Source organism: Erythrolamprus reginae, chromosome 12 (assembly GCF_031021105.1).
Source record: "Erythrolamprus reginae isolate rEryReg1 chromosome 12, rEryReg1.hap1, whole genome shotgun sequence".
Taxonomy (NCBI): Eukaryota; Metazoa; Chordata; class Lepidosauria; order Squamata; family Dipsadidae; genus Erythrolamprus; species Erythrolamprus reginae.
In genome coordinates this window covers 30,873,823-31,018,001 of record NC_091961.1, presented here as the reverse complement: position 1 = coordinate 31,018,001, position 144,179 = coordinate 30,873,823, and the positions used below count along the sequence as shown (strand labels likewise).

Here is a 144,179-nt window from a genome sequence, read left to right as displayed (position 1 = left end):
TTCTCCTGCTTCCTTTTTCTTTCCCCTTTCTCCCTGCCCAATCCTTTCCTTTGCCTGTTAATGTCTTTAACAATCTAGGATATTAAAAGCTAAGAGCAGCGGCGCTCCCTACCAAGAGATAGAAGTGTTTTCATGTCTAATAAATCCACAGCAGCAGCTTCTTAGGGAACATCAGCACAGCCCAATTCAGTCCAGGATTAGACACAAATAGTCCCTGTCGGTGGACTGATTCATAAAAGAGATGCTTAGCCTTGTCAAGGCAACCAAGATGAGCCATTCCAGATAATACACTGGAAGAGCCTCGGTGGCGCAGTGGTTAGAGCACAGTCCGGAAAGCTACTTCTGCTGATCACCGGCTGCCGGCAGTTCGAATCTCAGTAGGCTCAAGGTTGACTCAGCCTTCCGTCTTTTCCAAGGTGGATAAAAGGAGGACCCAGATTGTTGGTGGCAACATGCTGACTCTCTGTAAACTGCTTGAGAGAGGGCTGTAAATCACTGTGAAGCGGTATATAAGTCTAAATGCTAATGCTATTGCTATGGATGAAATGGAAGGGAGGGAGGAGGGAGGGAGGGAAAGAAGGGAGGGAGGGAGGATAGGAGCCTCAGTGGTGCAGAGGTTAGAGTGCAGTCTTGCAAGCTACTTCTGCTGATCACCAGCTGCCAGCAGTTTGGCAGATCGAATCTCAGTAGGCTATCTATCTATCTATCTATCTATCTATCTATCTATCTATCTATCTATCTATCTATCTATCTATCATCTATCTATTTATCTATCTATCTATCTATTCTGCCGCCGTGTTTCAACCACCCATAATTACAGGATAATTAGTCCTGGAAGACACACACCACACAATAAAAGGAAAACCCAAAAGTTTTTATAAACAGAAAAACAGAAACATCTCCCTTTTTAAATGTCAAAGGGATTTTCTGGTACACACAATGCAATCCAATTGCTCACCCAATAACTGGGAAATTGAGTCCAATTCTAAAGTCCAGAGAGTCCACACACAATCTTGAACAGCACAAAAACCACGATCTTGATGAAACAATGAATCAGATAAACTGCCATGAGGCTAAAACACCAAGCTGCACTTTTATCTGTAGCACTAATTACAGCAGCACCACCCAACCACAGGTGGCCTCGTTTTCTCTTGCAATAATCCTTCAGTTGTTGTCTCCTATGCATCACTCTACACATGCGTGGATGTGTCATTAATTCTTGTTCAGAATCCAGGGATGATACAGATGATTGATCTCCTCCTGGGCTGTCTGCCAAACTCCCCTCTTCCCTGTCACTCACGCTTTCTTGGTCAGAGGAGGCTTTGTCGGCAGATTCCATTGGGAGCAAAACAGGCCTGAGGCATGTGGATGTTTCCCCCACATCCACCTGCACATTCCTTGGGGCAGGAGCTGGGCCAGAGCTATCTATCTATCTATCTATCTATCTATCTATCTATCTATCTATCTATCTATCTATCTATCTATCTATCTATCTGGGTTTCTATGCCACCCTTTTCAATGTTAATCTATCCATCTCAGCACAGCTAATATTTTTTTATGACACTTTCCGCCCTGTAGGATAATACGAACTCCCTACTCATCTTGAATGGCCAGACTTTAAATTTTATTTCCATGGGGGTTTGCCTGGATAATTGTGGGCGGCTTCTGAAACTACGAGGTTTGCAACTTAATGGGGAAAGTTCACAGCTCTGCCACGGGATTCACTTTATTACTTTTCTAAAACAGGCCTCTTCCTGCACACCCTCACAACACCACATATTGATAACTATGCCCTTTCTTGCAAGACCTTTTGTGGTTTATTGGCACCAGTCCTAATTCTTCTCTGAATTGCAAAGCTGCCCTTTAGCTCTTGTTCCCATCCCTGTTATCACAGCCATCCATCCACTCTTTCGTGAATGGAGCTAAAATTCAGCGTGGGCATCAGAGGATGAACTCTGGCAGACACACACGCACAGACACACAAGCACAGGTGTGTGGAGGGACAAAGGAAAGAGGATTGTGCACGCAGGCAGACAGGAAGAACTGAAGTTAGATGATGATTTTTCAAAATTTAGAAAGGAAGTCTGTGGATAACGCTCATTTTCAAGGTCGTCTGGGTGAGATCCTCCTACTCGCTGTCTTGAATTTGTCTGTTTTTGTGTCTCTTTGTCTATTGTGGTTCTGAAAACAACTTTCTAAAAGTTCAGCTATTTAGAGAATACGGAATGACAGACTTGCAAGGGGCCTTGGAGGTCTTCTAGTCAAACCCGCTGCCCAGGCAGGAGATCCTATACCAGGGGTTGGCAATCCACAGCTCGGGAGCCACATGTGGCTCTTTCATTCCTCTGCTGCAATTCCCTGTCGCTGTTCAGCTCCATAATTGATAGGACCTTTGTTTAGGACAGGTAGAGTGGAAAAGGATGCCATGCTAGGAGGAGACTCTATGGTAGGGGAACCAGACTTCCATTCGACAGAAGAAAAAGGATGTCATGCTAGGAGGAGACTCTATGATGGTGGAACTGGACTTCCAGCTGGCAGAGGAAAAAGGATGCCATGCTAGGAGGAGACTCTATGATGGCGGAACTGGACTTCCAGCTGGCAGAGGAAAAAGGATGCCATGCTAGGAGGAGACTCTATGGTGGGGAAACTGGACTTCCAGTTAGCCGAAGAAAATTATCAGATGACCATGATATTTAGGTTCCATTATGGTCTGGATTGTAGGAATATCTGCCCTAGACTACTCTGTAATTCAGTGGTTCTCAACCTTTCTAATGCCGCAACCCATTAATACAGTTCCTCATGTTGTGGTGACCCCCAACCATAAGTCTAGCACCAATTCTCCCAATGGAGCTTTAAGCTGATTGGCAGGAAGGTCAGAGGGACGCCCTGACTGTAAGGGCCTAATTGGTTGGATTGTAAAAATGTGCTCCAAGGTGCCAGAATAGAAGCTTTAGTTCCTAACACCAGGGGAAGTTTGTCTTTTTCCATGGCCTTAGGCGACCGCTGTGAAATGGTTGTTTGACCCCCAAAGGGGTCCTGATCCCCAAGTTGAGAACCACTGCTGTAACTTGAGATACTCTTTCCCCCATGTTTATGTTTATGCTCCTCTATACTCATCCGTTGTTCCTACCCTTCCTTTTTACAGTCCTTACATTCCCTATTTTATAGGATGTTTTTATATCTTCTAAAGTTTCATATTTTTTTAGATTCTGATGTATCCTCTCTGCTTTTTAATTGGCTTGAACCTCACCTTCCTTATGCTGGTCTATAACTGTAATAAAGTTTTGATTCGATTTGATTGGAGGTGACCCCAGGGAACTGAAAGGGCGCCATCAATCTTGCTGTCAGTTACCCTCTGTTGTAGAAGAGGGCATGAAATAGTGCCAACAACAGAATTGCAGCCTAAAAGGATATTTCTTGCAAGAGTGAGTATTTTTTCCCCTAGACTTCCAGATGCGTGCGTGCTTAAAGGCAGCTGCTTCTTTCAGAGGAACAAGCTGTCGAGTGAAAGTAACCAGGAACAGAAGTTGAATTCAAAAGCACTGAAAATTTATTCCATGCTACCCATGCATGAGAATCTGATCTGGCCCAGGCAAATTGGTGCCAATGGAATTTAGGAGAAGGTGGACTTGAGACTCTTGTGGCTACATAAGGATTCAAAACTAATGGCACACTTGACCCTACCTCCAACTCAGTCTACTCATCTCCTACTCAAGTCAACTTCTTTTGTTATTTCTCACCATCATTTCAAAGGGGAGCCCCAAAATGTATTTTCCTTGGGGTGTGTTAGTACTATGTACATAAATGGTTGGGTTTGGCAATATATGAACAAACTATCAATGTATGCTTAAATGGATTAGAACACTATTGCTTTAAGAGCTAGGATTGCAGTTAGCTATAAGAGGGCGTCAGAAATGCCTCTCTCTCTCTCTCTCTCTCTCTCCCCTCCATTTAGTCCAAACCTTATAATAATCCAACTCATTTTGTCCTTTTAATTCTATTGTCAATTTGCCCATTTCTGTACACCTGTATATGTTCTCAATCAATACATTTTTCCAATGGAGTTTTGTCATCTTTCCAATATTGGGCATAAGCAATTCTTGTTGCCGTGATAATATGTAATGATAGATATTGTATTTGGTTGTTGCTTTCTTGTTACTCCTAGTAGAAAGAATTCTGGAGTGTTTTCTATTTGTTTCTCTGTGATCTGTTGTAACCAAATGTTTCTATGCCCAATAACACTTTAAATAATACTTCTTATTTGTTAAACTCCTGACCCTCTGTCCAGACAAAGGATGAATCAATTTTTTTCCCACCATTTATTCAGAACCTAAATCAATAGCTGGCCAATTGGTGTTTTGCTTATTTACGAATAAATAAAGGCAGGCATTAAATCTAGAGTTATCTTTACTCTGTGCTTTTCACAGAAAGCTCCTTTCCATTTCGACCTCTTTTTCCTCTCATTTTTATCTTAAGAATCCTAGCTAGCTGATGTCACGAAGCCTTGGGCTATCGTAAGCTTTATAAATTATACCCTGGAACATTAACAGATATGTCAGGGACTATCATTGCAATTGATTATGGCCAAACTGTACTTGTCAACTAAATGAACAGAGTAGAGTCCATGATTCATTGTCTGAGCCTCATGTAATTCTTTGCTTGGTAAGCCAGTGACATACAAATTGGGTCCCGTTTTTCCTCCTGCGCCTGTTTATGGATGTTGTAACTGAAGAATTTCGCTGGCTGGATGGATGGATGATAGGTAGGTAGGTAGATAGGTAGATTAGATAGATAGATAGATAGATAGATAGATAGATAGATAGATAGATAGATAGATAGTTGTTTTTGTAGATTTTCACGGGTACAGGTATGATGGTCTTGGTATATTCGGGTTTCTTCCCGTGTAGGATTTGGAAATTTCTGGCGACGTTTCGATGAGGTCCCACTCGTCATCTTCAGGCTGGTGTTTCTGTCCTTGTTCTAGGGTGAACACAGCGAGACCTGAGCTGCCTTCCTTCTATAAATACTACTCAGGATATCATGGCTAATCTACAACCATTAACTAATCAGCATACCTCAGTCACATCAAAGACCCCAGGTGTTACCCCACTGACTCACCAGGAAGTTTCTACACAGCAGGCAATTGCTGAGCCATCAAACCACACCAAGCCACCAGTATTTATAGAAGGAAGGCAGCTCAGGTCTCGCTGTGTTCGCTCTAGAACAAGGACAGAAACACCAGCCTGAAGATGACGAGTGGGACCTCATCGAAACATCGCCAGAAATTTCCAAATCCTACACGGGAAGAAACCCGAATATACCAAGACCATCATAGATAGATAGATAGATAGATAGATAGATAGATAGATAGATAGATAGATAGATAGATAGGATGGATAGATAGGATGGATAGATAGGATGGATAGATAGGATGGATAGATAGATAGATAGATAGATAGATAGATAGATAGATAGGATGGATAGATAGGATGGATAGATAGGATGGATAGATAGATAGATAGATAGATAGATAGATAGATAGATAGGATGGATAGATAGGATGGATAGATAGATAGATAGATAGATAGATAGATAGATAGAATGGATGGATGGATGGATGGATAGATAGATAGATAGATAGATAGGATGGATAGATAGATAGATAGATAGATAGATAGATAGGATAGATAGATAGGATGGATAGATAGGATGGATCGATAGATAGGATAGATAGATAGGATGGATAGATAGGATGGATGGATAGATAGATAGATAGATAGATAGATAGATAGATAGATAGATAGATAGATAGATAGATAAAAATAAATCTGCATTCCCACCCTACTCTGGGGCAAACTAGAAGTGCTTTATGTGTGAGTTCTCCAAACTACTCAAAATTTCTGCTATCAATTCTCCAGAACCCATCAGGATTTCATCCCTCCTTCCATCCTTACGAGGTTGGTAAAATGAGGACCCAGATTGTTGGGGGAAGGAAAGAAGGAAGGAAGGAAGGAAGGAAGGAAGGAAGGAAGGAAGGAAGGAAGGACAATAGCACTTAGACATATACCACTTTACAGTGCCTTACAACCCTCTCCAAGCAGTTTACAGAGTCAGCATATTGCCTCCTACAATTTGGATCCTCATTTTACCGACATTGGAAGGATGGAAGGCTGAGTCAACCTTGAGCCAGTCAGGATCGAACAGCTGGCATTGAGCAGAGTTAGCCTGCAATACTGCATTCCCACCACTGCTCGACCACGTCTCTTCCAATGGTCATTGCTAAGTCATTGATGCAGTGGACATGAATTTGGGCAAACTCGGAGTCACAGTGGTGTACAAAGTTGCATTTGTCCTTGGATTGATGAAAAGTCAGACCCAACTTAGTGACCAAAACGTTGTCCAGTATCAGGTTTGTTTTTCCATCTATGTAATTATTTTCAACTGGTTGAGTGACATGTTGACCAGCTGGAAATGTTACTGTTCTTTCTCCAACAGCATTTTTTTTTTTTACTATTTTAGATCAGCTGTTGAAATTCTTTTTTGGAAGCAAAATGCTTCCAAATGCTTCTGACGCAGTTATTTTTCAAGAAGCTACATTTGAGAGGTCTTTGCGGTTTTGTTTTCTCAGAGAGATGTTCCTCCCCTGCTGAAGGATCCCTCTGGGTCCATTTACTGGGATAATTAATTTAATTAACAGTCTTCCTTCCCCCGACATGCTCAACATTTATACTGCAAGTCTGCTCTGGAATTAAAAAATGCCTCTGAAATGTAAGCCATGACTTTGCAACCTGATAATGCAGCCGATAAAAGTTTCAGGCAAAATCAGTTCCACCACCTGCAGAACTTCATCCAATTAATTTTTTTTTTTTAAAAAATGCAGATATTTTAATTAGAACTTTTTCATCAAAACGAAAGCCTAAAAAAATTAAAAGACAAAGAAGGGGAAAAAAAGATGGGCAGGAAGAAAGAAGGAAAGTGGTTAATAAAATTAAAAGCATAAATCATCTGTTCGGTCTTTTCTTCTTTCATCAAAAATTTAATTTCATATAAGTTTTCTTGTTAAAAAGCCGTATGATTTTTTTTTTCCCCGACCGTGAACTTTGCCCAAATTATATCATAATGTGGTAAAGACCAAACTCAGAAATCCTCAGGGTTTATTTCTTTTCTTTTTTTCTGCTCTACCTCTGTCATTTTCAAGCCTTCTTCCATGCAGGGCGTCTCCAAATTTTTTTAAAATGCATTGCTTTAATTTTTTTTAATCAAATAAAACCAGTTAGCCAGAGAATGTCTATAGTCTTTTTAAAGCCAATTTGCAATATGGAATTATTTTGAAAATGCATTTGTGCAATTTTCAAGGTTTGGTAACATTCATTTTTTTTGACCAAGAGAGAAAAAGGGAATCAAACAATAGGGTTTTTTTTCTGCTGGTATCACCAGATGCCACCTGCTTCCACTAGATAAGCCCCCAGACAAATATGCACATTTATGTGCACATTTGAAAAGTTGTGGGTCTGCAAGCTAGAAATAAGGAGAAATTTCTTGGCAGTGAGAACAATTAATCAGTGGAACAACTTGCCTCTAGAAGGTGTGGGTTTCAGACATTGTGGGTTGTGCCTCTAGAAGTTGCTCCTCTAGAAGTTGTGGGTTTCGTCACTGGAGGTTTCAAATATGAGATTGTATAGCAATTTGTCTGAAATACTATAGGGTTTCCTGCTTAAGCAGGGGGTTGGACTAGATGACCTCCAAGATCCAAAATGCACAGTGGCAAAAAAAATCCAACACCCCCTCCCCCCCAAGATTTATTTATTTATTTATTGGATTTGTAAAAATGTTAAATTTGTAAAATTTCCTCTACCAGTATGTACAAACCGGTCCGAACTGGTCAAACATCAGTTGCCCCAAATCCATGGAGAGGGGCGATATATAGGTCCAATAAATGAATGAATGAATGAATGAATGAATGAATGAATGAATGAATGAATAAATAAATAAATAAATAAATAAATAAATAAACACCGCCTCTGATCCAGCCTGCTAATCGTCTTTGTTGTTCTTGTTGTATTATAAATTAATTAAATTGTAATAATTGTAATAAATTAAATTAAATTGTAATAATTGTAATAAATTAAATTAAATTGTTTTTTCCTGCACTCTTTCTGGATCACAACATTTTTTACAAAACTGGAAGACAGTTAATTCTCTATACAGTGGTACCTCTACTTACAAACTTAATTTGTTCCGTGACCAGGTTCCTAACTAGAAAAGTTTGTAAGAAGAAGCAATTTTTCCCATAAAAATCAATATAAAAGCAAATGATGTGTGTGATTGGGGAAATCACAGGGAGGGTGGAGGCCATATTTCCTCCCAGGAGATTCCTAGAGAGACCCCACGGAGGCTTCTCCTCAGCTTTCCCAGCCCTGTTTCCTCCCAGGAGATTCCTAGAGAGGCCCCACAGAGGCTTCTCCCCACCTTTTCAGGCCCTGTTTCCTCCCAGGAGATTCCTAGAGAAGCCCCACAGAGGCTTCTCCCCACCTTTCCCTGCCCTGTTTCCTCCCAGGAGATTCCTAGAGAGGCCCCAGGGAGGCTTCTCCCCACTTTTTCAGGCCTTGTTTCCTCCCAGGAGATTCCTAGAGAGGCCCCACGGAGGCTTCTCCACGCCTTTTCCGGTTACAGTTTCAGAGGCTTGGGTTTGTAACTGCAAAATGGTTCTTGAGAAGAGGCAAAAAAAATCTTGAACACCCGGTCCTTATCTAGAAAAGTTTGTAAGTGGTGTTCTTAGGTAGAGGTACCACCGTATTTATTCCCCCTGTTTTGGAAAAAAATAAATCCACATTTGTCTTCTGCCAAAAGAAAACCTCAGCCTTTAATGTTTCAATCTGTAACTTTCATTAATTCCCCTTTTCTCTTAGTTCATCAGCAGCCCGCTTCCCTTGGTGGCTGGAATCAATCGAATGAGATTTCTGGGTAACAAATGAGCGGTTTGTAATAATTATATTTTGCTCAGCAATGCCTGTAAAAGTGATTTAAAGCAGGTCAGACTCCAATTTATTAAGCATCCGATTTTCCATAAGAAACTTTTAACTAAGAAACAACAACAACAAAAAAATAACATTAGGGACCAAAGGAACCTGTTTCTCTGGCCTGGGTTATGCCATTATCCTGAAATATTGACGTTTTGTAGATGAACTGCAATGAAGGATGCCTGACTCTTTTATTAAGATAAATGGATTATTGGCAGTCATGCTTGTCTGCCTGTTTATCCCCTTGGCAATTTTTTGGCTATGTAAAATAAAATGCATTTTCATGCCTTAACTAATGTTCTCCATTAACCATACAGTGTATGCTTATTGTCCCATGGACAATCAAATCAACTGCCTTGCAGCCTCCATGGGTTTCCAGAACTTCTCCAGAAGTTTCGTTCATTTTTATAAAACTACTACCAAAGGCCAGAATGGGACTCATGAGGTCCCCACATAATAGAACAACAGAATTGAGATGGACCTTGGAGGTCTTTTAATCTTCTAGTCCCAACCAGGGACCCAGGGGAAGAGCCTTCTCTGTGGCGGCCCCTGCCCTCTGGAACCAACTCCCCCCAGAGATTAGAACTGCCCCCACCCTCCTTGCCTTTCGTAAACAACTTAAAACCCACCTCTGCCACCAGGCATGGGGGAATTGAGATCCTCTTTCCCCCTAGGCCTTTACAATTCTATGCATGGTATGTATGTATGTATGTTTGGTTTTTATATTAATTGATTTTTAATCATTTCTAATACCAAATTACTATTGTACACTGTTTTATTGTCGCTGTTAGCCGCCCCGAGTCTCCAGAGAGGGGCGGCATACAAATCCAATAAATAAATCCAATCCAATAAATAAACCAGTGATGAGCTCTTACAGGTATGGTCAGACACGCCGAACCGGTAGAAAAAAAATTAATTTCCCCCCCCCCTTTTTTCCCCCTTCTGGGTTATGGGTATGGTTTTTTTAATTGCAATAAATGAGGTTGAATGGGTATAATTTTAGAAGACCTGTGAATGTGCGTGTGTATACATACACTTTATATGTATATTTTTGTGTGCCTGTGTGTAATATGTATGTACACATATGGAATATATACATAGATTAAATAGTATATTTTGGGTGTTCAGTAATAGTAAAGAGATAGGGAAATTGTATCTTTTTGAGGTGAGCAGAGGCCAGTCACCCTAACCCAAACCCTTGATGTGAGTGACGTCAGGTTGGCCATCTTTAAGCCAGTCACATGACCTTTACGCCACCGCCAGTCACATGATTGTCAAGCCACTCCCAACTGGTCACATGGGCAGCAAGCCACACCCACAAAATAAGCCATGCCCACAGCGCGGTAGTAAAAAAAAATTTCAGCCCTTCACTGAGTCATAGAAACATAGAAGAAACATGGAAGACTGACGGCAGAAAAAGACCTCATGGTCCATCTACTCTGCCCTTATACTATTTCCTGTATTTTATCTTAGGATGGATATATGTGTATCCCAGGCTTGTTTAAATTCAGTGACTGTGGATTTACCAACCACATCTGCTGGAAGTTTGTTCCAAGGATCTACTACTCTTTCAGTAAAATAATATTTTCTCATGTTGCCTTTGATCTTTCCCCCAACTAACTTCAGACTGAGTCCAACCCTCTGCTCAAGAAGGAAACCCATTTCATACAAATACTGTATTCTTTAAAACCTCCAGTGTTGGAGCATGCACAACTTCTGGACACAAATCGTTCCGCTGACAAATCGTTCTGCAATTCCAGAAAGTTCCTAACTGTCAAGAAATTTCTCCCTAGTTCTAAGTTGGTTCTCTCCTTGAATAGTTTCCATCCATGGCTTTTCCATATCTGGTTTCAGAACAATTACCAAACATCTCTAGGAGTTGTGAAAGACCAAGCAGAAACATCAAGTAGATTTCTTTTGGGACCATTCTTGTAATTGGCCTTGTTTTTCAGGAGGACTCATGGTACCTTAAGCAAAAGTTATCTATGAATCCAATTTTGGTTTGTGGTTATTTGCAACAGTTCCTGTCTATAATTTGTGAATTACTGTGTCTTTAACTATAATTTCAATTTACATGAAATTCTAAACTAGACTACAATATAGTGTGGTATGTTTTTGAACAGAGGTGCTTTAAGAGAAAAGAAGAATTAGGAAGACAGAGTACCACTTTTGGCCTCTCCCATCTAACTATCAGAAAGGAATTCAAATTGATTGTCCTCATGGGCGACCATTGACATATGAGCCAGAAGTGTGCAGCAGCTGCCAAAATAGCCAACACAGTTCTAGGCTACATTATCACAGAGATAGAATCAAGATCATGGAAAGTGTTAATACCACTTTATAAGGCCATAGTTGGAATACTGCATTCAGTTTTGGTCGCCACTATGTAAAAAGGATGTTGGGATTTTAGAAAGAAGAGCAACAAAGATGATTAGGGGACTGGAGGCTAAAACGTATGAAGAACGGTTGCAGGAACTGGGCATGGCTAGTTGAATGACAAGAAGGACCAGGGAAGACATGGTAGCAATCTTCCAATATCTCAGAGGTTGCCACAAAGAAGAGGGAGTCAACCTATTCTCCAAACCACCTGAGGGTAAAACAAGAAGCAATGGGTGGAAACTAATCAAGGAGAGAACAACCTAGACCTAAAGAGAAATTTTCTGACAGTTAGAACAATTAATCAGTGGAACAGCTTGCCTCCAGAAGTTGTGAATGCTCCAACCGTGGAAGTTTTTAAGCAGATGTTGGATAACCATTTGTCCTAAGTGGTGTAGGGTTTTCTGCCTCTACAGGGGGTTGGACTAGAAGACCTCCAAGGGCCCTTCCAACACTGTAGTAGTAGTAGTAGTAGTAGTAGTAGTAGTAGTAGTAGTTATTATTATTATATTTATTATTATGATTATTATTTTTATAATTGTTATTATTAAATGACTCAGCAATAAATATTTTCAACCCCAGAAAAGCAACATCTTTTAGCAATGCGTTTCTGGTGTTGAAAATATTTAGGATGAAGATGAAAAAGCTGAATGGAAGCAGTTCAGATTTTAAAAGGAAGCCAAGATTGATGCTTCAAGTGACTGTTAGAACTGTTTGATACATCTGGAGGGCTTTTTCTCTGCAAAGTAAACAAATTTGCTTAATTCGTTAAATATTATTTTAATTGCATCGTAATAACACTGCAGAGTAAATTCCAGTTGACTCATTTTTCGGTGAAAAATAAACAGTCCAAAAAAAAACAAACCATGCTGCACCAACATTATTTTTTTGGATTTATGTGTTGGGATGTTGGAATTGACACAAATGGGGAATTTTCCAAGATGACTAAGGTTAGAATTTTGGAGGTGGGGAAGGAATGCAATTTATTGCACAATCCAGCACTCAGCCCTTTTATAAAATGCATATATGATTTCTAGTTTTAGAAGCCCACATGTGATTTGCCCGCAGTAATTTCTTAAATCTGTGAATTTACCAGTGCTAGCAATTAAATAATTACCTGTACGTGTCTTTGACTTGAAAATTCAGCTTTTGACCTGACTTGAAAAGGTATAATGTTGCTGTTGTTAAAATGGTGGAGTTAAATCTCTCACCAATAAACTCTTTCTAGCAGTAAGATACCAACGTTGGAGCTAAAACGATGTGGGCTAGGCATCTGTGCAGCTAATCCAAAAGCTGGGATTTGCAGAAAAGCAGAACAAATAGAAAAGGAGAGAAACCTTCTCATTGTGACCATGCTGAAATCAAAACAAAGCATTCGACAGCCTGGAGTGGTCAAGCAAATTGGCTGCCCCTTATTATCACTGGGATCCAGATGGAGAAGGTTTTGTGAGACTGTTGTTGTTTAGTTTGACTTTGTTTTATTTTTGCAATTGGGAAGGCAGAAAGGTTCTTTCCCACTGGACGTGGGGAATTATCCTCAGGGTTGGCTGCTGTTTGATTCCACAGATTATCTGTTCATCACTGCAGGGCCTTTTGTGGTCCCATCTTAGCTAGGATGACGTCTGACAGCTTCTTTGGGAACATCAGAATGCTACTCGTGAAGGAACAGCACCGAAGGGCTGAGAAAGCAAAATATTTCACAAATGGAGAGAGGGAGAGAGAGGAAAAACAAGAGAGAGAGAGAGAACAAGAGAAAATGAGAGAGAAAGGAAAGAGAGAGAGTATGAGAGAGAGAGAGAGAGGAAGAAAATGAGAGAAAAACAGGTATATGAGAGAAAGAGAGAGAATGGGAGAGAGAATGAGAGGGATTGAGAAAGAGAGAAAATAAGAGAGACTTAGGGAGAGAATGAGAGAGAAAAAGAGAATGCAAGGGATTGAAAAAGAGAGATAAAATGAGAGAGAGAATGTGGGAGAGAGAGAATGAAAGAGAAAAAGATAATGAGAATGAGAGGGATTGAGAAAGAGAGAGAAAATGAGGGAGAGATAATGAAAGAGAGAGAAAAAGGGAATGAGAGAGAGTGAGAGGGATTGAGAAAGAGAGAGAAAATAAGAGAGCGAATGAGGGAGAGAGAGAATGAAAGAAAGAATAAGAGAATGAGAGAGAGAATTGGAGGGATTGAGAAAGAGAGGAAATGAGGGAGAGAATGTGAGAGAGAGACAATGAAAGAGTAAAAGAGAATGAGAGCGAGAATGAGAGATATTGAGAAAATGAGAGAGAATGAAAGAGAGAGAATAAGAGGGATTGAGAAAGAGAGAGAAAATAAGAGAGAATGAGGGAGAGAGAAATGAAAGAAAGAATAAGAGAATGAGAGAGAGAATGGGAAGGATTGACAAAGAGAGAGAAAATGAGAGAGAGAATGAGAGAATGAAAGAGAGAAAGAATGAGAGACAGAATTAGTGGGATTGAGAAAGAGAAAGAAAATGAGAGCGAGAATGAAAGAGAGAGAAAAAGAGAGAATGAGAGAGAATGAGGGAGAGAGTAAGAGAGAGAGAAAGAAGGGATCCGACTGGTTATTGGCCGAGGCGAGGAGCAGAAGGAAGGCCCCATAGAGAAGATGCTGAACAAACCAGCTTTCCACTCAGTTGCCAAGGCAACTGGAGACCCCCTGCGATGGCAGATGGGTGGCAGAAGGGCTCCGTGAGGAGGAGTCGAGTGGAATGTGGCAATATTCACCTAGCAGGAAGGCCAGAGGGGAATGCGAAGATGCAAACAAAAATAGCAGATGCTTTTCACGCAAGGTAATGAAGGCAGGGGGAGAAGCAGCGGCAAAGATCGGGTGCCTCACAATCCTTCAACAACGACGGCTACTGAACGCACGGAAAACCTACCAGGACCTGTGGACTAAAGCAGGGGGGGGGGGGTCTCCAACCTTGGCAACTGGAAGACTTGTGGACTTCAACTCCCAGAATTCCACAGCCAGTGCAAACGGGCTGGGGAATTATGGGAATTGAAGTCCACAAGTCTTCCAGTTGCTAAGGCTGGAGGCGCTTGGGATAAGGTAGGGGTGTCAAATTCAAGACCCTTGGGCCAGAACTGGCCCACGGGGTGTTTATATCAGGCAGTGATGGTGAAGCCTTTTCTCCTCGGGTGCCAAAAGAGCTTAAGCACCCACACCCATAATTCAATGCCTGGGAGGGCAAAAACAGCTTCCTCCATTTGCAGAAGGCTTTCGGGAGGCCAGAAATGGCCTGTTTCCCAACTTCTGGTGGGCCCAGTAGACTGGTGTTTTGCCCTCCCCAGGTCCTAAGCCATGTAGGGACATAGTAGGGACATTTCTCCTGTCTCTCAAGATCACACCCTCTTCTCCCCACAATCATATACATCATTAATTCATTAATTCATTCAATTTTTTCAGCCGCCCTTCTCCTTAGACTCAGGGCAGCTTACAACATGTTAGCAATAGCACTTTTTTAACAGAGCCAGCCTATTGCTCCCACAACCCGGGTCCTCATTTGACCCACCTCGGAAGGATGGAAGGCTGAGTCGACCTTGAGCGGCTGATGAGATTTGAACTGCTGACCTGCAGATCTAGCAGACCGCTTTAGTGGCCTGCAGTACTGCACTCTACCTGCTGCGCCACCTCGGCTCATATATACTTCCCGTTTAGAAGCTCAAATGATTGAATCCTGACATTTCCAATTCTCCAATCCCAGAGGAAGGAGGTATAGAGCATCCCAGTAAAACCGGAATGAACTTCCTCCTCTGAAAGGGAAGTTTGACTCTTCTGAAGTTGCCTCTTGTCTGAGTTGTCAAACTGCAACATTTGCCGTGAGTTGTTCAGCTTTGCACTCTGAGAAGTCCCTTTTCTAGTTTCTGCAGGAGACCCGAATAGAAGCAGAAAACAGGAACAAGGGCTCCTTGTCAAGTAAATAGGTTTTTAGACCAATTTCTTGGGAAATCAGGCTGTCAATTTTGACATTAAAAGGCAAGCACTGAATTGTGTTGTTGTGCTGGTTGCGTTTTCCCTGGGATTTATCTGGAAGATTTTTCTTTCTTTCTTTTTTTAATAAAAAGCAATGATGTACAGTGGTACCTCTATTTACAAACTTAATTTGTTCCGTGACCAGGTTCTTAAGTAGAAAAGTTTGTAAGAAGAAGCAATTTTTCCCATAGGAATCAATGTAAAAGCAAATAATGCGTGCGGTAGGGGAAACCACGGGGAGGGGGGAGGCCCTGTTTCCTCCCAGGAGATTCCTAGAGAGGCCCCACAGAGGCTTCTCCCCACCTTTTCTGGCCTTGTTTCCTCCCAGGAGATTTCTAGAGAGGCCCACGGAGGCTTCTCTCTGCCTTTTCTGGCCCTGTTTCCTCCCAGGAGATTCCTAGGGAGACCCCACGGAGGCTTCTCCCCACCTTTTCCAGCCCTCTTCCCCCCCCAGGAGATTCCTAGAGAGGCCCCACAGAAGCTTCTCCCCACCTTTTCCGGTGCTGTTTCCTCCCAGGAGATTCCTAGAGAGACTCCCATGGAGGCTTCCTCCCACCTTTTCCAGCTCTGTTTCCTCCCAGGAGATTCCTAGAGAGGCCCCACGGAGGCTTCTCCCTGCCTTTTCCGGTTACAGTTTCAGAGGTTCGGGTTTTTAAGTGGAAAATGGTTCTTGAGAAGAGGAAAAAAATCTTGAACACCCTGTTCTTATTTAGAAAAGTTCGTAAGTAGAGCCATTCATAGGTAGAGGTACCACTGTACTTGTTTTTATTTTAAGAACTTCCATAAGATCCTGCAGTAAATCGAAAGTCTCTAATTATCTCTCCCCTTAAAAAAAAGGAGCAGGGAGTTGGAGTTGTGCCAGCAAAGTCTGCAATGCTTTGAGGAGCATGACTGTCTGTTTGCTTGGAGGTGCCGTTATCGTTCCCCGAAAAGTCCAGTTCTTCAGATATGTTGGAGTTTAATTTCCTTAATCCCCAACAGGAGCCTCTGAGCTTTGAAGAGCCTGGATGCTCAGCCCTGTTCGTGGAAATGAATTTTGCCTTTTCCCTTGCAGTATTTCACACCACACATACAGACAAACCCAGGCCTTGGTAGACAGCACAGATCCCCTCTGATGAGATAAAGAGATAAAGAAAGGATTTGGTCTGGTGTACTTTAATAAAACTGAGCCAGTATGTTCATATAGAGCTGTTTGGGATTTTCAAACCTTTTGAAAGTGTTTGCAAATCTTTAAATTCTCCAATGCCTCCAGTCATCCTTTGGCCTACAGGAGAAGGGGTTTTGAACAACAGAGGCCCAGCTGCAGAGCCAGGAGTCAACATCTGGAGGACCTCTGACTCTTCAGGTCCATGATTTAGCATCCCATGGATTTCAGGTTCAAAGATGGGGGCAACAGCCCACTCTCCGATCCTCCTACCCTCAGGGTTGGGCTTGATTAAGCCACAAATGAATGCAAATGTATTCATTAAGCCAAATATGAGGAGCAAGAGCTGCACAGGTCAGTTCTTAGAAACATAGAAACATAGAAGATTGATGGCAGAAAAAGACCTCATGGTCCATCTAGTCTGCCCTTATACTATTTCCTGTATTTTAGCAATGGAAACAACAGTTTAATGTTTCCAAATGTAAAATAATGCACTTAGGGAAAAGGAATCCTCAATCTGAGTATTGTATTGGCAGTTCAGTGTTGGCAAAAACTTCAGAAGGGAAGGATTTAGGGGTAGTGATTTCTGACAGTCTCAAAATGGGTGAGCAGTGCGGTCGGGCGGTAGGGAAAGCAAGTAGGATGCTTGGCTGCATAGCTAGAGGTATAACAAGCAGGAAGAGGGAGATTGTGATCCCCTTATATAGAGCGCTGGTGAGACCACATTTGGAGTACTGTGTTCAGTTCTGGAGACCTCACCTACAAAAAGATATTGACAAAATTGAACGGGTCCAAAGACGGGCTACAAGAATGGTGGAAGGTCTTAAGCATAAAACGTATCAGGAAAGACTTCATGAACTCCATCTGTAGAGTCTGGAGGACAGAAGGAAAAGGGGGGACATGATCGAAACATTTAAATATGTTAAAGGGTTAGATAAGGTTCAGGAGGGAAGTGTTTTTAATAGGAAAGTGAACACAAGAACAAGGGGACACAATCTGAGGTTAGCTGGGGGGAAGATCAGAAGCCAACGTGAGAGAATATTATTTCACTGAAAGAGTAGTAGATCCTTGGAACAAACTTCCAGCAGACGTGGTTGGTAAATCCACAGTAACTGAATTTAAACATGCCTGGGATAAACATATATCCACTGTAAGATAAAATACAGGAAATAGTATAAGGGCAGACTAGATGGACCATGATGTCTTTTTCTGCCGTCAGTCTTCTATGTTTCTATGTTTCTTATCTTATGTTTATCCCATGCATGTTTAAATTTAGGTTTAGACTGTTTGGTTGGGAGAAAAAGAGTCACAAATAGCTCCTCCTTAGATGTTCTCAGTTACCAACTGTGATTGGCCGCTGGGATTTACAAGTCTAATAAATAATAATAATGTTCAATTGTCTTTTTTCTGTCTGTTTCTCTCTGCTGCCCGCTCTACGTCGATTTCATCCTGCCCGTGAAAGACCCTATTTGATGGGTAATAATATAATAATGAAATAGCAGCTGGAGAGACACTTGGATAATCATCTAAGCAAAGGCTCATTAGCATGGTGGAACAATCACTGCCATGTAATAACACATCCCAGGAAATTTCAATTAAAATGGAAAGTTGGTTGCAGTTTTGCATTAGAGAGCGAGCCAGCCAATAGTAATAATTCCTGGCAGGCACGATGAGTCGAGCCACTCCTTTTTTGCAGCTGGGAGCCTTCCCTGGAGGGGTGGGGTGGGGAGAGACAAGGGGAGTCTCTGGAGGCTGTGTTGTCCCTGTAGGAACTGGGTGGCAGGTGAAACATGCAGCTGGTTTGGTCTCCAATCAGGGAAAGGGTCTTCCCTCCTCCAGCTCTGATGCTCTGGTCTACTTCTTGATGACTGGCCTTTGTGTCAGCCAATGGTTTTCGTTCCATGATTACATTGCAGCCATTAGACAGACTCTTCTCGTTGTTTCAATAGATCAGGGCGTCATAGGAACAGCACAGGAGCATCTTTGTAAATCTAGCAGGCTTTGTAGAGGGCTGGCAGCCAATCGAAAGCTGACTTTCCTGGCCAATGAATGAGTATTGGTTGTATGTTGAGCTTTGTTGTCTGTTGAGCTTGATTTACTGCCCTCGGTTTCGCATCAACAAAGGATCTCTTCCCTCTTTCATAAAAAGGATTTGATGTGTTTGGGAGGGTAACAAAAGACCAGGTTCCATGCTGGGTTGCATCTAGAGTTCTTTTCTCTGTCTTCAACTCTCCTATGTTGGGGAAGCAAGAACTGAGGGTGAAGCTGGTCAATTAGTCCATCTTTTAAGAATGAAACCTCTTGATATTTCTGAAGTGGCATCTGCCGCTTTTAGAGTGGAGGTTTACTGCTGGACAAAAGACATCAGACTGTGATGATAATGACCAGCTATGGAATTAAGGATCATCCAAGACAGGATGAGTTAGATCGTCTGCTAATCTCTATCCCCTTCAAATATTGTGAGTCAGGAGGTCAAGAAGACAAGAAGGAAGATTAAGGAAGAAGTAGATCTACCAGATGTGAAAGTTCTCTAGAAGTTTTCCCCTTTGGGGATCCAGAATTCCCTCTATCCTTTATTTCTTTCTGAATATCATTGGGGTGGATGGATTCTCAGAAATAAAGTGGGGCTACCTTTCAGAGATTAGCATAGTTTAGGCAGTTTGGTCGGGAGAAAAAGAGTCACAAATAGCTCCTCCCTAGATGTTCTCAGAGTATATCTTTAATGATGCAAGTAGTTACTTTAGTTTGGCAAGATTCTGTCTCTGCGCGTGGAACAATAAAGGAAACTGCTTAGAACAACCTCAAGGATGTCTTTTTGGGGGTTTGGAGTCTGATCCTTGGCAAATTCCCCAGCTCCAATTAATGGTGTGGTCTCCTGACATTTGAATTGGAAACGGCTTCCTGCAGGGAAGATGCAAACTCTTAAAGTCTATTTCTTCAAATAAACAAACTTGGCTTGGGGGAAATAACACCAGCCTCAAATAAATATAGTATACTGCTCAAAAATAATAATAAAAGGGACACTTAAACAACAGAATATAACTCCAAGTAAATCAAGCTTTTGTGAAATCAAACTGTCCACTTAGGAAGCAACACTGATTGACAATAAATTTCACCTGCTGTTGCACACATTCAACTTGGTACAGAACAAAGTATTCAATGAGAATATTTCATTCATTCAGATCTAGTATGTGTGATTTGAGTGTTCCCTTTATTTTTTTGAGCAGTGTACATAGTTTACTGCATTTATTTGAGGTTGGTGTTATTCCCCCTAAGTCAAGTTTTTTGACCTTTGAACTCTGTTGCTGGAGAAGACTCCTGTGAGTCCCTTGGACTGCAGCAGTCGGTGTGAGCTTAGATGGACTCAAGAGGACGGTAGAGGACAGAAAGGGCAGGATGGTGGGTCGGACATGAACAAGAGCAAGGGGGCACAATCTGAGGTTAGCTGGGGGGAAGATCAGAAGCCAACGTAAGAAAACATTATTTAACTGAAAGAGCAGTAGATGCTTGGAACAAACTTCCAGCAGACGTGGTTGGCAAATCCACAGAAACTGAATGTAAACATGCCTGGGATAAACATCGATCCACCCTAAGATAAAATACAGGAAATAATATAAGGGCAGTCTAGATGGACCATGAGGTCTTTTTCTGCTGTCAGTCTTCTATCTTTCTATGTTTCTATGCTCCTGTAGGGTATAATGTAGCCTGGATTCCCAGGAGGAATTCTTCATATCTACCAGAGAACTAAGAGATGGCAAAGTTTAGATAACCTGGGTTGGGGGGGAAGAGGGCTAATAAAGCTGGAAGTTCTCAGAATATATCTTTAATGATGCAAGAAGTTTGCTTTAGTTCGGCAAGATTCTGTGAAAAACAATGAAGAAACGGCTTAGAAGTAACTTTGTGTGTCTTTGGGGGCCTGACAATCATATATGCACGCAGAAAGATGGGAACAAAACCCAATAGCCAGCCTTAATAAATAATGGGGGTGCGGGGAGAAAGCTACAGTCTGTTTTTTAAGGCAGAACAGCAGGCAGCTAAACAGAAGGAGACTAGGAAATAGTTACTGTGCCTGCAGGATGGATCTGAAGCTAAGAAATACTGAGAAACACTGAAAACTCAGGATAAGCTATTACTGCATGCTAACAGTGTTGTCCCTGGAGAAAGCTGGACTCTTTTTGGCTTGGAAAAATCCAGAGATTTGGGGTTTTTTAAAATTCAGCCTTGGAAGAACCCAGTACCCCTCCTCATCGCTGCAGTTGTTTGAAAAAAGGACCTTTATATATTTTGAACAGTGCTGCACATAAGCAACAAGAATGCTTGGCTGCATAGCTAGAGGTATAACAAGCAGGAAGAGGGAGATTGTGATCCCGCTGTATAGAGCGCTGGTGAGACCACATTTGGAATACTGTGCTCAGTTCTTGAGACCTCACCTACAAAAAGACATTGATGAAATTGAACGGGTCCAAAGACTGGCTACAAAAAGGGTGGAAGGTCTTAAGCATCAAACTTATCAGGAAAGACTGAATGGACTCAATCTGTATAGTCTGGAGGACAGAAGGGAAAGGGGGGACACGATTGAAATATTGAAATATGTGAAAAGGTTCAGGATAGAAGTGATTTTAATAGGAAAGTGAACCCAAGAACAAGGGGACACAATCTGAGGTTAGTCGGGGGAAAGATCAGAAGCAACGTGAGGAAGTATTATTTTACTGAAAGAGTAATAGATGCTTGGAACAAACGTCCAGCAGACATGGTTGGTAAATCCACAGTAACTGAATTTAAACATGCCTGGGATAAACATAGATCCATCCTAAGAAGCAGACCTATTGGTTAATCAAAGGTCATCCATTCCTTTTTAGGGATGGGTGAACCGGTCAGGAATTTACTTGAGTTCAGGATTCAACGGGGACAAAGTTTGGATGAATAATAATAATTTAATAATAATTTATTAGATTTGTATGCTGCCCCTCTCTGGAGACTCGGAGCGGCTCACAACAATCTTGAGTCGCCTGATAAACCAGGACCAATCTCTACTAGAATGTTTGCACCAACATCCATGCCAAAAACTATCATTGGTTTCAACATTTTCCTTGACATTAATTCATTGTCTCCAAGATGCCTCCTTGTTGATGAGAGAGAGAGAGGGAGAGAGAGAGAGGGAGAGAGGGAGAGAGAGAGAGAGAGAGAGAGAGAGAGAGAGAGATATGCATGGAGGGGAAAAAAATCCATCTCATAAATATCAAGTTTTTTATTTGCACAACCGTTCACTTTATGCAAATGAAGCCGCAGGCTGCAAGAAGTAGTTTATTTTAACAATCACCTGTGGAGACTGTTTTCCCAGGTTGATTGGAGTAGGGAGAAATAGAGGTGGGGGGAAGGGGGCTTTGTAGTTTACTTACAGGGTTTCAAAAATAATCTTTGGTAAGCAAAAGCGCCTCTTAAGAGAGTGAAAGGGAAAGCAACGGGTGTGGTTTAGTGCACCAAGTCGGGTTTTTATAAACATATACTTATTAGCATATTGGCTTCCCTGAACATCTTGAGAAAGAGGGAGGGAGAAGGGGAGAGAGATGGAGAGAGGGAGAAAAAGGGTGAGGGCGTGGGACAAGGAGAGAGGGGAAAATGAGAGGGAGAGGGAGAGAGAAAGGGAGAGGGGGAAGGAAAAGAATGAGTGGGAGGAAGGGAGAGAGAGAGAAAGAAAGAAAGAAAGAAAGAAAGAAAGAAAGAAAGAAAGAAAGAGAGAAAATTTTAACACTGGCTCCTTCCCCAGTTCTGAAATATTAATAAGGCTCAAAAAGATTCAATTTAAGTCAGGAGTTTCCTGGTGAAATTTTAAGCCGTCCTCTTTTTAATACTGTTTTATGTAAACCCCTTACTAAAAGCTCCTGGGTAATTTTGAAACAATCAGTGTGGAGTCCTACAGAGAAAAAATAATCGGATGAGCCAATAGTTACCATAGGGGGAACTTTCATTCAAATTCAATGAAGTAGGCAGGAAAGAAGGCTGAATTTTCTATACAGTCTTGGTTGATTAAATGAGAAAATAACGAGGACGTATCTTCCCAACGCTTATGTCAACTCTCTTGTTGTGTCTTATGTTAGGTTAACTCAGATTTAATTCGGATGTTAGTTGGAACCTTGACAGAAATATTTCCCCCCACTTGCGCACAATCAGGAATAAACTACAGAGTATCTAAATAGTGAGATGGCACAAAGATTAGATTAGATTAGATTAGATTTATTGGATTTATATGCCGCCCCTTTCTGCAGACTCGGGGCGGCTCACAACAATGGCAAAACAGTACATAATGACAAATCCAATACCCACCAATCCAATTACAATTTTAGACTAAAAAATTTATAAAAACAACCCCAGAATATATAAAAAACAAGCACACAATCAATCAAACACCAGAACAACATGGGCAAGGGGAGATGTCTCAGTTCCCCCATGCCTGACGGCAGAGGTGGGTTTTAAGGAGTTTGCGAAAGGCAAAGAGGGTGGGGGCAATCCTAATCTCAGGGGGGAGCTGGTTCCAGAGGGTCGGAGCTGCCACAGAGAAGGCTCTTCCCCTGGGTCCCGCCAGACGACATTGTTTAGTCGACGGGACCTAAAGAAGGCCAACTCTGTGGGACCGAACCGGTCGCTGGGATTCGTGCGGCAGAAGGCGGTCCCGGAGATATTCTGGTCCGTTGCCATGAAGGGCTTTATAGGTCATAATCAACACTTTGAATTATGACCGGAAACTGATCGGCAGCCAATGAAGACTGCGGAGTGTTGGTGTAACATGGGCATACTTAGAGAAGCCCATAATTGCTCTTGCAGCTGCATTCTGCACGATCTGAAGTTTCCGAACACTTTTCAAAGGTAGCCCCATGTAGAGAGCATTACAGTAGTTGAGCCTCGAGGTGATGAGGGCATGAGTGACTGTGAGCAGTGACTCCCAGTCCAAGCATATCGTGTGAACCAATGCATTTGGCATCCGATCAGTTAGTCAATATTTTTGGTTTAGCCTTCTATATTAATCCAGCTACTTTTCTCAGGTACCAAAGACAAAATCTACAAATGAAAGTTCAGCTCAACTGACCTATTGCTAAAAGCCCATGTGCAGGGAGTTCAGCAGTTCAAATCTCACCACCAGCTCAAGGTTGACTCAGCTTTCCATCCTTCCGAGGTGGGTCAAATGAGAACCCCAATTGTTGGGGTCAAGAGGGTCAAGTAGCCTGCAGTCCTGCACTCTAACCACTGCGCCATCCCGGCTCATACTTCTTCCATATCTTCTTCAAAGCAGACCAAATCCATTGGTCAACCAGATGCTTCTCTTACACAGCTCTAGAAGAAAAGCTGGGGTTTAGTTGTGACTGTGGGCCAGGATTTTCTTCAAGGTCAATGCCTTTCTCAACCTTTAGTTGCCTTTCTCATCTCCATCCCAGCGTTTCCCTGGACCCTCAAAACCAAATTCCTTTCCCAACTATCTCACAATTGCTTGCTTGCTTGCTTGCTTGCTTGCTTGCATATTTATTTATTTATTTATTTACTTACTTACTTACTTACTTACTTACTTACTTACTTACATACATACTTACTTACATACATACTTACTTACTTACATACATACTTACTTACATACTTACTTACTTACTTACATACTTACTTATTTACATACTTACTTACTTACTTACTTACATACTTACTTACATACTTACTTACTTACATACTTACTTACATACTTACTTACTTACTTACTTACTTACTTACATACTTACTTACTTACTTACATACTTACTTACTTACTTACTTACATACTTACTTACATACTTACTTACTTACATACTTACTTACTTACTTACTTACATACATACTTACTTACTTACTTACTTACTTACATACTTACATACTTACATACTTACTTACTTACTTACATACTTACTTACATACTTACTTACTTACATACTTACTTACTTACTTACTTACTTACTTACTTACTTACTTACTTACTTACTTACTTACTTACTTATTAGATTTGTATGCCGCCCCTCTCCGAGGACTTATAAATAAGCACAAGATTCTGACTGCAATCCGCCCCCCACACAAATTCTACTCTATCCCCTCGGGACCCCAAACTTGCAATCTGAGCTGCAGAATTATGTTGTTGGTGTGATTGTTGCTGCAGGTAGGTGGGCTTGGCTCTCCAAAGGGTAAGGAATGTTGGTTGGGTGCCAGGAAATAAAAGCTACAATGCTCCACCAAAGGGGGTGGTGGTAAGAAGTAGGGCAGCAAAATATTCTTTCCTCCCCACCACCAAGCTAGAGAAAGGAAACTTCCCTTCCCTACCCTGGGGCAGATCACCTGGGTGGAGAGAGGGAGAAAGAGAGAGGAGATTCTCCAGGAATCCGCAAGGGGTGACAGCTTGGGAGCCTCCCAACAGGGCAGAGAGGAAGCCACAACACAGGTGAAAGGCTGGTTAACACATGTTTTCAGGGGCTGATCAACTCTCAGGTATGTTTTTTTGCCAAGGGCCTAAAGACTCGGCTCTGCCATTTGGCCTGAAGCTCCAAAACCTGTGTCTCAGTCTGGAGATGGTTAATGGATTGAGATAAGATACACCTTCCTTTCCCTTTACTTTCCTCCTTTCCTCTCCCTTTCCCTTCCCTTCCTTCTCTTCCTTTTCCTTCCCTTCTCTCCCTTCCCTTCCATTTCATTCCCTTCTTTCCCTTCCCCTCCCCTCTCCTCCCTCCCTTCCCTTCCCTCCCTCCTTTCTTTCCTTCCTTCCTTCCCTTCCTACCTTCCATTCCCTTCCCGAGTCTATGGAGAGGGGCGGCATACAAATCCAATAAATAATAATAATCCCTTCCTTCATTCCTTCATTCCTTCATTCGTTCTTCCCTTCCCTTCCTCCCTTCCCTTCCCTTCTATTCCTTCCTTTGTTTCTTCCTTCCCTTCCCTTCCCTTCCCTCCCCTCCCTCCCTTCCTTTCTTTCTTCCCTTCCTTCCTTCCCTTCCCTTCCCCTCCCTTCCCTTCCCTTCCTTGCCAGCTGTGTACTTTTGGTTTACCCTATCTACCTGTAAGTGTAAAGTCTTGATTTTCTCCACATTAAATTTCATGGGCCCTATCCAACACATTGATATATAACTGTGTCTGCAGCCTATGGGGTTTTTCCCCCCAATGTTCCCCATGTGCTCCTCATCCTAATCTACCCCATTATATCCAGTAGACTTGGTCTGGAGCGGTCAGACACTACTAGTTTTTACAAGAAAGGAAGGGAAGTGCAGGTGGGTAGTTAGGTAAAAGGGACACACACACACCCAGTCCCAACTACCCGTTGCAGTCAGCATGCACATAACTGCCCTCCTTTACCCATGCGTGGAACAAGAACTGCAGGGTGGAATAGATCGCATGGTACGCAAAGAGTGTTCTTCACTGCCATCTACTGGCAATGTGTCTCAATGACACCTCAATTTCAGAAGGCGCCAAATTATTTCTTGGAGTCGTTTCTGCTTCCATGTTTGTCTGAGGTCATCAACTACTTGGTTACTAAAGTCGTATTTCCTGCAGTCGAGTTTGGAGCGGTTTACTTTAATTTTGTATCTGTTGTGTGACTGTGTGTTGTTGTGGTTGAAGCTGAAGTAGTCGATGACAGGAAGGGTGTTGTAGCCGATGATTTTATAGGCTATGCTTGGGTCGTGTTTAAGGCGACGTAGTTCTAAGCTTTCTAAACTTAATATCGTAAGTAGTGATGGGTGAACCGAACCCGCACAATTCGGGTCCGCAACGAATTTTGTGGTGTTCGATATGCCGAACACGAACCCGAAATGTTTGGAAACTTCAGGCAAAGTTCGGGGTCACGTTCGGCGTTCGGAGCTTTGACGTCAACAGCAGGTTGCTAAGGACGCCAAAGTGATCACTTCCTGGATTCCATGGAATCCAGGAAGTGATCACCTTGGCATCCTTAGCAACCTGCCGGTGATGTCAAGGCTCCGCCCCCGGAACCTCTTCATGGGAGGGATTCCCCAGCTCCTTCAAAGGGAGGTCTTCATGTAAAAATAAACATTGTTATTTTTACGAAAAAGGATGCCGCAGCGGTGCTGCAAGCAAAGGGCAGTCCTTTCACATAAAAATAAACATGTTTATTTTTACGTGAAGACCTCCCTTTGAAGGAGCTGGGGAATCCCTCCCACGAAGAGATTCCTGGGGCGGACGTCACCGGTAGGTTGCTAAGGACGCCAAGGTGATCACTTCCCGGATTCCATGGAATCCAGGAAGTGATCGCTTCAGCGTCCTTAGCAACCTGCCGGTATACGTGACGTCAAAGCTCCGCCCCTGGAATCTATTGGTGGGATTCCCCGATCGGGTTCCAGTTCGGTTCGGGTTTGGCCGAATCTTGCATAAAGTTCGTCCAAACTTGCCGAACCCAAACACCGTTGGGTTCGCCCATCACTAATTGTAAATCTAGTTGCGTAGGGTGTTCTGTTGCGAGTGGAGGAGTGGAGGGCTCTTCTCGTAAAGTATCTCTGGACATTTTCTAGAGTGTTTATGTCCGAAATGCGGTGTGGGTTCCAGGCAGATAAGCTGTATTCAAGGACTGGTCTGGCGAAAGTTTTGTATGTCATTTTTTGGTCTGGGGAAAGTTTTTTTGGGGAGGAAGGAAAGAACATTGCTCAGTTCTCCAACAGACCCTGCTGCAAAATACCTGCTTCTCACCTCATTGCGGCTGTGGGAAACCAGCAGTCTTGATTAAAGAGGCCTGGGGATTATAACCACTCGATTGCTACGATATTATTGGCATTCTCCAAACCTCAGCTTTTATTGGCTTAGGATGGGCTGGTTCTCTGGAGAGAATGTGGCCATTCGTACCACCGGCAATTAAATCAAGAGCGGGGAGGAAATTGAGCATGGACATAATTGCATGCCCTTGTGTGCAAGTGGGTTTCCTCTCCTAAAAACCAGCCAGAGCAGCAAATGCTGTTCCTGGTCAGTCCTGAGTTACAATTAGATTCCTATCAACTCTGCCAGGTCGTGGGCGCAGTCAGCCCCTTAACCCTGTGGGCTCTGCCGCGGGAAAAATAAACCGCCCAGACGATTTGTAGCAGGGAATTTCTTCTCTGATCTCCCTGTAGGCACTCAGAGATGAAGGACGACCTGATGCTAACTAAGCCAGACCTGCTGAAATAATTTATTGAATGCATGAGTCAAGGGCTGTAAACTGACCCAATAGAAAGGAGGGAGGGATGGAGGGAGAAGGAAAGGCAGAGAAAGGGAGAGAAAGAGAGAAGGAGAGGGAGGGAGAAAGAAGGAGAGCGAGAGTGTGTATGTGAGAGAGAAAGTGAGAGAGAACAAAAGAAAGAGAGAGAGAGAGAAAGGAAGGAAGGAAGGAAGGAAGGAAAAAAGAAAGAAAGAAAGAGGAAGGAGAGGGAAAGAGAGAGAAGGGGATGTGAGAGAGAGAGAGAAAGAGAGAAGGAGGGAGGAGAAGGAGAGTGAGGGTGTGTGCATCTGTGTGAGAGAATGAGAGTGAGAGTGGAAGTGGGAGTGAGATTGAGAAAGAAAGACAGAGAGAGAGAGAGAAAGAGGAAGGAGGGAAATAGAGAGGAGGGAAGTTGTATGAGAGAGAGGGGGGAGAGAAAAAGAGGGAGTGTGTGTTAGAAGAGAGAGAGAGAATGAGAGTGAGGGAAAACTAGAAATAGAAAGATAGAAAGATAGGAAGGAAGGAAGGAAGGAAGGAAGGAAGGAAGGAAGGAAGGAAGGAATTGGAAGGAGAGGGAAAGAGGAGGGAGGATGTGTGTGTGTGAGAGAGAGAGAGAGAAAGAAATCAGAGGGAAGAGGAAAAGACAGAGAAAGAGAGAGATAATTTTCTCCTTCAGATAATATCCATCTTTCATTTCCTTCACCTCTGCCACAATTCAGTTAAACTGGAACCATTTGGCAGCGAGGCCATTTATATTATAGACAGAATCCTAAATGCATATAAATTCAGACAACAGCACACGATGCCACAATAGTCAGGTGTGAAAAGAAGTCATAAGTCACTTTTTTCAGTGCTGTTGCAGTCACTAACCGAACTGTTGCAACTCAAGGACTACAACCCATTTCAGACAGGAGCTCTTTTTTCCCCTGGTTTTACTTATTATCAATATTAATGGTGACGATAACGGTCATATTTTTCATATTAATGGGAGCGGCAGGTTTTTCAGATTGATAAAAGTCTCTCTTTTTTCCTTTTTTTTTTTTGGTTAGCCTTATTTCAGTCCGCCGTCCAACCTTTTAAAAATTCTCTCTGTGAAAATAGAGAGGCTTTCACTCTATTACCCTCGATTTTACATAATTATTAATTTAAAGGTCTCTTTTAAAAAATGGTTCTGCTTTCCCTCTGTAATATGGGCATTTTTCAGAGGTGAGCAATTCACATGCAACTTATCTTAATATAAGCTCTTCTTTAAAAAAAATAAAAAATAAATCCACAATAGAAACATAGAATATTGACGGCAGAAAAAGACCTCCTGGTCCATCTAGTCTGCCCTGATACTATTTCCTGTATTTTATCTTAGGATGGATACATGTTTATCCCAGGCATGGTTAAATTCAGTGACTGTGGATTTACCAACCACGTCTGCTGGACGTTTGTTCCAAGCATCTACTACTCTTTCAGTCAAATAATATTTTCTCACGTTGCTTCTGATCTTTCCCCCAACTAACCTCAGATTGTGCCCCCTTGTTCTTGGGTTCATTTTCCCATTAAAAACACTTCCCTCCTTAATCTTATTTAACCTTTGACATATTTAAAAGTTTCGATCATGTCCCCCCTTTCCCTTCTGTCCTCCAGACTAGACAGATTGAGTTCATGAAGTCTTTCCTGACACGTTTTGTGCTTAAGACCTTCCACCATTTTTGTAGCCCGTCTTTGGATCCGTTCAATTTCATCCATATCTTTTTGTAGGTGAGGTCTCCAGAACTGGACACAGTACTCCAAATGTCGTCTCACCAGCGCTCTATATAGCGGGATCACAATAATTAGCTCTATTGGTTTATCACCTTCTTTGTGTGCCTTTTCCAACACTCTTTTAATTTTTTTTACATTTTGCAGATTTGACATCCAAGAAAAGGAAAATAAATAAAAAAAACCTCAGACAATAGGACTTTGTTTACCCTGGTAGGTGGCTTACGAGCTGAAAACGAAATTTGTGAAGAACTTATTTTGCATTCCAAAGTGGTTGTAATTGCAATCCATTTTTTTTTTGGATACGCTGTTCACCATTTAACAAGATTCTTATCTTCCGTTTTTCCTCCCTCCTTCGTTCATTTAATCTTTCAAAGTCATAATGATCTAATATTAATGTTCTTACCATTGCTGCCTTCTCAGAAGAAGAGGAGGGGGGAGAGTTAGGTGCTCCACAGAGACGAGAACCTTGGAAATTAATACAATATTTGCTCGAGATTGATTTTTAGGCTGCCGTGCCCACAGATAGCAAAAAAACCCATCTGTTTAAAAAGTATCAGATACTAATTATCTAAAGAAAAGAGCCTTTGTGTGGCAGGAAAAAGAAACAGAGAGATGCAGAGCTCCTATCTGGGTGTATATGTGTGTGTGTGTGTGTGTGTTTGTGCAAATAAGTTAATAAGAAAATTAAGAGGGGGAAGAAAAAAACCCCTCCCGATACCTACTGGGAAAGCAGGCGCTTGGAGAAGCAAATTATTCATCTGCGAAACAGCAGGAAAGAAGAATTCATCGTAAGGAGGAACAGTGGTGCCATTTCAAATCATGTGGACTAGCGGGAATATTGGCAGCAGCCCTACAAAAGTTCATTTAGGGTACCCGCGAGAGCCCCCCCATTTGTTCCATATCACCCGTTTGGTATCTCACAATAGATTTGCGTGCCAGCACTTTATTAACTGGTGGAGTAGATTGGGTAGTTAGCACCACTGGATGTGACATTTTGAGACAGATTTTTTTGTGTGGAGTGCAGGGGAAAGAATGATAAGTCTTCAAAAGCAAAATATGGATCATTGTTATTTATTTGTGCATTACCCTTGGATGCAGTGATGGGCTGCTACAGGTACGGTCAGGTACACAGAACCGGTAGAAAATGTTTGGTCAGGTATGCCGAACTTGTAGAAAAAGTTTCGTCAAGTACGCAGAACTTGTAGAAAAAGTTTGGCCAGGTACGCAGAACTTGTAGAAAAAGTTTGGCCAGGTACGCAGAACTTGTAGAAAAAGTTTGGCCAGGTACGCAGAACTTGTAGAAAAAGTTTGGCCAGGTACGCAGAACTTGTAGAAAAAGTTTCGTCAAGTACGCAGAACTTGTAGAAAAAGTTTGGTCAGGTACGCAGAACTTGTAGAAAAAGTTTCGTCAAGTACGCAGAACTTGTAGAAAAAGTTTGGCCAGGTACGCAGAACTTGTAGAAAAAGTTTGGCCAGGTACGCAGAACTTGTAGAAAAAGTTTCGTCAAGTACGCAGAACTTGTAGAAAAAGTTTGGTCAGGTACGCAGAACTTGTAGAAAAAGTTTGGCCAGGTACGCAGAGCCAGTAGAAAAGGTTTTGGTCAGGTACGCAGAACTTGTAGAAAAAGTTTGGATTTTTTTTCTGTTCTTCCCTTCTGGGCTCGGAGTATGTTTTTCCTATCGCAGTAAATGCGTTTGAATGTGTATAATTTTAGAAGAGCTGTGCGTGCATGTGTGTGTACATACACATAAAGTTTATATAGTAGATAATGCATATTTTTGTGTGCATGTGAGTAACAGTTATGTACACACGTGGCATATATACATAGAATTGAATAGTATATTTTGGATGTTCACTAATAGTAAATAGAGAGGGAAATTGCATCTCTTTGAGGCGAGGAGAGGCCAGGCTCCCTAACGCAAACTCTTGATGTGAGTTAGGGTTAGGGTTAGGGTTAGAGTCAAGTTGGCCACCTTTAAGCCAGTCACATAGTTACACCCCAGTCACATAATCATAAAGCCACTCCCACCTGGTCCCATGGCTGGCAAGCCACACCCACAAAAGCCTCCACCCCGTTCACATGATCGCAAAGCCACTCCCAGCTGGTCACGTGGCTGGCAAGCCACACCCACAAAATAAACCACCCCCACAGTATGGTTGTAAAAATTTTTGCAGCCCTTCACTGGCTGTATGGGATGCTCAGGGAGGGGTAGTGTAGGGGCAGGTCATGTCCTTTTACGGCAGCTAAAAGGACTTTTAGAGCAGCTCATTCACCTTTGATCCCCACCTGTCACTCAGCTGTCACCTAGAAGCTGCAACACGAATGGCCATAACCTGGCCAACAGCACTGTCAGGCTATCCAAACCAGGTTAAGAGTAGCCATTGGGTCATTGACCTTCGGTGAGATAGGGACTTATTCAGTGAAGGGCTGGGAAAAAAATTACTACTACACCGTGGGTGTGGCTTATTTATCTATTTATGCAGATAATAATAATAATAAATAATAATAGTAATAATGTATTAGATTTGTATGCCGCCCTTCTCCGAAGACTCGGGGCGGCTCACAACAGCAATAAACAATTAGTACAAATCCAATAATTAAAAAAACTGAAGCTAAAACCCTCTATTATTTAAAAACAGTCAATACTACTCAATCATACCACACATAAATCTTACTAGTCAACAAGTAAATGCATCCATTACCCCATGCCTGGCGACATAGGTAGGTCTTCAGAGTCCTGCGGAAGGCGAGGAGGATGGGGGCAGTTCGAATCTCCAGAGGGAGTTGATTCCAGAGGGCTGAGGCCACCACAGAGAAGGCTCTTCCGCTGAGTCCTGCCAGACGACATTGTTTATTCGACGGGACTCGGAGAAAGCCAACTCTGTGGGACCTAATATAGGTTCCTTTCAAACACATCCCACTGATTCTGGAGCCATGCCAAATAAACTGGAAAGTTGAAGGTCTCAGCTTTCGTTCCCTACAATCATCACTTAAAAGGACGAAAAGAAGTAACGTGAGAAAATATTATTTGACTGAAAGAGTAGTAGATGCTTGGAACAAACTTCCAGCAGACGTGGTTGGCAAATCCACAGGAACTGAATTGAAACATGCCTGGGATAAACGTAAATCCATCCTAAGATAAAATACAAGAAATAATGTAAGGGCAGACTAGATGGACCATGAGGTCTTTCTCTGCCGTTAATCTTCTATGTTTCTATTTCAGTAGAAATTCTGAGATGGTTCTATTTCTGGAACCTTGGATATTGTTGCTTAGAGTCAGCTCACATTGCTAGGGTGGATCTCAGTGGTTTGATCTCATGCCGATGTGCCACGTGGTCACAGATTACTGCTGCTTATCTGTTTTTGTCTTGTTGGGGTCTTATCCTGCCAAAGGAATCTTTAAAGAAAAAACAAAATCTTCTTCTGAGATACACCATTGGTTTATCCAGCTTAGACCCGTCAGCATTGACTATCCGTGCCTCTTCTCAGTTTAAGGCAGGAGTCTTTCCAAATCCTATCAGAAGATGCTGGAGCATGAAAGCTAAATCTTTTGCACGGAACAGATGTGAGTTAGTACCAAATTAGAATCCTGATCTTTTCACATGGGTTTTTTCCCCCTAAGTTTTTTACTACCTTGATTTAGGAAGGGCTGCTGTGAAAACTGGATAAGGTTAGTCAGTGCTCTACAACAACAACAACAACTACTACTACAACAACAACTACAACAACAATAATAATTTCCCCCTAGGCCTTTACAATTCTATGCATGGTATGTATGTATGTATGTATGTCTGGTTTTTATATTAATGGGTTTTTAATCATTTTTAGTATTGAATTACTATTGTACACTGTTTTATTGTTACTGTTAGCCGCTCCGAGTCTCCGGAGAGGGGCGGCATACAAATCCAATAAATAAACAAACAAACAAACAAACAATCACACAAAGAAAGAACTGTGAGGATAACAGTTCAAAGGGATGGGGGGTTATGTTGTATTATGTTTCGTTATTTGTCTTATAAGATGTAGTTACAATACTTATGCAAACAAATAATTATATTGTAAAATGATAAATTATGTACTGTCTTATTGTTTTTAATGTTTATATAATAAAAACTATTTTATAATAATAATAATAATAATAATAATAATAATAATAATAATAATAATAGTGAAAGTGGTCCCAGTGGTACTTGGCACACTGGGCACAGTACCAAAGGATCTCAGCGGACATTTGAAAACCATCGGAATTGACAAAATCTCCATCTGTCAATTGCAAAAGGCTGCTTAACTGGGATCGGCAAACATAATTCGCCGCTACATCACGCAGTCCTAGGTGCTCGGGAAGCGCCCGGCTGGTGATGAAATACGAAATCCAGCATAGTGATCTCGTTTGCTGTGTTGTACTGACATAATAATAATAATAATAATAATAATAATAATAATAATAATAATAATAATAATAATAATTTATTAGATTTGTATGTCGCCCCTCTCCGAAGACTCGGGGCAGCTGACAACAGCAAAAGTACAAATCTAATATTAAACTAAATTAAGACCCATATTACTAAAAAAAAAACCTATCCACCTTGATCAAATTATACAGAAACCATTTCCCTTAAAACCAGAATTATTCCTCCTAGGCTAACAACAATAAAGAAGACAAGGTAACAAATCTAATATTAAAAGATAATCTAAAAAAACCCAATTTAAGAGACCAATCATACAAACAAGCATAGCATGTATAAATTCTATAAGCCTAGGGGGAGGGAATATCTCAATTCCCCCATGCCTGAAGACAGAGGTGGGTTTTAAGGAGCTTGCGAAAGGCAAGGAGGGTAGGGGCAACTCTGATATCTGGGGGGAGCTGGTTCCAGAGGGTCGGGGCTGCCACAGAGAAGGCTCTTCTGCTGGGTCCCGCCAAATGACATTGTTTAGTCGACGGGACCCGGAGAAGGCCAACTCTGTGGGACCTAAACGGTCGCTGGGATTCGTGCGGCAGAAGGCGGTCCCGGAGATATTCTGGTCCGGTGCCATGAAGGGCTTTATAGGTCATAACCAACACTTTGAATTGTGACTGTAAATTGATCGTCAACCAATGCAGACTGCGGAGTGTTGGTGTAACATGGGCATGCCTTGGGAAGCCCAACCAGGATGAGTGAGAATCACCATAGACATTAAGAAAATCCTTGTGTTGGCATCTTTTGAGCTAGGAGGAAATGGTTTGGTTTGGATTGGATTGGATTGGATTGGATGGAATGGCTTACCTGAAAGGGCCAATTAGAAAACACAAAGGCTGCAAAATATACTCCAAAGAAGGGAAGAGAGATACGGGAGTCTCCCCCAGGATAAATCCAGACAGTTCTTCAATACAGAAGTCTAACAGTATCGATTAACAGAAGATTTAAAAATAAATAAGCCTGACCTCTGCTCTCAAAGCCAGCTGGGTTTCCAAACTTCTTAAACTTACTTAAAGCAACATTTCTGTTATTCACATATGAAGCTGTAATACACCCATAACACACACACACTCTGTCTCTCTCTTACACACAGTCCATTTCTTTGCACACAAACGTTCATTGCAATGCACCATGTTAGTTATGCTCTGATGCTTCCTTCGGAGCTCGTCTGCAACAATTCTCTCCCCGTTCCCAATTTCTCCCAGAGCAACCACTAAAAATAAACTTAGATTTGTTGGTCAGTTGTATGTGAAAGTCGTTTCTGGCTAAACATACTGTACATGTAAGCTTAGAACAGGAGTCTCCAATCTTGGCAACTTTAAAATTTGTGGACTTCAATTCACAGAATTCCTCAGTCAGGGCTCCAACCAACTTGGCATCTTTACGACTTGTGGACTCCAACTCCCAGAATTCCTCAGTCAGGCTCTAACCTTAGCATCCTTAAGACTTGTGGACTTCAACTCCCAGAATTCTTAAGTCAGGTTCTAACCTTAGCATCTTTAAGTCTTGTGGACTTCAACTCCCAGAATTCCTCAGTCAGGTTCTAACCTTAGCATCTTTAAGACTTGTGGACTTCAACTCCCAGAATTCCTCAGTCAGGTTCTAACCTTAGCATCTTTAAGACTTGTGGACTTCAACTCTCAGAATTCCTCAGTCAGGGCTCCAACCAACTTGGCATCTTTACGACTTGTGGACTCCAACTCCCAGGATTCCTCAGTCAGGCTCTAACCTTAGCATCTTTAAGACTTGTGGACTTCAACTCCCAGAATTCTTAAGTCAGGTTCTAACCTTAGCATCTTTAAGACTTGTGGACTTCAACTCCCAGAATTCCTCAGTCAGGTTCTAACCTTAGCATCTTTAAGACTTGTGGACTCCAACTCCCAGAATTCCTCAGTCAGGCTCTAACCTTAGCATCTTTAAGACTTGTGGACTCCAACTCCCAGAATTCCTCAGTCAGATTCTAACCTTAGCATCTTTACGACTTGTGGACTCCAACTCCCAGAATTCCTCAGTCAGGCTCTAACCTTAGCATCCTTAAGACTTGTGGACTTCAACTCCCAGAATTCTTAAGTCAGATTCTAACCTTAGCATCTTTAAGACTTGTGGACTTCAACTCCCAGAATTCCTTGGTCAGTATCCAACTTTGCCACCTTTAAGACTTGTGGACTTCAACTCCCAGAATTCTTAAGTCAGGTTCTAACCTTAGCATCTTTAAGACTTGTGGACTTCAACTCCCAGAATTCTTAAGTCAGATTCTAACCTTAGCATCCTTAAGACTTGTGGACTTCAACTCCCAGAATTCTTAAGTCAGATTCTAACCTTAGCATCTTTAAGACTTGTGGACTTCAACTCCCAGAATTCCTCGGTCAGGCTCCAACCAACTTAGGCATCTTTAAGACTTGTGGACTTCAATTCCCAGCCAACATGTCTGACTGAGGAATTCTTGGAGTTGAAGTCCATAACTCTTAAAGTTACCAAGGTTGGAAAGCCCTGGTCTAGAGCATCCTTCAATGTACTTTGGATCATTTGAGGTATTGTACAACGTACAGTATATGTTTGAATGGAACACCAAACCCTAACATCTATATAACCCGTGTTTGGAAAAATTGATCTAAGGTCCTTTCCCTTTCGTCCAGGAAATGACTTACAAAAATGGCATTTCGTGACTGAAGAAGATGCTTCTCTATACTTCAAAGTTCTGTTAGCAGCTCTGATTGTTTTTAAGCACACAGTTTTAAAAAAATTCTGGAAGAATAAATCAGTTTAATTCCCTAAAATAAATTCAGTCCCCAGTCTTCAATGATGAAAAATTCCGAGAGAAAAGGCCTTTGTCTTCATCCTTCTTGGCAATCAATTGTTGGGCCTGTCACAGTGGTGAGAATAATGGTCTTGTCAAAAGTCCCATAAGCAGAGCGACAGATGGCTGGGTCAGCATTTGAGGACAATCGTAGATCATCACCTTTTCCTCTGCGGGAAGAAGGGTTCCTCCGAGGCGTAAGCTCTCTTTTCTTCTCTGGAGGCTGCAGACAAGGGTGGAGAAAGCCCTATCAAATGTCAAGTTGAGAGATTGAGGTGCAACAGTTGTGTTTGTAGTTCAGAGTAGTAGAAAATAATGAAGTCCGGAGAAGAAAAGAGGTACAGTGGTACCTCTACTTACGAACTTAATTTGTTCCATGACCAGGTTCTTAAATAGAAAAGTTTGTAAGAAGAAGCAATTTTTCCCATAGGAATCAATTCAAAAGCAAATAATGCGTGCGATTGGGGAAACCACAGGGAGGGTGGAGGCCCTGTTTTCTCCCAGGAGATTCCTAGAGAGGCCCCACGGAGGCTTCTCCCCGCCTTTTCCGGCTCTGTTTCCTCCCAGGAGATTCCTAGAGAGGCCCCATGGAGGCTTCTCCCTGCCTTTTCTGGTTACAATTTCAGAGGCTCGGGTTCTTAAGTGGAAAATGGTTCTTGACAAAAGGCAAAAAAATCTTGAACACCCAGTTCTAATCTAGAAAGGTTTGTAAGTAGAGGCGTTCTTAGGTAGAGGTACCACTGTATTTCATTTGGTTACCATAGTGCAAGTTGGCTCTATGTCCAATGAAATTGAAGGAAGTTGGGTCTATTTCAACCAGTGTTGGTTCAGTGCCAGAATCTGCACTCCAGAAAGTAGATGGATCCAGGGCAAAGGGGAAATGTAATTGAAGAATGAATTTGTATTTATTAGTATTTATACAAATACTGAATTTGATGAACCGGAGCAGGGGGTTGGACTAGAAGACTTGCAAGATCCCTTGCAGCACTGCAGGCTACTTCAACTAACTGCTAGTTGTAGTTCAGCAGTTCAAATCTCACCAGGTTCAAGGTTGATTCAGCCTTCCATCCTTCCGAGGTGGGTCAAATGGGGACCCAGATTGTTGGGAGCAATATGCTACTTCTGCAAACCACTTAGAGAGCGCTGTAAAAGAACGATGAAGCGGTATATAAGTCTAAGTCTAAATGCTATTCTGATTGAATTGAACTAGAAATTTCCTCCTCCATCCAAGTACTCCTGAGATCAGCCAGGATCTATCAGGTGTGGGCCCCAGTTGTTTACTCATTCAATACATTTAATATAGTTATTTCATGAATTTAATAATTTTCCCATTCTTTGCCTTAAGCATTATAATTCACCAGCAAATAGTGGTAGTGTTCCAGGAGTGGTATTCAACATTTTCAGAGGCCCCATATGGTGCTGAGTTTTAAGTTGTGCATCCCTGCTCTGGAGCGTTCCTGAATTATCCTTTAGAATTGTTGGAAGAATTGCAAATTGTTCTCCTTTTCATTGCAAACCCCATTGTGCATCAAGGCCTATAATTAAGTGGAGACATTTAGCTTCCTAAAAATGTGTGCAACACTTGCTTTAGTATAAATTTTAAAGAGGAAAAAAATATGCAAGCAAATTATCAAGACTGTGACAAATGGATACTATTGTTGTATGATTCATGGCGTGCTAAATATTCGCTGTGAAATGTCATTGGCTACCGCACGAACCGAGAAAGGATAAACATGTCATTCTTTTACACAGGAAACTGGAATTATTTCTTAGGGAGACAAGATATTGCTTTTCCATAACTGAAGTTGAGTGGGTCATTCTAACACAACTAAGGTCATTCTATGGACATCCAAGTCAATGATCTTGGTATGTGATGGAAACCCATCGAGTCCAGCATTCTGTGTCCCACAGGGGCCCACCAGTTGTCCATGGGGATCTTGAGCAGAAAGAGAAGGCAAAGCCCTCCCTTTCCCTTGACCCCCAACAAATGGGACCCGAGGGAATCCTTCCAGCCTGAACCAACATAGAGGCGGCACTTGGACATCTCTTTCGATAACTAAAGCCTTACATGGCATTGGACCAGAGCACCTCTGGAACCGCCTGCTACCGCATGAATCCCAGCGGCCGATAAGGTCCCACAGAGTTGGCCTTCTCTGGGTCCCGTCAACTAAACAATGTCGTCTGGCGGGCCCCAGGGGAAGAGCCTTCTCTGTGGCGGCCCCGGCCCTCTGGAATCAACTCCCCCCGGAGATATAGAACTGCCCCCACCCTCCTTGTCTTTGGTAAACTACTTAAGACCCACCTATACCGTGAGGCATGGGGGATTTGAGACATCTTTCCCCCAGGCTTATTATAATTTATGTTTGGTATGCATGTGCTGTTTGGTTTTTAATTATGATAGGGGTTTTAGTTTTTTTAATATTAGATTTGTGCCATTATAATATTGTTTTTTATCATTGTTGTGAGCCGCCCCAAGTCTTCGGAGAGGGGCGGCATACAAATCTAATAAATTATTATTATTATTATTATTATTATTATTATTATTATTATTATTATTATTAATTACTGATACACTTGGCAACCATGAATCTGTCTAATCCTGCCTTGAAGCTCTCCAGGCTGACAGCAGTCACGGCCTCTTCTGGAAGGGAATCCCATAAACCAAGGACCCTCCGGGTGAAGAAATATTTCCCTTTATTTGTCCTCACTTTCTTACCTAGGAGCTTTAGGGAGGGCCCCTTCGTCCTAGTATTGTGTGATAGAGAAAATAATTTTCCTATATCCACCTTTTCTATCCCATGCATGATTTTATACCCTTCGATCAAGTCACCTCTTCAACGCCGTCTTTCAAGGCTGAAGAGACCAAGGCGTTGCAACCTGGTTTCATAAGGGAGGCGTTCCATTTCCTTGATCATTCTTACCCCCCCTTTTTTTTTTTGCATGATCATGTTTTGGTTCTTTCCTCATTTTGCAAGCCGTTGCACGAAGACTCTACCTTAAGTGACAGGAAGAAGGGACTCGCCTAGCTGCCGATGGGTTGAAGGAGGACACAGGAGGGCTCTTCTCACCTATTGTTTCAAGGAAGCGAAATTCTCCTCTTCTCATTTATGAATCGTGCCAAGCAGACGATAGAACATGCTTTGCATTTAAATCAAATTAGAGCTTCAGGTTTCTTCTCATCACAATAGATTCTTCTGGGATACATGGAGCATAAAAACCTTGCTCTGTAGCAATAGAATAATGCAATTTCCAAAGCCTGCAATGCCTTCATGTTCATTTATGACAGTGTGTATTGATTGAAAGAGCTCGACAATGAGTAAACGGATCAGTGTGGTTGGAATAAATAAATACATGTACATAAATTTGCCAGCCGCCTTGAAATTCCAGGACCTCCAAGTCAGAAATGAAAATGATCTGGCCATTCTCGCTTTCTTTAGACTAGTGTTTCTCAATCTGGACACCTTTAAGAGGCTTGGACTTTAAGAGTGGCTGGCTGGGGAATCCTATGAGTTGAAGACCATGACTCTTAAAGTTGCTGCTTTAGATCATATCTAAGCTTTGGGTTTGGCCAAACCTATTTACTTCTGGTGCTTTTTCGAGATCTTTGACTCCCAAACACAAACCTTCCATAATCAACATTGAAGAAAGTGTTCCAAACAATTAATTCCTCTTTCATTTTTAGCCTTACCGGGAAAAGATCTCGCAACTTGGGAAAGCTCCCATCATCTACCAACAAGAAACAGTATCAGCAATCTGTTAATCCCAAGGAGCTAACCAAGCTCAGACTCAACCCTGACAAGACGGAGTGGCTGTGGGTCTTGCTTCCCAAGGACAATGCCATCTGTCTGTCCATAACTGGGGGGGGACTTTTGACCCTCTCAGAGAGGATCTGCAACTTGAGCATCCTTCTCAATCCATAGCTGACTTTAGAACACCATCTTTCATCTGTGGCCCAACCCAAAGCTTAGATATGATCTAAAGCAGCAACGTTAAGAGTCATGGTGGTTCCCCAGCCACCAGTCTTAAAGTCCAAGCCTCTTAAAAGTGTCCAGATTGAGAAACACTAGTCTAAAGAATGCAAGAATGGCTGTGCTCCCTGTTAGCGACTACTTCACCTTTAACAACAACAACACAAGAGCACGCAACTAAATGTAAATCTCTCCAAACTAGAGTGCAAAAACTATGATTTCAGCAATAGAGTGGTCAACGCCTGGAATTCACTACCGGACTCTGTTTTTTCTTCCCCCAAACCCAAAATCTTCAACCTTACATGATCTACAATTGACCTCTCCCCTTTTCTAAGAGGTCTGTAAGGGGCGTGCAATAAATGCACCTTTGTGTCTACCGTTCCTGTCCTAATGTCTTTTTTTATCTTTTCTATCTCTACTTTAGAATAGAATAGAATTTTTATTGGCCAAGTGTGATTGGACACACAAGGAATTTGTCTTGGTGCATATGCTCTCAGAGTACATAAAATAAAATATACATTTGTCACGAATCATATGGTGCAACACTTAATGATTGTCATAGGGGTCAAATAAACAATGAAGAAGCAATATTAATAAAAATCTTAGGATCTAAGCAACAAGTTACAGTCATACAGTCAACCTGGGAGGAAATGGGTGATAGGAATTATGAGAAAAACTAGTAGAATAGAAGTGCAGATTTAGTAGAAAGTCTGACAGTGTTGAGGGAATTATTTGTTTAGTAGAGTGATGGCGTTCGGAAAAAAACTGTTCTTGTGTCTAGTTGTCTTGGTGTGCAGTGCTCTGTAGCGACGTTTTGAGGGTAGGAATTGAAACAATTTGTGTCCAGGATGTGAGGGGTCCGTCAATATTTTCCCCGCCCTCTTTTTGACTCGTGCAGTCTACAGGTCCTCAATGGAAGGCAGGTTGGCAGCCATTGTTTTTTCTGCAGTTCTGATTCTCCTCTGAAGTCTGGGTCGGTCCTGTTGGGTTGCAGCACCAAACCAGACAGTTATAGAGGTGCAGATGACAGATACTTATATTATGTTAAACATACTACAATACAATACTATATTTGTATGACAAACAAATAAAGAAACAAACAAAAAATAAATAAATAAATAAATAAATAAATAAAAATATTTCCCAAACTTAGTGTCAACTTTAACGATGTACAAAGTCCCATCCCATGGACCCATAAACAATCCCGATTTCCTTATAGTAGAGCCAATTTTTCACCACTATTCATAACTGGAGCAGAACCCAGCCGTGCTATCACTGATGTGGATATTTGGTTTTGAATTTTTTTCCCCTCCCTCCCTCCCTCCATCACTGTCAAAGCGCCAGCCTGTGTCAGCGTTGTGCATCATTTCTGCCACTTAACGGTGGTCCCCTCTAATAATAGGCTAATAATCATAGCAACTTCCCGAGGTTACTGCCAGCCTTCCACACCGATTATATGTTGCAAATAAATATACTTTCTTCTGCATAGTGGGGTCAATAATTAAAGTTCTCTCTGGCTCTTTTCTCATTCCCCCCCCCCCCCACTTTCTGCTTCTCACATGAGCCGATGGCAGACGAAATTGCAGCTTCTTGCTGCTCGCGTAGACGTTCTCACGGGGTTCACCCCTCCTCCTCCTCTTCCCCTCCCTTCTCTTTTTAAAGCATTTGCTGAGTCCATTAATTTGTGGCTGTTTTCCCTGTGACAAAGACAGAAGCTGGACTGCAGACTAATTAAGCTGTGCTAAAACAAATTCCTAAGCGGGAAAGGAATGCATGTTATTGCTAGGAAGAGGGATAATCCTACCTCTGCTGTGGGTTGCTTATTTTACTGGAGACTCTGGAGAGGTGCCCAACATCACCTAGAACCACAGCAGCAAGACTGGTCTAGTAGTCGGGGAATTGCCCACTGTTGTGAGTGCTCCTTGTCCACCCCAGGTCATGTCAGATTCGGAGGAGGATGAGCCAGGCCCCTCTGGATGTCCTGGGCCAGGGGGGTTGCCAGCTGATGCAGAGAGTGAGAGTGAGGGAGAAAGTGACCTGAGCGAACCTGAGAAACCACTAGAGGGGGTTGATATATCAATGGAGGAGTGAGGAAGACATTAGAGGGGAAAGTCGGTGGATTGACCCTCGCTATAGGAGATTATTGAGAAGGCGAGAAGAGTTGTATAGTAAAAGATATTAGTTTACAATCTTAGCCTCTTTGGGTGTGATGTCACTTCCAGGCAGTATAAAAGCAAAGGATTTTGGGAAATTGGGTATGGAGTTTCAATGTCATTCAATGGAAGAGATGTAAGACTGGGATTGTGATTGAACAAGGCTTTAAAGCCATGATTTTGGCCTCAATAGAAGACATTGTCTGGTGGATGATTTTTTTGCCCGGGACTTCGTTGAGCAAATTCATATGTTTTAATGATAAATGGACTTGTTATTAGTGATGGGTGAACCCAACAGTGTTCGGGTTCGGCAAGTTCAGATGAACTTTACACAAAATTCGTCCGAACCCGAACCGAACCCGAATGGGGAAGCCCACCAAGAGATTCCGGGGGTGGAGCTTTGATATCATGTATACCAGCAGGTTGCTAAGGACGCCAAGGTGATCACTTCCTGGATTCCATGGAATCCAGGAAGTGGTCACCTTGGCGTCCTTAGCAACTTGCCGGTGACATCAAGGCTCCGCCCCCGGAATCTCTTCATGGGAGGGATTCCCCAGCTCCTTCAAAGGGAGGTCTTCACGTAAAAATAAACATTGTTATTTTTACGAAAAGGGACGCCGCAGTGGAGCTGCAAGCAAAGGGCGGTCCTTTCACGTAAAAATAAACATGTTTATTTTTATGTGAAAGGACCGCCCTTTGCTTGCAGCACCGCTGCGGTGTCCTTCCATTTAAAAATAAACATAATAATAAACATAATAAACATAATAATAAACATAATAAACATAATAAACATAATAATAATAATAAACATAATAAACATAATAATAATAATAATAATAATAATAATAATAATAATAATAATAATAATAATAATAATAATAATAATAATTTTTAGATTTGTATGCCACCCCTCTCCGAGGACTCAGAGCACTACAAAAACAATATAAAAACAGTAATAAAACCCAGCCAACATACAGTGTGTGCTCTCCCCTACATTCCTAGTAAGCTCCGAGGGTTGCCCAGAAAGTAATGCACTACTATTTTTTTTCTTCAATGATTATTTATTGAACACAAAGTTCATGAACATTGTGTGCAATCCTATGTCAAAATTCCGCATAATCTGGTTAAACGTCTGTGGAGATTATTGTTGTGTTTGTTTAAAAATATTCGTAGAAAATCTGCGATTGGTTAAGACGCGGCTATTCAGAAAATAGCCGCGAAAGTTAAATGTGTGTCAGTTGGGAAAAGCCCGCGTTAAAAAGAGTATAAAAGGGCAACGGGTTAGCCGTTGCCCTCATTCCGGCGAATCTACCGTTCCAGTGTTTGTAATCTCTCTTGCCATGAATAAACCAGTTTGATTTAAACTACCGGAGTCCTGACTTTTCAGTGGCGACGAGGAGGTCGAACTCCCGCTAACGCAGCCATGAACTCGGCCATGGCTCCACCGCCGCCTGTATTCAACTCCGAGACGGAAGCTTGGACCTCGTATATGTCCAAATTCACATTTTTCTTGAAAGCGAGCAATCTACATGACGCCGATGACGAGAGGAAGAAAGCTATATTCCTCGCTTATTGCGGCACAGAAGTCTACAGCCTAGCCTCTACACTCGTTGACCCAGACACCCTGGAAACCGTCGCATGGTCAACTCTACAAGCAAAACTTGCCGCTCATTACCAGCCGACGACTCCTGTCCGCGTATACCGCCATCAATTCGCTCAGATGAGGCAAGCGGACGGAGAATCCACCAACGACTTTATAACTCGCCTACGCGCACTCCTCCCGAAGTGCAAATACAAGGATCCAGAGGAACAATTGATTGACCGCCTTATTTTCGGTCTAACCAATATCACGCTCCAGAAGAAATACTTAGTTGATGAGGATGCCTCTCTCCAAGACATTCTTAAGGCAGCAAAAGCCTCCGAGGTATCTGAAACATCTGTTGCCGAAATTAAACGCGCAACCTCAACCGTTCATCACATCCCTGATGAATCACCTTGGCACGCCTGCTCTCCTGATGAAAAACCCTCGGAATCCGCTACTCCAGACGACACCTGTCTCCAAATCCGAAGAGCCTCCGACCATGACGCCAAAGAAGCCTCCCGTGCAGACAGATGTGCCGGTTGCAACGGAAATCACCCTCGTTTTCGCTGCCATTTCAAGGACGCCTATTGCCGCCGTTGCCAGCGCCGCGGCCACATCGCTGAAGTCTGCCGCGCCGCCAACCCAACTCCAGCAACTCAGCAAAACCAACGACCCTATTTTTCACCGAGGAATCGACGACCACCGTTTTCACGCAACGTTTCCCGCCCGGCTGACAACTCGCCCTCTTCTAACCAACGAGGTAACTCCCCTTCTTCCGTAAACTGCAATTTCCCCGCTGCGGAAAACAAGCTATTTGTTTCTCTTTTCCTCAACGGCCACCCCTGCCAAATGGAATTAGACACTGGTTCCAGACATTCCATAATGCCTTGGGAAAAACTTAAATTATATTTACCTCGTGTAAAACAAACTGACTTGCAACCTTGGGAACCGGGTTTGAGTGATTTTCAGGGCCATTCAATTCCAGTATTAGGATGCTTAAATGTTCCTATTGCGTTTAAAAAATTTCAAGGGTTTTTACCTCTGTTAGTGGTTGACGGTCCTAAACACTCATTACTGGGACTTAGATGGTTACAACCTTTAGGTATTGAAATTTCAGGGGTTAACAATGTATGTGACTCTTTTGACCCAAATGATTTATTGAAAGAATTTCCCGAAGTTTTTTCTAGCACTCTGGGTAAATATACAGGCAGCCCCATATCGTTTAATCTGGATCCAAATATTTCGCCTATCCGATTAAAGCCCCGCAGAATTCCCATTCCACTTTTGCCTAAAGTGGATGAACAATTGGACAAATTGATAGCCCAGGGCATTTTAATTCCCACTGATCATGCCAAATGGGAAACTCCTATTGTAACGCCCGTTAAGCCGGATGGCTCTATTAGAATTTGCGCAGATTATAAAGCCACGATTAATAAAGCACTACAGCATAATGCCTATCCAATCCCAGTAGTGCAACAACTCTTGCACACCTTAGGAAATGGGTCCATCTTCGCGAAGTTGGACCTGGCACAGGCATATCAACAGCTCACCGTAGATCAAGACACCTCTGAGGCCCAGACAATCGTAACTCATAGAGGTGCCTTTAAATGCACCCGGCTCCAGTTTGGAGTCTCTACCGCCCCAGGTATCTTTCAGGGTCTGATGGAACGCATCTTAAATAATATTCCTGGGGTCGTTCCATATTTCGACGACGTATTAATATCAGCCACATCCAAATCTGAGTTATGGGACAGAATCAGGCGCGTTTTAACTAAATTTAAAGAAACAGGACTCCATTTAAAAGCAGACAAATGTTCTTGGGCCGTGCCCAAAGTTGAATTCTTGGGTTTTACAATAGATCGTTTTGGAATTCACCCCACAAATGACAAAGTTGATGCCATACGAAATGCCCCCACCCCCTCAGATAAGACAGACTTACAAGCATTCCTAGGGCTCCTTAACTTTTATTCCGTCTTTCTTAAACAGAAAGCGACGGTGGCAGAACCGCTTCATAACCTCCTAAAGAAAGACTCTGCCTGGACGTGGGGACCAAAAGAACAAGCCGCTTTCCAAGCAGTAAAAAATTTACTTTCCTCCAACAGTGTCTTAGTACAATATAATGTAGCTATGCCCTTATCCCTAACCTGCGACGCTTCACCGTTCGGCATAGGAGCCGTCCTCAGCCATAACTTTCCGGACGGCACAGAAGCCCCAATAGCCTATTATTCTAAAACTCTTTCGGCAGCTGAAAGGAATTACTCCCAACTCGACAAGGAGGCGTTAGCCCTTGTCGCTGGAGTTAAACGTTTCCATTATTATCTTTGTGGTCGGCCCTTTACGTTAATCACCGACCATAAACCGCTTTTAGGAATTTTGGCGGGAAACAAACAAACTCCCGCCTTTCTTTCCCCTCGCATGACTCGTTGGACTATTTTTCTAGCCGCTTACAATTATACATTAATCCACAGGGGGGGGAAAGAGATAGGAAATGCTGATGCATTAAGCAGGTGCCCCCAAACAGAATTAGTCAGTGATCCAGCCCCTGCCTCAAGCGTTTTATTAATTGAAACTAGTAAACAAACGTTATTAACAGCAACAGAAATAGCCAATCAGACACAAGTAGATCCAATTTTGAAATACATTAAACAATGGATATTAAAGGGATGGCCAATTGAACAACAACCAAACCAATTTCAACCTTTTAAGAATAGACAGTTTGAATTAAATGTGTTAAAAGATTGTATATTATGGGGAGACAGGGTTGTTATTCCAAAATCCTTACAGAAGCAAGCATTGCAGTTATTGCATATAGGTCACCCAGGAATAGTCAAAATGAAAACTATTGCCAGAAGTCATTTATGGTGGCCTGGGTTGGACAAGGACATAGAGTCATGGGTGGGTGGTTGTATACCCTGCCAGAGAACAAGACCTAACCCACCAAAAGTCACACCATCAGAGTGGCCAACACCAAGAGGGCCCTGGTCTAGAATACATATTGACTTTGCAGGACCAATCAGGGGCCAATCCTTTTTACTGGTTGTGGATGCATACTCCAAGTGGCTGGAAATTGAACTCATGGCATCCACAACTACTAGTGCAACTATAAAGGCATTAAGAAAAATGTTTGCCACACATGGTATTCCAGATATTTTGGTATCTGACAACGGGCCTCAGTTAACAGCCCGTCAAATGGAACTATTTCTTGCAGACCAGGGCATAAAGCATGTGCTCACTCCACCTCATTTTCCCCAAGCTAATGGACAAGCAGAACGAATGGTTAGAACCACAAAGGAAGCATTAAACAAAGCACCATTAGGAGATTGGCAACAACAAATTGATGAATTTTTAACCATTCAGCATATTACGCCGTCAGCGTCCACAAACAAAAGCCCGGCAGAACTTTTAATGGGCAGAAACCTCCGTTCTAAATTAGACAGAATTCACCCAAATTACCAGAATAACCAAAAAGAAATAAAAGTACAAAGTGAGAGACAGTTTAACATCGGGGATTTAATTTATGCCAAAGACTATGATTCGAACGATAAATGGAAAGATGGAACAGTATTAGATAAAACAGGTTTAAAAACATATATTGTAATATTAACAGATGGGCGCAGTTGGCATCGGCATGTCGACCAACTACGCAAGAGAATGAAGACTAACCCAGACATTTTGCCTACTGTAGACAAACCAATAGAGGACTTACCAGAACCACCTCGAGACTCCAGCGATGGCTGCTTGTTGCCCCTGGCGGCTGGCGAAGATCAAAATGCATCATCGCAACCAGGCCCGTCAGAGACTAGCCTTAGCGGAGCAACGGAGCCAGCCGTCCAGGCAAGCAGCTCCCAGCAAAATGAACTGCGCAGGTCCCAGAGATCTGTAAAGCCACCAATCCGCTTGCAGGACTATGTGACGTGGATTAACACGTAATCATGGTCTCAGCCAAAGAGGGAGGGGTGTTGTGTTTGTTTAAAAATATTCGTAGAAAATCTGCGATTGGTTAAGACGCGGCTATTCAGAAAATAGCCGCGAAAGTTAAATGTGTGTCAGTTGGGAAAAGCCCGCGTTAAAAAGAGTATAAAAGGGCAACGGGTTAGCCGTTGCCCTCATTCCGGCGAATCTACCGTTCCAGTGTTTGTAATCTCTCTTGCCATGAATAAACCAGTTTGATTTAAACTACCGGAGTCCTGACTTTTCAATTATGAGCCATCCAAGTCTGGGCTTTTCCCCAAATGTGCTTTTACAAAAGACTTTTTGTAACTAATTAACTAATTGTAACTAATTAATTGATCGGTTAATTGTTCTAATTTTTCCTCTTGTTGGATGGGCCACACGACCCTTCGTGAAATACGGACCATAGAACATCCTTGAAATCCCCATTGGGTGTAAAACGGCTGATACATCATGAACTATGGCCAAATAAACAAATGTGGTGTCTGATTAATCTGATCGTCCATGATTCATCGGGACTATAAAATATGGATCCTTCTTCTCCAGGGAGGGAAATTAGCATGCAGGGTAGGCAGGATTTTTCTCTCTCTGTCCAATTACCACGGCGTTATCTTCTGTGGCAGAAGCTCTTTGAGATTTCAAATTGGCAGGCAATTTCTCCCGTGACCTTCGGCCCGAGGGATATTCTGGAGAAGTCAGGAATTGATTGTAGGCCCTTTGTATTGCAAGGCTGGGATCACTGCTTGATTACAATCCTTTCTTTTAAGCCAAAAGGGAGGTCAGACAATTTGCTCTGAGGGGGACTCATCCCCATAGAGCAGTGTTGCTCAAATATTGGGGTGGTGGTGGCATGGAGTGATGCTACAGGGGTGCGTGTGAACCCAGGGATTGTGCTTTTTTTTTGCTGCAGGGAGTAGGATTTTTTTGCACCAAGCAATAGCACACAGCACAGGGCAGGAGATGTGAAGTACATATAACAAACCCTTAAGAGACACCATGGAAAAAGATTTAACAGGGTTGAAAAGAAAGGAGGAGAGAGACGGAGATAATGAGACAAACGTAAGTCTCCCGAAAGCTGAGACAAGGAAATACGATAAAGCGAGCGACCTAGCGACCGGTGAGATCTCACAGAGTTGGTCTCCTTAGGGTCCTGTCGACCAAACAATGTCGGCTGGCAGGACTTAGGGGAAGAGCCTTCTCTGTGGGGGGGGCCCTCTGGAATCAGCTCCCCCCCCCGGAGATTCTTACTGTCCCCACCCTCCTTGCCTTCCGCAAGAATTTAAAAATGGTAAATTCAGGCGGTAGGAAAAGCAAGTAGAATGCTTGGCTGCATAGTTAAAGGTATAACAAGTAGGAAGAGGGAGATTGTGATCCCGTTGTATAGAGCGCTGGTGACAGCACATTTGGAATAATACTGTGTTCAGTTCTGGAGACCTCACCTACAAAAAGATATTGACAAAATTGAACGGGTCCAAAGACGGGCTACAAGAATGGTGGAAGGTCTTAAGCATAAAATTTATCAGGAAAGACTTCATGAGCTCAATCTGACTAGTCTGGAGGACAGAAGGGAAAGTGGGGACATGATCGAAACATTTAAATATGTTAAAGGGTTAAATAAGGTTCAGGAGGGAAGTGTTTATAATAGGAAAGTGAGCACAAGAACAAGGGAGCACAATCTGAGGTCAGTTGGGGGAAAGATCAAAAGCAACGTGAGAAAATATTATTTCACTGAAAGAGTAGTAGATCCTTGGAAAAAACTTCCAGAAGATGTGGTTGGTAAATCCACAGTCACTGAATATAAACATGCCTGGGATAAACATAGATCCATCCTAAGATAAAATGCAGAAAATTGTATAAGGGCAGACTAGATGGACCATGAGGTCTTTTTCTGCTGTCAGTCTTCTATGTTTCTAGGTATAACAAGCAGGAAGAAGGAGATTGTGATCCTGCTATATAGAGCGCTGGTGAGACCACATTTGGAATATGGTGTTCAGTTCTGGAGACCTTCTGGAGACCTCACCTACAAGAAGATATGCTTCTGATCTTTCCCCCAACTAACCTCAGATTGTGTCTCTTTGTTCTTGTGTTCACTTTTCTATTAAAAACATTTCCCTCCTGAACCTTATTTAACCCTTGAATATATTTAAACGTTTTGATCCTGTCCCCCCTTTTCCTTCTGTCCTCCAGACTCTACAGATTGAGTTCATGGAGTCTTTCCTGATCCGTTTGATGCTTAAGACCTTCCACCATTTTTGTAGCCCGTCTTTGGACCCGTTCAATTTTATCAATATTTTTTGTATACTACCAATGCGTACATGACAAAATAAATAAAGTAAAATAATAAAAGGAGCTCAGTGACCTCAGGAGAAGTTCTGGTGACCTGGGTCAGGTCTTCTGAGATGCTGCATGTTGCTCCGAGGGGGGAAAAGCACTTGGAAATAGAGTCTCTCCCTGTTTTCTGTCTTGCAATTCCACTTCCAGCAAAAACAAATCCAGACAGGCAGATCAAAGCTAAGATTTAGCGTGTGTGTATGTGTGTGTGTGTGTTTAAAGCGAACAACAACTGCCACGAAGGTTTTTAGTCCCTGCATGTTCCTGCCTGTGTAGAAACACGACATCACAGCAGTGTCATTAAGGCAGCCCTGGCACATTTTTGAAATGAAGACAAAGCGCAGAGAAGACATCCCAATAATTCTCAGCAGGGATGACATCCTCCCAAGGAACATGCTGTTGCTAATCAACCAGAACTGGCGACAGGATTTTAAAAAGTGCCCGATATCTAAAATGCCAGGTGAGGATACCACGTTTTCCTCCCCTGTTGTGTAGAACTCTGTAGTGATGTGTTCAGTTCTGGAGAGACCTCGCCTACAAAAAGATATTGACAAAATTGAACGGGTCCAAAGACGGGCTCCAAAAATGGTGGAAGGTCTTAAGCATAAAACGTATCAGGAAAGACTTCATGAACTCCATCTGTAGAGTCAGAAGGGAAAGAGGGGATATGATTGAAATATTTAAATAGGTTAAAGGGTTAAATAAGGTCCAGGAGGGAAGTGTTTTTTAGAAGACTGAAACATAGAAACATAGAAGACTGACGGCAGAAAAAGACCTTATGGTCCATCTAGTCTGCCCTGATACTATTTCCTGTATTTTATCTTACAATGGATCTATGTTTATCCCAGGCATGTTTAAATTCAGTTACTGTGGATTTACCAACCACGTCTGCTGGAAGTTTGTTCCAAGGATCTACTACTCTTTCAGTAGTAGATCCTTGGTTTTTAATAGGAAAGTGAAGACAAGAACAAGGGGGCACTATCTGAGGTTAGTTGGGGGAAAGATCAAAAGCAACATGTAGTAGATGATTGGAACAAACTCCCAGCAGACATGGTTGTAACATATTTACTCCGAAAAATATGGTATTTACTTTAGCAAATATCATAGTCAAGTTAAACAATCCTGTCATACACGGTCAAATCAGTCAATATTTCTCAATGCATTAACAACACTACAAGCCTTACTTGTTCAGCTTACAAATACATAAACTATCATTGAACATGCAATTCTTACTACAGCAGCCACAATGAATCAGCAATACCAAACAGGGAAATAACAGAAATAGCAGAGAGAGAGAGATGTCACGCTGAAATTGACAGCCTCCAAAGACATTGAGAAACATCCAGTAGTTAGATAGTTAACTCTGTTTATTGATGTAGCTCCTCCTTTGTGATGTAACCTGTTTGCTCACATGCTCCTTCTTGGAGAAGAAGGCGGTCTCTAGTTTTAGAGAATCTCCATTACACTTCATCTTCATTAACCATGTAGATGTGCTATTTTATGTCTCTTCAGACAAACTTTATTTTTCTACTTTTCTAATAAAAGTTATTGTTCATTCGAACATGCTCTGTCTGTACTTTAATAACCATCACCTCCGGAAGGTCCTGGCTCAGTTCCAGCGGGCTGAGCACCTTGCTTAAGGTAACGGTCCTTCTAAATCCAACAAGAGAATCACGCTTCTGGCTCCCTCTTCTGGCAATCTGTAACACTACCTCTTAAAGCTATAGTGTTTCAATACATTTAAGCATTAATTGTTAGCTTGTTCATATATATATATATTGCCAAACCCAACTGTTATGAACATAGTACTAAAGCCAATGACCAGCTGTCTGCAAGGAATATACACCCTTCCATTCCCCACTATCTTGTCAAAGCTGAAGAAGCTTTTTAGATGAGAAGCGAAATGTTTTCAAAAGAAAAAAAATAAGGAAATCCAGTTGCCTCCTGAAAAAACAACTCCATTGTGTAGGGAAGGAAAAATAGAATGGGGGAAAAAATCAGCAAATGGTTAAAGACAAAGTCACATTTAGCATCTAAAAACCAACATTTCATGTCAGCGGAAACCGTCTCTGACCATCCTTGACAAATATCAGAGAAATAAATTGAGAATCAACAGACTCTTATCATTTAGAACTCTTTTGATTTTAGGCACAAGGAGGCAGGGAGCAGCAATTTGCAGCTCTGCGTGTCTAAATTTCAGACTCGTGTTTTCTTGGTTGACAAGAAAATGGACAGCGGAAAGTGCTGGGTTTTTTTCTGCCGCTTCGCTTTTATCTCGAAGGGTCTACTGGAGAAGCTTCTGATTGGGAAACAGATCCGTTCTTTATATTGCTCTACTCTGTTGAACACATTGCAGAGTTTACCCATCACATTCATCCCTGTTTTGTTTAAGTGTGGCTTATTGGATGAACCATAGCTGCCTGGAGTTGCATGGACTATGGTCAGTTTGGAGACTGAATTCTAAGCCAGCTCTGTCTCCTTCTACTCCTCCTGCTCCTCCTCCTCTTTGTCCTCGTCCTCCACCTCCACCTCCTCCTTCTTCTCCTCTTTCTCTTCCTCTTCTTCCTCCTCCTCCTTTTCCTTCTCCTTCTCTTCCTCCATGTTCTCCTCCTTCTCCTCTTCCTCCTCCTCCTCTTCTCCTTCTCCTTCTCCTTCTATTTCTTCTATTTCTTCTTCTTCTTCTTCTTTTTCTTCTATTCTTCTTCTTCATCTTCTATTTCTTCTTCTATTTCTTCTTCTTCTTCTTCTTCTATTCTTCTTCTTCTTCTTCTATTTCTTCCTCTTCTTCTTCTTCTTCTTCTTCTATTTCTTCTTCTTCTTCTTCTATTTCTTCTTCTTCTTCTCCCTCCTCCTCTTCCTCTTCCTCCTCCTCTTCCTCCTCCTCCTCCTTTTCCACTTTCTATTTTACTCCTCTTCCTCCTCCTCCTCCTCTTCCTCCTCCTCCTTCCTCTTCTTCTTCTCCTCCACTTTCTATTTTTCTCCTCTTCCTCCTCCTCCTCCTTGTGCAGGGGCTGCTTTTTGGAGCACTGAACACCACATTGCGCACTCAGATGTGTCTCCAGAGTGCAGACCCATAGCTTGCATATCTCTGTTGATGGTGTCCTACCATCTCTGTTTTGGGCAGCTGCGGAGGTCACTGGCCATTAACCTCTAGTTGGTAGGCAGTCTTGGTCATAGTGGAAGACATTGCTCTCAGGACATGTCCATACCAGCGAAGCCAGCTTTCTTTCGTCTTCTCTATAATTGGTGCCACACCAAAATTTTATCGAATGGTGTCACATGTGATGTGTTAACCTGACATCCAAATTCATTTCACGTTTTTGAATTAAATCATGGAATGGAACGGTTGAATCAGATTGAATCATTAATTTAAATTAAATCATGGATTTCATAAAACACCTTGTTGGCTAATTCAGAAAGTCTATAAACGCTTTCAAGGAGCACAGTGACTTTTTTTTCACAAAAATCTTCCAAAGACCTTCAAGAACCAAAGACCTTCGAGGCATAGCAGGCCCATATACTGCAGGACCAGAACCTACTTCTCAGCCCCAACTCTTCCATCCAGCACTGCAAGTTTTTCAAAACCCACCCATCCATAAAATATTACCTACAGATACACTTGGCTGAAAAGTTAAGTTGTTGAAGGAGAATATTTGAATCTTCCCCTGATTCTCCACCTTCTGACTTTTGAAAGGAGCTCAGAACCGATTGATTATGCTAGCACTGCAAGATTCTCTCCTCCGAAATCAATAGCGAGAGAAGGAATCTTGTAGGACTATTCAGCTTTTGCAGAGACCTTTATTTTGCTTACTGATTTAGTTTGCGAAGGATGTATGAGAAAACAATTATTAGTGTGAACATGACATATATATATATATATGTCACATGTTTTGGCTGAATTTTGAAAATTAAGGGAGACTAGGATAGATCTATTTCGGCCTTATTTTGGCCTCATCAGCTAGCCATACCCTCACTGGGGCTTGGAACCTGCAACCCTTGCCTTGTAAGGCAGAGAATTATCCTCTAGGCTACAGTATCCAATCCCTTCAGCTCTGCACCAGGGAAAGGTTACATATTTTTGTGTCGAATCACCCTGGTGTATTGAAGGAACATCACAGCTCCTTATTTGCCTCTTGGCCCAACCCAGGGCCATTTCCAAGGCAGTTAATTTTTATTGATAGCCGACAATTCTATCTGTATGTGTCACATGGTTTTTTTTGCTGAATTTGAAAATTAAGGGAGACTAGGATAGCTCTATTTTGGCCTTATTTTGGCCTCATCAGCTAGCTATACCCACTGGGACTTGAACCTACAACCTTTGCCTTGTAAGGCAGAGAATTATATATATTATATATACATGTCACATGTTTTGGCTGAATTTTGAAAATTAAGGGAGACTAGGATAGATCTATTTTGGCCTTATTTTGGCCTCATCAGCTAGCCATACCCTCACTGGGACTTGGAACCTGCAACCTTGGCCTTGTAAGGCAGAGAATTAACCTCTAGGCTACAGTATCCAATCCCTTCAGCTCTGTACCAGGGAAGGGTTACATGTTATTTGTGTCGAATGACCCTGGTGTATTGAAGGAACATCACAGCTCCTTTTTTTGCCTCTCGGCCCAATCCAGGGCCATTTCCAAGGCAATTAATTTATTAATAGCCCACAAACTATATTCTGTATGTGTCAAATGTTTTGGCTGAATTTTGGAAAAAAGGGGACATCCTTGCTCTAGACAGATCCACATGCACACAGCTCAGAATTTTCGCAATGGGAGTCCAGAGTGAATGCTTGTAGACGTACAACCTTTGCTCGGTCTGCAATCCATTTCTTCTCTCTCCATGTTTCCTTTCAATTGGATGATAATCAGTGTTTTGTGGGCAGGTTGGAAGACAAAGCAAGTTGGAAGACTGAGCGATGAATAATAAGGGAAGAGGGCTAGAAACCACCAGCAGATGGCTAAAGAGACTTTTGTTCTTGTCAACACATGCCCACACATTTTCTCCAGCTATCTAGGTCAGTGCTTTGTTCTGGTGATGGCCAACCAAACATCTCCAAGGCATGAAGTCAACAGCTTCCCTCACAGAATGTCAGGAATTCCAGAGATCAAACCTCAGACCCAAGGAAATGGTGCATCCTCCCATTCTCCTCCACTTCTCCATATATCTCACAGCTTGTTAAATTGGCTTGCTCATTTTCACCTTAAATGTATGATTTGGTTGGTGTTATTTTCAGGAGCACGCATTGTAACAAGGCTCAAGGCTCTTGTTTCTTTTTCTTTTAAAGAAAAATCCATAAAGTCACAGATCGTTTGCTGAATTAGCAGAGGGTTGAGATTTATGATTCTATCAGGAGGAAAACGCTGGTGGTGTTGTATATTTTCCCCCCTTTGTTTTAAGTTGGACTCCAACTTAAGGACTATAATAATAACAATAGAGTAGGCATGCACAGAAGTAAAAAATCACCAAAATCTCTCTCATGCATGTGTCCCCTGGTGAGGTTTTCTTTCCTACGCATGCGCAGAAGCAAAAACACACATGCGCCAGAGACCCAACGTGTGCGCGCAGCTCAACTTTTCCTACTGGTGCATCATCCTTATCTGCACCGGTAGCAACCCAATACTGGTGCTAGTTGTTTCCAACTCTAGGGGGTGGTAGAAACATAGAAACATAGAAGACTGACGGCAGAAAAAGACCTCCTGGTCCATCTAGTCTGCCCTTACACTATTTCCTGTATTATATCTTAGGATGGATACATGTTTATCCCAGGCATGTTTAAATTCAGTTACTGTGGATTTACCAACCACGTCTGCTGGAAGTTTGTTCTAAGGATCTACTACTCTTTCAGTGAAATAATATTTTCTCATGTTGCTTTTGATCTTTCCCCCAACTAACTTCAGATTGTGTCCCCTTGTTCTTGGGTTCACTTTCCTATTGAAAACACTTCCCTCCTGGACCTTATTTAACCCTTTAACATATTTCAATGTTTCGATCATGTCCCCCCTTTTCCTTCTGTCCTCCAGACTCTACAGATTGAGTTCATTAAGTCTTTCCTGATACGTTTTATGCTTAAGACCTTCCACCATTCTTGTAACCCGTCTTTCAATTTTGTCAATATCTTTTTGTAGGTGAGGTCTCCAGAACTGGACACAATATTCCAAATGTGGTCTCACCAGCGCTCTATATAAGGGGATCTCATCTCTATTTCCGAAGACGTCACTGTGATGATGTGGCCGGCATGACTAAACGCCAAAGCCGCATGGAGAGCTGTTACCTTCCCAGCAAAAGTGGTCCCTATTTTACTACTTGCATTTTTTAACGTGCTTTCAAACTGCTAGGTCGGCAGAAGCTGGGACAAGTAACGGGAGCTCACTCAGTTACGTGGTGCTAGCGATTCAAACTGCCAAACCGCTGCCCTTTCTGATGGATAAGCTCGGCCACTGAGCCTTCCAGTCCCGTCATATGATCCTTTTCAAAAAAGAAAAGAAAAAAGTAGTTTTTGGTTTAAAGGACTTGAGAAGCCGTCATGGGCTCCTCCCGCCATATGGGGGCGATACTGTCCTGGTAGCGGAAATGGTCCGGGAATAATATGACTGACCATGTGCAGAAGCAAAAATACCATTGAAAATAGCTGAAATCTCGCTTGCGCTCCACAAGATTTCCTCGACTTTCGCTGGGTTTTTTGCTTCTGTGCATGCGGGTAGCAAGGTAAGAGGTTGCCCACCACTGTTGAGAAGGCATATGAAGAGGCAAGAGCTGCTTCTACTTTCTAGACTCCTACCCTTCAAGTTGAAATTGTCAGAAGAATTGACCTCCTTGTAGGTGGACAATACAGTGGTATCTCTACTGACGAACTTAACTCGTTCCATGACCAGGTTCTTAAGTAGAAAAATTTGTAAAAAGAAGCAATTTTTCCCATAGGAATCAACGTAAATATAATGCGTCCGATTTGGGAAACCACAGGGAGGGTGGAGGCCCTGTTTCCTCCCAGGAGATTCCTAGAGAGGCCCCACGGATGCTTCTCCCCACCTTTTCCGGCCCCGTTTCCTCCCAGGAGATTCCTAGAGAGGCCCCACAGAGGCTTCTCCCTGCCTCTTCCAGTTACAGTTTTGGCAGCTCAAGTTTGTAAGTGGAAAATGGTTCTTGAGAAGAAGCACACAAAAAAATCTTGAACACCCACCTGGTTCTTATCTAGAAAGGTTCGTAAGTATAGGCGTTCTTAGGTAGAGGTCCCACTGTATATCCTTTACTTCAATGAGAATGGCCATAAGATGTCTTTTGAAGGAACTTCCCTCAATCTGCCAGATGTTGGCACTTATGGACCACACAATTATCTGTAAAAAGAGAGCAAGTGAAAGGAAAAAAAATCCCCGAGAAGGGATATTGGAGCCCTTCTTGTTCAACTGCATGGCCAAGGCAGGAGTCCTTGACCATCATGGAGAAATGGTGGTCCAATCTTTTCTTGAAAACCTCCAGCGATGGAGCACCCACAACTTTGGGAAATCAAGCTGTTCCACTGATTAATTGTTCTCTCAAGAAAATCCTTCTTATTTCCTGGTTAGATCTCCCTCTGAAGAGCTCCCATCCATCGCTTCTTGAAGCGTGTCATGATGCAAATCCCATAATTTATATTCTTGCATCAAACCTCAAGATTAGATCCTTCAAAATCAAATCTCTCAAGCAAGTGAAGCAAAAGTGAAGTGGAATATTGGGTGACACTTCGTCATCAATCTACAATGAGTCTTTGACTGCTTGTATTCTATTAATCAATTTGCTTGCACCAATTGCTAATTTCATTTGCTGTAGTGACACCATCATAAAACTAAATATATTTGCATTCTGTATATCTGTTGGATGGTATAGTGGAACATATACAAAGAATCACAACTTATCTACTTTTAACTTAAAAATTAAAAAATGGAGACAGAAAGAAAAGAGGAAAAATTCGTTCGTTTGTTCATCCATCCATCCATCCATCCATTCATTCAATATCTATAATCACCCATCCCAGTCAAAATGTTGACTTCCAACTCTTTCCAACACAGTAAAATATTAATATATTTGCAACATCTACTTTTTACATAATCTATAATTATTATGAACCATTTCTGTAACTACATAATTTTTCAAACATTAAACTTAAATTCTAAATTTCATATTTCCCCCTCTTTTTTTGAGCATAACAATTGAGAAGCAATATCCAGATAGGAAGAAAGGTAAATGAAATCTCCTGGTTTAAAAACCACAACTGATCTTAAATAGAATTGGTACAACTTGGCCTTGTATGAGCTCTTAAGAATCAAGAGGGCTTTTTTAGCATTAAAAGAACTTTTCATTGTTTTTCCCCTAATGATATTGTAGTTTTGTCCCTAAATTCGATGACATTGTGATTGCTGCTGGTAATTTTAACTTGATTATTCTGCTGGGGTGTTTTTTATATACTCTGTAATTTTTATTGTACATTTGTAACTCATTTGCATCCAACTTGGAAAAATGCATTTAATGGGCAGATTAGAAATGCCGTAATTTATCTGAATATATGAAGAGGCTGTTTTGGTTTTAGAACTCATTTGGGTCATTGTGAGCTAGTCTTACAGCATCTCACTTACTTCTAAAAGTATATTAAGTTGCCTGCTGTGAAAGGCATTGAGTTAGGTAGATATTCTACAGACCATAAAAGTAATTTGTAATGAATTTATTTATTGAAACATTTATTGCCTGCCTACTATCCTGAGGAACTCAAGGTAAGTTAAGATAAAATCATGAAGCACAACAAAAGCCAAAAATACTTTAAAGGATTAAAGAGGCAATTATTACGGATTAGAAGTTCTAAAACCTTTGGTAACTTCTTCTGAAAAAGAGTTAAAAAGCTAAGGCAAACTATTATTATTATTATTTAGTACTTATTAGATTTGTATGCCGTCCCTCTCCGAAGACTCGAAGCGGATTCTGGCTCCCTCTTGTGGCAATCCACAACATTAGCTCTTAAAGCAATAGTGTTTCAATACATTTAAGCATACATTGTTGATTTATTCTATATATTGCCAAACCCAACTAGCTATGTACATAGTATTAATATAGTTTGCCATTCTGAGTTATTTGTAAAAAATAATTAAAGCAGGATAGAAATAAATCAAATGAAATAATGAAATAATTAATAACAAACTATCATCACCCTACAATAAAAGTGTGACATAAAACTCTATATACATATTGCATATATGCAGGGTATGTTTAGAAAACACCTACAAATATTCTCTCCTTTCACTCTTCCCATATTAAAAATGAAATTCAGTATCATTAAATGGGAGACTCTTCTACTCCTTTATTCTTTTGTATTTTTTATTTCTTTTCTTGGGTTGTTTTTTTAAAACTTGTATATACCAGTGATGTTTGGAGTCTGGTGGCATATTAATTTGATGAATTAATAAATAAGGTCCCAAAAATGCAAAAGTTTGGGAAGTTTTTATTTCTCTCCTTTCATCTTGCACTTCCTTCCATGTTTTTATTCTCAAAAATTTTTTTCTCCAGCATAAAAAACAACAACAATACATCGTTTCCCACACAAATTCAAGCTTATTGTCAAACACATGCAAATTTTTTCTTTTTACTTTGTAATAATTCAGTGGAGGCTCTTATATCTCTCTCTTTCACAAAAGGACTGTAGAAACATATAACATCTTTATATTCAAAAACCTCTTAAAGTATAGCTTTTCTCCATCTAATATTAAAACATTACAATAACCTTTACATTAATCGCCGATCATCAAATTCACATCTTATTCGAGTCTTACAAATCTATGAAACTAATTGTTCCGAAAAACAGTTTTCTTATAATCATCTAAGCAGAGTAGATTATATATAAAATAAATCTTCATATTACAAGAGAAAAATCTAGAAAACCATAATCCTACATGTCTAATAAACTAATTATTACAATAACTAAGTATATCATATTATATAATAATAGTTTATATATGAAATAAATTTGAATATTACAACTAAAAAACCCTCTGTTTTACTGCTTTGGGCTCATCACCCACTCCCGAACTTAGAAACATAGAAGACTGACGGCAGAAAAAGACCTCATGGTCCATCCAGTCTGCCCTTATACTATTTCCTGTATTTTATCTTACAATGGATATATGTTTATCCCAGGCATGTTTCAATTCAGTTACTGTGGATTTACCAACCACGTCCACTGGAAGTTTGTTCCAAGGATCTACTACTCTTTCAGTGAAATAATATTTTCTCACGTTGCTTTTGATCTTTTCCCCAACTAACTTCAGATTGTGTCCCCTTGTTCACTTTCTTCTAAACTTTCTTCTTTTCCTGGTTTTGTGGTGTGTTTTTGTGTGTCTGTGCTCTGCTTTACCTCCTCTCAGTTGAGCTAAATGATCGATGTTTGGGCGATATCATATTTGTTGTTACTGATCTCTGGAACAAGTTTATTAAAGAGCACGAGGCTGCAAAATGAATCGATGTGCCAGAGCGGAGTTTTAATCGCAGTTCCTCGAGACGGTACAGATGGAGTTTGCTTTTCCGTATCGAGATAAGAGGCTGAAATTGGGACGGGCAGCATTTCAGCTACCAATATATTTGCTCCTTTTCAGCCTTTCTCGGGAAGTTTTTTCAAGCACGTCTTTGGATCGCGGCTGATTATTCTTTTCCTCACGCCTCTTGGAGCGGGGTAGAAGACTCAAGCATCAAACACAAGATAGTAAAAGAAGGAAACTTAAATGCGTTTAAAGAACTCTTAGGCCCACAAAATTAAGAGTAAACTATGTTAGTACTATGTACATAACTAGTTGGGCTTGGCAATATATAAATAAACTAACAATACAGTATATGCTTACATGTATTGGAACACTATTGCTTTAAGAGGTAATGTTACGGATGACCATTAGAGGGAGCCAGAAGTGTGATCCACTCTCTCTTACTACTCTCTCTGTCTCATTGCTATTATTATTACATTCCTTTTGGCTGCTGTAGTAGAACCGTGTGTTCAAATGATGGTTTGTGAATTTGTAAGTGGAACAAGTAAGACTTATAGCTGTGTATATGTATTGACTGATTTAACTGTGTATGACTAGGACTGTTCTTGATTAAGATATTTGCCAAATAATATTTATACACTTAATGTATCTAGATTGTATTACTGAACTATTACTCCTATCTCTGGGCTATCAGCTGGATATCTGCCAAACCCCCCACGTTTCCTCTGTATCTTTGACAACTCAGAGATTGCTCTGCACACTCCTTAACAAACTAGAATCTGAGGGTGGTGGAATAGAATCACACTTGGCCAATAAATTATTCTATTCTATTCTATTCTGTACTCCACTCCACTCTCTACTCCACTCTACTCTCTACTCTACTCTCTACTCTTTACTCCACTCTACTCTCTACTCCACTCTACTCTTTACTCCGCTCTACTCTCTACTCCACTCTACTCTCTACTCTACTCCACTCTACTCTTTACTCCACTCTACTCTCTACTCCACTCTCTACTCCACTCTACTCTTTACTCCACTCTACTCTCTACTCCACTCTACTCTCTACTCCACTCTACTCTTTACTCCACTCTACTCTCTACTCCACTCTACTCTCTACTCCACTCTACTCTTTACTCCACTCTACTCCACTCTACTCTCTACTCCACTCTACTCTCTACTCCACTCTACTCTCTACTCTACTCTCTACTCCACTCTACTCTTTACTCCACTCTACTCTCTACTCCACTCTACTCTCTACTCCACTCTCTACTCCACTCTACTCTTTACTCCACTCTACTCTCTACTCCACTCTACTCTTTACTCCACTCTACTCCACTCTACTCTCTACTCCACTCTACTCTCTACTCCACTCTACTCTCTACTCTCTACTCCACTCCACTCTACTCAGATACATTTCGATTGTTCCCAGAGAGAGAAATGTCAGCCTCTACCTAGCATTGAACTCACAGCCGCCTGATTGTGAGGCGAGAGCTCCACCTTTAGGCCACCACACCACTCCTGAATTCAGACAACTATGGTTTAGATGAATAAGGGTTGAAGAAGGGGGTGGGATCAAAAGAATGGTGACATCTCTGCAACAGAGGGATCTTAACAAAGTCAATGTCACCCAATGACCTTTGGGGAAAAGGATTCCGGGTGAAAAGAATTGCTAAGCCACAGGATCCTAATCCCAGTAAACTAAATTGGGGGGAGTGGGCAGGATATTCACCCCTCACCCTTCCTTCCTTCCCTTCTAATCATTCCACCCATCCCAAAGGTTAACATGCCACCTTTCAATCAAGCCAGCATCCAGTCTTTTGCTTCCGATAGCGTATAATTGCTAGTGGATAATCCTATATTAACTTTCCCCCTTCCTATCTAGAAGAGGCCTGGTGGGAATCAGCCACGTCCCATCTCGAGACGGTGCCGTTATCATGTTTAACAACGGCCACACCAGGCGGAGATATTTGCATATAAATAACCTGCCAACCCAGAGAAAAGACACCTGGATAACTATTTCATTTATTATTCTGGAGAGAGAGGTGGAGACAAACAGGGCAACGTGGTGGGTACCCATGTCGTGAAAATTCAACTGCCATCATTGATTAAACCAGGCGGGGACCACGATCCCATAAATGCAGGGTAGGGGTGTTAGTGTGTATGTGTGTGTATGTATTAAAACCATGCAGTGTTGATCGATGACCTTCTCTCCTTTTTATTAAGAAGTTGCAGAAATAAAGACACCTCCTTCTGCAAGACTCATGGCCCAAGAAAAAGTCAATATCCCCAAAGTTCCTTTTTCAAAATTCAAGACTGGGCACCATTCTTTTTTTTTTTTTTGAACTATTGCCATCTGGCAGCCGGTACAGGACAATAGAAACAAGACCAAATAGGCTAAAAAACAGCTTATATCCCAGAGCAATAACTGTATTGAATTTTACTGTATAGTGCAATAAGAATGCAATATCAGGGGTTTTCAGTTCAATTGCATAGCATGGGAAGGATGTGTGTTTGTGGATTATTTTTATAGTGTAATGTACACTGAACATGGCATTTATATTTCATCGTAGGAGGTGCAATGACAATAAATTAATCTAAATTGTACTAAGTGTATTCTTACTGGGATTTGAACCTGTAGACTCTGCCTTGCAAGAAAACAAGCATATGGCTCTTCCCTGAAACAAGCTGAAATGGAAACAAGCTGTGGTCTAGAGGTTAAGACCACTGCCTTGCAAGGCAGAGTCTGCAGGTTCAAATCCCAGTAAAAGCATGGCTAACTGATGAGACCATAATAAACTCGAAATAAATCTATACTAGTCTCCCTTCCTTTTGACTTATGAGCAAATATACGTTATGCATGTACTGTGTTCTGCCAGGCTCTCTGGTAGACTCCTTCCAAAAATTCACAGGTACAAATTTCAGACACACACACGTTTGAAAATTCAAAACAATGTTCTTTATAATGAAAATTCACTTAAACCAAGCCCTCTTTTGGGATAGCAAAGAGCACTGGTCTCCAAACAAACTGGTAATTTGTACAAGTCCCTTATCAGTTCTGTGATACTTAGCTTGCAGCTGTGAGGCAATTCACAGTCCTTCTTCTTTCACAAAGTGAAACACACTTTGCTCTGGGTTAGTTTTAAAGCGGGGGAAAATCAGCACACAAAAGGTCAAAGTCAGTAAAGCAGTCATGAAACACAACGATCAGATAATCCTCCACAATGGCCAAACCCACAGGCTGCTCTTTATAGCAGCCTCACTAATGACCACAGCCCCACCCAACCACAGGTGGCCTCATTTTCTTTTATAATAATCTCTCAGTTGTTGCTGCCTATGCATCGCTCTCCGCATGCATGGCTGTATCATTAACTCTTGTTCTGAATCCAAGGAGGAGCTAGAGAATTGATCTCCTTCTGAGCTGTATGCCCCACTCTCCTCCTCCCTGTCACTCATCTCTTCTTGGTCAGAGGAGCTTTCATCAGCAGATTCCACCGGAGGGGAGGGGGGCAAAACAGGCCTGCAGCATGTGGATGTCTCCCCCACATCCACAGTCCTTGGGGCAGGAGCTAGGCCAGAGCTAACCACAACATACTGTAGATTATAGTTTGTTGGTTATAGAAATTTATCTGCTTTGGATATGGCCCCAAGTGGGGCCAAGAGGCAAAGAAGGATTCTGAGTTCTAGTTCTGGCTTCTGCTGCATGGTATTGTATATAAAGAAGTTTTTAATATCAATGAATTATTTACTTGTGTGCTGGTCAGATTGCTGCAAACTCTAACAGTCTGGTTTTGAAAGTTTCATTGAGCTGAATCTACTGACATGTGTTTTCACCGGGTAATTCCGAGAACTAATTTTATGAGGCGGGATAGTTCCAGATAAACATCTCCTAAAGCTCCCGAGCAAAGGAATTATAGACCCATCCATCTTTACATCATGATAGTGTGTATATGTGCGTGTTAGGAGGAAAGATGGAAGATTTTTTTTTTTTACCAGATGGTTACAAATCAGAAAATGTTATCAAGCTACCCGGTGCAAAAAAGAAAAAGAAACAGGCTGAAGGCAAGGCGAATACACAATAAAAGCTTTGCCTCCGTTCCAACCTTACTACCATCCATAATTTTATGTACTTCTGTTCTGTCAGCTTCCCTATTTCAGCTGTCTCTTTCCAACGTAAAAATAGCTAGGAACCTTAGCTTTTCATTGCAGGGTTTCAAAATCCTTCAATCATTTCTAAAGCTACACTGCCTGGGCTGGTAACCACCACAAGATGGTAGCAAAGAGATAAAACCATTTCTGTAACTCTTCTCTGCCATCTGCTGGCCATCTTGAAATGTGCTGTCCGGATCTGGAATTTTATCCTTGGTGATTGTCTTTCAAGGAAGCCATCACCCAATGCAACTGCAGTGAAGTGTTTGAAAAGTGTTCGGAAACTTCAGATCGTGCAGAACGCGGCTGCGAGAGCCATCGTGGGGCTTCCAAGATTCGCCCCTGTTTCTTCAACACTCCGTGGCCTGCACTGGCTGCCAATCGGTTTCTGGTCACAATTAATGACCTTTAAAGCCCTTCATGGCATTGGACCAGAATACCTCTGGAACCGCCTTCTACCGCACGAATCCCAGCGGCCAATAAGGTCCCACAGAGTTGGCTTTCTCCGGGTTCCGTCGACCAAACAATGTCGTTTGGCGGGCCCAAGGGGAAGAGCCTTCTCTGTGGCAGCCCCGGCCCTCTGGAATCAACTCCCCCCAGAGATTAGATTGGCCCCCAACCTCCTTGTCTTTCGCAAGTTACTCAAGACCCACCTTTATCGCCAGGTATGGGGGAACTGAGACATCCTCCCCCAGGCTTTTATATTTCATGTTTGGTATGTATGTGTTGTATGGTTTTAAATTGTCGGGGGTTTAGATATGTTTTATTTTAATATTAGATTTGTCTCACTGTTATATTGTTTTTATTATTGTTGTGAGCCGCCCCGAGTCTTCGGAGAGGGGCGGCATACAAATCTAATAAATTGAATTGAATTGAAGGTTTATTTATTTTATTTGGTTAGGCAATGTATTTGATGCCCACCTCGTATGCAACCAGGTTTTGCAAGGATGAAGAAGCAGGTTGGTTCTCCTTCCCCCTTGTTCAACCATCTATTATGAGCACCTGCTTGTTCCAGTAAAGAACAAAGAGAATTCAACTTATGACTGGTCCTTTAGTGACAGTTTGAAGTTACAACCTTCCAAGAAAAAGTCCTCAGCCCAGGAAAGGGATTGTGAACACTCCTGTTGATGTTGAATCTATGGCACATGTGCTGCCCCCACGGGGGGGCGGGGGGAGGGGCAGTGGAAGTAGTAGGTTTATGCACTATTTATTGAATAGGTTTTTTGATTGTCCTTCCTTCTCTAGTACTTTAGAATGATCCTTAATTCCTTTTAAAATAGGAAAATAGGGACCTCTCTAGGAATCTCCTGGATGAAAACAGGGCGGGAAAAGGCATGGAGAAGCCTCCGTGGGGCCTCTCTAGGAATCTCCTGGGAAGAAACAGGGCCAGAAAAGGAGGGAAGAAGCCTTCATGGGGCCTTTCTAGGAATCTCCTGAGAGGAAACAGGGCTGGAAAAGGGAGGGAGAAGCCTCCGTGGGGCCTCTCTAGGAATCTCCTGGGAGGAAACAGGGCCGGAAACAGCAGGGAGAAGCCTCCGTGGGGCCTCTCTAGGAATCTCCTGGGAGGAAACAGGGCCGGAAAAGGCAGGGAGAAGCCTCCGTGGGGCCTTTCTAGGAATCTCCTGGGAGGAAACAGGGCCTCCACCCTCCCTGTGGTTTCCCCAATCATACGCATTATTTGCTTTTTCATTGATTCCTATGGGTAAAAAGTTGCTTCTTCTTACAAACATTTCTACTTAAGAACCTGGTCATGGAACGAATTAAGTTCGTAAGTAGAGGTACCACTGGGCTTGGAACCCTGACAGCAGGGAGCTCAACTAAACGACCTCCAAGGTCCCTTCTAACTCTGCTTCTCTATTATTCTGTTACATGTTGAATATATTATTTTTTTGCCCTCAGCAACACCAACCCGGTATCTGGCTGCAATAGCTTATTAGTGTCACGATGTCACCCAATTCATACAGTGACATCTGGTTAGGTTTATCGGAGGATGGTGCCTTCATTAACAGAGAGAAATAAGGAAATTAAAAAGGCAGCCAAGAATGAACCAACAGGATATAATAGCAGCGAAGAGGTTAACAAACCTGTGCCTCCCTTGAAATGGATTTGGGGACTAATAAATCCACCCTCGACAAGTGACACCTTTTATCTGAAATTGAAATGGATGAATATTTCGTGCTGGTCTCTGCAGATCCGTAGCCTAGAAATGAGACACCAGCAGGTTATGTTGTGTGGGTGGAAGGATGGTTAACAACCGAGTGGAAAAACTGGGTGGTCTAGGTTCCTCTTATTGAATGTGGGTTGTTTATGTGACATTGCCATGGCAACGGAAAGTGAAGGTTCGCATGTGCTGGTGCTGTCACATCGAAAGCCCTAATGGAGCCGATTAGAGGATCGCAATCCATTTGGCAACATGGCTTGCACACGTAGGAGACCAACACAAAATAGTTCAATGAGTTGCAGGGCATTTTGTTAAGTGGAAGAGTCAAAGCTACAAGGAATGGGATGAAGGGTTCCAATCACTGTCGAAAACGTTTTACGGGGATTTTGTAATTGCACTCAACAAACAAGCTGGAAGTCAAGGGCGATCCTATCCTATGTCTAGTTTATTGAAAAAAGGGGCTAGGGGATGACATGATAGCAGTGTTCCAGCATTTGAAGGGCTGCCACAAAGAAGAGGGAGTCAAGCTATTCTCCAAAGTAGAAAAGTTCTTAAGTAGAGGCATTCTTAGGTAGAGGTCCCACTGTACAACTAAAAACCAAAACTGCTCATTTTGAAGGAAAAGAAATAGCAGTTTCAGCTTTCTGTATTTGGAGATTTCCTCCCAATTATTCAGGTAAGATAAGTGGTGGGCTTCTACTGGTTCACCCCAGCTCAGGCTTCTGCAGAAGCAGTACCCACATGCAAGAGGTCAACCCACCCTTGGAGACTATCTTCACCCACTTTGGAGAATATTTGGAGCTCCAGAGAATTTAACATCCTCACTCAAACGCAGAGTAGATTAATTAAGTTATTGAATATTCATAGGAAAAAACCTCTAATCCCTAATTAGACTGTGTTTGGATTCCTATAAAATGGCCTTTTATCCTCCTTCTAAAGTAATATTGCAAGTGGGAGGGGAAGGTGTGTGTGTGTGAGTGTGTGCATGAGAGTGTGCATTGTTCAGAAAAGAGCTCCCTCCAAATGTGAAAATTCCCTCGGGCAGAGTTTCCCCCTCCCTCCAAAATATACAGCTCTCGATTTCATTAACCTCTTTCTGAAAATAAGGCTAAGTTAGGCTGCAGGTGACAAACTGTGGCTGAAAAATAAGAATCTGTCAGGAGGAGGAGGTGAAGGAAGAGGAGGAGACGGAGGAGGAGGAGGAGGAGACGGAGGAGGAGAGAAGAAGGAAGACAAGGTGGAGGAGGAAGAGAAGGAGGAGGAGGAGACGGAGGATGGGGAGAGAAGGAGGAAGACAAGGAGGAGAAGGAGGAGAAAAAGGAGGAGGAGGGGAAGAGGAGGAGGAGAAGGAGGAGGAGGAGAGGAGGAGCAGGAGACGGAGGAGGAGGAGAGAAGAAGGAAGACAAGGGGGAGGAGAAGGAGGAGGAGAAGGGGAAGGAGGAGGGGAAGGAGGAGGAGAAAAAGGAGGAGGAGGGAAAGAGGAGGGGAAGAGGAGGAGGAGGAGGAGGAGGAGGAGGAGAGAAGAAGGAAGACGAGGAGGAGTAGAAGGAGGAGGACGAGACTGAGGAGGAGGAGAGAAGAAGGAAGACAAGGAGGAGGAGGAGGAGGACGAGAGAAGGAGGAAGACAAGGAGGAGGAGGAGAAGGGGAAGAGGAGGAGGAGGAGAGGAGGAGCAGGAGATAGAGGAGGAGGAGAGAAGAAGAAGAAGGAAGACAAGGAGGAGGAGGAAAAGGAGGAGAGGAGGAGAAGGAGGAGGAGGAGGTGAAGGGGGAGGAGGAGCAGGAGACAGAGGAGGAGAGAAGAAGGAAGACAGGGAGGAGGAGGAGGAGGAGAAGAAGAAGGAGAAGAAGGAGGAGGAAGAGTACTGGGCCTAAAACAGAGTCTTGGGGTACTCCACTGCATACATCCCTTGCTTGTGGTAATTTAGCATCACGGGTTGCTGCCCTTCCGTTCAGTAAAACAGACCTACTCTGCAGGGCTCCGATGAAGAAGGACGGAAGGGGGGCAAGACCCCTGGCTTAGCTTTGGCCGACTCACCGAGTGAGGCCGCCCCGAATAAAACCTGCAAAGACAGATGTGTCACACACCCCTCACCCCCCAAACCATTTGACAGCCCGACTCTCCAACTGTGTTTTCACGGGATTATTTAGATCTACCTCTTTTCAGGACGAGAGATTTGAAGTGGGACAAAAAAAAATCTTATTTCAAAGGATTTGCCTCCCCCCCACCCCCCTTTCATGTCTTCCCTTCACAACATCCCTTTCAAATGTATTTTTATTAACAGGCCTATTCAATCCAGACTGGAACTTAAACTGCCTCTGAGCTTGAAAAGTTGATTTTCTTTCTTTCTTTCTGAGTCACTTATGCTTCTGCTAATCCACCCCACACCCAACTCTGTCATCTTTCTCCTTTTCATACATTTCGCGTCGCTGTTTCTTCTTCCTCAGCACATTTTAATCCATCATCAGACATAAATTTCTCTCTTTTCTTCCCCCTTCTCTGATCTGCTGGGGGCAGTTCAATCCCAGACAGAGAGTGTTTCTCTCTTCCCTTCTTTCTTTCAAAAATGGTCTCACTCTCCCCCTCTCTCTTGTGTTCACACGGGTTTCTGCAGTGGGGCTGTGCAGGCCTAGAGAACAAGGCTCCGCTTCTGGTAGTTCAGCTATTGAAATGGAGGGGTGGATTTTTTTTATTGCTCTGTCCCAAGAGAATAGTTGCTGGAAGGGAGGGGGAGGGTTGGGGAGGGCTTGCATTAGAGAAAATTGACATTCTTTCATTTGATGTTTACTTGACAGGTGAGAAAAGCCAGCTTTAACCCACCAGAATCTTCAAAAGGGAGGGAGATAGATAGATAGATAGATAGATAGATAGATAGATAGATAGATAGATAGATAGATAGATAGATAGAGATGGAGGGAGGGAGGGAGGGAGGGATAATAAACAGAAGCAGACAGACAGACAAATAGATGATGGATGGATGGATGGATGATGGATGGAGATGATAGATAAATTGATAGAGATGAGAAATAGATAGATAGATAGATAGATAGATAGATAGATAGATAGATAGATAGATAAGAGAGAGATGGATAGACAGATGATAGATGGATGGATGGATGGATGGATGGATGGGTGGGTGGGTGGGTGGGTGGATGGATGGATGGATGGAGAGAATAGATAGATAAATAGATATATATGAGAAATAGATAGATGGGAGATGAGAGAGAGAGATGAGGGAGAAAGAGAGAGAGATGATGGGTGGATGGACAGATAGAGATGTGTGTGTGTGTGCATGAGCACAATCATTAGCACAATGTATGCTATGTTCCAAAGATCATCAGCTCAAAAACATCAGCACATCCAAAGAAGCTTATAACCTAATCCTGCATTCAAATCTGTCATGCAGCTTTTCAAATATTTATCTATGTCAGAGGCTTCTGTTCTGCTAACTTTGGTTTAAACAGGCAGAGGGAGGGGGAGAGGCTGTTTGATCACTAGAGATGATGCCACTGATGGCATTTCTGTCCACCAAACGCCTCCTTCACTCTTCACAAAACCTCTTTGCATGCACCCTTTCCAATTTGTAAGGACTTGTTGGGATGAAGCTCTTCCTGAAGTCTTCTTCTCAGCTTCAATTGAAAAACATTGGCCCATCTGAAAGTCCAGTCATCTCTTATATACAGTGGTCCCTCTACTTACGAACTTAATTTGTTCTGTAACCAGGTTTTTAAGGAGAAAAGTTTGTAAGAAGGAGCAATTTTCCCATGGGAATCAATGTAAAAGCAAATAATGTGTGTGATTGGGGAAACCACGGGGAGGATGGAGGCCCTGTTTCCTCCCAGGAGATTCCTAGAGAGGCCCCACGGAGGCTTCTCCCCGCCTTTTCCACCCCTGTTTCCTCCCAGGAGCATAGTTCCCTCTAAGCTGAGCAGTGAGCAATCGCTCACTTAAAAATCATCATCTACTCAGAGTTTTCCAAACCTGCCCAGAAGCCGAGAGGGAAATTTTATTATTATTTCTGTGCCGCCCAGTCCCGAAGGGACTGTCGCTCAGACACTATACTTTTCCGCCCACCCCCCAAAAAAATTAGAGAGAACACTGCCCAGGAGATTCCTAGAGAGGCCCCACAGAGGCCTCTACCCACCTTTTCCAGCCCTGTTTCCTCCCAGGAGATTCCTGGAGAGGCCCCACGGAGGCTTCTCCCTGCTTTTTCCAGTTATAGTTTCGGAGGCTTGGGTTTGTAAGTGGGAAATGGTTCTTGAGAAGAGGCAAAAAAAAATCTTGAACACCCGGCCCTTATCTAGAAAAGTTCTTAAGTAGAGGCCTTCTTAGGAAGAGGTACCACTGTATTGGACAAGAAGGACCATCATTTTGTCCTTCAGCTCTGGTGCAAAGCATATTGGGCACCACCTTGAGCATAAGAAGACAGGAGAAACATATGTGCAAATCCATGGTGTGCATTCTCAAAATTGGACCAATGTGATGAGTTCTCACGTATCATGTATCTGCACACATATATTATTATTATTATTATTATTATTATTATTATTATTATTATTATTTATTAGATTTGTATGCCGCCCCTCTCCGCAGACTCGGGGCGGCTCACAACAATAACAAGAACAATGTAAGAACAAATCTAATAATTTAAAAAACGCTAAAAACCCCATTATTAAAAGCAAACATACACACAAACATACCATGTATAAACTGTATAGGCCCGGGGGAGATGTCTCAGTTCCCCCATGCCTGACGGCAGAGATGGGTCTTAAGAACTTTACGAAAGGCAAGGAGGGTGGGGGCAGTTCTAATCTCCGGGGGGAGCTGGTTCCAGAGGGTCGGGGCCGCCACAGAGAAGGCTCTTCTCCCGCCAAACTACATATATGGCCACAGAGTAGTCATAACACGTGTGAGATTCTCCTTGTTCAAGCACCTGGCTGTACCATCGAGTCTACCACCAAAGCAACCTTCAGAATCTTTCCATTTGCCTTTCCAAAGCTCAATTACTACAATTATTTCCTTAAAAAGAGATTTAATGGGCTCACCTCCTGCCCTGCGGATTCCTACACACAAGAGACACGGCACGAAAATTATTATTTTTTCCCGCTGATTGCTCGCCTGTCCCCCCAAATGTAGATTTCACACAACCTAATCATCCTCGTTAGCATAATTTGGGTGGATTCATCCCATATCTCCGTGACACGCTTGATTATTTATAGGGCCCAACAGCTGATTACAATTAACTTTGATTAATGAAAGACTTTCTGAAACCACAATCCCAGGACAACAGAAACAACAAAGCAGTTGGGTCGGTTTTTATAGCTCCGCTATCATTTATAATGCAGATGCGAGAGTGTGTTATTTTTTTCCTCTTCTTTTTAAAAGGAAAGAGGGAAATGTACGTGACTAGATCATAAAACATGAAAGGGAAGCACGTGTTTGTGTGTGTGTAGTTTCCCCGTTGGCAATTGCTGCCTCTTTCGTAGCCACGCTATGCTAATGTATGCCTCCTAATGAGAAATTGCACTGGGCTGAGGTCCCTTACTACCTCCTTGTCTATCGTGTACCGAATTAAAAGCTAAGCTGGTGAAGTATGGGGCAGTGAATTTCCTTAATTTATGCAGATACATGCACAATGCCAATATTTTTATTACAAAGAAAAGCTGGGAGGGGTGGGAGGGGGAAATCAGCTCGTTTTATGAAGTGTCCATGACTAAGCAGAGACTTGCTTCTTTTTTCTCGAGACTCTTACCCTGTTGAATGGCCAAGTTAAGTGAGATATATACAGTGATACCTTGTCTTACAAACTTAATTGGTTCTGGCATGAGGTTCTTAAGGTGAAAAGTTTGTAAGACGAAACAATGTTTCCCATAGGAATCAATGGAAAAGCGATTAATGCGTGCAAGCCCAAAATTCACCCCTTTTGCCAGCCGAAGCGCCCGTTTTTGCACTGCTGGGATTCCCCTGAGGCTCCTCTCCATGGGAAACCCCACCTCTGGACCTCTATGTTTTTGTGATGCTGCGATTTCAGTGAGGCTCCCCTCACTGGGAAAACCCCACCTCCGGACTTCCGTTGCCAGCGAAGCGCCCGTTTTTGCACTGCTGGAATTCCCCTGCTGGGATTCCCCTGCAGCATCACAAAAACACGGAAGTCCGGAGGTGGGGTTTCCCATGGAGGGGAGCCTCAGGGGAATCCCAGTCACGCAAAAACGGGTGCTTCGCTGGCAACAGAAGTCCGTAGATGGGGCATCCCAGCAGCGGCGGTGGGTTTGTAAGGTGAAAATAGTTTGTAAGAAGAGGCAAACAAATCTTAAACCCCGGGTTTGTATCTCGAAAAGTTTGTATGATGAAGCGTTTGTAAGACGAGGTATCACTGTATATGCCCATTCTGAAGAGGGAAGATGCAAACAGGATAACCCAAGCTGATGTCTCTTGGAGCAGCAGGAGGGATTGAATCGGTGATGGGCTCCTACAGGTATGGCCACGCACGCAGAACTGGTAGTAAAAATTTGGTCAAGTACACAGAACCGGTAGAAAAAAATTGAATTTTTTCCCCTTCTGGGTTCTGGGTATGTTTTTCCTATCGCAGTAAATGAGGTTGAATGTGTATAATTTTAGAAGAGCTGTGCGTGTGTGTATATACACTTCATATAGTAGACAATGTATATTTTTGTGTGCCTGTGTGTAATATGTATGTACAGTTAGGGCATATGTACATAGAATTAAATAGTATGTTTTGGATATTCAGTAATAATAAATAAATAGGGAAATTGTATCTCTTTGAGGCGAGGAGAGGCCAGGCACCCTAGCCCTAACCCTCGACGTGAGTGACGTCAAGTTGGCCACCTTTAAGCCAGTTACATGACCTTTAAGACGCCCCCTGGTCACATGATCATCAAGCCACTCCCACCTGTGATACCGTCATTCGATCCCCCAAAGGGGTCCCAACCACCTGGTTGAGAACCAGTTTTAAGACAAAGGGCATCCAGAAATTCTTCTGAAATTTCTATGATTGATTCTATGATTCTATGATCCTATGATGATTCTATGATTCTATGATCACAATTCCATGATTCCATGATTGACTGATCTATACCTCATTCAGAGGCTCCGTTATCAGACAGTGGAGTATACCTCGTTGCCTCAAAATAATCCATTCCTTCTCTCCATGTAAGTTCTGCCTCTCATTTAGACCTGCCCTCCCCCACCAAATCCATGTTAAATTTACTCTGGTGTGCAACATGGAACACCAGCCTCTTTCTCCCTTGAGTTGTGGGTCTTCTGTTCCAACCCCTCACTCCACAGGAGGTTGCTTGTAATTCTGTTTCCCCAGCAGGAAATCTGATAGGCTCTCTGGGCTTTAATCTGGTTTTGTATCTTCAGATCTTCCCCCTGGTATTTAGCAACTAAGCTCTGGGGATGATCTTGGGCTTCCTACAAAGAAGCCAGCTGCTAATCTTTCCTTCCCATAGAGAGAGAGAGAAAGACAGAGAGGGGAAAAATAGTGCAAGGAGTTCAGTTCACTATGGCAATGATGGCGAACCTATGGCGCGCATAACCAGGTGGCACGCATAACCATATCTGCTGGCCTGCGAGCCGTTGCCCTATCTCAACTCCAACGTACATGTGTGTGCTGGCCAGCTGAGGTCTTTTTCTGCCATCAGTCTTCTATGTTTTTATCCCAGAGCTATACGCGCACTTAACAACGAATTAAAGGGTCACATCAGTGAACCGTTGGACAATATTACTCGGTTTGTCATGTAGATGGTTGAGTGGTTCAGGGTGGGGAATTTGTAGTGGGTAGGACATTTTATTCTATTTTTTAATTCTATTTTTAAATTTACCTATTCTAATTTTATGTATGGTAGGACTGGTCTCTGGGTGTCACACGACTTTCGTTGCCAATGACAATTCGTTGTTTTGACAATCACAATAAATGTATTATTATTATTATTATTATTATTATTATTATTATTATTATTAAACATTAATAATGGTTTCGAGAACTGACACACAGGTCTTAAAGTTCCCAAGATTGGACAACATTGTCCTAGATGGATCTATCTTGGTCTAGCCCAGCAGGATTACAATTTGCACCCGCTGCCAAATCTGGCACAATACAAGTTGTTAGCATAGACAATAACAGTGACGAATTCATCTTGGCCGACATTTCAAATTCCTCCTCCTTTCCCTCCCCCTCCCTCTCTTCTTTGAAAGAGAGTTTCTAGCCCTTAAGGCAACGTAGCTGGGCTCCAAAATGCAGCTTTGTGAGCTACACTGATAACAGTGTTATGGTGGATTGGATTTTGTGGTGCTCAGCGAGAAGACGAAGGCCTTTTCCAGAGTTGTCCTCATCTTTTCACATACCGACTATCAGGAGCTGTCACACCTATGCAAATTGGAACCACGTGTGCTAATTTGCAGCATTTATATCTGGGGGTGGGGGGTGCATTCACCCCCTTAGCCGACATCACTTGGAGCAGAATTTTTGCAAATGATCCCAGGCAAGATAAAAGAGGCTTGTTTGCTGCTTTTTTTCACGCCGTGCTCGAAATCACCTGACAACACTGTCTGGATGAATAGTTGATCCACTGCGGTAAATATTCATTCTATATTCACTTTAATTCTGCTCGGGATCAATAATTTATTTGCAGTCTTTCTTTCTTCACATCTTGGCTCTCTCTGCCTTGCTGCGGGAAAGATGCAAGCAGAGAGAACACAATAATGTTCGTGGCTTGCTGATCTCCAAATATTGCAAGGTGTCTCTAGGTGGGGAGGGGGCTTCAACTACACAGACCCCCCCAGAAAGAGAGCAAAGAAGGTAGCCATTATTATTTATGTATTTGAATGGATTGACTGCCTATCTCCAGTGAACTCCGGACAGCAACAAAACTAAGAGACACATAAAAACGACTAAAAATATTGAATCAAAGGCAGGCTGGATTAATATGCTCCATTAACACAATGTACGAAATCCATTGAGGGCCATTGAATACGTTTTGTCGCAGAGCTACTGGGCCCATAGCCTGATGGGCAGAGTAGAGTTTTGTACACACGGAAGTTAACCCACCAAGTAGCTACAGTTCACCACTATACCTAACTGAAGTCTTCAATGAAACACAAGGACAGGCTTTCTTGTAAAATATATATTTACTTCTCTTCTATCAAACTGCTTCTCTAAATAAGCTATCATACAAGACTTTCATATATCTCTTATAATATTTACCACTGGAACCACTAAGCACTAACCACTAAATTACAAACCACTCTCTACTATAACAAACCACACAGTATCAAGCCACTCTCTTTAACAAACCACTCTGTAACAAACCACACCCATGCAAGGGTGATCCTCCTTATATAGGCCGGGGTGGCGCAGAAGGTAGAGTGCTGTACTGCAGGCCACTGAAGCTGACTATAGATCTAAAGGTCATCGGTTCAAATCTCATCACCGGCTCAAAGTTGACTCAGCCTTCCATCCTTCCGAGGTGGGTCAAATGAGGACCCGGATTGTGGGGGCAATAGCCTAGCTCTGTTAAAAAGTGCTATTGCTAACATGTTGTAAGCCGCCCTGAGTCTAAGGAGAAGGGCGGCATAAAAATCAAATCAAATAAATAAATAAATAAATAAATAAATAGGATACAGCCAATCAGATTGCAGTACAATTAGCAAACCCATGATTACATGCTGGTTATGGCTTACATCAGCCTCTCCCATGTTTACAAACCATTTACTCGCATTGTGATATTACCTTTAGAAATGAACTTATTTCTGACATAAATAACAAACACGAACCCTACTCGCTCATAGGGACCCATTGTTCATTTACATCTCCAAGTACGAAAGTAGCATTTATGGGGCTTAATGTACACAGGAATACAATGCAACAGATCTCAGTTAAAGCAGAGAAGCTGTTTGCTGTCCCTTGGTGGAGATCCAGACCTCTCTTGACCTTTCTTGAGGTTCTCCATCCGATGTAAAAAGAAAGGACTTTGAAAAATTGCACTCCAGACTACCATAGCCCCAAATTGTCCTAATTAAAGACTAACTTCATTTTTGGTATCACCCCAGAGGTCCACCCAAGCAAATCAGAAGACCATCCCTGGAGATGGAGTTGGGAATCCTTCAAGCTCACTGTAGTTTGATAGACAGCCTTGTCTGACTATTAGAATGATAGATGATCCCCCCGTGACCAAGGCACAGCTTGTAAATCCAACGGTACAGATTTCCTGACAAAACCAAGTTGCTTTTTGTTTTGTGGCAGCTGAAATGGGGGAAGATGAAAACGTTAACTTCTCCAAGTCTCTCCTCCAAGATTAATGTGGCTGCAGGGCCCCAGCATGGAACAGATGAAGGAAGAAATTATATATGAGGATCCTTCATGTCGCGTCTCTCATATTTTTATACAGTTAGGGAGGGAAAGATGCCCTGAGCCACATGATATTTTATTTCTGTTCTAGGCCATTGCCCAATGAGACGATAACCCGAAATGGAAGATAGGATTGCTTGCTGAGGTCAACGTGCTGAGGTTCTCCAGGACAATGATGTGCACCCATCAAACTCTCTGTTTTTCAAAATATTTACTTGGTGAACATAGAATAGAATAATTTGAAGGGACCTTGGAAGTCTTCTAGTCCAACCCCCTGCTTAGGCAAGAAACCCTACACCGCTTCAGAATAATGGAGGGAGGATGGAATACAGGAAGTGATCACCTTGGCGTGCTTAGCAACCTGCCGGTATATGTGACATCAAAGCTCCGCCCCCGGAATCCCATCGTTTTTTTAATTTTTACGGATTTTTTATTTTTATTTATTTTTATTTTTACGAAAAAGGACGCTGAAAATAAAGGGAGGTCCTTTCATGTAAAAATAAAAATTTTTTTTTTTACGTGAAAGGACCTCGCTTTGCTTGCAGTGCGGCTGCGGTGTCCTTTCACATAAATGTTTTGATCATGTCCCCCCTTTCCTTTCTGTCCTCCAGACTCTACAGATGTAGTTCATGAAGTCTTTCCTGATACGTTTGATGCTGAAGACCTTCCACCATTTTTGTAGCCCGTCTTTGGACCTGTTCAATTTCATCAATCTCTTTTTGTAGGTGAGGTCTCCAGAACTGGACACAGAATTATTCCAAATGTGGTCTCACCAGCGCTCTATGCAGCGGGATCACCATCTCCCTCTTCCTGCTTGTTATACCTCTGGCTATGCAGCCAAACCTTCTACTTGCTTTCCCTACCGCCTGACTGCACTGTTCACCCATTTTGAGACTGTCGGAAATCACGACCCTTAAATCCTTCTCTTCTGAAAAACCAGCGAAGTTGATGAGCTGGGACAGAGGAAGGAGGAGCAAGTGGCCCACTTTAACCCAGTGAGCTCTGGGGTCAACTCAGGACTTCAGCATGGGTCTAACTCAGCATCAAGGCCCCCCAAATGCAACATATGTGACGCCAGACTCCGGAATCCAATTTTCTAGCCTAGACCACGTTTATCGGACCATCAATTTTCAATGATCTTTGAACGGCACAGCTGAAAGTTCTGCCTCCCTTGGATCCGACGCAAATGTCTTTCCATTCCTGCCCTCCTGGCTCAACCGGTCCCTTCGCCGTGCTGTGAAAGGCTACTTCGCTGTTACGTCTTTATGGAAGGCTCAGCTGCATTAGCGTAATGGATCTATTAGGCTATCCCATTTATGGATTTAATCACCCTTCCTTCTCCAACGTGGCTGGGAGCCAAAAGCCAATTAAGATCAATAGAAGGATTTCAATGGATTTTCTATTTGGCTTTTAAGCTGGTGAATTTTGCAACACCTAGGGGACACACATACACAGAGAGGGGGGGAGGGAGAGGGAGAAAGAGGGGGAGAGAGGGAGAGAGAGAGGGAGAGAGAGGGAGAAAGAGGGAGAGAGGGAGAGAGAGGGGGAGAGAGAGGGAGGGAGAGAGAGGGAGAAAGGGAGAGGGAGAGAGAGGGAGAGAAGGAGAGAGAGGGAGAAAGGGAGAGGGAGAGAGAGGGAGAGAGGGAGGGAGAGGGAGAGAGAGGGAGAGAGAGGGAGAGAGGGATGGAGGGAGAGAGAGGGAGAAAGAGGGAGAGAGGGAGAGAGAGAGGGAGAGAGAGGGAGAAAGGGAGAGGGAGAGAGAGGGAGAGAAGGAGAGAGAGGGAGAAAGGGAGAGGGAGAGAGAGGGAGAGAGGGAGGGAGAGGGAGAGAGAGGGAGAGAGAGGGAGAGAGGGATGGAGGGAGAGAGAGGGAGAAAGAGGGAGAGAGGGAGAGAGAGAGGGAGAGAGAGGGAGAAAGGGAGAGGGAGAGAGGGAGAGGGAGAGAGGGAGAGAGAGGGAGAAAGGGAGAGGGAGAGAGAGGGGGAGAGGGAGAGGGAGAAAGAGGGAGAAAGAGGGAGAGGGAGGGAGAGAGAGGGAGAAAGGGAGAGGGAGAGAGAGAGGGAGAGAGTGTGGGAGAGAGGGAGAGAGAGAGGGAGAGAGTGGGAGAGAGGGAGAGAGTGGGAGAGAGGGAGAGAGAGAGGGAGAAAGGGAGAGGAAGTGGAAGAGGAGGAGGAGGACTGTGAAGTCCTTGTTTCCCTCTGAACTTGGTTGTTTTCTTGCAGGTGTTTCAATACCCATCTAGGTAAGATCATCAGTGCTAGAAGGGGGTTAGGTATACTATAGTTATAGTTATATAATAATAGACATTTAATAGAGAGTTTAATCCTGAGCTACAAATATTTACTTCTATCTGTCCTCTCCATGCAAGGCAGCTCTGCCTTTCAGAGCCAGTAATGTGAGTCATCCAGAATTGATGGACATCTTTTAATTAGCAAGCAAGTGAATTACACTGAGCTACCACAAACCCCATCCCTTCTTGACAAGCCAGTAAAAAGTTGATTCTCCCATTTTCAGTTTAAGATAAGAAAACAAAAGGCAAGATGGGCAGCGTACAAATCTCCTAAATTAGAGTTGTTAGATAATGTCTGTTGACGGTGCCAACAGATTACGGGATGGATATTCACCAGAATTCGCAAATATTCAAGAGGAAAGCAGAAAGGCACAAGCAGGCTCGGAATTTACTATAACCTCCTGCATTTGTTGGTTATATTTAAGGAAAGAGAGAAGCCGGAAGGAAGGTGATGGCGAGGTCTTAATTTGGGAGAAACTATCTTTGGTTAGGACACTTTTACCAGCTTGTCTGGAATGCAAGAAGCCAAAGGTCTGAGAAAGAGAAGTTTTGAAATAAACAATGAGTAAACAACTCCTTAAGGTTTTGTGAGTGGGCTCCAGCCCATTTAATTTATTTTTTACTTTATTTATTAAACTTGTGTGCTGCCCATCTTGGTTTTTATTTATTAAATAGATTTATATGGATATCCAATTCATACACAATGACTCTGGGTAATGTAAGAGTCATTGCTGATACTGTGGTTCTATTTGTTTTGCAGATGGGACTACAATACTACTAGTACTAGTACTAGTACTACTACTAGTACTATTATTATTATTATTATTATTATTATTATTATTATTATTATTATGTCAGTACAACACAGCAAACAAGATCACTATGCTGGATTTCGTATTTCATCACCAGTCGGGCGCTTCCCAAGCTCCTAGGACTGCGTGATGTAGCAGAGAATTATGTTTGCCGATCCCAGTAAAGCGGCCTTTTGCAATTGACAGATGGAGATTGTGTCAATTCCGAAGGTTTTCAAATGTCCGCTGAGATCCTTTGGCACTGCGCCCAGTGTGCCAAGGACCACTGGGACGACTTTCACGGGCTTTTGCCAGAGTCGTTGCAGCTCGATTTTTAGATCTTCGTATTTCACTAATTTCTCTAGCTGCTTCTCCTCAATTCTGCTGTCCCCTGGGATTGCGATGTCGATGATCCATACTTTCTTTTTCTCCACGATCACAATGTCTGGTGTGTTATGCTTCAGAATTCGGTCAGTCTGAAGTCGGAAGTCCCACAGTAGTTTTGCTTGCTCATTTTCGACCACTTTTTCGGGCTTATGATCCCACCAGTTCTTTGCCACTGGTAAATGGTAGTTCCGGCACAAGTTCCAGTGGATCATCTGTGCCACAGCATCATGTCTAAGCTTGTAGTCAGTCTGTGCGATCTTTTTGCAGCAGCTGAGTATGTGATCGATTGTTTCATCTGTTTCTTTACAGAGTCTGCACTTTGGATCATCTGTTGATTTTTCAATTCTGGCTTTGACAGCATTTGTTCTACTGGCCTGTTCTTGTGCCGCCTATTATTATTATTATTATTATTATTATTATTATTATTATTATTATTATTATACAGTAATACACAGCAAACAAGATTTATATGCTGGATTTCACATCACAGTATCACAAGTCGAACACTTCCCAAGCATCTAGGACTGTGTTGTTATTGTTGTTGTTGTTATTTAACATTCAGTAGAGTTTAGTGGATTAGGAAAGAGAATTACTGAGTTTTAAGTTGAACACACTCACATCCTAGTATCCTAATCATCCTACTCAATATACTCCACAAAATTCATGTGTGATTTTGATCCTAGATCAAAGAAAGGTTGGCGGCCTATTCTACTTTTCTTTTCTTTTTTAAAATTTTTCTCCACATTAAAAAAAACATACATAACAAGACATATGCCTTCAATGCCAATCCATATATTTGTATAACCTCTTATAAAGACTAATGAAATTAACCTGAATTATATTTCAAATTTTGATTTCAATTATTCAGTGGGCCCAAGTATTTGTTTCAAACGGCTAATTATAATTATGTTAAGTGACAGACTTAACAGACCTTTTCTCAATTTTTACTTCTTATAATCACAATCCTAAATCTTCATTTCTATTTCCACTCTATTATAATTTAACTTTCGGTATATGTTATTTATCTAATGCTGCCTCCTTGTCTATTTTTGTCATCTGGGTTACACCAATCATATTTCTCCTTTCCTTTCCTTTCTATTAAATTAATATTAAAAGCTTTAGCCATTAGCACAGTGGTTAGAGTGCAGCACTGCAGGCTACTTCAGCTAACTGTTAGCTGTAGTTCAGCAGTTCAATTGTCACCACCGGCTCAAGGTTGACTCAGCCTTCCATCCTTCCGAAGTGCGTAAAATGAGGACCCAAATTGTTGGGGGCAAGAGGCTGATTCTGTAAATTGCTTAGAGAGGGCTGTAAAAGCACTATGAAGCAGTATATAAGTCTAAATGCTATTGCTATTTTTATTTTTTTATTTATTTGTTTGTTTGTTTACTTACTTACTTACTTACTTACTTACTTACTTACTTACTTACTTACTTACTTACTTAACCCACAATGAGGGTTTTAGTGGGTATATATCTATATACACATAGTAAAATTCATGATGAAGGTTATAGAGGAGATACTCATAGTAAAATATATCTAAGAAATAATAGAAAAGAAGATATAGGAATAGAATATATCAATGAAAGAATAGAAGAAGAGATATAGGAATAGAAGAAAGGTATAGGAGATATAGGAGAGCAATAGGACAGGGGATGGAAGGCACTCTAGTGCACTTGTACTCGCCCCTTACTGACCTCTTAGGAATCTGGAGAGGTCAACCGTGGATAGTCTAAGGGTAAAGTGTTGGGAGTTTGGGATGACACTATGGAGTCCGGTAATGAGTTCCACGCTTGGACAACTCGGTTACTGAAGTCATATTTTTTACAGTCAAGTTTGGAGCGGTTAATATTAAGTTTAAATCTGTTGTGAGCTCTTGTGTTGTTGTGGTTGAAGCTGAAGTAGTCGCCGACAGGCAGGACATTGCAGCATATGATATTGTGGGCAATACTTAGATCTTGTTTAAGGCGTCTTAGTTCTAAACTTTCTTTCTTTTCAAACCGTTCACCCAAAAGTTTTAATTTTCATTGTTCATTTCCATACAGGAAGCCTGTTTTTGTATGTTGGGTCCCACCATTTTCCCAGCTAAAATACAACCCAAAAATAGGAATGCTTCTGCTGAGAGATTGAATTTTCCACCCCACGGTTATTTTATTTTTTGTGTGCTCTCTTCTAAAGCAGATTCACACCGCAGTCCATTCATCAAAACCCGGCTATCCAGAAGCTGGCTTGAAACCGGCCATAAATTCAGCCAACCACAAAACAAACAACCCTTCAGCCACAGACAATGAATGAATGCAGGAAGATTTTTCAGAAATGTCTCTATCATGATCAGTATGATGTTGAATGGTAGGGCAGGCTCAGAAGACAGGCTAGGTTAAGCTAAAATGAGAATAGAATAGCATGGTTCATCAATGCCAGTGCTTTCCAAACCTGGGAAAAAGTTACCCCAAATTGAGTTAAAAATAGTTTTCTTTTGAGTAACTAACAATAGCAATAACAACAACAGAGTTGGAAGGGACCTTGGGGGTCTTCTAGTCCAACCCTCTGATTAGGCAGGTGTTTTGCCGGTGTGTTTCAACCGCCTGTAATTACAGGGTAATTAGTCCAGGAAGACACACACCACACGATAAAAGGAAAACCCAAAAGTTTTTATAAACAGAAAAACAGAAACAGCTCCCTTTTTAAATGTCAAAGGGAATTTCTGGTACACACAAGGCACAGGTTAAATGCAGTCCAATTGCTCACCCAATAACTGGGAAATTGAGTCCAATTCTAAAGTCCAGAGAGTCCACACACAATCTTGAACAGCACAAAAACCACGATCTTGATGAAACAATGAATCAGATAAACTGCCACAAGACTAAACCAGCACGCTGTTCTTTTTATCTGTAGCACTAATTACAACAGCCCCACCCAACCACAGGTGGCCTCATTTTCTCTTGTAATAATCCTTCAGTTGTTGTCTCCTATGCATCACTCTACGCATGCGTGGATGTGTCATTAATTCTTGTTCAGAATCCAAGGATGATACAGATGATTGATCTCCTCCTGGGCTGTCTGCCAAACTCCCCTCTTCCCTGTCACTCATGCTTCCTAGGTCAGAGGAGGCTTTGTCGGCAGATTCCATTGGGAGCAAAACAGGCCTGCGGCATGTGGATGTTTCCCCCACATCCACCTGCACATTCCTTGGGGCAGGAGCTGGGCCAGAGCTAACCACAACAGGCAGGAAACCCTACATTACTTCAGACAGATGGCATCCAACATCTTCTTAAAAACGTCCAGTGTTGGAGCATTCACAAGTTCTGGTGGCAAGCTGTTCCACTGGTTAATTGTTCTAACTGTCAGGAGATTCCTCCTCAGTTCTAAGTTGCTTCTCTCCTTGTTTAGTTTCCACCCATTGCTTCTTGTTCTACCCTTGGGTGCTTTGGAGAATAGGTTGACTCCTTCTTCTTTTGGGCAGCCCCTGAGATATTGGAAGACTGCTATCATGTCTCCCCTGGTCCTTCTTTTCATTAAACTTGCCATGTCCAGTTCTTGCAACCGTTCTTAATATGTTTTAGCCTCCAGTCCCCTAATCATCTTTGTTGCTCTTCTCTGCACTCTTTCTAGTGTCTCAACATCCTTTTCGCATTGTCGTGACTAAAACTGAGTTCAGGATTCCAAGTGTGGCCTTCTGGCGCACGAATCCCAGCTACCGGTCAGGTCCCACAGTGTTGGTCTTCTCCGGGTCCTGTCAACTAAACAATGTCGTCTGGCGGGACCCAGGGGAAGAGCCTTCTCTGTGGCGGCCCCGACCCTCTGGAATCAGCTCCCTCCAGATATGTAGAACTGCCTCTACCCTCCTTGCCTTTCGTAAACTCCTTAAAACCCACCTCTGTCGTCAAGCGTGGGGGAACTGAGACATCTCCCCCTGCCTATGTAGTTTTAGTGCATTATATAGTTTATATGTATGTTTTTTATATTGGGGCTCTTTGCTTTTAGATCTGTCATCAAGCGTGGGGAAACTGAGACATCTCCCCCTGCCTATGTAGTTTTAGTGCATGATATGATTATATGTATGTTTTTTATATTGGGGCTCTTTGCTTTTAGATTTTTAAATGTACAAGTGTTATTTTAGATTTTGAATTATTAGATTTGTCAATGTATATTGTTTTTGTTACTGCTGTGAGCCGCCCCGAGTCTGCGGAGAGGGGCGGCATACAAATCTAATTAATAATAATAATAATAATAATAATAATAATAATAATAATAATAATACATGAACCAACTATCCATCATCACGTGGGCTTTTAAATTGTACCCCTTATTAATACCCCTTATTAATCCAGCTTTAGGGATCACAATGTGGTGTGAACCCAATCAGAGGGTTCTTTCCCCTGATTGTAAAGACAGAACTCCGAATTATTCCCAGGGATGGTTCTTAAGAGGTAGGAAAATAGCTTTAATTCCACCCCGGGCTGATTTTCTCTCTGCTCCTCATTAGAGACCCAGTTCTGTTCTCATGGGTAGCAGAACAGAAAGAACAGCTATACCAAGCCAGATCACTTTTGGGGCAAGGCTCCTTAATAGAAAGGTTCTGGGAGCCATGAACTGAATTCACCCATGAAATGAAAGAGCGGTGCAGAGATTCATTTTGTAGCAAAGAAAAAAAAATAAGTGGGGAAAAGTTTCCAGAGTTCTCTCAATGTTCTTTTCACAAGGATAGCAGGAAATTTTATTTATGTGTTTTGTCAAGTACGTATTGGTGGTATACAAAGATATAATAATATTTATATACAGTAATCCCTCGCTACTTCGCGGTTCATCTTTTGTGGATTCGCTACTTCACGGGTTTTGAAAGGGGGCTTAAATGCATTAAATCCATTGACAATTTTAAATCCATTAAAATTCATAAAATTCTTCTACAGCACTACTGTATTCTATTAAAGAAACTGGTAGGATATCACATGTAGTTCCAGCTGAGAAACATTATAGAATGACTGTTTGATGCAAAGGGTGGGTTTTAAAAGTCCAAATACTCATTAAATATATAAAAAAAATATCTTTCCTCTATTTCATGGAAATTCGTTTTTCTCGGATGATCTTGAAACGCATCCTCGTGAAAAACGAGGGATTACTGTATATAATACTGGTAAAAGAGGAACAGTAGGACAGGGGATGGAAAGCACGCTGGTGCGCTTATGTACACCCCTTACTGACCTCTTAGGAATCGGGAGAGGTCAACAGTGGTCAGTCTAAGGGTAAAGTTTTGGGGGGTTAGGTGATGATACTACAGAGTCTGGTAGTGAGTTCCATGCATCAACTACTCGGTTAGTAAAGTCGTATTTCCTGCAGTTGAGTTTAGAGCGGTTTACTTCGAGTTTGTATCTGTTGTGTGTTCGAGTGTTGTTGTGGTTGAAGCTGAAGTAGTCATCGACAGGAAGGATGTTGTAGCAGATGATCTTATGGGCTATGCTTAAGTCATGTTTAAGGCAATGTATTTCTACATTTATTAAACCTGAAGTTTTTTAGGATGCGGGAATGTTCAGATTCCTAAGAAGTCAGTAGGGGGCGAGTACAAGTGCACTAGAGTGCCTTCCGTCCCCTGTCCTATTGTCTCTCCGATATCTCCTATACCTTTCTTCTATTCCTATATCTCTTCTTCTATTCTTTCATTGATATGTTCTATTACTATATCTTCTTTTCTATTCTTTCTTAGATATATTTTACTATGAGTATCTCCTCTATAACCTTCATCATGTATTTTACTATGTGTATATAGATATATACCCACTAAAACCCTCATTGTGTATTGGACTAAATAAATAAATAAAAATAAATAAATAATCCCCCAAAATTTGGTACTCTAATCCAAACACCAACAATGGAGTTTCCTTGGCTCAACTGTGGGTTGTGTATCAGTTGTGCCATTCCAAACAATTTCTGATTGCAGTCACTCCTTCCGCAATCATCACTCGTATTGATTGTTGCAGCATCCTTCCAAGTCCAATTCAAGATACCGTTGTCATCTATCAAGGCAGGAGTGGGACCCAGGGGTGGATTCCTCCCAATTCAGACCAATCACCTGAACTGTTAAGTCAGTTGCTTTCGCTGGCTGGAGAATTCTGGGAGTTGAAATCCAAATAGCTTCATAGAAACATAGAAGACTGACGGCAGAAAAAGACCTCATGAGATGGACCATTTATGCTGCCCCTCTCCTGTTTTAATTCCTGATAACCTGGGTATTGATTGCTGGGTTTAATCTTTTTGTTCCCCTTTTATCTTTTTGGTTATCTCCTCTGGGAGAGGTAGAGAGCAAACCCCAATCCCTGCTATCATTGCTGATAATACCTAGCTGGGTGTTGAAACACATCCAAGAAAACCCCCAGGTTTGGAGAGCAACAAGGACCTACCAATACATACTTGCCATGAATGAATGAATGAATGAATGAATGAATGAATGAATGAATGAATGAATGAAACATAGAAACATAGAAACATAGAAGACTGACGGCAGAAAAAGACCTCATGGTCCATCTAGTCTGCCCTTATACTATTTCCTGTATTTTATCTTACAATGGATATATGTTTATCCCAGGCATGTTCAAATTCAGTTACTGTGGATTTACCAACCACGTCTGCTGGAAGTTTGTTCCAAGGATCTACTACTCTTTCAGTAAAATAATATTTTCTCATGTTGCCTTTGATTTTTCCAACCTTGCCAAGGTTGGAAAACACTGCATTAAGTTGTTCACAGAGGTGCCCAGATGGGGTGGAACGCAGTGGGGTAGCGAAAATGGAGCTCCACCCCAGAGCATAAGCCACGCCCACAGTGTGGTAGTAAATTTTTTGCTAGCCCTTCACAGTGGATTTACACAAATATCTAAGTAGGGAGTCCCAACATAAAATAGTTTTACTTCCTTCTACTTCTATTTCCAGAGGAAACACGACCATCATTTAAAAAGTTAAAAAAAAAAAGATTTCTGGAAGGTTGCAGGAGGCCGGCCAGGGCCCGTAACACCCAAATGTCCAAGAATACAAATTGCATAGAGAGCTGATCTTGTGTGAATCATCAATCTCTCTGCTTCCATGTTTCTCATCTGTGAAATAGATGCATTAATGTATCTTCTTTGATCTTCCTTTTGTGCTGTTCTGGCCACAAATGAGGTTGGGTGACTTCATTCTCTCTTTTTTTTAATTCTTCCAATTTTAAAAACTGCTGTAAAGTTGCATATTAGGAAATAGCTCCATTGCTCCTTCCTAACACATATAGGATAGGATAAGCTGGGATGAGTTGGAATGGAATGGAATGGAATAGAATAGAATAGAATAGAATAGAATAGAATAGAGGTGGAATGGACCTTGGAGATCTTATAGTCCAGCCCATTGCTCAAGCAGGAGAACCTATACTATTTCAAAAAAAATAATTGTCTAGTCTCTTCTTAAAAACCTTGAGTGATGGAGCATCCACAATTTCTTGGAGGCAAGCTGTTCCACTGGTTAATTGTACTCACTATTAGGAAGTTATTATTTTACTGAAAGAGTAGTAGATCTTTGGAATAAACTTCCAGCAGACGTGGTAGATAAATCCACAGTAACTGAATTTAAACATGCCTGGGATAAACATATATCCATCCTAAGATAAAATACAGAAAATAGGATAAGGGCAGACTAGATGGACCATGAGGTCTTTTTCTGCCGTCAGACTTCTATGTTTCTATGTTTCTCCTTGATTCCGTGTTGCTTCTCTCTTTGATTAGTTTCCAACCATTGTTTCTTGTCTTGCCTTCTGGTGCTTTGGAGAATAATTTGACCCCCTCTTCTTTATGGCAGCCCCTCAAATGTGGGGAACACTGCTATCACATCACCACTATTAACTGAGTTCACACCACCAAGCCGCAATTGGCATGTTTTATGACCCTATCTATCTCACCATGACTTGTAAATTATGCTATGCTCTTACCCACAAATGGAGTCAATGGTGGTTTATTTTGCAGGCTTTGCTTAGCTTGACCTGGGGGCCTGTATTTTTTTTTTCCAACCTGGTCTGAGTGCAATGCAGAAATAAAACTCTGTGTAACTGCTTAAGCCAATTCTATGTTTTCTTGCAAAATTTGGCCCCGGTTGATGGCCAGTTCAAAGGCAAGAGCTAGAGTTCTAAATCTGCAGAGCCATTTCCACATCCAAACAGCAGGGAGCTATTAAAACAACGGAGAACCAAATCTCCAATCCTGCCTCCATGGGCTTAGCGAGAATCATTCCAAAGAGCATTTCTATTAACCTTAATCTCTTTAAACAGATATAAACTCATTTTGGAAAATGCGGGAGGTTAATGCGCAGCCTAACCTCCAGGAAGTGGACAAGCAATGTAGCCGATACATCGAAACTTGCAGTAATTAATTTATACGTGTTTCTCCCCAATGTAAATTAAAAGAACTAATCTCTTTCGACTGTCGATCAGCCATTGCCCAATTCTCTTAGGAGGCCCAAGCTTCACCAAGCAAGATAGGGCCAAGTCTCTTTGAGCAAGAATTGACTGTTCTTCACCACGATCCCAGATTTTGGCCCTCTGCGCATGCACAGAAGACTTTGAGCATGCGCAAAGAGAAGGATTTAGGGGTAGGAGAGAAGGATTTAAGGGTAGTGATTTCTGACAGTCTCAAAATGGGTGAACAGTGCGGTCAGGCGGTAGGGAAAGCGAGTGGAATGCTTGGCTGCATAGCTAGATGTATAACAAGCAGGAAGAGGGAGATTATGATCCCGCTATATAGAGTGCTGGTGAGACCACATTAGGAAGACTGTGTTCAGTTCTGGAGACCTCACCTACAAAAAGAGATGGATAAAATTGAACGGGTCGAAAGACGGGCTACAAAAATGGTGGAAGGTCTTAAGCACCAAACTTATCAGGAAAGACTTCATGAACTCCACCTGTCTAGTCTTGAGGACAGAAGGGAAAGGGGGTCACGATCGAAACATTTAAATATGTTAAACAGTTAAATAAGGTTCAGGAGGGAAGTGTTTTTAATAGGAAAGTGAACCCAAGAACAAGGGGACACAATCTGAAGTTAGTTGGGGGAAAGATCAAAAGCAACCTGAGAAAATATTATTTGACTGAAAGAGTAGTAGATGCTTGGAACAAACTTTCAGCAGACCTTTATAACTTCAAACGGTTGCTAAATGAAATGTTGTTCGTCTGGGATTCCTGGGATTCTACCACGGATACATTAAGAATGCATTAGGATGCTGATAATAATAATTCATCTGGGTGGCAGTAAGTATTAAGGCAGTGATGGCAAAACTTTCTTTCCCTTGGAAAGAATGTGGACCTATCCCATCGCACATGCGCAAGTGCCCACATCCATAATTCAAAGACTGGGGAGGACAAAAACAGCTTCCCCCGCACCCTGGAGGCCCTCTAGAGGCTGGAAATGGCCTGTTTCCCAACTTCTGGTGGGCCCAGTAGGCTCGTGTTTTGCCCTCCCCAGGCCCCAAAGGCTTCCCTGAAGCCAGGAAGGGTAAAAACGCCCTCCCGCATCCCCCTGAAGGCTCTCTGGAAGCCAAAAACGCCCTCCCAGAGCCTGTGTGTGAGCCAAAAATCAGCTGGCCGGCACACACATGCACATTGGAGCTGAGCTAGGGCAGCGGTTCGCATGCCAGCAAATATTGCTCCATGCACCACCTGTGGCACCCGTGCCATAGTTTCGCCATCACTGTATTAAGGGACAAAAGCAGCCTAGAACAGAGCGTTAAAACTGGCTCCTACTAGAATGAATAATGGAATCGGTGACCTTCACACCCCTCCTATCACTGTCGTCTTCCTTTCGTCCTTTGCCTGTGTGTTCTCATTCTCCACCAGCTACAAATGGGAAAACGATGTTTTCCTCTTGATCCGGGAAAAGATCAGCCAATGTGACAGCCCAAATATCCAAACTAGCAATATTCGGTGGCACAAAAAACATCAGGACGGAGCCAAGAACGGTGCGTGAACTGCAGTGAGGCAGTGACCTCTGCTGTCCATTTCTGTCTCTGCAGACCCCACCGCAAATTTGTTGTTGTTTTGTGATGCTACAAAAAGCAAATTTCAGTCGCTTGTGTCTCAAACCTGGGCCACGCGCAACAGCTCCTGCTCCTTGGCTCACCTCCTGCCCTGCTAGCATTTCGAAAGATGCAAGTGGGAGTAGATAAATAGGTACCACTGGGGGGAAGGTAGCAGCATTCTATGCATCTCAACATATAGTTATGCAGGCTAAATGACCATGGAGATGTCTTCAGACAACAGAGATGAGCACCATGCCTTAGAGTAGGACAGGGAATTTATTTTCTGCATGCTACTCTTTTATGTCTAAATATATTTACCTATGTAACATGTCTAAGCCTATTACAGCCTGTAGAAAAGGTTGTAGTGTTATTAGTATCCATCTCATATTCTATTCTATTCTATTCCATTCCAATCCAATCCGGCTTTCCCCTTCAACTTTGCTTGCCCAAAACTGGCTGAGAAGTTCACCAATGGTGATCAAGTAACCCCTGGACACTGCGACCACCATAAATACATGATGCTGGTTGCCAAGCATCCAAATTTTGATTCCGTGACCATGGAGATGCTACAAGGTTTGTATGTGCGAGCGCTGGTCATAGCTATCTTTTTCCCTCCCATTACGTTGTAATTTTTCACAGTCTCTAAAATGAACCATTGTAAGGCAAGGGCGACTAGTATTGGGAAAGAGCTGAAAGAGACAAAGAGGAGGAGGAGGAGAGGGAAGGAGGGAAAGTGGAAAAGAAGAAGAAAGAAGAATGAAGAAAGAAGATAGAAGAAGAAAGAAGAGAAAAAGGGAGGGAGGAGAAAGGAAGGAATATGGAAGGAAGGAAAGTGGGAGAAAGGAAGGAGGAAAGAAGGAAGAAGAAGAAGAAGAAGAAGAAGAAGAAAGAGGAGGAGAGGGAGGGAGGGAGGAAGAAGGGAAAAGAAGAAGAAAGAATGAAGAAAGCAAAAAGCAAAAAGAAGAAAGCAGAAAGAGGAGGAGAGGGAGGAAGGAAGGAGAAAGGAAGGAATATGGAAGGAAGTAAAGGGGGAAAGGAAGGAGGAAAGAAGGCAAAAAGAAAGAGGAGGAGGAGGAAATGGAGGAAAGAAGGAATATGGAAGGAAAAGAGGGAGGGAGAGAGAGAGGAAGGAAGGGAGGGAGGGAGGGAGGGAAAACTCCTTCAAGTCATTTTAAACCCTCTCCCACATTCTGACACGAATGCCATCGAAGGGTGCTGATGTGTATTTATTTTTTATTGCATACATTGGAATGGACAAGGAAGTAGACTGTGAAAGACCAAATATATTTATATACATAAAACAAGTCTAGAATGAAACCCAACACAACATTCACTTCTCTCAACCCTGTCACCTTCTTTAAAAGTTTATCCTTGGAAGAAATCCTTGAGGCACCCAAACCATCTCCATCTCTCCCAGCTTTGGAGACCGTCAAGATCCTCTCAATCTTGTAGGAGATGTTGACATTTCGATACCAAGATTTCTGGACGAGACAAACTGGTTCCCTTGGCAACTCTTAAGACATTCTTTCGATCTGGAACGTTGCCCAGGCCTCCGCTCATCCTTGGCCCGATTCTTAGGGTCCGATGAGAAAGAAACGAAAAGCTAGATGCAGCCCCAAGCACTGGCTTTTAAACATCGACCCCCCTCAAATGTAAACCGAATCAAGGACTCGATTTCATAACATTGTTATTTGTAGATGAAATATATCTCACGTGCAGTTAATTTTAACTAACTTAGCAAAGAAGAGGATAAAAAGTCTATATTAAAAGCATTATTAGCATTTTCTTTTTCTCTGAATATTTAACATATCAAAGAAATATCATTAATTATTATTTTAAGCGTTGATTCTGTGTTTTCTACTGCTCATATTGTTTTATTGTATTTTATACCCCCAAATCACTGAACCAAAGCGCTTCAGCCACTATCATCAGTGGGGGAGAAGAGCATAGATAAGACATCTCATCAATCTTCTATGGATTTTTTTTTGGTCCACTCATCTTCTTCTGCAACCAGTAGGAGGAGAAGAAATTGTGACAAAACAATGGGCAATTCACAAAGCCTTTTAGCTAAAGGTTCACCACCCTCACCTGACTAGTGGCCGGAGGGAAGCAGTTATTATTGAGTGCATGTCTTCGATTCTTGGACTCCAAAGCTCCTAAAGGCAGGAGAAGAAGCGATGGATGGAAGTCTTCCAAGGTGCCTTCCAACTCTGTTATTCTTTTATTTTTATTGCTAGGTCGACCGGTCCACAAGTCTCCATTAATGTTGGCAACAATTGGACCTGCAGCTGGAAGTGGGCTGCTAAAGTCACAGTTTTAAGCAGCAGCTTGTTTGCTTCAACCCAATGTACCTTGGGAATACACTGAGTAAAACAATGGCAAGGCATTAGTAAGAGCAAAGCAGTTACATGAGGAAAGGGGGATTCATTAGTCCACCAACATCTATTTGGCGTGAATTTGACTTCTCAAGGGTGGCAAAGCATCTGTGTTGGGCTGCCCCCGGTACGCCTGGGATGACTAATTCATTAGCGGAAACAGCAATGCGCGTGCATTTGTGCATCCCCACCACGCACTGGTGCACCCCTATGCAAGAATTTGCTTCCTGTTTCTGCATGAAATAGGCGAAAATCGGTGATTTTCAGCCTTTTTTTGCTTCTGTGTATGCGCAGGAGCAAAGAAATTGCCAAAATCTTGTAGGTGTGAATGTCCTTCCATGGGATTTTGGTGATTTTCATCGATTGCTTTGCTTCCGTGTATGTGCAGGAGCAAATTCTCGCACAGGGGGGTGCACCCCTGCACCGCCTCCGGGACCAATCTGGTAAGGAAAGGAAAGTACATCCCTTCACTGCAAAGTATGGGTCGAAAAGCACAGGGTGGGGACCCATTGCTGCCCCGAATGAGAAGTACAGTAGTACCCCTAGATAAGAGCATAATTCGTTCCATAAGGGAGCTTGTATCTTGAGGCAACTCGTATCTGGAACAAGTTGTTTTTCCCCTTCGAGATAACCAAAAACAAGGATTCTTGCGCCACCTAGTGGACGCTCCGCTCGTATCCCGTATTTGAGCTCGGGAATAGAACAGAAATGTCTCTCCCCTCGTGGCTCGTATCTTGAAATACTCGCATGTAGAGCAGCTCGTATCTAGAGGTACTACTGTACATCCTTTCCTCTAGAGCTAGGGTCCCCAAACGTGGCCACTTTAAGAGTTGTGGACTTCAACTCCCAGAATTCTCCAGCCAGCAAATTCTGGGAGTTGAAGTCCACAAATCTTAAAGTGGCCAAGTTTGGAGACCTCTGCTCTAGAGCATCCACCCACCCCCTACTTAAAAAAAAGAAAAGAAAAAATTACACAACAATTTGATTAATACAACAGCGGGAATATCCATGGACATTATGGATAGTTGTCTTCCTCTTCCGCCACCGTCTTCTTCAGGGGGCTTCATTGGAAGTGACGCCATTGCCCTTGTTGACGTAGAAGGGACGGTAATGAGACTGGATGGAGAAAGGAGAGAAAAGGAACAGTGAGTCTTCGCTGAGATCCGTCAACTTGTGTTGGTCTGGTGCTAATTATGCCTGCCTGCCCGCCTGCCTTCGTTACAGAACAGTGCAAAACGTGAAAGCATTTAAAGTAGAGTGCTGTAGAGTTGGAGCAATTTTGCGGCAAGAACAAACTGACATCGTGTCTTGTTTTTGAATGGCCCGGCCTTCGCTGTTGGTGACCCCAATTTTGTTTTTCTATTGCCTGAATCACATATTTTCTTCTGTCAAACCAAGAAAGCCATATTTCTCTTTTCAGCTAAACATTATTCATTTTTGCCTATTTTCTCTTCTTCTCTGTCTGTGTATCTATCTAATTTATTCTACCTATCTATCTATCTATCTATCTATCTATCTATCTATCTATCTATCCATCTATCCATCCATCCATCCATCCATCTATCCATCTATCCATCTAGCCATCTAGCCATCTAGCCCTCTATCCATCTAGCCCTCTATCCATCTATCCATCTATCCATCCATCCATCCATCCATCAAGAGAAAATGCAGAGAACAAGTTAAGGTTTCAGGGGAAAATGCTGGAATGCAGACTAGGATATATTATTATTATTATTATTATTATTATTATTATTATTATTTATTGGATTTGTATGCCGCCCCTCTCCGCAGACTCAGGGCGGCTAACAACAGTGGTAAAACAACATGAACAATCCAATTAATAAAAACAACTAAAAACCCCTTATTATAAAAAACCAAACATTCACACAAACATACCATGCATAACTTGTAGTAGCCTAGGGGAAAAGGATAACTGGGGAGTTGGATAGACATGTCCTGCCTTCGACAAGAAGTTGCTCTTGGTTGGATTTTCCACCTACCTGAGCAGGTAAGGGGTTCAGCAGAATTTAAAAAAAACCTTTTTTTGAAAATGCTGGCACGCACAAGTTCAGAATCCACTAGAGCAGTATTTCTGAACTTCTGCCATTTTAAAATATGTGGATTTCAACTCCCAGAATTCCCCTGCCAGCTATGTTGGCTGGGGAATTCTGGGAGTTTGAAGTCCACACAGCTTAAAGTAACTGAAATGGAGAAACTCTGCATTAGAGTCACAGTGTAGCATCAGATTTTTTAAAAAATCCCTTTAGTATTTTTCGGCTGTTTCTTAGGACGCCGTGCAGTTAATTATTTTCAGTGTCAATATTTTCCTCCAGAAAAAGGGCTTAGCCAGTATCTTGTCCTTGATCCTTGTTAATCGTTTTATCGAAATCTTAAGCCCACTCCGACTACAGTTTCTTCCTTAGAGACGGGTGAGAGAAATGCATTGGAGAATAAATCCCGGAGCAGGAGACTCGGGATATTAGCTGGAGGAGCTGGGTGTTTGTAAAGTACAGTGATACCTCGTTTTACAAACGCCTCATCATACAAACTTTTCAAGATACAAACCCGGGGTTTAAGATTTTTTTGCCTCTTCTTACAAACTATTTTCACCTTACAAACCCACCGCCGCCGCTGGGATGCCCCCCCTCCGGAGTTCCATTGCCAGCGAAGCACCCGTTTTTGTGCTGCTGGGATTCCCCTGAGGCTCCCCTCCATGGGAAACCCCACCTCTGCAGTTCCGTGTTTTTGTGATGCTGCAGGGGGATCCCAGCAGGGGAATCCCAGCAGCGTAAAAACGGGCGCTTCGCTGGCAACGGAAGTCCGGAGGTGGGGTTTCCCATGGAGGGGAGCCTCAGTGAAATCCCAGCAGCACAAAAACGGGCGCTTCGGCTGGCAAAAGGGGTGAATTTTGGGCTTGCACGCATTAATCGCTTTTCCATTGATTCCTATGGGAAACATTGTTTCATCTTACAAACTTTTCCTCTTAAGAACCTTGTCCCAGAACCAATTAAGTTTGTACGACAAGGTATCACTGTTCAGGCAATGCTGGACATACAATGATTCACTCAGTGACCATTCAAAGTTATGACGGCACTGAAACTAGGGGATTCGAACTGGTCTTCTCACCATGGCAGAATCCCCAGGGCCGTGTGGGTTTGCATCATCCAGGGGTCATGCGTTCACCATTTGCAACCTCCCCGACTGACTTCTCCCAAGTAAGAGAGCTAGAAAGTGGGAGACTGTGAGCTCTAGTCCTGCCTTAGCTATCAAAGCCAGCTGGGTGAGTTCGATCCAATCCCAAGGAGACCAGGAGTTCTAGTCCTACCGCCGGGTGACTTTGAGCCAATCACTAGGAGGTTGGGAGTTGTAGTCCTGCCTTAGCCGTGAAAGCCAACTGGGTGACTTTGGCCAATCGCCAGGAGGTTGTGAGTTCTAGTCTTGCTTCAGGCAGGTAAGCTGGCTGGGTGATTGTGGACCAGTCACCTTGAGACTGGAAGTTCTAGTTCCACCTTTAGCTATGAAAGCCAAGTAGGTGACTTTGGCCTTATCACCAGGAAACCGGGAGTTCTAGTGCCACTTTAGCCATGAAAGTTGCTTGGTGACTTCGAACCAATCACAGGGAGCCTGGGAGTTCTAGTTCCGCTTTAGTCATTAAGTGGGTAACGTTGAGCCAATCATCAGGAAACTGGGAGTTCTAGTCCCGCTTTAACCCTGAAAGCCTACTATGTAACTTTGAGCCAATCACAAGGAGACTGGGAGTTCTAGTCCTGCTTTATTCATGAAAGCCTACTGGGTAATGTTGAGCCAATCATCAGGAGATGGGGAGTTCTAGTCCCACTTTAACCCTGAAAGCCAACTGGGTGACCTTGAGCCAATCACAAGGAGACTGGGAGTTCTAGTCCCACTTTAGTTATGAAGGTCTACTGGGTGACTTTGAGCCAATCACAAGGAGATTCAGAGTTCTAGTTTTGCTTTAGTCCTGAAAACCAACTGGGTGACCTTGAGCCAATCACAAGGAGACTGGGAGTTCTAGTCCCATTTTAGTCATGAAGGCCTACTGGGTGACCTTGAGCCAATCACAAGGAGACCAGCAGCTATAGCCTTACCACTGGGTGATTTTGAGGCAATCAGAAGGAAACCAGGAGTTCTAATCTCACGTTAGTCATGAAAGCCAACTGGGTGACTTTGAGCCAATCACCAGGAAACTGGGAATTCTAGCTCTGAGAGCTAGCTGGGTGACTTTGAGCCAATCATTTTCTTTCACCCCAATTGTTGTTGTGGTGGTGGGGGGAATAGGAGGAGGAAGATGTGGTTGGGTATGTCCATGCCTTATTTGTTAAATTAAACAAGGCTGGATGTAAATAAATAAAAGGATGATAAAGAAGTAAACGAGGGAAGCCTGGATTCCTTTAATAAAATGGAAGGACTCGTTTAACGACCGCAGGGGCTTACCAACATGCTTTGCTTGGAAGATTTCCATGTCTGTGGCTGTGCCTTAGCTGTCTGGTGCCTCACGATGGAAGGATAGGCTGGGAGGGAGACACAAGGCAGCTTTGGTTACTTCCAAAAAATATGGGCTTTCTCGCCCACACTGGCATGGTTTGCTGAACCAGTCCCAGAACACAGGAGCTTTTGAACAAGCTGGTGCTTTATTTATTTATTTTTATTTATTTATTTTGTCCAATACACAATGAGGGTTTTAGTGGGTATATATCAATACACACATAGTAAAATACATGATGAAGGTTATAGAGGAGATACTCATAGTAAAATATATCTAAGAAATAATAGAAAAGAAGAATAGAAAAGAAGAATAGAACATATCAATGAAAGAATAGAACATATCAATGAAAGAATAGAACATATCAATGAAAGAATAGAAGAAGAGATATAGGAATAGAAGAAAGGTAGAGGAGATATAGGAGAGCAATGGGACAGGGGACGGAAGGCACTCTAGTGCACTTGTACTCGCCCCTTTCTGACCTCTTAGGAATCTGGATAGGTCAACCGTAGATAATCTAAGGGTAAAGTGTTGGGGGTTTGGGGATGACACTATGGAGTCCGGTAATGAGTTCCACGCTTCGACAACTCGGTTACTGAAGTCATATTTTTTACAGTCAAGTTTGGAGCGGTTAATATTAAGTTTAAATCTGTTGTGTGCTCTTGTGTTGTTGTGGTTGAAGCTGAAGTAGTCGCCGACAGGCAGGACGTTGCAGCATATGATCTTGTGGGCAATACTTAGATCTTGTTTAAATAAGGCGTCTTAGTTCTAAACTTTCTAGGCCCAGGATTGAAAGTCTAGTCTTGTAGGGTATTCTGTTTCGAGTGGAGGAGTGAAGGGCTCTTCTGGTGAAGTATCTTTGGACATTTTCTAGGGTGTTAATGTCTGAGATGCGATATGGGTTCCAAACAGATGAGCTGTATTCGAGAATGGGTCTGGCAAAAGTTTTGTAAGCTCTGGTTAGTGTGAGATTGCCAGAGCAGAGGTTAAGTAGGATTAGGAGAACAGCTTGACCCGTGCTTCTTTGTGGCAACCCCTGAGATATTAGAAGGCTGCCATCATGTCAACCCTTGTCCTTCTTTTTATCAAACTAGGCTTATCATCTGCACCTCCTTAACTGTCTGGTTTGGTGCTGCAACCCAACAGGACCGACACAGACTTCAGAAGATAATCAGAATTGCAGAAAAAACAATTGCTGCCAATCTGCCTTCCATTGAGGACCTGTATACTGCATGAGTCAAAAAGAGGGCAGGTAAAATATTTACTGACCCCTCACATCCTGGACACAAATTGTTTCAACTCCTACCCTCAAAACGTCGCTACAGAGCACTGCACACCAAGACAACTAGACACAAGAACAGTTTTTTCCCGAACGCCATCACTCTACTAAACAAATAATTCCCTCAACACTGTCAGACTTTCTACTAAATCTGCACTTCTATTCTACTAGTTTTTCTCATCATTCCTATCACCCATTTCCTCCCATGTTGACTGTATGACTGTAACTTGTTGCGTATATCCTAAGATTTTTATTAATATTGCTTCTTCATTGCTTATTTGACCCCTGTGACAATCATTAGTTTAGTTTAGTTTAGTTTAATCAGATTTGTATGCCGCCCCTCTCCGCAGACTCGGGGCGGCTCACAGCAATAGCAATACAATGTAAGACAAATCCAATATTTAAATTAATTTTAAAAACACCACAAATTAAAACCGATCATACACACTAGCGTACCATGCATAAATTTTATAAGCCTAGGGGGAGGGAACATGTCAATTCCCCCATGCCTGACGACAGAGGTAGGTTTTAAGGAGTGTACAACATTAAGTGTTGTACCACATGATTCTTGACAAATATATCTGGGGTGTATGTAATATTGTGCATGGGATAACTTATATTTTATTTTATGTACTTTGAGAGCATATGCACCAAGACAAATTCCTTGTGTGTCCAATCACACTTGGCCAATAAAATTCTATTCTATTCTATTCTATCCCATCCCTGCTGTTCCCTAAGTCAGTGATTTTCAACCTTTTTTGAGCCGTGGCACATTTTTTACATTTACGAAACCCTGGGGCACATTGAGTGGGGGGGGGGGCATAAAAAAAGTTTGAACAAAAAAAATTCTCTCTCTTCCTCCCCTTCGCTCTATTTCTTTCTCCCTCCCTCTTTCTCTCCCTTCCTTCCTCTTTCTTTCTCTCTCTCTCCATCCCTCTTTCTTTCTCTTCCTTCCTTCCTCTCTTTTTTGCTCTCTTTCTCTCTCCCTCCCTACGTCCCTCTATGTCTTTCTCTCTCCTTCCCTCCCTCTCTTTCTCTCTCTCTCTCTTTCTCTTTCTTTCTCTTGTTCTTTCTCTCTCTCTTGCTTTCTTTCTCTCTAGTTCTTTCTCTCTCTCTCTCGCTCTTCCTCTCTCTTGCTTTCTTTCTCTCTTGCTTTCTCTCTCTCTTGCTTTCTTTCTCTCTGAGCTTCGCGGCACACCTGACCATGTCTCGCGGCACACTAGTGTGCCACGGCACACTGGTTGAAAAACACTGCCCTAAGTCAACTGCGGTTTATAAATCGAGGGCTACTTGTAGGAACAAACGGAGAAGAGAAGACAGGATAGGGAGGGAGGGGTCCAAAGGGAGGTAGAAGCCCTGGAATACCATTCTTAGTATAGAGGCTGCCGTCAGACTGCTTGCTGAAATCTCCGGGTGAACTCTGCCCCATTGAGGGGAACTGATACGGCATCTTGGATCCATTGCCCGCTGGAAAATAGAAAAAGCAACATGATGGTGAGAGGGGTAGGTTTTCCCAGCCCGTTGGGCATTATCCCCAAAGTGCTGAACCAAGACGAATGATTGATTGATTGATTCAGTTTGTATGCCACCCATCTTAGAGGCGAATTTGGGTTGACACATCCCAGCAACTAGATTAGATTAGATTTATTGGATTTATATGCCGCCCCTCTCCGCAAACTCGTGGTGGCTCACAACAATAATAAAAAAACAGTACATAATAACAAATCCAATGCCCACCAATCTAATTACAATTTAAAATTAGTAATTTCATAAAACAATCCCAATATATATTAAAAAAAACAGGCACACAGTCAATCAATCAACAAAACAACATGGGCAAGGGGGAGATGTTTTAGTTCCCCCATGCCTGACGGCAGAGGTGGGTCTTAAGGAGTTTACGAAAGGCAAGGAGGGTGGGGGCAATCCTAATCTCAGGGGAGAGCTGGTTCCAGAGGGTCGGGGCCCCCACAGAGAAGGCTCTTCCCCGGGGTCCCGCCAGACGACATTGTTTAGTCGACGGGACCCAAAGAAGGCCGACTCTGTGGGACCTAACTGGCCACTGGGATTCGTGCAGCAGGAGGTGGTCAAGTATAGCATGAGGACCACAAGATGGGTTTTCCGCTCAGGAGCGCTGAAAACCTTAACCTGCTACATCAGGAAGAAGGAAATTGAGGACCTGAACTCCATACATACAAATCTAATTAATAATAATAATAATAATAATAATAATAATAATAATAATAATAATAATAGGGATCTGGAAGGCATAGGGCAAATATTCAGCCCATTCGAATTTTTGGGCTTTCCATTGGCATAAGCCCAGATGGCAAGTTCTCAATTTTTCCAGGGTGCCCGAAATAATAATAATGATAATAATAATAATAATAATAATAATAATAATAATAATAATAATAATAATAATAACAAGAAGAAGAAGAAGAAGAACTACTACTACTACTATTATTATTATTATTATTATTATTATTATTATTATTATTATTAATTAGATTTGTATGCCACCCTTCTCCGAAGACCCAGGGTGACTCACAGAAATTGCACACATAATTCCTGCAGAGATATCAATTTAAAAATGTTACATTAACTCGTATTATTTAAAAGAAAAAAGAAAAAAAAGAAACCCACCAATTAGTCACGTCCAATGTTGTTCCTACTTATTTGCATAATGAGCCTATTGCTTTCTTAATAGTAATTAACGCCCTATTGAAATCTTCTTTAAAAAGCCATGATCTTTTAGAGAGGACAAAATAGCCGTTGCAAAGGCACCCATCAGCTCAAAATAGACTGATTTTTGCAGAAATATTCTTTTTTGCCCTCAATTGAAAGGTCTCCTGTCTTGACTGTGCCAAGCTTGCCCTGGTTGGCTCTTCTGGTTGAAGTTTTGACATGATGCAAAGTTAAATTTGAAATTGGGTTGAAGTGGTCTGTGTGTGTGTGTGTGTGTGTGTATCTCTTTATCTCCGTCTCTCTCTCTCTCTCTCTCTCTCTCTCTGTTTCTCTCGATGTCAATCTCTCTCTCTCTCTTTCTTTCTCTCTTTCTTTCTTTCTTTCTCTCTTTCTCTCTCTCTTTGTCTCTCTGTCTGTCTCTCTCCCTCTCTTTCTCTCTCTCTCTCTTTGTCTCTCTGTCTGTCTCTCTCTCTTTCTCTCTCTTTCTTTATTTCTTTCTCTTTGTCTTACTGTCTCTTTCTTTCTTTCTTTCTTTCTCTCTCTTTCTTTCTTTCTCTTTCTCTTTCTCTCTCTTTCTCTCTCTTTCTTTATTTCTTTCTCTCTTTGTCTTGCTGTCTCTCTTTTTCTCTCTCTTTCTTTCTTTCCCTCTCTCTCTCTCTTTGTCTGTATGTCTCTCTTTTTCTGTCTTCCTTTCTCTCTTTCTTTCTTTCTCTCTCTGTGTCTCTCTTTCTTTCTCTTTCTCTCTCTCTCTTTCTCTCTCTCTCCCTCTCTCTGTTTCACTGTCTCTTTCTCTTTTTTTCTTTCTTTCTTTCCTTCTCTCTCTCTCTCTCTTTGTCTCTCTGTATGTTTCTCTCTCTTTCTCTCTGTCTTTCTCTCTCTCTCTCTCCCTTTCTCTCTCTCTTGCTCAGGAATTCTGGAAGTTGAAGTCCACAAGTCATAGAAGAGCCAACTTTGATGGTCCCTGGCCTAGACAGAACTGAAACCTTCCAAAATGATGGACAAATTTGAGCAGATGCATGACCAATTACCTTTCAGGGAGAACGCTGAGTTTCCGGCTGCAAGGGTCTCTTCGGTAGTTTGCATGGAAGAAAACTCCCAACCTCGACTGTTGTAATTTCCTCCTAGGTTTCCTCCTAAATGAAAGAATTTAGACCAGACGGTAATCAGAAAGATGGGAGTGAGGTTCTTCTGGAGTCATCGTTGAAACAATGATGTTTCAGCAAGAAATTGGAAGGAGATAATTGACTCTCTGGGGAAGGAATTTGGTTCAGAAAATATATATTTTTCCCCATAATGGTTTCCTTTGAGTGGACATTTAATGACTCCCTCGTGTTTTAGGCCTTGGTCCAATTAGGTGGACACTTACATGGCAGAAGACATAAATAGACAGGTCAAGATGCTTTTTTTGTGAGCCAGGTAAAGAAACTGGAGAGTTGTCTCCGTCTATTTATTTATTTATTTATTTATTATTTATTTATTGGACTTGGATGTTGCCCCTCTCTGCAGACTCGGGGTGGTTCACAACATATCAAAAAATCCACAATATATAAAATACATCTAGAAACATAGAAGATTGACGGCAAAAAAAGACCTCCTGGTCCATCTAGTCTGCCCTTCTACTATTTCCTGTATTTTATCTTAGGGTGGATCTATGTTTATCTCAAGCAGGTTTAAATTCAGTGACTGTGGATCACATCTGCTGGAAGTTTGTTCCAAGCATCTATGACTCTTTCAGTCAAATAATATTTTCTCACATTGCTTCTGATTTTTACACCCAACTAACCTCAGATTGTGCCCCCCATGTTCTTGGGTTCACTTTCTTATTAAAAACACTTCCCTCCTGGGGGGGGGGGGTCTTCCTTACCTTTTGGAGACAAGAACATGGAAAACCTCTTCATGTTATCGGGCTGGTTCCAGTCGGAAAAATTGTTCATCATGAAACGGTGATCACCTACAAAAATGAGGACACCAGAGAATGAATCTCTGTAGTTGTCAGGAGATAGATACACACGGCAACCACAAAATGAGAAGGAATAGGTACAGCTTTGTAAAAGCAGGGTTTTTAAAAGCTATAAAAGCTCTTAGAGCACCAAGGACCCCAAGTCCTCTTTCTCTATCTATCTATCATCTATATCCATCCATCCATCTATTCATCCATCTATCTATCACAAATGCAAATATCTATCTACTTATCAATGCAACTATCATCTATTATTATTATTATTATTATTATTATCATCATCATCAACAACAACAACTATATATCATCTATTTACTTATCAATGCAACTATCATCTATATTATCCCTATTATTATTACTATTATTATTATTATTATTATTATTATTATTATTATTGTTACATCAAAGTGTTGGTCATGACCTTTAAAGCCCTACATGGCATTGGATCAGATTACCTCCGGAACCGCCTGCTACCGCACGAATCCCAGCGTCCGATAAGGTCCCACAGAGTTGGCCTTCTCCGGGTCCCGTTGACTAAACAATGTCATTTGGCGGGCCCCAGGGGAAGAGCCTTCTCTGTGGCAGCCCCGGCCCTCTGGAACCAACTCCCCCCAGAGATTAGAACTGCCCCCACCCTCCCTGTCTTTCGTAAACTACTCAAGACTCATTTATACCGCCAGGCATGGGGGAGTTGAGATAGCTCTTCCCCCTAGGCCATTACAAGTCATGCATGGTATGTTTGTGTGTATGTTTGGTTTTATAATAGGGGTTTTTAGTTGTTTTGTTGTGTTTATTATTGTTGTTAGCCGCCCCGAGTCTGTGGACAGGGGCGGCATACAAATCCAATAAATTATTATTATTATTATTATTATTATTATTATTATTATTATTATTATTATTATCATTAACAATTATTTATCATCTATTTGCTTATCAATCCTATTATTATTATTATTATTATTATTATTGCCCTCATTATCAACTATCTATCATCTATCTACTTATCAATCCAACTATCATCTATTATTATTATTATTATTATTATTATTATTATTATCATCATCATTATCATCTCTCCCTTTCTTTCTTTCTTTCTTTCTTTCTTTCTCTCTCTCCCTCTCTCTGCCTCTTCCCTTCTCTCTCTAACTATCTCTCTCTGTTCTCCAGATGCATTAGAGCAGTGGTCCTCAACCTGGGGGTCGTAACCCCTTTGGGGGTCGAACGACCGTTTCAGAGGGGTCGCCTAAGACCATGAGAAAAGACAAATTTCCCATGGTGCCAGGAACTAAAGCTTCTATTCTTGCACTTTGGAACATATTTTTACAATCTGACCAATCAGGCGTTTACAGTGGAGGTGTCCCTCTGACCTTACAGCCAATAGGATTAAAGCTCTGTTGGGAGAATTGGTGCTAGACTTATGCTTGGGGGTCACCACAACATGAGGGGTCATGGCATTAGAAAGGTTGGGAACCACTGCATTAGAGTCTCCAAATCTCCATTGTTTAGGTGCATCTGAAGGTTAGAGAGAATTCCAAGAACTTTCTTTTGGCCAAGTAATAACTCAAAGTACGTTGATCAGAATCTTAATGAAAGATTTTGTTGAGGTTTCCACAATGACTTTACAACAAGTAATGGATCAGAGACTTTTTCAACGAGTACAAGCGGTCACCTCCTCTTTTCTTCCCAAATGAAAAGATGATAAAATCATGCCTTGGTCGCCTAACCTAGCCTCCCCTTGCCCTGGGCTAAGCATCCATCAAGATTTCTTATCCCTGTGTCTGGGGGAGTCCGTTTTTGTTCTCACTGCCTCTTACAAGGTGGTGAATGTTTATCTCTATTTTTGAGATAAGTATCTCAGAAACGAGAGAGATCCAAATTGCATTTAACCTCTTTCTTCTTTTCATAATTGTGATCTAGCGATTCTCAGGATAGCAATCTGCCTAAGAACTATGTCAAATATTAGCTGGGATTATGAGAGATTGCACAACCCAGGTAAAAACAGTGAGGCTCAGCAATATAAGATTATTATTTTTAGATCTACATTAAAAAACAACAACAATTGATGTGATGCCACCCATGATATCATCCCCGGCTTGCCTGAGGCACTTGTAGCTTGTACAAGTTCAACAATGTTCTCCTGGTTTGCTCCACCCTCCAATCTGTGTGGCCAAAATGGCCCCTTTCCACAGCTGAATGAACATCGGCTCTCAGATCCCCCTACCGTTTTCCATGTGGTTCCTCTCGATGAAACTCCTGCTGAGGTCAGCCTTGCAGATTTTCTCCACGTGCCTCATGCACACATTCAGGAGGTCGTCTCTGAGTATCCCCATGGCTGGGCTCATGTTCTCTCCTTCCAGCAAGATGTTGTACGTTGGCAGAGATGGAGGGATCACATAGTTTCTCATCATAGCTCCAAATTCCTGGGAAGAGAGGAGAGAGAAGGGAGAAGAGAGAAAGAGAAAGAGGGAGAGGAGAGAGAGGGGAGAGAAGGAAAAAGGAGGAGGGGAGAGAGGACAGAGAAAGGAGAAGAGAGAAAGGGAAAGAGAGATGAGAGAAAAGAGAGAGAGAGAAGGGAGAAGAAAGAAAGGGGAAGAGAAGAGAGGAGAGAGAGAAGGGAGAAGAAAGAAAGGGAAAGAGAGAGATGAGAGAAAAGAGAGAGGGAGAAGGGAGAAGAAAGAAAGGGGAAGAGAAGAAAGTAAAGAGAGAAGGGAGAAGAAAGAAAGGGAAAGAGAGAGACGAGAGAAAGAGAGAGAGAAGGGAGAAGAAAGAAAGGGGAAGAGAAGAGAGGAGAGAGAAGGGAGAGAGAGAAGGGAGAAGAAAGAGGAGAGAAAGGAGAGAAAAGAGAGGAGAGAGAGAGAAGGGAGAAGAGAGAAAGGGAAAGAGAGAAAGGAGAGAAAGGAGAAAGGAGAGAGAAAATGGAGAAGAAAGAAAAGGAAGAGAGGAGAGAGAGGAGAAAGGAGAGAGTGAAGGGAGAAGAGAGAAAGAAGAAACAAGAAGAAAGAGGGAGGAGGGAGGAGTGGGAACCGAAGTGGGAGGAGGAGGAGAAGAAGAAGAAGAAGAGGAAGAAGAGGAAGAAGAAGAAGAAGAAGAAGAAGAAGAAGAAGAAGAAGAAGAAGAAGAAGAAGAAGAAGAAGAAGAAGAAGAAGAAGAAGAAGAAAGACTTTCAATGTCAGGCTATATTGCAAAAATATAAGAGGCTGCCAATTTCAACACATACTTAATGGGATAGGTTTGCCTGAAATGTAAACCAAATTAAATTCTCCCCTGGCTAATTAACCTTATTAAAGCTATCCCAGGTGGATCCTGCCCTACTGCCAGGCAGAATAAACATGCAATTGCATCCCCATTAACATGTATCAACAATTTTAATGGGAGGAGGGCTACCAGGTACACCCAGAGACATTTGACATGGAAATGGAAGGAGATGGTGTCATGGTGTCCATGCATTAGCAGTTGATCAGGCTGAAATCATCTTCGTTGTGGACTTTGTTCTCCCAAACAACCGTACAGCAACTACTGCAATGTGCTCCGCATGGGGCTACCCTTAAAGAGCGTTCGGAGACTACAATTAGTCCAGAACGCGGCTGCGCAAATTGTTGTGGGTGTGCCCAAATAGACCCACAAAACTCCAACACTCCACAAGCTGCACCGGCTTCCAATTGGTCTCTGGATGTAATTTAAGTTGTTGGTTATCACCCTACATGGCTTAGGACCAAACTACTTCTCAGTGGCCCACAGGGTCAGCTTTCTCCAGGTCCTGTCAGTCAAACAGGAACGAGCTTCCCCTGGAGATCCATACTGACCCCCCACCCCTGGCCTTCCAGAAAACAGGGGTGGCCTACTGCCCTGACTGGGGGGAGCACAGTGGGGTAGCAAAAATGGAGCTCCACCCCAGAGCACCCAATTTGCACTGAAAGATGTTGAAAGAAAATGCAGGGCGTCCGGCATAAGCCACGCCCACAGTGCGGTAGTAAACATTTTAGTATGCTGCCTAAGACCGTTGAGCAACATAGAAACATAGAAGTCTGACGGCAGAAAAAGACCTCATGGTCCATCTAGTCTGCCCTTATACTATTTCCTTTATTTTATCTTAGGATGGATATATGTTTATCCCTGGCATGTTTAAATTCAGTTACTGTGGATTTACCAACCACGTCTGCTGGAAGTTTGTTCCAAGCATCTACTACTCTTTCAGTAAAATAATATTTTCTCATGTTGCTTTTGATCTTTCCCCCAACTGACTTCAGATTGTGTCCCCTTGTTCTTGGGTTCACTTTCCTATTAAAAACACTTCCCTCCTGAACCTTATTTAACCCTTTAACATATTTAAATGTTTCGATCATGTCCCCCCTTTCACTTCTGTCCTCCAGACTATACAGGTTGAGTTCATGAAGTCTTTCCTGATACGTTTTATGCTTAAGACCTTCCACCATTCTTGTAGCCCGTCTTTGGACCCGTTCAATTTTGTCAATATCTTTTTGCAGGTGAGGTCTCCAGAACTGAACACAGTATTCCAAATGTGGTCTCACCAGTACTCTATATAGCGGGATCATAATCTCCCTCTTCCTGCTTGTTATACCTCCAGCTATGCAGCCAAGCATCCTACATCATTCAGGTCTGGCCTAAAAGTGATGAATGTTTTTAGTATTGGGGTTTGAAATTGTTGCATATTGTTCTACTGTTGCATGCCGCCCAGAGTTGGCCAGGAGTTTGGCGGCCTATAAATTTAATAAATTTAAATTATAATAATAATAATAACAACAGAGTTGGAAGGGACCTTGGAGGTCTTCTAGTCCAACCCCCTGCTTAGGCAGGAAACCCTACATTACTTCAGACAGATGGTTATCCAACATCTCCTTAAAAACTTCCAGTGTTGGAGCATTCACAACTTCTGGAGGCAAGCTGTTCCACTGGTTAATTGTTCAATCAGGAAATTTCTCCTTAGTTCTAAGTTGCTTCTCTCCTTGTTTAGTTTCCACTCGTTGCTTCTTGTTCTACCCTTAGGTGCTTTGGAGAATGGGTTGACTCCCACTTCTTTGTGGCAACCCCTGAGATCATGGAACATGGCTATCATGTTTGCTTCTTTTCTAAACTAAAGAAGGAGAGAAGTAACTTAGAACTAAGGAGAAATTTCCTGACAGTTAGAACAATTAATCAGTGGAACAGCTTGCCTCCAGAAGTGGTGAATGCTCCAACACTAGCCAAGCCCAGTTCCTGCAACCATTCTTTATATGTTTTAGCCTCTAGTCCCCTAATCATCTTTGTCGCTCTTCTCTGCATTTTTTCTAGTCTCTCAACATCCTTTTAAATTAAATTAAATTAAATTAAAATGGTACCTGTAGGAAGAGCACAGAGTCGCTGATGAGGCCAATCTGTTCTCTTGTTTCCTTGTCCTCCTGCAATAATTTGACTCGGTCTTCCAGTTCCTCCACAATCTCCTTGATGTTCTCCACCGCCACCTTCTCCCGGTGATCCAGACCAGCCTTGACCTCATCCCGCTGTTTCTCGATGTCACGGATCAGCTCTTTGAAATGCTGGTCCACGGTGGCTTTTTCATTGGCAGTAAAATTCTAAACGGAGACCCCCCGAGAAAGGTGAAGAGATAACCCATTTTCCATTAAAAATCCGAAACGGCCTTTGCAGAGCAACTATTAATTTAAGATCTTCCTTCGGGTTAGGAGTCTATATTTTCGTAAGGACATAAACCTCTCTTTTTATGAAAAATCTTTACTTTAAACCCAAGGGGTTTTAATTCTCCCTGAAAATTCTCACCATAAATCAAAATCTCTGAAGACTTGGGGCATAACTCCCAGAGATCTCCAAAAGTAGCTATCAAATTATAATTTCAAAGAATCCTTACAGGAGACGTTATTAAACACAGGACCGAGCGTAATCTTTAACTAGATGTAATCTTAATAGCAAATGATTGCAACTTTTTGGAGTGGGGCTTCTTTTCCCAGTAATAGGTTCAGTAAAATTTAATTTTCCTAGCCATGTAATTTAGATAGCAGTGAATTGCTCCCAGTTCAGACCAGTTTTAGAACTTGCAGCACAAATGACAGGAAAGGGTTTTACAATCGGTGTTAGGCAGCAGCTGGTGGGCTCAGATGTTTCATCCCAGTAGGAATTTCTGGGATGCGTGCGCAGCTGTGCGCCCCCAACACACACCCATGTGATATTTGGTTTGTGCACATGCACAGCAAAGTCTTCCATGAGGATGCTCACGTGAGTGAGATTGTTTGCTTCTGCGCATGAGTGGAAGCAAAAATATTGGCGAAAATTGCCGAAATCTCATTCACGTGTGCAACCTCATGCGAGATTTCTCTTGTTGCACACATGCAGAAGCCAAATCTCGCACCGATGTGCCGATCGGGCGCATAGGAACCTGCATCAGCTTTGGAGGGTGTACCAGTAGGAGGTAAGACAAGCGACCCTTTGCTGTTTAGAACCAACTACTGTTTTTAGATACGGGTTAAATAGAGAATTTAGAGGTGGTCATTTCAACTTTGTCATTCACACTCAAGGTGCTGTTATTGGAGCAAGCCCTCCTGAGCAGCGTAGAATCCCAGTGAAGGAACCACCCTACCTAAAAAACAACCATGTACAGTGATACCTCTACTTAAAAACACCTCTACTTAAGAACTTTTGTAGATAAGAACTGGGTGTTCAAGATTTTTTTGCCTCTACTTAAGAAACATTTTCTACTTAAGAACCCGAGTCCGGAAAAAATTCCCTGGAAATTTCAGAGCAGCACAAAGGCCCGGCCAGTTTCCTGCCATTCCCCCTTTAATCCCGGCCATCTGGGCTGCCAGAGGAGCCTTTTGGTGGAACTTAAGGAGGCTTTGGCAGCCCAGAGCGAATGAAGCATTTTCCTTTCTCTGGGTGCTTGGAGAGGGAATAAACCTCTGCCAGTGCCCAGAGAAAAGAAACGTTCCCTTCGCTCTGGGCAGCCGAGGAGTCACCACCGCAAAGGCAAAGCGTCAGCTACAAAGTGAGTGAGCAAGAGGAGAAGGGAGCCCTTCAGCATGGGAAGGAAGAGGAAGCAGGTAGCAGCAGCAGCAGCCAGTGTATGGGAGGCAGCCTCACGCCAGGTGTATTGTAGGTGTGTGCTCATCCTCACCGCTTCAGTGTCCCTCTTTTTTTTTTAAGCCTTAAAGCTTTAGATTTTTTTGATTCCCGTCACCTCACCTTCTTCATTCGGCAGCAACTGTCCTCCTCTTCTTCCTCCTTCTCCTCCCACCCAAATTCCAAGCTTTTATTTCTTTCCTAATGGGTTTGCGTGCATTATTTGCTTTTACATTGATTCCTATGGGAAAAATTGCTTCTACTTAAGAACCTGGTCACGGAACAAATTAAGTTCTTAAGTAGAGGTACCACTGTATGCTTAATTTTTGTACAAATTCGCTGCGCAAGAAGAAACCACAGAAGTTTGCAAAAAATCATGCCATGACCTGCAGCCGAGATCTAACAAATTATCTCCTTGTGGCTTCCTTGTTCATTCACAATACGTCTCATCGCCCATTCAAGTCAAAGCCACTTTTTTTCTTCTCACAGAAAAATTCTCCACTAAATTCCTCCCCAAACACAGACGGTTTCTTTGTGGTCACAGCAAGAAGACCGTACACAAATGATGTTGTGAAATTCTGGGAGTCTTGTGTGGGTGTGAGTGAATTCAGCATTCTTAGGTATGTGTGTCTAGCCCCAAACTAGAGACGTCACTATTATAAAATTCACAGGAAATAATAGTAATAAGAGATCTGGATTAATTCTGCTTTGGTTAGATCTCATCTCGTGGAAAAAGAAGCAAAAGATTAAAATTTAATCTTCGTTATTCCAGGATGGATCATTTGGAGAAATGGATTTTTAGCTACAGGGCACCAAATTCTGACTTGGGGTGGGAAATCCCAATATATATTTTAAAATGCTATTGCTATTCCTTCCTTCCTCCCTCCCTCCCTGCCTCTCTCTCTCTCCCTCTCTTTCTATCTATCCTTCTTTCTTTCTTTCTTTCCTTCCTTCCTTCCTCCCTCCCTGCCTCTCTCTCTCTCTCTTTCTATCTATCCTTCCTTCTTTCTTTCTTTCTTTCTTTCTTTCCTTCCTTTTCCTTCCTTTTTCTTCCTTCCTTCCTTCCTTCCTTCCTTCCTCCATGCCTGCCTCTCTCTCTCTCTTTCTTTTTCTTTCTATCTATCTATCTATCCTTCCTTCTTTCTTTCCTTCCTTCCTTTTTCTTCCTTCCTTCCTTCCTTCCTCCCTCCCTGCCTCTCTCTTTTTCTTTCTTTCTATCTATCTATCCTTCCTTCTTTCTTTCCTTCCTTCCTTTTTCTTTCTTCCTTTTTCTTCCTTCCTTCCTTCCTCCCTCCCTGCCTGCCTCTCTCTCTCTCTGTCTCTTTTTTTCTTTCTATCTATCTATCCTTCCTTCTTTCTTTCTTTCTTTCCTTCCTTTTTCTTTCTTCCTTTTTCTTCCTTCTTTCCTTCCTTCCTTCCCTCCCTCCCTTCCCTCAAGACCTACGGTGGCGAGTGGTTAGAGTGCAGCACTGGAGGCTACTTCAGCTGACTGCTAGCTGTAGTTCAGCAGTTCAAATCTCACCACCGGCTCAAGATTGATTCAGCCTTCCATCCTTCCGAGTCAGCCTTCCCCTTCTGGGTCAAATGGGGAGCCAGATTGTTGGGGGGCAATATGCTAATTTTGTTAACCACTTAGAGAGGGCTGTAAAAGTCTAAATGCTAAGCGCTATTGCTATTGTGAAAGGCCCACATTGATGAGCATCAAGCCAACATGAGCCAAGGTTCAGTTGCCACGGATGATCGAAACCAAGCCAACTCCAAATGGCACGTCAAGAACTAGCATGAGAAGACCCAAGAGGAAGGAAGGACATTGGGTGCCACGCTCACCTTGATACGGTCTCTCTCCTTGTGCCACTTGTCCACTTCATCATCAAGCTCAACAATCTTCAGCTGCAGCTGTTCTTTTTGCAGAGAGAGCTCAGTCTACAGGAGGGAAAGAAGGAGGAGAGTGATGAAAACATAAAGCGCCCTGAGTCAACTCTCGTGCTTTGGGCCCTGAATCACACAGAGGGCCTCCAGCTACTCTTGACAAGCCCAGAGTTGGACTTGGAAACCACCCACATTCAGATTGTTCTCCAGCGGAGCCCAAAGCCCTGAGCAAAAGCCGGCTTAGAAGCCGTCAGATTTATTTATTGATTGATTGATTTTGTCCATTGCACAATGAGAGTTATATTGGATATACATATATTTATTTTTTTTATTTATTTTTATTTTATTATTTAGATTTGTATGTATAGTAAATATATTTATTATTTTACTTATATTTATTTATTTATTTTATCCAATACAGAACGAGAGTTTTAGTGGGTATATATATATATATATATATATATATATATATATATATATATATACATACACACACATAGTAAAATACATGATTTATTTATTATTTATTTATTTATTTATTTATTATTTAGATTTGTATGCCGCCCCTCTCCGCAGACTCGGGGCGGCTCACAACAAAACAAAACAATTCATGACAAATCTAAATTATAATTTAAAACATTTTTTTAAAAAACCCATTTACTAAGCAAACATACATACACACATACCATGCATAAATTTTATATGCCCAGGGGAGATGTCTCAGTTCCCCCATGCCTGACGACAAAGGTGGGTTTTAAGGAGCTTACGAAAGGCAAGGAGAGTAGGGGCAGTTCTAATCTCTGGGGGGAGCTGGTTCCAGAGAGTCGGGGCTGCCACAGAGAAGGCTCTTCCCCTGGGGCCCGCCAACCGACATTGTTTAGTTGATGGGACCCGGAGAAGGCCCACTCTGTGGGACCTAATCGGTCGCTGGGATTCGTGCGGCAGAAGGCAGTCTCGGAGATATTCTGGTCCAATGATGAAGGTTATAGAGGAGATACTCATAGTAAAATATATCTATGAAAGAATAGAAGAAGAGATATAGGAATAGAAGAAAGGTATAGGAGATATAGGAGAGCAATAGGACAGGGGACGGAAGGCACTCTAGTGCAATTGTACTCGCCCCTATAATGAAGGTTATAGAGGATATACTCATAGTAAAATATATCGAAGAAAGAATAGAAGAGAAGAAATAGGAATAAAATATATCAGTGAAAGAACAGAATAAATATAGGAAAGAAGAAAGGTATAGGAGATGTAGGAGAGCAATAGGACAGGGGACGGAAGGCACTCTAGTGCACTTATGCACACCCCTTACTGACCTCTTAAGAATCCGGAGAGGTCAACCGTGGATAGTCTAAGGGTAAAGTGTTGGGGGTTTGGGGATGACACTACAGAATCCAGTAATGAGTTCCATGCTTCGACAACTCGGTTACTGAAGTCGTATTTTTTACAGTCAAGTTTGGACTGGTTAATATTAAGTTTAAATCTGTTGTGTGCTCTTGTGTTGTTGTGGTTGAAGCTGAAGTAGTCGCCGACAGGCAGTCTGTTGCAGCATATAATTTTGTAGATCATGTTTAAGGCATCTTAGTTCTAAGCTTTCTAGACCCAGGGTTGAAAGTCTAGTCTCGTAGGGTATTCTGTTTCGAGTGGAGGAGTGAAGGGCTCTTCTGGTGAAGTATCTCTGGACATTTCTATATTTGAAATTCTATTTTTTTTAATGAATCGCTCGGGAAGAAATGGGAGTGGGAGAAAGGGACCTGTTCGACAAGAGGGGCAAAAGGAGGAGAGGTAGATTTCCAAACCCAGCTCGGTTAAAATCAAAGAAATGCGCTCAGGGTGTGCCTTACCAACGCTAAATGCTTTTCGGGTAATTGCCCGATGACGTCACCTTAAATGTTGCAATCGATCGGAAGATGCCTTTGGCAGAAATACAGTTGCAACTTGCCTGCGGATTTGGGCCCGGCCCTTTGGCATGGGTGCAAGAGGAGGTGGAAGAGAGAAAGTGTATCTGTGGCTGAGCTTGACCTCATTTTTTTTTCCTCTTTGACTTCTTTTTATTGTTGCTTGTAATTTTATAGTGTAATTTTATATCGTTGCAAGCCACCCTGAGTCCTTCAAGATTGGGCGGCACAGAAGTCAAATTAAATGAATAAGTAAATAAATGAATAAGTAAATAAGTAAATAAGTAAATAAGTAAATAAGTAAATAAGTAAATAAGTAAATAAGTAAATAAGTAAATAAGTAAATAAGTAAATAAGTAAATAAGTAAATAAGTAAATAAGTAAATAAGTAAATAAGTAAATAAGTAAATAAGTAAATAAGTAAATAAGTAAATAAGTAAATAAGTAAATAAGTAAATAAGTAAATAAGTAAATAAACAAGTAAACAAGTAAACAAGTAAACAAGTAAACAAGTAAACAAGTAAACAAGTAAATAATCCATCCATCTATCCATGTGTCCATCCAACTGCTGGTGATGGGCTCCTACGGGTACGGTCAGGTACGCAGAACTAGTAGAAAAATTTTGATTTTTTTTTTTTCCCTTCTGGGTTCTGGGTATGTTTTTCCCGTTGCAGTAAATGAAGTTGAATATGTATAAGTTTAGAAAAGCTGTGTGTGTGTGTGTGTGTATACATACAGTTTATATAATAGATAATGTGTATTTTTGTGTGTAATATGTATGTACACATATGGCATATATACATAGAATTAAATAGTATATTTTTGGATGTTCCGTCATAATAAATAGAGAGGGAAATTGTATCTCTTTGAAGCGAGGAGAGGCCAGGCACCCTAACCCAAAACCTTGACGTGAGTGACATCAAGTTGGCCACCTTTAAACCACCTCCGATCACATGGTCGTCAGGCCACTCCCATCTAGTCACATGGCTGGCAAGCCACACCCACAAAGTGATGCATCCAACCATTTGCAGTTTCTTAACTATATGATGTATACAAAGAAACATAGAAACACAGAAACATAGAAGATGCAGAAAAAGACCTCCTGGCCCATCTAGTCTGCCCTTATACTATTTCCTGTATTTTATCTTAGGATGGATATATGTTCATCCCAGGCATGTTTCAATTCAGTTACTATGGATTTACCAACCATGTCTGTTGGAAGTTTGCTCCAAGCATCTACTACTTGGAAATGGGGGACATGATCGAAACATTTAAATATGTTAAAGGTTAAATAAGATTCAGGAGGGAAGTGTTTTTAATAGGAAAGTGAACACAAGAACAAGGGGGCACAATCTGAGGTTAGTTGGGGGAAAGATCAGAAGCAATGTAAGAAAATATTATTTGACTGAAAGAGTCGTAGATGCTTGGAACAAACTTCCAGTAGACGTGGTTGGTAAATCCACAGTCACTGAATTGAAACATGCCTGGGACAAACATAGATCCATCCTAAGATAAAATACAGGAAATAGCATAAGGGCAGACTAGGTGGACCATGGGGTCTTTTTCTGCCGTCAATCTCCTATGTTCCTATGCTTCTATATAAATGATGGGAACTTTAACCAAGGGATGCTCTACTGCCCTAGATAACTTTACTTGCAAATATAGAAGAAATTTTACAAAGCTATAGTAGCACCAATAAAAATGTAACCGTCCAGCCTACAGGTAGAGATACCTTGAAGATGATTCCTGAGAAGATCAAATTGAATATCTGAAGGCCAACGATCTGCCTTCTTAATGATGTACAGAAAAGCACTTTGGATAAGAAAGGAGGTGCCGTTTTATAGCTAATTAATTCGTTTGCTCCCAGGTTTAACTCGCCGCGTTCGCCTCCTCTATGCAAATCAGCCTTCCAGCCTCAGATAACATCCCAACTTTGGCTGAAGAGCTGAAGAAACCGCTCAGGTCCCCGAGGCTTTGCACATGACCTCCGGGAACCACTCCAAAACTCGCTTCATTGTAATTTTTAATTTGGCAGATGAGGGAAACGAAAGAAAGATGAAAGGCGTGAAGGAGAGTAATCATGCGAACTATATGAAATTAATATTCTTTTTCATTTGCATGGAAATTAAATTACATGTCATTCGTTGCTGGGCTTTGACCTGCCTTCTCTTTGGTTCTGGGGACACCTCGTCTTCATAGTCCCCACCCCGCCCCGCCCTTCAGGTGGCCCAAGGCCCTTCAACAGTTGGATCGGCTCACAAGTAGGACCTTTCCCAGACTTCAGATCTCTAAGCCAAGCACCATCTACGGAGTTCTTTGCTGCCTTGGATCAGGCTATATCTTGGCAAGAGCATAAAAGACTTTCTCCCTTAAGACAGGGATGGGATGGGTTGGAAAAAAAACCGTTTCTCACTCATTTGGACTACTTGCAGAATTCTGCATGCCTGAAGCAATCCTGTCACCATTAAATGCCGTCTTTCAAGGCTGAGACGACCAACTAACCTCAGATTGGGCCCCCTTGTTCTTGGGTTCACTTTCCTCTTAAAAACACTTCCCTCCTGAATCTTATTTAACTCTTTAACATATTTAAATGTTTCGATCATGTCTCCCCCTTTCCCTTCTGTCCTCCAGACTATACAGGTAGAGTTCATGAAGACTTTCCTCATCAGTTTTATGCTTAAGACCTTCCACCATTTTTGTAGCCCGTCTTTGGACCCGTTCAATTTGACCCATATCTATTTTGCAGGTGAGGTCTCCAGAACCTGCAAATGGGGTCTCACCAGTGCTGTATATAGTGGGATCCCAATCTCCCTCTTCCGGCTTGTTATACTTCTAGCTATGCAGCCAAGCATCCTACTTGCTTTCCCTACCGCCTGACTGCACTTTCCACCCATTTTGAGACTGTCAGAAATCACTACCCTAAATCCTTCTCTTCTGAAGTTTTTTTTTTAAACACAGAACTGCCAATACAATACTCAGATTGAGGATTCGTTTTCCCCAAGAGCATTATTTTACATTTGGAAACATTAAACATTAAACTGCAGTTTCCATTGCTTTGACCATTTATCTAGTAAAGCTAAATCATTTGCCATATTACAGAAATCGCTACCCCTAAATCCTTCTCTTTTGACGTTTTTGCTAACACAGAACTGCCAATACAATACAATAACCTTCTACCCTTCTGGTAAAATGAGGACTCAGATTGTTGGGGGCAATTGGCTGATTCTGTAAACTGCTTACAGAGGGCTGTAAAACCACTATGAAGCGGTATATAAATCTAAGTGCTAGTGCTATTGTTCATAAATAATTCTTTCTGGCCCAAGGACATCTGTATGGAAAATAAAAGAGAAAAAACACAACTGGATGCTTTCTTTCATCAAAATCCCACATAATGAAGATGTCTGCCTCTTTTTCCAATAGAGCTGTTGAAGTGATGAGAAAGTCCTTGAGGTCATTTCTTAATAATACTCATTTACTCTGGGGCACAATAAAAGCTCACTTGGAAACCAAGCTCTTCAAGTGTCACAGAATTATTTTTTTTTCTCCCTGTGTAGGTCCACTCTGGAGTTGAACAAAGGCTCTTGCCAAGCATTGCTCTACTCCATCTGGGAACGAAGGGTTACTCATCCTTCAAACACAAGTGACGTTCTCATCCACTCCCTTGATTTAATTACATATTACTTACACACTCAGTATGATCTGCACACTGGCCTGGGAATCTACACAATGGGTTTTCTGCAACCACGTTGCTACAGAGTGCAGAACGACCTGTGCAAAAGGTACACGTTGAGGGGAAGACAGGAAACACGAGGACTGCCTCCATCGTTCCGTCATCTCAAACTATCTTCAAGGTTTATTTAGGGCAGGGTTTCCCAGCTTTGGTGATTTCCAGTTCATATAACTGGATGTGTAGCCATTGCTGAGAATTCTGGAAATTGAATAGAATAACAGAGTTGGAAGGGACCTTGGAGGTCTTCTAGTCCAACCCCCTGCTTAGGCAGAAAACCCTACACACCACTTCAGGCAAATGGTTATCTAATATCTTTTTATATATATATCATTTATTTTTATTGCTTTTTTGTCTTTAAACATCGTGTCATTTTTACCCAAGATCTACATCCAAATCTCATACATTGTTATTTACATGTCTATTTACAATACTTTGTATGTTTTCATTGCCCCATTTCTTAGTCTTTTCTCCACATTCTCTCATAGTCTTTCTTTCTCTCTCTCTCTCTCTCTTTTATCCAGTTGTACTATTTAGTCCAAACCTTATAATAATCTGAATAATTTTGACCTTTTAATTCTATTGTCAATTTGTCCATTTCTGCACACTTGTGTATTTTATCTCTCAATACATTTTCCAAATGAGTTTTGTCATCTTTCCAATATTGGGCATAAGTGATTCTCACTGCTTTGATGATATATAATGATAGATGTTGTATATCCCTTAGTTGTTGTTTTCTTATTATTCCTTATCCAATACCCTGAGTCTGCGAGCAGAAGGGTGCCCTATAAATCTGATTAAATAAATAAATTTTAAATTTTAAAAGTCCAGTGTTGGAGAATTTACAACTTCTGGAAGCAAGCTGTTCCACTGATTAATTGTTCGGTCAAGAATTTTCTCCTTAGTTTTAAGTTGCTTCTCTTCCACCCATCGCTTCTTGTGCTGTCCTCAGGTACTTTGGAGAATAGCTTCACTCTCTCTTGTTGAAGTCTACTCACTTTCAATTTGCCAAGATTGGAAATCACCGGTCTACCGTATTTGCATGGGTGTATGTAAAATGCTTAACCAGGAATAACCTTCTTCAACCTGGAATCTTTCTGTAGCATCAAAACGACCAAAATTCCTATCAGCATCCAAGGATCGTTTTGGTTCGCTTGTTGGATGGTGTCTTTTTGTTATCCACAACAGAAAACAAAACAATGTGAGAAGGGGGGAAAAATGGGACCAGACACCATTCATTTGCCACTTTGGATAAATTTGTGTTGACCACTTAGGCAAAATACTGACCATTGCAGAAGAAGACTAAGAAAATGGACCTTCTGCAGAAGGTTTGAAGGAAAAGTTAGGACTGGGTCTCAAATGGCCCAGAAATGTCTATAAGAGCTGTGATGGCACAGGGGTTAGAGTGCAGTAATACAGGCTACTTCAGCTAACTGTCAGCTGTAGTTCAGCAGTTCAAATCTCACCACCAGCTCCAGGTTGACTCAGCCTTCCATCCTTCCAAGGTGGGTCAAATGAGGACCCAGATTATTGCGGTCAAGAGGCTGATTCTATAGCCTTAGAGAGGGCTATAAAGCACTGTGAAGCAGTATTTAAGTCTAAATGCTATTGCTATCCTTCCTTCCTTCCTTCCTTTCCTTCCCTTCCTTCCTTCCTTTCCTTCCTTCCTTCCTTCCTTTCCTTCCTTCCTTCCTTTCCTTCCTTTCCTTCCTTCCTTCCTTCCTTTCCTTCCTTCCTTCCTTTCCTTCCTTCCTTCCTTCCTTTCCTTCCTTCCTTCCTTTCCTTCCTTCCTTCCTTTCCTTCCTTCCTTCCCTCCTTCCTTTCTTCCCTCCTTCCCTCCTTTTTCTTTCTTTCTTTTTCTTTCTTCCTTTCCTTCCTTCCTTCCCTCCCTTCCCTCAAGACCCATTGTGGCGCAGCGGTTAGAGTGCAGCACTACAGGCTACTTCAGCTAACTGCTAGCTGTAGTTCAGCAGTTCAAATCTCCCCACCGGCTCCAGGTTGACTCAGCCTTCCATCCTTCCAAGGTGGGTCAAATGAGGACCCAGATTGTTGGAGGCAATATGCTGACTCTATAAACTGCTTAGGCACTGTGAAGCGGTATATAAATCTAAGTGCTAGTGTTATTGCTATCTTCAAGAATTAGCTGTTGATTTATCCCCCCAAAATAAAGAAGAGCAACTGATTAAGAATCAGCCCAGCCATTTTGGTGAAACTTGGCCGCAGTTATCATATAATTAGATCTAGAATATATTAAGAAGGAGGGCCGGCAAGGTTAGAAGTCAGCCAACGCTTTGATTTATTAAGCAGGCACTTCAGCTGCATACAGAAACTACCCAAAAGCCACACGGTCTGCCAAACAATGCTCAGAAATGTTCTTGGTGTGCTCCCAAATGCCTGCAAGCTTTGAATGTGCTTTCTCCAAGCTGCTATGTTCAGGATGGGAAGGATAAATGAGCCTTCTCCAGGATCATGTGAGGTCTCCTGAAACCCCGAGAGATGCAAAAAACGGCCTCCTTTGCAATCCCTGCCAGTAATTCACTGGGATTGAATTTCTTCCCAGCTAGATTCCCAGGGTATGTTCACAAAGATGATGATGATGATTATTATTATTATTATTATTATTATTATTATTATTATTATTATTTATTAGATTTGTATGCCGCCCCTCTCCGAAGACTCGGGGCGGCTCACAACAGTAATACAAAAACAATATAACAGTGAGACAAATCTAATATTAAAATAAAACATATCTAAAACCCCGACAATTTAAAACCATACAACACATACATACCAAACATAAAATATAAAAGCCTGGGGGAGGATGTCTCAGTTCCCCCATGCCTGGCGGTAAAGGTGGGTCTTGAGTAACTTGCGAAAGACAAGGAGGGTGGGGGCCGTTCTAATCTCTGGGAGGAGTTGATTCCAGAGGGCCGGGGCCGCCACAGAGAAAGCTCTTCCCCTGGGGCCCGTCAAATGACATTGTTTGGTCGACGGGACCCAGGGAGGGCCAACTCTGTGGGACCTTATCGGCCGCTGGGATTCGTGCGGTAGAAGGCGGTTCCGGATGTATTCTGGTCCAATGCCATGTAGGGCTTTAAAGGTCATTACCAACACTTTGAATTGTGATGGATGGCACCTATGTGGGAACTGAAGCTCCGTTCTTCCCCAAATCCCCAAATCTTCAACCTTGAATTATCTACTGTTGACCTCTCCCCTTTTCTAAGAGGTCTGTAAGGGGCGCGCATAAGTGCACTATTGTGTCTACATAGAAACATAGAAGTCTGACGGCAGAAAAAGACCTCATGGTCCATCTCGTCTGCCCTTATACTATTTTCTGTATTTTATCTTAGGATGGATATATGTTTATCCCAGGCATGTTTAAATTCAGTTACTGTGGATTTATCTACCACGTCTGCTGGAAGTTTGTTCCAAGGATCTACTACTCTTTCAGTAAAATAATATTTTCTCATGTTGCTTTTGATCTTTCCCCCAACTAACTTCAGATTGTGCCCCCTTGTTCTTGTGTTCACTTTCCTTTTAAAAACACTTCTCTCCTGAACCTTGTTTAACCCTTTAACATATTTAAATGCTTCGATCATGTCCCCCCTTTCCCTTCTGTCCTCCAGACTAGACAGATTGAGTTCATTAAGTCTTTCCTGATACATTTTATGCTTAAGACCTTCCACCATTCTTGTAGCCCGTCGTTGGACCCGTTCAATTTTGTCAACATCTTTTTGTAGGTGAGGTCTCCAGAACTGGACACAATATTCCAAATGGGGTCTCACCAGCGCTCTTTATCGTCTACCGTCCTTTTCCTTCTGTCCTATTATCCTTTTTATCACCTCTTTATGTTTTGTTATGTTAATACAAACTATAATTCTATTCTTGTATTACAAATATAAATAAATAAATACAAATAAATAAAAATAAATTACTAATGGTTCTACACAACTGGTCTGCAACATTAGGAACCCTCCTCTGGAATGGACTGTAAAAAATATGACTTTAGCAACCGAGTTGTCGAAGCGTGGAACTCATTACCAGACTCAGTAGTGTCAACCCCTAATCCCCAACATTTCTCCCTTAGACTATCCACGATTGACCTCTCCATGTTCCTAAGAGGTCAGTAAGGGGCGTGCATAAGTGCACTAGTGTGCCTTTCGTCCCCTGTCCAATTGTCTTTCCTTTATCTCATACATCATATATATTTTCTTCCTTTCATATATCTTCTCCTCTATTTTTACATATTATCTTTATATATATATTACTTCATGTCTATTCTCTTCCATATGTATTGTATATTGGACAAATGAATAAATAAAATAAATAAAATAAAAAACGGAGGTCCAAAATCCAAATCTTTCCCTATCATTCTTCAGATATTCTGAAATGGGATGAAATCATTGGTGGAGCCATTATAAAAGTTTTGGCCTTCTACAGCATCTTATTCTCAAAACATGGTGGGAATCAAAATATTTTTCTGTCCTTTGCAGATTTTTTTTCTCCCCCTTTTAATCATTGCTTTTAAGCTTTTCTGTTGTCTTAGCTGCCCTAAAATATTGCACTTAGCTTCATATTTCTGCTCTGTCAGACTTTCTAATGGGTGTGTGAGTAGGTGTGTGTGTGTGTAGCTTTGCAGGAACCATTTCAACCTCTTTAAAGGACAAAAACAGGGAAATCTAATATTAGAAGTTTTCATCGCTACAAGGAACCTGTTTTCCTGAAAAACGATGACTCCCATTTTACCATTCGAAACCAATTTACCCCAAAAGTAGTTTGCACTAAAAACAACATATTGCTCATCAGGTACGTTTGCTGGGAAAACATACAACTCCAACTACTGTGAGGATAGGAACTAAATTCAGAGATACCCTTAGACTCTCCACGATTGACCTCTCCAGGTTCCTAAGAGGCCAGTAAGGGGCGTATATAAGTGCACTGATCTGCCTATCGTCCCCTGTCCAATTGTCTTTCCTTATCTCATATATCATACATATTCTCTCCTTCTATCTATCTATCTATCTATCTATCTATCTATCTATCTATCTATCTATCTATCAAATATATATATATATATATATCATATATATTCTCTCCATATCTCTTATATCATATATATTCTCTTCTTTTTTACTTTCTATCTTTATATATATTACTTAATGTCTATTCTCTTCCATATGTATTGTATATTGGACAAAGAATAAATAATAATAATAAAAATAATAATAAATAATATTAGAAAGGATTAATGGGGGCAAAATGGGGATATTACTATTATGTGAGTTGTGGGGGGAAACACATTCCTGGCCCTAGTTCAACAGTATGGAATATATCGAAGAAATTGGAAATTAAGTGAGGCAAATTGAAATCCTATTGACTTTATATCAGTGATGGGATCCTACGGGTACGGTCAGGTATGCAGGAGGGGTAGGAAAATTTTGGTCATTTTTCATTTTTTTTGGTCAACATTTTCATTTTTTAATTTTTTCCCCCCCTTCTGGGCTCTGAGTATATTTTCCCTATCACAGTAAATGAGGTGGAATGTGCATAATTTTAGAAGAGTTGTGCGTGCTTGTGTGTGTGTACATACACATAGAGTTATATAGTGGATAGTGTATATTTTTGTGTGCCTGTGTGTAATATGTATGTACACATGTGGCATATATACATAGAATTAAATAGTATATTCTGGATGTTCAGTAATAGTAAATAGGGAGGGAAATTGTCTCTCTTTGAGGCGTGGAGAGGCCAGGCACCCGAACCCTAACCCTTGACGTGAGTGACATCACGTTGGCCACCTTTGAGCCAGTCACATGACCTTTAAGCTACACCCAGTCACATGATTGTCAAACCACTTCCACCTGGTCACATGGCCACCAAGCTGCACCCACAAAACAAGCCACGCCCACAGTGTGGTAGCAAAAATTTTTGCAGCCCTACATTGCATTTCTCAAAGTATCATGACAATAACTCAGCTTCCCTACTCAAAGCTTCTGTTTGGTAATATCGTTCCCCCCTCCCCTATATTAAAACATTATAGCCGGAGAGCGGAAGAGGAAAGGGAGAGGGAGAGAGGAAAGAGGGAGGGGAGAGAGAGAGAGAGAAAGGAGGGAGGAAGGGAGAGGGAGAGAAGGAGGGAGGGAAGGAGAGGGAGAGAGGAAAGAGGGAGAGAGAGAAAGGAGGGAGGAAGGGAGAGGGAGAGAAGGAGGGAGGGAAGGAGAGGGAGAGAGGAAAGAGGGAGAGAGAGAGAGAAAGGAGGGAGGGAGAGGGAGAGAAGGAGGGAGGGAAGGAGAGGGAGAGAGGAAAGAGGGAGGGAGAGGGAGAGAAGGAGGGAGGGAAGGAGAGGGAGAGAGGAAAGAGGGAGGGAGGGAGAGAGAGAGAGAGAAAGGAGGGAGGGAGGGAGAGGGAGAGAAGGAGGGAGGGAAGGAGAGGGAGAGAGGAAAGAGGGAGAGAGAGAGAGAAAGGAGGGAGGAAGGGAGAGGGAGAGAAGGAGGGAGGGAAGGAGAGGGAGAGAGGAAAGAGGGAGAGAGAGAAAGGAGGGAGGAAGGGAGAGGGAGAGAAGGAGGGAGGGAAGGAGAGGGAGAGAGGAAAGAGGGAGGGAGAGAGAGAGAGAAAGGAGGGAGGAAGGGAGAAGGAGAGAGAAGAAAGGGAGGGAGAGGGAGAGAGGAGAAAGGGTAGAGAGAGGGAGGGAGAGAGAGAGAAAGGAGGGAGGAAGGGTGAGGGAGAGAGGGAGAAGAGAAGGAGGGAGGGAGGAAAAGGGGAGGGAGATGGGGAGGAAGATGGAGAGAGAGTGAGTGTGAGGAGAGAGGGAGAGGAGGGAGAGAGCCGAAAGGGAGGGAGAGGGAAATAGGAGAAAGGGTGGAGAGAGAGGGGGAGGGAGGGAGAGATAGAGACATTTCTATTCTCCCCCTTAGACAGTCTAGCAATGTTCAACAGGGACACTGCACTACAACAACCATAATTCCCTTCCGGGGTCCCCGGTGGCCAAATCCTCCTTCCTTAAGGAGCCACCTGTGGAGTCAGTTGCTTTGGAAGAAAAAGTGCGTGTGTGGGGGGGAGAGAGAAAGGGATACGATTTCCTTTCTATTTCAGTCCTTCTCCTCCTTGGGGATGGTTTGAATCCTTTTCTCTAATTACCCAGAAAAGTCTCCCTGCCACAGCTGCTTTCGCTGGGTCGGGGCCACCGGCTCCTGGACTCCGAAGGTGACGAAGCCAGGGCCTCCCTTGTGTTGTGGAGGAACCAGAAATCCGAGCTCCGTTCTTTCTCTCTCTCTCTCTCTCTCCCTTCTGTGCAATTACTTAATTCTTTTTTAATTGCTACCCAGGTGGCCTCCCTCCTACACGTTCCCACAGTGCCTTGGCCCTCTTTGCAAAAGCCTTCTCTGGCCTTCCGTCTCTCCTTCCCTTTCCTTCCCCCAGCCCAGGCATTGAAGGGTCTTGGCAACGTTCCCCAACCTGACCCACTTTGAGATGGGTGGACTTCAACTCCCCAAAGTCTCCCAACTCCATCTTAAAGCAGCCCAGGTCGAGAAATTTGGGAGGGATGGAGAGTCAAGCGGCTAATTTATGACCCAGGTTACATCCAGTGGTGGGCTCCTGTGGATAGGGTCAGGTACACAGTACTGGTAGCAAAAATTTGATTCCCCCCTCCCTTCTTTTCCCTTTTAGATTTAATAGATTAGATTTATTGGATTTATATGCCGCCTCTCTACGCAAACTCAGGGCGGCTCACAACAATAATAAAAACAGTACATAGTAACAAATCCAATCTAATTACAATTTTAAGTTAAAAAATTCATAAAACAATCCCAATATATATATATATTATTGTTGTGAGCCGCCCCGAGTTTGCGGAGTCACCTATTTTCAGGCACACAGTCAATCAATCAAACGGCAAAACAACATGGGCAAGGGGGAGATGTTTTAGTTCCCCCATGCCTGACGACAGAGGTGGGTTTTAAGGAGTTTACGAAAGGCAGGGAGGGTGGGGGCAATCCTAATCTCAGGGGGGAGCTGGTTCCAGAGGGTCGGAGCCCCCACAGAGAAGGCTCTTCCCCTGGGTCCCCCCCAGACGACATTGTTTAGTCGACGGGACCCGAAGAAGGCCGACTCTGTGGGACCTAATCGGTCGCTGGGATTCGTGCAGCAGGAGGCGGTCCTGAAGATATTCTGGTCCGGTGCCATGAAGGGCTTTATAGGTCATAACCAACACTTTGAATTGTGACCGGAAACTGATCGGCAACCAATGCAGACTGCGGAGTGTTGGAGTAATATGGGCCTATTTAGGAAAGCCCATGATTGCTCTTGCAGCTGCATTCTGCACGATCTGAAGTTTCCGAACAGTTTTCAAAGGTAGCCCCATGTAGAGAGCGTCACAGTAGTTTTTCCTATTGTTTGTTCTGCAATTCCAATGTATCTATTTTTATTAATTAATTTATTTTTATTTTTATTATTTATTTATTTTTATTTATTTATTTATTTATTTTTTATTATTATTATTTATTTATTTTATTATTTATTATTTATTTTTATTATTTATTTATTTTTATTTTTATTTTTGCAGTCATTGACCAAAACAGGTAAAAACACTTAGTAAATGCACAACCAAAAGTTGTAGGATAAAATGATCAATAGCAGATAAAATCCATAATAAAATCCAATCTATCGATTATGCATGGTCAATATTACTAAAATTTACAATCCATAAGCTGTTTAGGTTGTTTAGCCCAGTGTTTCCCAACCTTGGCAACTTGAAGATATTTGGACTTCAACTCCCAGAATTCCCCAGCCAGCGAAGACGGACTGGGGGTGACATGACAGCTGTCTTCCAAAGAAGAGGGGGGGTGCACCTATAAGAGCCGGGATGGCGCAGTGGTTAGAGCCCAGCACTGCAGGCTACTTCCACTAATTGCAAGCTGTAGTTCAGCAGTTCAAATCTCACCACCGTCTCAAGGTTGACTCAGCCTTCCATCCTTCCTAGGTGGGTCAAATGAGGACCCAGATTGCTAAGGGAAAATATGCTGACTCCATAAACTACTATAAGCTGTAAAAGCACTAGGAAGCAGTATATAAGTCTAAATGCTGTTGCTATTGACTTTATTTAAAGCACCTGAAGGCAGGAGAAGAAACAATGGTTGGAAACTAATCAAGGAGAGAAACAACCTAGAACGAAAGGAGAAATTTCCTGACAATTAGGACAATTAACCAGTGGGACAGCTTGCCACCAGAAGTTGTAGAAGCTTTGAAAAAGAGACTGGATAACTCCTTGTCGGAAATGGAATAGAGCAGGGGTCTCAACTGTGGCCCTCGGGACAATAGTTTGTGGCCCCCACCTCAATATCAAAGTTTAATGTTAGTGCGGCCCAAGTTTGATACGAATGGCACTTTTCAGTGTTGTGTGCGGAGTTGCTATATTATTATTATTGTTGTTGTTGTTATTTTGTTGTTTTTGTTATTATTATTACTATTATTATTAATAATTGATTTGATTTGATTTGATTTATTAGATTTGTATGCCGCCCCTTTCTGCAGACTCGGGGCGGCTCACAACAACAACAAAAACAATATATATTAACAAATCTAATAATTAAAAAATCTAAGATAACAATTACACATTTAAAATCTAAAAGCAAGAAACCCCAATATAACAAACATACAAACAGTCATATCATGCACTACAACTACATAGGCAGGGGGAGATGTCTTAGTTCCCCCACGCTTGACGACAGACGTGGGTTTTAAGGAGTTTACGAAAGGCAAGGAGGGTGGGGGCAATTCTAATTTCTGGGGGGAGTTGGTTCCAGATGGCCAGGGCTGCCACAGAGAAGGCTCTTCCCCTGGGCCCTGCCAAATGACATTGCTTTGTTGACGGGACCCGGAGAAGGCCAACTCTGTGGGACCTAACCGGTCGCTGGGATTCGTGCGGCAGAAGGCGGTCCCGGAGATACCCTGGTCCGGTGCCATGAAGGGCTTTATAGGTCATAACCAACACTTTGAATTGTGACCGGAAACTGATCGGCAACCAATGCAGACTGCGGAGTGTTGGTGTGACATGGGCATATTATTATTATCATTTTCATTGTATTTATTTATTACTGATTGGTTGATTTTTTTTCTTAGGAATTTGTTAATTTATTTTTATTTTTCAACACAAAATCAGATGAAAAAATAGAGACATTTGATAACATTGGAATGCTTTTGTAAGAGTTTTTCTTGCGGAAAACCTGATGCGGTCCAGCCTCACCCAGACTCTACCTCCAGCGGCCCCCTGGGTAAATTGAGACCCCTGGTATAGAGTATCTTACTTGAGCAGGGGGTTGGATTAGAAGACCTCCAAGGTGAACTTCCAGGTCTGGTATTCTTTTAAACCAATAAGTTAGAAGGTTGGATAAAATAGCAAGAACCCATCGGTATCTTAAAACATCAAAATTCCCCAAAATTCCCCAAAATACAAGAAATCCTGGTCCCACTAGAAACGGAGTCTATCCATGTCAGAACTAGCTAACCAGTTGGGCTGGGCAAAGCTTGATTCCAGCTGAAAGTTCAGGGTGGTGTGTGAACCCAGCATCTTGGATTAATGCAGCAAATTGAGGTTCAATTAACCATGAGTAATGTGCTGGGCGAACCCAGATGTGAGCGAGATATTTACATTGTAAGTCTAGCCAGTGTGATCAACACCTCCCCCTCCCAACGTGTGCCCCAGAGCCACATAAGATTGTCCACCGCAAGCAAAGATTTGTTTAGATGTGAATGACTAAATAAAATAGGTGTAGCTAGACATGTAAGGGCAGGAGGAGAAATCCTAAGTTTCTCTGTCGGATGAAATTGGATTTATATTACCATTTCTTTCTCAGGTCAAGGTGGTGATGAATTAATGGGTTGCCAAACTATCTATAGAAGGCCTGGTGGTTTATGGGAACTTGGGAGGGGTGATTTTCACGAGGGAGCAGATGCAACCACAAAGCCTTCTTTTGAGGGGGTTCAAGGTCATCTTATGCCCACCCACCTGGGCGGAAGCAGAAGGAGGACTTGCCATGCTGGCACAATCTGAGTGGGCAACGTGACAAGTTTATGGACGGGGGACATGAACTTTCAACTGGGTGGGAAACTCGGATTCTGGTTTTTCAGTGTGGAAAATAAAATTGGAATTTTGAGGAATACTTTGACTTGGAGTATTCCAAGAAGAAGAAGAAAAAGAAGAAGAAGAAGAAGAAGAAGAAGAAGAAGAAGAAGAGGAGGAGGAGGAGGAGGAGGAGGAGGAGGAGGAGGAGGAGGAGAAGAGGAGGAGAAGAAGAAGTCTAGAAGAAGAAGAAGTCTAGAAGAAGAAGAAGAGAAGAAGAAGAAGTCTAGAAGAAGAAGAAGAGAAGAAGAAGAAGTCTAGAAGAAGAAGAAGAGGTCTAGAAGAAGAAGAAAAGAAGAAGAAGAAGAAGAAGAGAAGAAGAAGAAGTCTAGAAGAAGAAGTCTAGAAGAAGAAGAAGAAGAAGAAGAGAAGAAGAAGAAGTCTAGAAGAAGAAGAAGAGAAGAAGAAGAAGAAGAAGAAGAAGAAGTCTAGAAGAAGAAGTCTAGAAGAAGAAGAAAAGAAGAAGAAGAAGAAGAAGAGAAGAAGAAGAGAAGAAGAAGTCTAGAAGAAGAAGTCTAGAAGAAGAAGAAGAAGAGAAGAAGAAGAAGAAGAAGAAGAAGAAGAAGAAGAAGAAGAAGAAGAAGAGAAGAAGTCTAGAAGAAGAAGAAGTCTAGAAGAAGAAGAAGAAAAGAAGAAGAAGAAGAAGAAGAAGAAGAAGAAGAAGAAGTCTAGAAGAAGAAGAAGTCTAGAAGAAGAAGAAGAAGAAGAGAAGAAGAAGTCTAGAAGAAGAAGAAGAAGTCTAGAAGAAGAAGAAGTCGAGAAGAAGAAGAAGAAGAAGAAGAAGAAGAAGAAGAAGAAGAAGAAGAAGAAGAAGAAGAAGAAGAAGAAGAAGAAAGAGAGATATCTGGACTTCAACTCCCAGAATTCCCCAGCCAGCGTTTGCTGGCTGAGGAATTCTGGGAGTTGAAGTCCAAATATCTTCAAGTTGCCAAGGTTGGGAAACACTGGCCTAAAGATCAGACCCAACACACACAACAATCCCAACGTACATAGGTTGGGAAACACTGCTTTAGGCATTATGTGAATTTTATTGTATGGATACTCTGTGTATATAGCAGCATATATAGTAGTGGTTAGAGTGCAGCCCTGCAGGCTACTTCAGCTAACTGCTAGCTATAGTTCAGCAATTCAAATCTCACCACCGGCTCAAGGTTGACTCTGCCTTCCGTCCTTTTGAGGTGGGTCAAATGAGGACCCAGATTGTTGGGGGGTAAGATGCTTAAAGGGTTGTGGCATTGGGAAGGTTGAGAACCTCTGCTTATACAGTTTTGTTCTTTTATTTTCTCCAGCCTCTACGGAGTTTTTAAAACTTCCATTGCAAAGTCTCTTTAAATGAGTGGCGCTAAAAGCTTTTCAAAAACTGAAAGCAGGTTAGACAACAAGAATGGGAAAAAATGCAACAAGAAACCAACAGTTTCAAATGTTAACGTTGGGTTGGTTTATATGACGCTTCGGGGGGTTTTAAATGCTTCCTCTGCCATCCACGAAGCTCCAAAATCCATATAATCTCACCAGATTTCAGCAAATTGGTTCTAATTTGCCTCTCTGCTAATCTTTAAAGCATCCGTCGTTGACAACAAGAGAGAGAAAAAAAGTCTTGCAGAATTGCAAACACCTACGGGTTTTTCACAAGTCGGTGAATGAGTTCAAGCATCCTGCCTACAAACCAGCTTCTTTAACTGTGGCTTGCTAAATAAATGGGCAGCAAACTAAATCTGTTGGCAAAGCCAACCAAAGCCTAGAGAAATGGGTTATTTAAAACAAAAGTCTCAAAATTTGGCAATTTTTAATAGGAATTCTGGGAGTTGAAGTCCAGAAGTCTAAAAGTTGCCAAAGCTGGACATCCCTCTAACAATACTACTAATTTATTTTATTATTTTATTTATTTATTCATTAGATTTGTATGCCGCCCCTCTCCGAAGACTCCAGGCGGCTAACAACAATGAAAAAACAATGAAAACAAATCTAATATTAAAAATAATCTAAAAAACCCCAATTTAAAGAACCACTCATACATACTAACATACCATGCATAAATTTTGTAAGCCTAGGGGGAGGGAAAAGTCTCAATTCCCCCATGCCTGACGACAGAGGTGGGTTTTAAGGAGCTTGCGAAAGGCAAGGAGGGTGGGGGCAACTCTGATATCTGGGGGGAGCTGGTTCCAGACGTTCAGGGCCACCACAGAGAAGCCTCTTCTCCTGGGTCCCACCAAACGACATTGCTTAGTCAATGGGACCTGGAGAAGGCCAACTCTGTGGGACCTAACCGGTCGCTGGGATTTGTGCGGCAAAAGGCGGTTCCGGAGATACTTCTAATTCTACTAATTCTACTACTACTACTACTACTACTAATAATAATAATAATAATAATAATAATTATTATTATTATTATTATTATAACAACAACAACAACAACAACAACAACAGAGTTGGAAGAAACCTTAGAGGTCATCTAGTGCAACCCTCTGCTTGGGCAAGAAACCTTACAATACGTTAGACAAATGGTTATCCAACATCTTCCCATCTTAAATCTTAAATGGTACCCAACCATCTTAAAAAGTTACCCAACACCCAAGCGCACCACTGTGCCTACCGTCTTTGTCCTATTGTCCTCTTTCTCGTTACTTTTGACTTATGTTTATGTTGATATAAACTACTACGGTACTACCCTATACATGTTTGACAAATTTAAACAAATAAACAAACAAACAAATCTTCTTTAAAACTTCCAGTGTTGGAGCATTCACAACTTCTGGAGGCAACTTCTGTTCCACAGATTAATTGTTCTAACTGTCAGGAAATTTCTCCTTGGTTCTAAGTTGCTTCTCTCCTTGTTTAGTTTCCACCCATTGCTTCTTGTTCTACCTTCTGGTGCTTTGGAGAATAGCTTTAAAAGATATGAAGCCCTTTTAAAGCAGCCCAGTGCATCCCACACTCAAAAACACATCTGCGTGAGCTGATTCTCAACTTCAACAACTTTGAAGAACTTGGGAAGAGAGAAGAGTGGAGAGAAAGAGTGAGATCTGCAGATAATTTGCAGAATCGGAAAAATGTAATGTAGTGGGGGTGTGGTGCCGGGATTTAAAGCCCATGCCGAGATACAGCTCATCTGTCTGGAAACACACACACACACGCATTTTGGACATAAACACTCTAGAAAATGTCCAGAGATACTTTACGAGAAGAGCCCTCCACTCCTCCACTCGCAACACAATACCCTACGCAACTAGATTTACAATCCTAGGTTGAGAAAGCTTAGAACTACATTGCCTTAAACACGACCTAATCATAGCCCATAAAATCATCTGCTACAATGTCCTTCTTGTCAATGACTACTTCAGCTTCAACCACAACAACACAACAGATACAAACTCAAAGTAAACCGCTCTAAACTCGACTGCAGGAAATACTACTTTAATAACTGAGTAGTTGATTCATGGGATTCACTACCAGACTCTGTAGCATCTATCACCTAATTCCAAAAACTTTATCCTTAGACTATCCACTGTTGACCTCTCCCAATTCCTAAGAGGTCAATAAGTGGCGTGCATAAGTGCACCAGCGTGCCTTCCGTCCCCTGTCCTAATGTTTCTCTCTTACTAGCATCATGTTTATAAGCATAGTTATATCTTTGTATACTACCAATTGCATTGGCATCCTTCAGTCTCGAAAGACCGTGGTATCATGTTCTGCATTCCCCAATACTACCAATGCATACTTGAATAAATAAATAAATCTACACTCCGATTGTTTTAAAGTGGGTTGGGTGTTTTGCCTCTTGTCCGAAAAGAAGCCCTGAAACCAAAAAGTATTTCCTTGTCTCAAGTACCGCCACTCATTCAGCTTGTGGTGGTGCTCACAGAAATGTCCTTCACGTGGATTTCAAGATGGGATGGAGCAAAAGAGAAAAAACCCCACCAGCCTATGCTTCCTCATCTGTAGTTGCATTAGCAGCAGAGAGATTTCCAAAACAATTCAGCAAGAATCCAGTCCCAGCATGGCTACTTGGGCCGATGCCTTGCAACCAGGCTGGGAGGGAGGGGAGAATTATGGATATGGGGCTAAATAAAAGCAGGTTACCAGGTCTTCTGTGATAAGGGCTACTACGGGTTTTAATTGTTATTTTTAAAAAAAAATAGAATCACTTTTCCTTGCGGTGTGTGTTTTGGCCGAGAGGTCAGGGAAAGAATTAGTCCACGGTAGATTATCTTTGCAGGGATTGAGGTGGGGAATTAGATTTTTTCCCTAACTATCTTTTCATAACTAAATAGTATTTGCATGGCTCCCTTGTCCAATGTAAGCTGAATGTTTCACATTTTTAACCCGGTGGTTGCAGGTGGATTCTTCAGGTTGATCAAGGGAAGGGAAGGGAAGGGAAGGAGGAGGAAATTGGAAGAAAGGAAAGGAGGGAATGGAAATGAAAAGAAAGGAAAGGGGGAGGAAATTGGAGGAAAGGAAAGGAAATGAGGGAAAGGGAAGGGATGAGATGAGATATTGAAAAAAAGCCTATTTTCTATTCTTTCAGTCCTTGCTAAAACTCTACTCATCTCTTCAAACCAAGTCAGATGTTGCATTTTCTCCCGACACCTTCTTTGTAAAACCCACCCAAAACATTGCTGGCATCTTTTCCAAAGAAGTCCAGTTTTTAACAAATTCAAGGCTCTCTAAAATCTACCCCATTTTCCTCCACCTTGTCAACTTTTGGGTCATAGATAAGAATAAATAAATGTGATCCTTGGTCGCTTTTTCTTCGTGTGGCTGTGGCAGCCTGAAGACACACTTGGTAAAAGAGAATGAGCCAAAACAATAATTCGCCAAGGGTACATTCCCTCAAATGAAATGTTTTTTAAGTGCAAGCAATGCAACCCAGCACAGGTACAAATCAGCGCACCTTGAGCAATTCAGTGATGGAGGTAGCCAGGTCCAATTAACTCTTTGTGGAGCCTAGAGACAGAAAACCTAACTGGTTAAATATCACTTAGCATTCAATCTAGATTATTTGGTCCCATTTGGGAGAAAATGCTTCCTTGCCGAAACTGGGTGGAATATTGTAACGCTGGTATCATATCTCCCCTGGTCCTTCTTTTCATTAAATTAGCCATGGCCAGTTCTTGCAACCGTTTTAGCCTCCAGTCGCCTAATCATCTTTGTTGCTCTTCTCTGCACTTTTTCTAGAGTCTCAACATCCTTTTTGCATTGTGGCGACCAAAACTGAAGACAGTATTCCAATTGTGGTCTTACCAAGGCCTTATAAAGTGATATTAACACTTCAGGTGATCTTGATTCTATCCCTCTTTTAATGCAGCCCAGAACTGTGTTGGCTTTTTTGGCAGCTGTTGCACACGGCTGGCTCCTATTTAAATGATTGTCTATTAGGACTCCAAGATCCCTCTCAGAGTTGCTACTGTTGAGCAATGCACCACAGGTACTGTACCTGTGCATGTTATTTTGCTTTCCTAAATGTAGAACCTGACTTTTTTCACCCTTGAATTTCATAAAAGTATGCATGGGAATGTTTGATTTTTAAATGTTTCGCTTTTTAAGTTAATTTTTAAATTCATTATTTCTATTAAATGGATTAGAAGCGTTTTATATATTGTATTTTTTATTGAAATGTTGTAAGCTGCCCCTAGTCCATGGAGAGGGGAGGCATATAAGTCCAAGAAAGAAAGAAAGAAAGAAAGAAGGAAGGAAGGAAGGAAGGAAGGATAGGGAGGGAGGGAGGGAGAAAAGAAGGAAAGAAAGAAAGAAAGAAAGAAAGGAGGGAAGGAAGGAAAGAAGGATAGAAAGAAAGAAGGAAGGAAGGAAAGAAAGAAAGAAAGAAAATAAGAAAGAAGGAAGGAAGGAAGGATAGATAGGAAGGAAGGGAGGGAGGGAGAAAGGAAGGAAGGAAAGAAGGAAAGAAAGAAAGAAGGAAGGAAAGAAGGATAGAAAGAAAGAAAGAAAATAAGAAAGAAAATAAGAAAGAAGGGAGGGAGGGAGGGAGAAAAGAAAGAAAGAAAGAAGAAGGGAAGGAAGGAAAGAAGTATAGAAAGAAGGAAGGAAAGAAAGAAAGAAAATAAGAAAGAAAATAAGAAGGAAGGAAGGATAGATAGATAGATAGATAGATAGGAAGGAAGGGAGGGAGGGAGAAAGGAAGGAAGGAAGGAAAGAAAGAAAGAGAGAAGGAGGGAAGGAAGGAAAGAAGTTTAGAAAGAAAGAAGGAAGGAAAGAAAGAAAGAAAATAAGAAGGAAGGGAGGGAGGATAGATAGGAAGGGAGGGAGGGAGGGAGAAAGGAAAGAAAGAAAGAAAGAAGGAGGGAAGGAAGGAGGGAAGGAAAGAAGGATAGAAAGAAAGAAGGAAAGAAAGAAAGAGTAAAGGTTCAACAGCATGCCCCAAACAAAAAATAAATAAATAACAGTACCTCCTTTCCCGACTTCTCGATCTCTACCGTCACGGTGGTATGGTTCTTGTGCTCCTGGAACATGCAGAGGTAACAGATGCAGACTTGGTCGGTCTGGCAGAAAAGCTCCATGGTCTTGCCATGAATGGGACATTTCCTGGCTTCAAAGTCTTTGATGGGATCCAGCAGCTGGTGGTCTCGGAAAGCGGCCCCTTCAAAGTGGGGCTTCAGGTGGAGCTCGCAGAAGCTGGCTTGACAAACCAGGCAGGACTTGACCGCCTTCTGCTTGTTGTCGATGCACGAGTCGCAAAGGACCTCTTCCACCAACACTCGGGGTCTTCCCGTAGGGACCCTACTGACCCGGTTGAAGCTGGTCCTTTTGGTCTCGCCGGTTTCCCCTAAGGTGATGATGGGCTTTCTTAGATCTGAAATCTGCCCGCTGGAGAACATCGTCTTCTTCCCTTCTCCTTCGCCGCCAAATGATTTCTTGGTCTCCACGTTGAACAGGGGCTTCCTCAGATCACCTCGTTCTGGAAAAGTGACCTGAGACCTCCGGGTTTCTCCTGCAGCAGGGAAGTTTGACTTCTTGGCCTCCCCAGACTCCATGTTGAAGTAGGTTGACCTCTTCTCATCTGACGACTCCACGAATTGGATGATGGGTCTCTTCCAGTCACCTCCGGCGAACATGGGATTCTTGAGTTGCGCCGTCTCCACGTTGGGCGCCACATTATTTTTGTTGGCTTCTTTCTCAGCTTTGTTTGGGCTGGTGGATTTCTTCACTTCTTCGGTCTCCTTCTTGGGCGAAGAGGGGGTCTTGGCCTCCTCTTGCTTGCCTGCGGTCCCGTTTGTCCTCGCCGTCTCCATCGCGTGGTCCTTTATGGCCCCCCTGCGTTGGCTTTCTGGCTTCTTCTCTGCGAAGGGTAGAATCGAATCGTTTGCACCTTTTCTTCACAGAAGCGGTTGAGTTCTCGGGCCTTGATCCCAGCGAGGAATGAAAAAGGAAGGCAGGGAAAGCATTACCTAAATGCCACACCTGGAAAATGGGGAGGAGAAGGAAACACCTAGATTATACAGGTAACGCCAGAGAGAAGACAGGCCAAGAGATGTTACAAAAGGCATCAAGGAATCCTGCTTAATTATAGAAGGTGCTCCACACCCTAAAATATACCTGTCTAACCAGGTTAGGGAGTGAAAAGCTGTTTTATGTGTCACACTACTTTCTTTCTTTCTTTCTTCTCCTCCTCCTCCTCTTCCTCCTGGTCCTTCTCCTCCTCTCTTCCTCCCTCCTCCTCTTCTTCTTCTTCTCTCTTCCTCCTCCCTCTCCCCCTCCCCTCTTCCTCCTCCTCTTCCTCTTCTTTGCTTCTTCCTCCTCCTCCTCCTCCTCTTCTTCTTCTTCTCTTCTTCCTCCCTCCTCCTCTTCTTCTCTCCTCCTCCTCCTCCTCCTCTTCTTCTTCTTCTCTCTTCCTCCTCCCTCTCCCCCTCCCCTCTTCCTCCTCCTCTTCCTCTTCGCTTCTTCTTCCTCCTCCTCCTCCTCCTCTTCTTCTTCTTCTTCTCTTCTTCCTCCCTCCTCCTCTTCTTCTCTCCTCCTCCTCCTCCTCTTCTTCTTCTTCTCTTCCTCCCCCTCCTCTTCCTCTTCTTCTCTCTTCCTCCTCCCTCTCCCCCTCCTCTTTTCCTTCTTCTCCTTCTCCTTCTTCTCAATTCCTCCCTCCTCCTCTCCTCCTTTTTTCTATTTCAAAAATTATTTTCATTATGAGGCTGCCAGCAGGCCTTCTACCTGCTTCAAAAAATAACTACTTCTTGACAGCAGGAACGCACAAGTAGAATTAGCCAGAGAGGTGGAAAATATCCACCAGGCAAGTTTTATTAAGCGGGACGCATGAACACAAGCAATTTAACTTGCAATTAAAATTCATGAAGAGAATAAGGAACCAGCTACTAAACATCAAGAAGGAGAGAATGGCACCCTCAGCACCCGATGCCACCCAGGGCTCTCCGGGACAACCCAAAATTTTATAGAACTTGGTCATCTCAGACTTTGAAATTCTCCTTCAGGTATTATCTTTTCTGACCTTCAATGTTAACCCCCGTCTATTTTATTTCCAGAATATAATTGCAAACTCTCACGCTGCTTCTATTTAAATCAATGAGGAAGGGCCACAGATATAGGAGCAGGGTTGAAAATATAGAAACATAGAAGATTGATGGCAGAAAAAGACCTCCTGGTCCATCTAGTCTGCCCTTATACTATTTCCTGTATTTTATCTTAGGACAGAGATAGGTTTATCCCAGGCATGTTTAGATTCAGTGACTGTGGATTTCCCAACCACGTCTGCTGGAAGTTTGTTCCAAGCATCTACTACTCTTTCATTCAAATAATATTTTATCATGTTGCTTCTGATCTTTCAACCAACTAACTTCAGATTGTGGCCCCCTTGTTCTTGTGTTCACTTTCCTATTGAAAACACTTCCCTCCTGAACCTTATTTAACCCTCTAACCGATTTAAATGTTTTGATTATGTCCCCCCCTTTCCCTTCTGTCCTCCAGACTATATAGATTGAGTTCATGAAGTCTTTCCTGATATGTTTTATGCTTAAGACCTTCCACCGTTTTTGTAGCCCGTCTTTGGACCCGTTCAATTTTATCCATATTTATTTGTAGGTGAGGTCTCCAGAACTGAACACAGTATTATTCCAAATGGGGTCTCACCAGCGCTCTATACAGCGGGATCACAATCTCCCTCTTCCTGCTTGTTATACCTATAGCTATGCAGCCAAGCATTCGACTTGCTTTCCCTACCGCCTGACCACACTGTTCAACCATTTTGAAACTGTCAGAAATCACGACCCTTCTCTTCTCTTCCGAAGTTTTTGCTAGCAAAGAACTGCCAATACAATACTCAGATTCCTTTTCCCCAAGTGAATTATTTACATTTGGAAACATTAAACTGCAGTTTCCATTGCTTTGACCACTTATCTAGTAAAGCTAAGTCATTTGCCATATTACAGATGCCTCCAGGAATATCAACTCTATTGCAGAGTCATCGGCCAATAGGCAAACCTTCCCACAACCAAGAGAAGACTTCTCACCTTCTCTTTTTCCACTGCCCTGACCTCATGAGTGACACACATACGTCCATCTTTTCCTGAAATCAACACCTTCATTTATGTGAGCAACCACTTACCATCCTAATGAGGCTTTTCAGTAAATAAGGCTACGTTGCATGTCCTTGTTTGTTAATTAGACACTAAGGATTCCTCACGGGTGTAGACAACTTCCTCCAACTCCATTTTAGAAACATCAGCCTTCCTCCAATTTCTGAAAAGAAGCACCTTATTAATTTATTGTTTAAATAAACACATCTTAGGACATTACAGGTTGGATGTAGGTTGGGCGGCCCTTGGTATGTTGGCCTTGTTTCTCCCAACAGTAGCCTGCAGGAATGTTAAGACGATGGCGCAACTTTTTCAGGTTCTTGGGTGGATCTGCAGGTCGTCCTCAATCTCTAACCATTGGTTTAGTGGACGTTCAAAGGCCCTGTAAAAGAGTGACTTTGGTTGTCCACTAAAAATGGTTGTCCACCAGGACTCCAAGATCCCTCTCACAGTAGTAAATCAAACATTCACATGCATACTTTTATGAAATTCAAGGGTGAAAAAAGTCAGGTTCTCCATTTAGGCAAGAAAAACAAATCACACAGGTACAGTGTAGGTGGTACCTTGCTCAACAGTAGTAACTGTGATAGGGACCTTGAAGTCCTAGTGGCAAACAAATCTAATAAATAATAATAATAACAGCAGTTCAAGGAAGGAAGGAAGGAAGGAAGGAAGGAAGGAAGGAGGGAGGGAGGGAGGGAGGGAGGGAAGGAAGGGGAAGAGAGGGAGGGAGTAAGGGATGGAGGTAGGGGTGAGGAAAGGAAGAGAAGGAGAAAGGGAAGGAGGGAGAGAGGAAAAAAGGAGAGATAGAAAGAAAGAAAGAAAGAAGGAAGGAAGGAAAGAAGGAAGGAAGGAAGGGAGAAAGGGAGAAAGGAAGGAGAGGGAGGAAAGAGAGGGAGGCAGGGGTGAGGAAAGGAAGGGAAGGAGAAAGAGAAGGAGGGAGGGAGGAAAAAAGGAGAAAGAAAGAAAGAAAGAAAGAAAGAAGGAAGGGAGGGAGGGAGGAAGAGAGGAGAGGGAGGGAGAAGAGGGAGGCAGGGGTGAGGAAAGGAAGGGAAGGAGAAAGAGAAGGAGGGAGGGAGGAAAAAAGGAGAAAGAAAGAAAGAAAGAAAGAAGGAAGGGAGGGAGGGAGGAAGGGAGGAGAGGGAGGGAGAAGAGGGAGGCAGGGGTGAGGAAAGGAAGGTAAGGAGAGAGAGAAGGAGGGAGGGAGGCAGTGGTCCCTCTAATTTTTTGGGGGGGTGGGCGGAAAAGTATAGTGTCTGAGTGGCAGTCCCTTTGGGACTGGGCGGCACAGAAATATTAAACAAACAAACAAACAAACAAACAAACAAATAAAAACCCCACCCTGTTTTGCCTCAGAGAATTTCAAAATAAAATACTGTACTGTGTGTCTATAACAGTGATCTCATAATAGGGCAACTCAATCAATATCAAAATGCCACTTAAATAGTTGAGCTAGTTTCAAACTAGATTTTTATTTTCTTTCTCTCTTCCTTACTCCCATTCTTTTTCTTTCTCTTTTCCTTCCTCTCTTTTTTCTATCTTTTTTCTATCCCCTCTTCCTCTCTCTCTCCTTCCCTCTCACTCTTTCCCTCTCGGCTTCTGGGCAGGTTTGGAAAACTCTGAGTTGATGATGATTTTTAAGTGAGCGATTGCTCACTGCTCAGCTTAGAGGGAACTATGGAGGGAGGGAGGAAGGAAGGAAGGAAAGAAGGACTAGCAATAGCCCTTAGACTTATATACCACCGTGCTTTACAGCCCCCTCTAAACACTTTACTCCCAACAATCTGGGTCCCCATTTTAGTGACCTCGGAAGGTTCGAAGGCTGACTCAACCTTGAGCCTGGTGAGACTTGAACTGCCAAATCTCAAGCAGCCGGCAGTCAGCAGAAGTGGCCTGTAGTACTGCACTCTAACCACTGTGCCACCATGCCTCAATACTCATGTCCTCCCACTCCATGGGTGTGGGGGAAGTGGGGAGAATTGTCTATAGGTCATACTTAATCTTCCGGCTCAGTCAAGTATGGGAAACACCTAGATTTAGAGCAGGAAGACACTTTGTGCTTCTCCTCCGGAGAATTTGGCCAAAGCACAAAGCAGAGGAATGTCATTCGTTGTGGTTTGACATTCCTCTACACGCTGCCGAGAGCAGGCATTTGTCAACCACGACCCCTTGGCTCATGTCTCAGCTGGCGCTGGGATCCTTCTTGTCACTGCCTTCCACGCCAGACATGTCTAGACGCTTTGGGGTGGAGCGAAGTGTTAGGAATGAGAGTGACAAAGTGCTCCGGTCAACGCCTCTCGACGGTGGCGCTGCAGAGGTTTCCTCTCTCTCTCTTTCCTTTTTTTAAAAAATGCAATGTTGTCATTATCATAATCGCTGGGCAAGTGTTGCATTCATCATTGTGGGCGAGTGAAACATAGAAATATAGAAGAATGACTGGGTCGCACTAAAAATATAGGAATCCAGCTGCTGGGAACTTACTCTGTTGGAATTCTTCTTCCATTGGTGGTTTTCCTCTACGTGTATTCAAGATATATGGGCAAAATGGGAAGTTCTCAAAAGGCCTCCATTCAGTTTTTCTTTTATGTTCTGGAAATCTTCCCTATTTTTGGTACATAGAAACATAGAAGATTGACAGCAGAAAAAGACCTCCTGGTCCATCCAGTCTGCCCTTATACTATTTCCTGTATTTTATCTTAGGATGGATCTATGTTTATCCCAGGCATGTTTACATTCAGTTCCTGTGGATTGACCAGCCACATCTTCTGGAAGTTTGTTCCAAGCATCTACTACTCTTTCAGTCAAATAATATTTTCTCACGTTGCTTCCTCTCTCTCTTTCCTTTTTTTAAAAAATGCAATGTTGTCATTATCATAATCATCTGGCAAGTGTTCCATTTATCATCGCAGGCGAGTGAAACATAGAAACATAGAAGACTGACAGCAGAAAAAGACCTCATGGTCCATCTAGTCTGCCCTTATACTATTTCCTGTATTTTATCTTAGGATGGATATATGTTTATCCCAGGCATGTTTAAATTCAGTGACTGTGGATTTTTACCAACCACGCCTGCTGGAAGTTTGTTCCAAGCATCTACTACTCTTTCAGTCAAATTGCTTCTGATCTTTCCCCCATCTGACCTCAGATTGTGCCCCTTTGTTCTTGTGTTCATTTTCCAATTAAAAACACTTCCCTCCTGAACCTTATTGAACCCTTGAACATATTTAAATGTTTTGATTGTGTCCCCCCCCCTTTCCCTTCTGTCCTCCAGACTCTACAGATGGAGTTCATGAAGTCTTTCCTAATAATAATAATAATTATTATTATTATTATTGTTGTTGTTGTTGTTGTTGTTGTTATTGTTATTGTTATTATTATTATTTATTAGATTTCTATGCCACCCCTCTCCGAGGACTCGGAGCGGATAAGTTTGACGCTTAAGACCTTCCACCGTTTTTGTCGCCCGTCTTTGGACCCCTTCAATTTTGTCAATATCTTTGTGTAGGTGAGGTCTCCAGAACTGAGCACAGGATTCCAAATGGGGTCTCACCAGCGCTCTATGCAGCGGGATCACTTCTATGAAAGCCGAGTCACGCCAGGGCTGTGGGACACAGCAAAACATGTGGGAATCTGATGCGCAGTCAGCTAGAAGGGTGTTTCAATGAAAGAAACCCGTGTGACTTCTGGGTTGCGCTGCCTTCCACGGGAGGTGTGGTCCTTCAAGGTTGTGTAACCGTCAATCCAGATTTTGCCAAAAACTAAACGCGGCACTGATTTATTTTTTAAGCATCTGTGGATTATTTGAGGAATGTCAAAGGATGTCGAACAGGTTAAGGAACAGGTTGGGGGGGGGGGGGTTTCTATCTTTTAGATAATTTTTTTCTCTCTCCTGGGGCAGAAAAAGGGGATTTTCAAATTCGCTTTATCTCTCAGATATAAATGTATTTCTAAGCATCTTTAGGTTTCAAGAACTGTAGCACTACATCCTGGGCTGTGCAAAAATCGGATAAATTCAGTTTAATTCAACCCATTGTTTCAGGGGGCTTCGGTTGGAAAGTTCAGGGATGAAATCCTTTGAAATTCCCCTGCTTTGCTCTGTTTAACAATTTTAAAAAAACCTTTCAGAAAGTTTGGATCATCAATTGCTACCGTTGTTATCCGTTAATCTTCCTTTTATTGCAGGTCCTTGTTGTTGTGCTTTACAATGTTGTACTTTAATGTTGTTTTAATTTTGCATGAGTTCGTCTCTCTTTGAAGAGAAGCAAAGGATCTCTTGGGGATCCCTTGGGCCTCCACGCTTGAAAAACTGGAGATACTTTACTTATAACAAATACAAAGCAATCCTGGCTGGAATTCCCCACGAGAGCCACCCAGGCTGGAGGCTTGGTGAAAACAGTTCCCACAAACACGTTAATCCAGTCCCACTTTCCCTTTAGTTGGCCTAGAACAAGGATCCAGCTTGTGCTGTACACAGCTAAGCTGTCGAACTTCCCAAGAGTTTTTCTGATATTTTTTTTAAAGTACAAAATGCAACTTCTTTACGAGGGAAAAACAATACAGAATTGAAAGAAAAGATATAATCGTGAAATAAAAATGGAAAAGGAAGAAAAAGAAAAAAGATAGAATTGCGCTTATATTTATCCTGAGTATACTTATATTGTGGCAAAGAAAGAAAGAACGAATGAAAGAAAGAAAGAAAGAAAGAAAGAAAAGAAGGACCAAGGGAGGGAAGAAGGGAGAGAGAGAAAGAAAGAAAGAAAGAAAAGAAGGACCAAGGGAGGGAAGAAGGGAGAGAGAGAAAGAAAGAAAGA

At 42.2% G+C, this 144,179-nt stretch overlaps 1 protein-coding gene across 2 annotated transcripts; it reads right to left on the bottom strand.

The window, feature by feature from the left end:
• Positions 1 to 92,559: 92,559 nt before the first annotated feature.
• On the bottom strand, positions 92,560 to 137,390 carry TRIM29 (tripartite motif containing 29). 2 transcript variants are annotated; one of them, XR_011560460.1, is made up of 10 exons: positions 136,237 to 137,208; positions 113,044 to 113,139; positions 109,488 to 109,721; positions 106,373 to 106,571; positions 104,056 to 104,142; positions 103,220 to 103,324; positions 100,872 to 100,973; positions 98,179 to 98,255; positions 94,615 to 94,842; positions 92,560 to 94,569 (listed from the first exon to the last, which is right to left on the bottom strand). XR_011560460.1 is itself a non-coding variant. In XM_070765842.1 (9 exons), exons 1-9 carry the CDS (start codon positions 137,077 to 137,079, stop codon positions 94,780 to 94,782), a joined length of 1,806 nt encoding a protein of 601 aa, XP_070621943.1. In that variant the 5' UTR covers positions 137,080 to 137,390; the 3' UTR covers positions 92,560 to 94,779. The 2 variants fall into 2 exon arrangements, 1 of the variants encoding a protein (XP_070621943.1); XM_070765842.1 differs by having other exon boundaries at positions 92,560 to 94,842; positions 136,237 to 137,390.
• Positions 137,391 to 144,179: the final 6,789 nt, after the last annotated feature.

Excerpts from the sequence above, each read along its gene's own strand:
- TRIM29 (XM_070765842.1), bottom strand. The coding sequence starts at position 137,079 with ATGGAGACGGCGAGGACAAACGGGACCGCAGGCAAGCAAGAGGAGGCC. Across the intron at positions 106,572-109,487 it reads ACTCTGTGCTCTTCCTACAG|GAATTTGGAGCTATGATGAG; the intron begins GTACCATTTTAA and ends CTCTCTTCCCAG. Across the intron at positions 100,974-103,219 it reads CTCAGCGTTCTCCCTGAAAG|CGGGCAATGGATCCAAGATG; the intron begins GTAATTGGTCAT and ends TCTATTTTCCAG.